Below are 144,179 nucleotides of genomic sequence, written 5' to 3'. Positions count from 1 at the left end.
CAAATCCAAGCTACAGCCTATGTGGTGTGACGTACACCACAGCTCACAGCAATGCCAGATCCTTAACCCACTGAGTGAGGTCAGGGATCAAACCCGCAACCTCATGGTTCCTAGTCAGATTCATTTCCACTGCGCCACACGGGAACTCCCCCCTACAAATTCATATGTTGAAACTTAAGGTCCAATGAGATGGTATTAGGAGGTGGGGCCTCTTGGAAGGGATTAGGTCTTAAGGGTGGAGCCCTCGTGAATGGAATTAGTGCCCTTATGAAAGAGGCCCCACACAGCTCCCTTGCCCTGTCCACCATGTGAGGACACAACAAGAAGACTGCCACCTACCAACCAGGAAGTCAGTCCTTACCAAATCCGCACTTTGATCTTGGACTTCAAAGCCTCCAAAACTGTGATAATCAAATGTTTGTTGTTGAAACCACTGTCTATGGCATTTTCTTTATAGTAGCCCAAATGGATTAAAACACATGTCTTTTTTCTCACTCTCAGGCAGGTGCAACTTTCTACATAGAAAGCAGATGCATCCTTTCCACAGATGGGAAGGCAGCTGCTCAGAACAATGGCCAGTGAGCTGTGGATGGTCTTGTTCACTGGGCCAGCAAGCATGCAGCCCCACAGTAGCCCTGACACCTCTGTCCTTTTCTGCCAGCTCCCTCTTCCTCCCTCTTTCCTGCTCTCTCCTGCAGAGAAGTTTCTACCAGGTTACATCCTATCATGGTTACATCACCTCTGCCCCAGTTACTGAGCCCCAGCATCTGTCTGGATACCTCTGGGAAGACTTGAAGGAGCTCACAGGCTCTGGGGCAATACCCAGCTTATGTCCTGACGGTGGCTCGCATCTGATCCCTGGCCCAGGAACTCCATATGCTGAGGGGCAGCCAAAAATGAGAGAAGAAAATAATAATAATAATAATAATCTCTTCTGGACCTAAAAGTCTTTGAATCTGTTTTCTTTTTAAAAAAAAATTGAGTTGTAATTAACATACATTATTATATTAATTTCAGGTATACAACATAGTGATTCAGTATTTTTTAATATTATGAAATGATGATCAAAATTCTCCTCTGATATTTCCTCAGCTTCCTCCTCTGATAGAAGATAGGCCTGCCCTCCTTTCCTATCAGTGTCCTTGAAGACTTTTAGCTGGCAAAGATTTGTGTCCAGTATTCTAGGTCTGACCCTTGATTTCTATGTAACAACAGATGAAGCCGACCCCGTGCCTAACCTAAACCCCTCAGCTCCCTTGTGGCCTGGGGATCACTTATCATCTCATGCATCTGCACCTGCCCGTAGGCCCCTGCTCTGACAGGCCTGTCTCCCTGCCCACCTTGATTTATTTCTCATCTGTTCTCTTGTCTCACATACACACCAGGTTTCCGGTCTCTCTTTCTACCCATTGTTTAGCTGCCAGTTGGCCTAACCACTCCGTTTTCCACCTTTATTCCCACAAACAGCCTTGTTTATAGAGAACACACAGGGTTTGGCATTTTGTCTACAGACAAACAGTCCAGGGCCGCAGGTGTAGTGGAGGGAGCTCCAGGCTGAGACCAGAGGCCCAAGTTTGCAGCAAGCTGTGTGCTGCTGGCCTGCTGTGACTGCCCAGTCCCTGTGCCTTGGTTTCTCCTGAGGATGATGAAGGCATAGCACTCAATGGGAGTAACAGGCTCTGATCGAGCACCTGTTTCCATTCACTCCAAAATAGCTGGTACAGCTCCTTCTGTGGCTCCTTGGACTGTGGGATGAGGCCAGGGCTCCCATTAAGATAGTACATCCCCCAAGCATTGAAATAAAAGCTATTCCATATGCCCCCCTCCCACACCGAAATGAGGGTTTTCAGAGTTCTTGGGGGCTTCTGCAAATGCCAAGGCTGCAGGGGCTCTGAGGAAGCACAGGTTCCTGTGTTGAAAACAGAGTGCTGGTTCTCTGTTTGGACTCTAAATCTGAGGAGGATTCGCAAGCTGCTGTGTAAACGGCACAAGATACTGCTGTGTCATGGAAACCGGCGCAGGCAAGATTTCTAGGCAGAGGCAGTGTTTATCCTTGTTACACGAGCAGAAGGTCAACGAACACGGAAGGCCCTGAAGAGCCCAGGCAGCAAGGTGAGCAGGTTGCAAGCACGTTTCCAACCCATTTGGCCGGAAAGAGGAGAGCTGGGTTCCCTCTGTGCCCCAGGTCTTTCTCTGGGCCTCTAAGAGCACCATCTCGCTTTACCTCCTAACTCTTGCAGGCATTATTGTGGCTGTTGTGTTTAGCAGAGGGGAGAGGGTAAATCACTTCCTCAGACACACACATAGAAAGAGAAGTCAAGGATTTGAACCTGACTCCAGCCTGAGCTTCTCCAGGTATACCTTCCTTCCTGTGCCCTTGTGGAGGCAAGGACGGCAGCATGGTGGTCTTGAAGGGTTAACAGTTTCCACCAAGGGAGTTCCCGTCGTAGTGCAGCAGAAACGAATCTGACTAGGAACCGTGAGGTTGCAGGTTCCATCCCTGGTCTCCCTCAGTGGGTTAAGGATCCAGCGTTGCCCTGAGCTATGGTATAGTTCACAGATTCGGCTTGGATCTGCTGTGGCTCTGGCAAAGGCTGGCTACTGCAGCTCCGATTAGACCCCTAGCCTGGGAACCTACATATACCATGGGTGCAGCCCTAAAAGGACAAAAGACCAAAAAAAAAAAAAAAAAAAATTTCCTTCAAGCGATGGTGTTTCTGTGAGGAAGGAGCCATGCAGGTTTGTCAGGGAGGGAAAGGTGTCCATAGCAAGAGAAGCCTCCAAGACAAAGAAGGGGGATCCTTTTTCTATAAGTTGAGGGTGGAGAGAGTGAAAGGATGGGAGACAAAGGAACCAAGATCTTTCTCCATTTAGGCAGTGGGTCTTATTGTATAGCACAGGGAAGTGTGTGATTGGGCCACAGTGTTACTTCAATTTCTTTTCTTTTTCTTTTTCTTTTTTTTTTTTTTTTTTTTTCTCTTTGCCTTTTCTAGAGCCGCTCCCGCGGCATATGGAAGTTCCCAGGCTAGGGGTCGAATCGGAACTGTAGCCACCGGCCTACACCAGAGCCACAGCAACGCGGGATCCGAGCCGCGTCTGCAACCTACACCACAGCTTACCGCAACGCCGGATCGTTAACCACTGAGCAAGGCCAGGGATCGAACCCGCAACCTCATGGTTCTTAGTCAGATTTGTTAACCACTGCACCACGACGGGAACTCCGAAGAAACATTGTAAATCAACTATACTTTAATCAACACACACAAACACACACACACACACACGCACGCACGCACGCATGCATGCAAAGAATACTTTGCAAGTAGCCTCACACTTGGACCTTTCTACCGCCTCAGACCAGCCTCTTCTCTAACAGGTGTAGACAGCGAGGGGTCTCAATGGCTTCCCTGCTGAGTCATGGCCAAGTTTGCCTGGAAAACCTCAGCTATTACTGATTCAGTGTTCATTCATTTCTCCCTCTTACCACCCACCTCTGCTACCCCAGATGAAGTGTTGAGAGAGGGAGATCAAGGATGTGGAAACAGAGCATGGGCATAACCCTGGACCAACTTCAGTATTCAAAAAAAAAAAAAAAAAAAACTTGGGAAAATGTCGTGCTTTTGTGTTATATTTCTCTGTCGTCAGAGTGAGTCTTCGTCATCTTTAGAGCCCCAAGATGGCACTTTTCATCACTAAGTCTCCTGCACCCAATGCTGCAACCTGGCGGATGTTGCTAGCTCCACTTCAGAGATGAAGAAACTGAGTCAGGGAGAGAGAGCGCCAGAACTATCTGAGCTCAGCAGAGACCAGCAGGCAGAAAAAGCCTGGAATTCAGTCTTCCAGCACTGGGCTAAGGTGTCTTCTTTTGTCTAGAGCAATAAAAATCAGGATTTTAAAGTCTATTCCCTTACTTACCCCACAGGGCTCAAGAACTCTTTCTTCTTGCTTTTTTATGACTCTGGTTTGCCTATAGAACTAAGTGGTACTATAAATCCCAAATAGCTTCTTACCTGCTGTTCTTCCCTAGTGAGACTTGAAGTGATTACTAGATATGGTTTCAGGCTCTGCAAAATGATAGGAAACTTAAGAGTGTTTGCCTTCTGCTCAGATTTACCAGGGAGAGAGGGTAACTTAAATGGCATTTCATTATCTCAAAGGAGGTGGCAGTAAATACATTCTGTTACCAGGAACAGACACTTAACTAATTTCTACTTCTGGAGATCTTTCTATAGGAATTAGAGTAAAACTCCCAAGTTCAAACACTTGGCCTTTCCTGATTAGACAGTTGGTACTACATCGTCGCCCTCCAAGACCAGTTGAAATGGGAAATCTTCCTTCCTTTGAACAATGAGTGGACGTAGAAGAGAAAAACGTTCAGTACTGTATCTGCCCCAATTCCTTTGTGATTCCACTCAGGTTGGACCAGGAAGGATTGCCTTCTTCCTTTCCAGATGGGAAGAAATTGGTCGACAGTCTGAAAGTTGTCTTTTAAAGAGGACAACACCTGCTCCAGGGCCCAAGTTATTGAGAAGTACGTATTAAGCCAGAATCTTATTACAGCTGTCAGAATTACAATGATTGACAGCTGGGAAATCTCATTATGCATTTCTGCAGGATTGCAGCAAAGCTTTGATTAGTATTTAGACATTCACATTCGCGGGAGCAGCATTTTTTCTTTGCTCTTAAAGAATATTTAAGAACGCTCAGGCCCAGCCTTGAAACTCTACAATGCGCTGAGGAAGAAGCTGGTGCCATACAAAACTAAGATGTGTCTTATTTCTCCTTCATTTGATCTTGGCTAGATCAACTCTGTTCTTCCTTTTCTTGACAAAGAAGGAGTTAAAGAGAAGTTATTCAGCCTACAATTTGTTTCTAAGACATGACACAGATTTGCTCTTGACCCCTGAAAAATATTTCCAAATTTTAATATGTAATAGGAGTGAATGGCAAAACAGGATGTTTTAAGATAAAAAAATCAAAGTGTCATCTTTATTTGCAACAAAGAAGAGTTACATGTATACACGTTGTTAAATAAAACCCCACAGCTAACAAGAAAATTAGCGTGTGGCCAGTATTTTTTTTTTAGGGCCGCACCCCAAGTATGTGGAAGTTCTCAGGCTAGGACTCAAATCAGAGCTGCAGCTGCCAACCTAAGCCACAGCCACAGCAACGCTGGATCCTTAACCCACAAGCGAGGCCAGGGATCAAACCCACATTCTCATAGATACTAGTCGGGTTCCTTACCACTGAGCCACGCTGGGAATTCACCAGTAAGGATATTTTCACAGAATCGTGACTTGATGTTTAAAGTCATAAGTTGACTAATGGTAAAAGATGAGTTTTTTTTTTTTTTTTTTTTTTTAACTACTTCTTGTGGCACAGTATTTGGTTCTATTATATCGCAAAGGCCATGAGTTCCATCCATTGAAATAGTTTTTGAAAATAGCGGTTGTGTTGGGTTTTTTTGCGTTTTGTTTTTTTTTTTGCTATTTCTTTGGGCCGCTCCCGTGGCATATGGAGGTTTCAAGGCTAGGGGTCGAATCAGAGCTGTAGCCACTGGCCTACGCCAGAGCCACAGCAATGTGGGATCCGAGCCGCGTCTGCAACCTACACCACAGCTCACAGCAACGCCAGATCGTTAACCCACTGAGCAAGGGCAGGGACCGAACCCGCAACCTCATGGTTCCTAGTCAGATTCGTTAACCACTGCGCCACGACGGGAACTCCTGTGTTGGTTTTTAAACTTATTGCTTTTCTCCTCCACACCCACTACTCTATACTCTACTTTGTGATTCTGGGGCTTGGGTTGCTGCAAATCCCATGTTCCTTTATTTCTACTCTTCTAAAATAGCCTTTAACTGATATAGAGAGTTTCATTTTAATAATACCTATTTCGAATAAAGAGGGTTTTGAAATCCATTATATGGAGCACTTCATTCCCATCAAAATTCTTACAGATGGGGTATTTTATGGAAATGAAATGTTTAAGGGAGTTCCCGTCGTGGCTCAGTGGTTAACGAATCCGACTAGGAACCATGAGGTTGCAGGTTTGATCCCTGGCCTTGCTCAGTGAGTTAAGGATCCGGCATTGCCATGAGCTGTGGTGTAGGTCACAGATTCGGCTTGGATCTGGCGTTACTGTAGCTGTGGTGTAGGCCGTCGGCTACAGTTCTGATTAGACCTCTAGCGTAGGAACCTCCATATGCCGTGGGTGTGGCCCTAAAAAGACAAAAAATAAATAGATAAAATGAAATTTGGAGGGGGTATGTTCTACATATGTTTCCTTGGGCATAGTATTTGGCCTCCCTAGTCTCAGTTTCCTCATCAGTAAAATAGGGATAATAAGTTATGTACTCCCCCACATTGTTGTAAGGATAAATGCAACATTTCATGTCCAAACACTCTATCTCAAGGACAACTTCTGGTCACAGGAACCACTTTAAATCTCTTAATAATCCCCTCGCTAACATGGTATCTGGCATGGAATCGGTGTTCAAGAAATGTTTGTTGATGACTGACTGAATGAATGAATGATTTATTGATACGTCCTGGCAGCACCTTCATGCAATGCAAGAATGTATACAGCTCTTAAAAGAGCCCATGTCAGGGAGAAATGACCCAAACATTGGAAGGATCGGGATCTTTTGCTACAATTCATTTAAATGTGGTCTCTCTCCTGAGAAGCTTTAAGAAATTTCCAGGAATTATATCATTAATCATGAATCCTTCTGATAAGAAAGTGGGCAAGAAAAAAAGCAGACCAGTTACAGCAGCTGTATGACAGCCAAAGAAACTGAGGCACAACCTGCCTCCTGGTACTCAGAGATTGCCTCTTTCCAGAAACCAGGGACAAAGAATGGCAAGAATATGTCTGTTGCCTATAAGTAACCCAATTGCAATCCTGCTGGCAGGTCATATTATTATTTCTTCTTCCCTATTCTGGAAAGGAGAAAATAAATGGATGTTCTCCAGTAATTCCTGGTATGCATAGCCTTGCTGTGAAATTTGCTCAGTAAATACAGTTGCAGGTTCTGGCTTTTCTAAAAAGCATCCTCAATGTTTAGACAAAATCAGGCATTGAGATCATTTGACCAATAGCCACTGAATTCTCTTATTAGCTTTCATTCATCAGAACCTTTGTGCTGCTGCTTTTTTTTTTTTTTCCTTTTTGGGCTACACCTGCACCATATGGACATTCCCAGGATAGGGGCTGCATTGTAGCTACAGCTGCTGGCCTACACCACAGCTCAGGGCAACACTGGATCCTTAACCCACAGAGCGAGGCCAGGGATCAAACCTGCATCCTCGTGGATACTAGTCGGTTTCATTACCACTGAGACATGATGGGAACTCCCAGAAGCTCTGTACTTCTAACAAAAGAAAGATTCTGCAGCTTAAAACACCCAGGGTAAGGTGAAAAGATATGCTTGTGGCTGATTTTCCCACCACGCCCTGTGCAGTTTCACTATCTGGCACAAATCCATTACAGGCCAGATGAATTTTCCAAATTCTATCAGTGAAAATATCCAAAAATCCAAAGATGCTTGTTAGATTGCTTAAAGCACTGGAGATTACATCTAAATGTTAGACAAAGCTATAAACAAAATTCAAGTTTATTTATATGTGGCATTATTCTGCAGTACCACCAAGCCCCTCATATCACCAAGAAAGGACAGTCCAGTGCCACTGCCACCAGAGGCTATTCAGAACATGAAATGTCATACAAGCTGATTCATTGTTGGAAATAGCACTAAATGATGTGTGATAAAGGAATTGCATTAAAAAAATTTCTGACCAGCCAGGGTACAATCAAGGATACTAAAAATAATAGTTCAGGGTTGTGTCCTATAATCACTAGATATTTCACCAACGTTCAATGGTTGTTAATAATGTACTAAACCTGTCACTGACACTCCCTTTGTGAGGCACCTTACAATGAAGTGTCTACATGTCTGTCACTCCACTTGGCCTTGAGGTTCTTGAGGACCTAACATAATAGACATAAGAATGAAAGGAAAATTTAAGTAATGGCTACAACGGTCGTGGTAAAGAAGACCCTGGAACTCCCCATGGGAACATTACTTCTGAGGATGCAAAGGCTGTCTAACACATGGGAAGAGAGGGCTCCTGGAGATGGGAGGGGCCAGGGAAGCAACAGTGGGGACACATTATAAGATCAAAGGTGACCAGCACTTTTGGAAAAGGAGTTCAGTGGTCTGCTCAGGATGGGACAATAAGTGACAGAAAAATATATGTATGTTAAACTAATATTTGTCACTTATACCACCATTGTGTTCATTTGTTCAGGCTGGGTGGCTTAAACATTTATTTATCACAGGTCCGTAACCTGGAAAACCCAAGATTAAAATACCAGCACATTGGGAGTTCCCATCGCAGCACAGTGGAAACGAATCCGACTAGGAACCTTGAGTTTGCGGGTTCAATCCCTGACCTCGCTCAGTGGGTTAAGGATCCGGCATTGCCCTGAGCTGTGGTGTAGGTCACATAGGCGGCTTGGATCCTGCATTGCTGTGGCTGTGGTATAGGCCAGGAGCTGTAGCTCTGCTTAGATCCCTAGCGGATGCAGCCCTAAAAAGCAAAAAAAAAAAAAAAAAAAAATTAAAAATTAAAATAAAAAGCCAGTACATTGGGTGTTAGGTGAGGGCCAGCTTCCTGGTTCATAGACAGCCACTTCTCACAGTGTCCTCACATGATAAACTGAGAGAGCCAACTGGGATCTCTTTTATAAGGGCACTAATCCCAAACATTAAGATGTCACCCTCATGACCTCATGACCTCCCAAAGCCCCACCCTAAAACCATCATATTAGGGGTTAGGATTTCAATATATAAATTTTGGGGAGACACATTCACTCCATAACAACCATCTTTTCAGGGCTTACCCATTGATAACCAATGCCCCTGGGCCTTCTAGACCTCAATGCTTTTTTCACCTCCTTGTAGAGCAGTGAGTGAATTCCCTGGAAGTGGTGGCGGGGGGTGGGGGGGTGTTGTTGCCACGGAATCCCAGATCAACCACTTGCTCACTGTGAGAACATGGAGCACTTTCTTCATCTGCTTGATAGTCATTTCCTCACCTGGAAATTAGGATAATAACAACTACCTGGGGATTCTGTAAAGCTTAAGTGTCGAAAGAAGTCATCATCATAGTTTGTGGCATTCAGGCGCTCTATTAAAAACAAAAATACTTTTGGGAGTTCTCATTGTGGTGCAGTGGAAACAATCCAACTAGTATCCATGAGGACTCGAGTTCAATCTCTGGCCTCGCTCAGCAGGTCGGGGATCTGGCATAGCCATGAGCTGTGGTGTAGGTCACAGAGGTGGCTCAGATGCCACATTGCTGTGGCTGTGGTGTAGGCCGGCAGTTATAGTTCTGATTCGACCCCTAGCCTGGGAACTTCCATGTGCCGTGGTACCACCCTAAAAAGCAAAAGCAAAAAAAAAAAACTATTGGCTATATGCTATATTCTAGCAACTTCCTACAGCTACAGGGCTGACAGCTGTCAGATACTGTAACACACTTGGGATGAGTGGGAAGAAGGGTGGCCCAGAAGTGCTAAAAATTCAGGATCATTGCAGTAGAGCATATATCATCTAAATACCCATGCAGAATCACAGTTACTGCTCTGCAAGTATTAGTTTTTTCCTTTCTCAATTATAATAAATGATTATTGTCAACTCTGACTTTTTAGGGTCACAGAATGGTGATTCATCAGAGCAAAAGACTTATGGGCACACAACAGCCCATTTCTCCTCTGCAAAAATTCAGATCAAAATCTGGCCAGTCTCATCCAGGATAGACAAATAAAAGGACCATGCCTTAAGACACCTCTCTAATCTATATGCTCATCACTTATTTAAATAATCATAATGGTCTGTTAGGAGCGCTGGGAAAGTACAGCCAGGATCTGATAAGATGGTGGGAAAAACCTTCTGTTGGAAGCAGGAAGAATAGTGTGGTGCAGTGGAAAATGCATGAACACCAGGGACAGATTCCCCTCACCCAGTTCTACTGGTTGTGTGACTATACGCAAGTCCCTTAATTTTGCCTCAGTTTCTATCTCTGTAAAATGGGGCCATTAATATATACATTGTAAGGTTATAGGGAGAATTAAATAGAAGGAAGCTCATCCAGCTCCTGGAATATAAACATTTGTTATTTTTCCCTCTTGTATTCCTATTATAATGGTATATCAGGTTTTCACTATACCATCAACAATTACTCCATTCATTACAATATAGGCTGACAATATTCCTACTGACAGATAGTATAGACCATTACACAGTAAGTAATTTGTCCAAAAGAATTAATGAGATCTAACAATGGTCTCAACTGTACTTCTGTGAGATAACCTTCTGAAGGACAAAAGTAAATGCCTTGTTTATCTTTAGATCCCCTGGAGTGTCAAACACAGTGCTGGTCATGTAGCAGGGTTCAGTAAGTATTTATGGAAACTGGTCAGTTTGGCTCAAAATACTGAGCGGTTCCATTTTATTAGTTCTACCTGGCATCCCCCAAATAACTCAATATTTATAAGACACACCTTCTTCAGTGGTGTCCACCTTGAGTTTTTCAGTTCTTGGTTTTCCAAAGGGATCTATGGAGGCAAGAAATATGGGGGCCATGATGTCATTTGTTCATTCCTTTCAAGTGTTCTTTCGCTGACCACCACATTGGGCAGAGAAGTAAGAATGCCCAGATGGCTTACAGTGTCATGGGATCCCAGAAAAAGAACTGCCATGTTCTTTTTCTTTTTTATGATAATATGATTTTTTTAATCGAAGTATAGTTGATTTACAATGTTGTTTTAGTTTCAGATGTATAGCAAAGTGATTCAGAATACACACACACATATATATATATATTCTTTCCCCAGTAGGTTATTATAAAATATTGAGTATAGTTCCCTGTGCTCTACAGTAAGTCCTGCCATTTTCTACCTGGAGAACTGAATGCATGCACCATCATCTCATCAAACCTAGATTACTATCCTGCTCTTATCCAAACTTATTGAATTAAAACCAAATGGCTGGTTCTATTATTTCACGGGTAATTGCAGTTTCTGCTTCTAGTTATACTCAGTCTGGTAGAACCATTTTTTAAGCATTGGTTAAAAAGATAGTGACTATAGATCTTTGAACTCTTCCCTCCAACCCAGCTCGCAAAGGAGTGTTTCCTTATTCCCACTAATTTCCCTGGGCTTCTAAAATCCCCTGCACAAAAGAGAGACTCATTCTCTGAGGGTAAGACATTTCCCATCTATCATCCTCTTGGTCAGTGTCAATGCAGTGTCGGCTATGATTGTCCATAACCAAGCAACGGAGATCTTCCTTCAGGTCTTTGAAGGTACCAAACACTTTGTGGTCTACCAGACTTTGAACTTCTTTCCTCTCTACCTGGAAAACTATGACCTGTGCATCCTAACTCCTATCATCACCCCCTCTTTCCTTTGCTAAATGACTCCTACTTCTCTTACTTGTCCCCATGCTCCAAAAACTTCTCCCTTCTTTTCTATGTGTTTTCATAGGACCTGTTTCTTTCCACATCATAGTCAATTAATATGCAATGAAACAAGTGCTATTTATGACTGTGCATGCCCAATACATTACAAGCCTCATGTGACCAGGGACACGTCTATCATATTAATCATTGTTTCTTCAGTACCTGCCACAATGCTACTTACAGTCTCTAGCACTCACTCCCATTCGCCTTCCATTCTGAAAGCCAAACTGTATTTTTTTTTTTTTAATAGCCACCTCTGCAGCATATAGAAGTTCCCAGGCCAGGGACTGAATCTAGGTCATACCTACCACCTACACTGCGGTTGCAGCAATGCTAGATCCTTTAATCCACTTCACTGGGCCAGGAGTCAAACCCACACCTCTGCAGCAACACCAGCCATTGCAGCTAGATTCTTAACTCACTGTGCCACAGCAGGAACTCCCAAATGGCAAATATTAAATAAAAACTTATTTTTTTTGTATGAATCACTGATGTAAATAAATGTATACCAACCTCCAATAAGTACAAATTAGGTTGCTTTGGTTATAAGTAATAAAAACTATGATTATGGCAATGTATTGATTGGCAGGATGGCTAGTAGATCTAGAGAATCAAGTCTAGAAGTTTGGTTCTAGAAGGGGGTGGGTCAGAGAGTTTCAATAGCTATTTATAGTCTTATCAGAGTGCTACCTTGGTTAACTATGTCTTTTTCCCATTCTGCTCAAAATTTAAATTCCAAGGTAGCTTGGGCCACTATCCCATCCTTGGCTAGGGGAAGACTGGATATCTTGAGTCACAGTCTCACCAAATTATACTAAATGGAGGAGAAATAATTTCCCACAAGGCAATTGAAGTACTACTACTAAAATAGATACCGAGTGCTAGAGTCAAAAGTATTTTCATTTCAATAAAATATGCAGTGTTACCACATCCAGTCAATTAAGTTATAAGCAGAAGCAAATAAATTTAACACTTCTTTTAGCCTGAATAATCTTATGATGGATAATTTTCTCAAAACAAAAATCTATTTTAATGCACTTTAAATTTAGCCTTGAGGAAGAGAAATTCAATAGGATGGAAGCAAAAAAACAACTCTATTCTTCCTTCTCACTCTCCGAGCTATTTCTGCCTTCACCCTCTTGGATGAACTTTTGGCTACATCCCATATTTTTTTCAGGCATCCTTTGATAAGAAAAAAGTTCTCCAGTAACTTTTAGAACCAAGAACTGCCTCTATTCAGTAACTAAAATTTCCCCTTCAGTTTAACAAATAAAACTTTGAGAACTTCATTGAAATTTCCCACCTCTGTAGACGAGCTTTGCTTCTGGCTGGGAGCCTGCAGAGGGAGGGGGTGGCAGGGTTGACTACTTAACTGGTTTCTCTGACTTTCCCCTCCTCTCCCCTAGCTGGGCAGCCTCAATTTCTGAATCCTTCAGGATTGTAGCTTGAAGGTGGGACTTGGGGGACAGCTACTGGGGAGAAAAATAAGCACTGGAAAGAGCTTATGTGGCTGCTACTGTCATCATCTGCTAATGTGTTCTGTGAATATGGGCAATTCCCTGCTGACCCTCTCATGGGGTACCTACTAGAAACATCCATTTACAGCTCTCTCTTGCTTGCTCACTTTCTCTCTCTCTCTCTTTTTTTTTTTTTTTTTTTTTTTTTTTTTTTTTTTTTTTTTTTTTTTTGGTCTTTTGTATTTTTAGTGCTGCACTGGCAGCATATGGAGGCTAGGGGTCTTTTTTAATAGCCACCTCTGCAGCATATAGCCCAACCTTCTCCCAGTGAAGGGAAGATGCACTAGCACATCAACAGCCACAACCAAGGAAATTCTCTTGATGTCTTCAACCTCAATCTTTTTATATTAAGGTCAAGATAGACTCATAGAAACCTCATTTGTAAGTCTTACGTAAGTGATCTGGCACCCCAATTTGGAACATATTTTGAACTCATTTGCTCTGAGTCTTTGAAAGAGTCTCTTTTTAAAATATTAATGTATAAATACCTATTACATTTTCTGAAAGTGGATCATGCACCAGGCACTGCGAATCACTGGGAAACCAAATGTGAATTAAGTTTCCTACCCTCTGAAAAGTCATAAGATACACTTTAAGTTAGAAAGAAGTATGTGAAAAAAACATTATAGTAACCAACAATTCTTAGTAAGTATAATCTTGAAAAACAATTGGTCCTTTTTGGGAACTCTCCCATGCTATTGGTGGGAATGTGAATTGGTACAACCTCTATGGAAAACAGTATGGAGTTACCTCAGAAAATTAAATATAGAACCATATGATCCAGCAGTCCCACTCCTGGCCATATATCTGGACAAAACTTTCATTCAAAAGGATATAAACACCCCTATTCTTTTTGCAACACTATTCACAATAGCCAAGACATGGAAACAACCTAAATGTCCATCTACAGATGAATGGATTAAGAAGATGTGGTACATGTACACAATGGAATAATACTTAGCAACAAAAAAGAATGAAATAACGCCATTTGCAGCAACATGGATGAAACTAGAGATTCTCATACTAAGTGAAGTAAGTCAGAAAGAGAAAGACAGATACCATATAGTATCACTCATGTGTGGAACCTAATATGTGGCACAAATGAACTTATCTAAAGAAAAGAAATAAACTCATGGACATGGAGAACAGACTTGTGGTTGCCAAGGGGGAGGAAGAGGGAGTAGGATGGACTGGGAGTTTGGGGTTAGTGGATGCAAACTATTGCTTTTGGAGCAGATAAGCAATGAGTTCCTCCTGTATAGCACAGGGAACTATATCCAATCATTTGTGATGAAATGTGATGGAAGATAATATGAGAAAAAGAATGTGTGTATATATATATATGTTTAACTGCGTCATTTTGCTGTACAGCAGAAATTGACAGAACATGTAAAATAACTATAATGAAAATTTTTTAAATAATAAAAAATTATAAATACAAAAAAAAGAAAAACGGTTGGTCCTTTTTGATCTTTAGTTTTCTTACCTTTAAAAATAAGAGGCTGGATAAGCAATGAGATCCTGCTGTGTAGCACTGGGAACTATATCTAGTCACTTATGATGAAGCATGATGAGAAAAAAGAATCTATACATTATGTGTAACTGGGACACCATGCTGTACAGTAGAAAATTGACAGAATACTGTAAACCAGCTATAATGAAAAAAAAATAAAAAACATTATATAAAAAAATAAATTAAATTAAATTAAATTAAATTAAAATAAGAGGGTTGGGCTGATGACCAGGCAGAGGTACATTATAGACTAAATATAAGCCACTCTGAAATGGCATCATGCCAGGAAGGAGCTGGAGGTGCACTTTTCGATGTAGAAGCCAATAAGAATGTCATAAGAAGACAGCTGGAGTAGAGACTTCACCTTTTCAGTCAAGAGAGCTGCAGATGGAAAGTTCCCACTGTGGCTGAGCAGTAATAAGCCCAGGTAGTATCCATGAGGATGTGGGTTCAATCCCTGGTCTCGCTCAGTGGGTTAAGGACCTGGCATTGCCATGAGCTGCGGTGTAGCTCACAGATGCGGCTTGGATCCCGTGTCTCTGGCTGTGGTGTAGGCCAGCAGCTGTAGCTCTGATTTGACCCCTAGCCTGGGAACTTCCATGTGCCGCAGGGGTGGCCCTAAAAAGAAAAAAAAAAGAGGAGTTCACGTTGTGGCGCAGCGGAAATGAATCCGACTAGGAGCCATGAGGTATCGGGTTTGCTCCCTGGCCTTGCTCAGTGGGTTAAGGATCCAGCATTTCTGTGAGCTGTGGTGTAGGTCACAGACGCAGCTTGGATCTGGCATTGCTGTGGCTCTGACATAGGCAGCAGCAGCAACTTCCATGTGCCGCAGGGGTGGCCCTAAAAAGAAAAAAAAAAGAGGAGTTCATGTTGTGGCGCAGCGGAAATGAATCCGACTAGCATCCATGAGGACACCGGTTCGATCCCTAGCTTTGCTCAGTGGGTTAAGGATCCAGCATTGCCATGAGCTGTGGTGTAGGTCACAGACAAGGCTTGGATCCTGCATTGCTGTGGCTGTGGTGTAGGCTGACGGCTGTAGCTCTGATTTGACCCCTAGCCTGGGAAATTCCATATGCCTCAGGTGCTGCCCTAAAAAAAAAAGCAAAAAATACAAATAAAGAACAAAAATAAGAGGCTGGTTTCTCAAAAGGTTAGACATAGAATCAACCTATGGTCTAGCAATTCTAATATAATAATAATACAAAAATATAATAATTCTATATACCTAAGAGAATTGAAAGCAAGGACTCAAACAGATACCTGTGAACCATTATTCATAGCAGGATTATTTTTTTTGGTCACACCCACAGCATGCAGAAGTTCCCAGGCCAGAGATTGAACCCTGCCACAGCTGTAACCAGAGCCACAGCTGTGACAACGCCAGATCCTTAACCCACTGAGCCACAAGGGAACTCCATAGCAGCATTATTTACAAGAGTCAAAAAGTGGATCTTTCAACTCTTGTAAGTAATGTGCCCATCAACAGATGAGTAGACAAATAAAATGTGGTGTATACATAAAATGCAATATTATTTAGCCATAAAAAGGAATGAAGTTTTGAAACATGCTATAGCATGGATGAACCTTGAAAACATACTAAGTGAAATAAGCCAGGCATGTAGTTATATTCATATGAGGTACCTAGAAGAGTCAAGTTTACAGAGACAGAAGATAGAATGGTGGTTACTGGGGACTGAGTAGACAGGGAATGGAGAGTTATTGCTTAAAGGATACAAGAGTTTCTGTATGGAATGACAAAAAATTCTAGAACTAGATATTGATGATGGTTGCAAAACGTTGTATACATACTTAATGCCACAAACTTTACACTTAAAATGGCTGAAGTGGTCAATTTTGTTATGTTCTTTTACCATAATAAAAAAAAAATGAGTTGGGCATGAGAAAACCCTACAGTTCTATTAGTGTCTAACTCTCTAAATTCTTTAAGTATGGAAATTGCTACTATGATGAAATTATTTGGGGGTGATTAGCAGTAAATATTAATTTTCAAATTCTAATAGAAAAAGAAATTGTATCCACCCACCAAGTTCACCGCAGCCTTAAAGAGTGGGAAATGGAGTCAGATGACTGAGGAAAATGATTCTTATTTTCAGAAACCACAGCTGTCAGGGAGTTCTTTAATTTATTCATTTATTGACTGTGAAAACCATGGCTAAATGTCTGAGGTGCAACTTCTCATCCAGAAAGTCCAATTATATGGTGTGAAGTAAAGTGAAGCAGTGCTTTCTGTTGGGAGGATGACAGCGGGGGAACCAAGTTTTAAATGGATTTTGGGAAGTCAGCAAATCTCAGGGAGTGAGATTTAGAGACTGAAAAGGTAAGAATGCCACCAAACTGCCACCTTGGATCTGGGGGATTGAAGTGGCTGTTTTATTCTGATGGAAATTTCAGGCGACAGTAGAAATGAGAGCCCAGGAATTCAGCTCACCACAGAATCTGAGGTTTTACCACCAAGATAACGTAAGCCACTAGCTCCTGGGAAGATTTCATTGACACTGAATATTTCACAAGTCTCATTTCAAAACCTAAGTGTGTTCAGGCCATGGTACTGGGAAATGTCACACCTCCCCTCCTCCAGGCAAAGCAAGTGTAGATGAGGCAGTTATTGGAAGTAAAAGGGGCCAGAGAGGGAAAGAAGAGTGGAAAATACAGACTTCTGACAACACCCTATACAGAACAAATCCTGCCCAAAGGGAAAAGCATGTGCAGTGTTTCTAGTAAACACACCGTATCAGAAATCTCTGCTTCTCCAATGAGGTCCTTCTGTATAGCACAGGGAACTGTAGCCAATCACTTGTGATAGAATATGATAGAAGATAATATGAGAAAAAAATATATATATACACATTATATATGCGTAACTGGGTCACTATGCTGTACAGCAGAAATTAACAGAACATTGTAAATCAACTGTAATAATAAAAAATAAAACTAAATAAAATTTTAAAAAAGAAAGACATCTCTGCTTTGTGCCAAATTCTTATGCCCTAAATCACCTCTGCTCAATTGCTTTTACCCCAGCTCTCTATTGAAAGATTAAATTCTGAGAAGAGGTTTTCTTCTAAATGAGTCACGTTAATTGGCCTGGTCTGAAAGTAAGGGGGCCGCCTGCATTGACCAACAGCCTTATCTGTGGAGAGCAGCCTCCCAGGACAGCAGGCAGAATTGTCTGTTTGCAGTGTCAGCTAGGTTTGGCCAGGGACAGGCTCTGGGTTAACAGCATTAGTCACCTTGGAAGTTCCACACAACTTTTTTTTTTTTTTTTTTTGTATTTCCACTTCCTTATTCACAGACTGCTCTCTGCGATTTGGCCCCAGGTTCTCCCCTTTGGGGGCTGCTCACATCCTTAAGGCTCCTTTCCCTGCCCCTTGGGAATCTGCCCTTCCCAGAGGCTGCGGTGGGAGGTCTATGCCTGGTCTCTATGCTGATTAAAAAGTAGTTCCCAGTTCTAGGCTGACCAAAGGAAACCCCCCTTTCAATTTTCTCCACTTGTTTTAGCCCTTAACAAGATTTATGAACAGAAGTTTTGTGGATTTTGGAATAAGGAGACAATTGGATTTAAATTCCCATCCCATCATTTACAACTTATTTCGATCAAGATATTTAACCTCAATGTTTGTTTTCTGTAAAACAGAGTAATCAGGAGTTCCCTGATGGTGCAGCAGGTTAAGGATCCTGCACTGTCGCTGTTGTGGCTCAGGTCGCTGCTGTGGTGCAGTTTCGATCCCTGGCCTGAGAACTTCTGCGTGCCATGGGCATGGCCAAAAAGAAAAAAAAAGTTAAAATAAAATAGGGTAATCAGGCATATCTCAAAGGACCACGGAAAGAATTTGATAAAATGATATGTGTCAAAAGCCAGCAACAACTTTATACGTAAATGGCAGGTCAGACTCCTTATCAGTCAAATAATTGCCTGGTTTGGCAATTATTTGAAAGATTATTTGGGGGGGCCACACCTCCCAATGCATATGGAGTTTCCCAGTTTAGGGGTCTAATTGGAGCTAGACCACAGCCACAGCAACGCTGCATCCTTAACCCGCTGAGTGAGGCCAGGGATCAAACCCTCAACTTCATGGATCCTAGTCGGATTCATTTTGACTGTGCCATGATGGGAACTCCTGAAAAATTTTTTTTAATTTTTGTTGATTGTTGTCTGGTGTTCTGTTCTATTTCTTTTTAACTGTTCCATTAAATGCCTTATATGTACACCAAAAGAAAAAATTCTATGTGTAAGGTATAAAAAATAACAACATCATAAATAACCCACAAACCAGTTTAAGAAAAAGATAGCTGCCATTATGAGGAAACAATTTAAATCCCCACCCATCTCATCCCCATCCCCCAGATAAAGGATTATCTTTACTTTGGAAACCATTCTCTTACTTTTGGGTTTAGAGGGGTTTTTTGGTTTTCGGTTTTTGTTTTATCTTAGGGCCGCACTGGCACATATGGAGGTTCCCAGGCCAGGGGTCGAATGGGAGCTACAGCCTATGCCAGTACCACAGCAACTCGGGATCTGAGCTGCATCTTCGACCCACACCACAGCTCACAGCAATGCCAGATCCTTAACCCACTGAGCAAGGCCAGGGATCAAATCCACGTCCTCAAGTATGTTAGTCGGGCTTGTTAACCACTGAGCCACGAACTCCTGGTTTAGAGTTTTAACTTCATATTTCTCTTCCTATGCTATAACCAATATTAGAATTTTATAATTTTATATAATTGCAACTATACAGCAGGTATTCTTCTGAGATTTGCTTTTTTCATTTATTATGTGTTATCGATATTATTGTGTATAACTATAGTACAGGTCTTCTCACTGCTTTGTGGCATTCTATTACATGAATAGACCACATTTATTTAACCACTCTGCTGTCAATGAAAATGCAGGTTGCTTGTAGTTTTTTGCTATTATGGGGCTTCTATACAAATATTACATGAGTTCCTGTTACACACATGCAGAAGTTTCTCTGGAGAGAAAACCCCCAGGAGTAAAATAACTAGGTTATTGGATGTGTGTATTTTAAAATTTGCCAAATAATAGCAGTTACTCTTTAGTGTAGTTATAAGAATTTACATACCCACAAACAGTATGTGAGTGTTCAAGTTGTTCCATGCCCTCATCAAAATTTGATCTTTAATCTTGTTGAGAAATCCTTACTTATAATAAGATCATAAAAATATTCTCCTACTTTGCCTTCTAAAAGTTTTAGGGCTTTGGCTTTCACATGTAAATTTTAAGCCACCTGGAATGGAGTGTCATGTAGTGTGAGATAAGGGTTCAGTTTCATTATTTTCATTTTTCATTTTCAATGGGTGAATCACCAACACATTTAAAATAGTCAATCCTTTACCCACTAAACAGTAGAGCCTAAAGTTTCTGTATATATCTAGATTTGTCTCTGGGCATTTGCTTCAGTTCCGTTGGTCAATTTGTCTTGCAAAAGTATGCCAAGCATTGTGATAATTCTGGTTATGCTTCTGGTAAAGCAAGGCACCCAGCTGGGTCTTCAGGACTGTGTTGGCTATTCCTGGTATATTGCTCTTTGACGTAAACTTTTAAATCAGCTGATCAAGTTCAAACACAACAAACCATTGGTGCTTTATGTGGAATTCCACTGTCTACATATAAATTTGGGAAGAACTGACTTCTTTGTCAATTTCTGACCCCACCCCCAATCCATTAACACAGTATATTCATCATTTACTGGAATCTTTGTAAAAGTGTTTTAATAAAGTTTAATCATTTTATCCATTAAGATCTTGCTCTTTCTTCAAGAGTTATCTTCCAGGGTACTTTATGTATTTTCAGTATTATCATAATATTGGTATTAAATTTTATTAAGTTACATTTTCTAAATGTTTATGGCTGATGTATACAAACAGATTAATTTTTGTACACATTTTGTATTAGGCAATGTTTCCTATTAACTATATAATTATTATTAGAGATTGAGGGGGTTCTATGTACATAATCATATCATCTGCATAAAAAGAAAATATGTCTTCTCCTAATCTCACTGGTCTACTAGGACCCTCACCATCATCTTCCTTCTGCTCTTAAAGGGGGTACAGTCAAAATTCATTATTCATGGCTTCCTTGTTTGCAAATTCACCTACTTGCTAAAACATACCTGGAAGGCCAAAATCAATACAGTGCTTTTGCAGTCATTTGCAGACATGCGCAGGTGCAGAGAGGAGAAAAATTGAGTCACCCTTCTTGGAGGTTCCCAGCTGAAGGCCAACAGGTCAACCTCTGCCTTCTTATTGCAGCTCTCATACTGGAAAATCACGTGTCCTTTCTTATGTCTGTTTAGGGTCATGTTTTTCACATTTTTGTGCTGTTTTTGTGCTCTTTGTTAGTGACTCCACTGCTTGAAACAGCCCCCAAAGCATAGTGCTGACGTGCTGTTTAATGTCCCTTAGGTGCCAGAACTCTGGCATGTGCCATGGGGAGAAAATACGTGTGTTATAAGCTTCTTTCAGACCTGTTTTCTATTTCTATTTCTGGATAAATTACATTTTTCTAGGACCACCTCTATTTTGTTTAAATTTTCAAATAGAGTAGAATTAAGTTTTTTACAGTATTTCTTACATTTTTAATCTTTGAAGCACCAATGGTTATATCCCCTTTCATATTTCAAGTACTGTGCTTGTGCCTCTTCTCTTTTTTATCCTCTATCAATGGGATAAAAGCCATGTGGGTCATCTAGGGAAGGACCCAGGCACATAGGAGGTACCAGAGAGAGAGGTCCTGCTGTCTTGGTGAACATGCTGCCCCTAACCTTAGCATCTCAGAGGACCCAGAAACCCCTATCCCTGTAGCCAGAATTCAGATTCTCAGAAGGTCACAGATGCTAAGAGCTTTGTTATCGGACTCCTCCCACCATGTAGACAGCAGGTCCCTATGTCCTCTGCGGATGGCTCGCCCAACACTTTTCTCACACTCACAATTACAAGACTGGTGACTAGCAGGTGTAGAGAGTCATATTGTGACAATTACCCTCACTCACCCTGCCCTATACCACATTTACTGAAGATGGAGGAACAGGCTGTGACCTGAGGAAGCTGGGAAGCCTCTAGTGGCTTCAGAAGGCTGTGAAGCAGACACTCTGCTAGAGGAGTCTCTAGAAGGAACCCTGCCGCCCATGGCCTGACTTTAGCCCATTTTGGACTCTGAGTTCCAGAACTGTAAGGTAATAAGTGTGTGCTGGTTTTGCAGATTTTTTTTTGCCACGCTCACAGCATGGGGAAGTTCCCTGTCCAAGAGTCGAACCGCACCACAGCAATGACAATGCTGGATCCTTAAGCTGCTGAGCCACCAGGGACCTCCCAAGATTGTACTGTTTTAAAGACTCTAAGTCTGTGGTAATGTCTCACAGCAGCCATAGAAAACTAGCACACGGTCTAATTGATTGCCTTCTATTTTGCCTACCTTTTTTGTGTTTTTTTTTCTCTACCTACTGGTCTTCCTTATGATTATGTTTTAATGATTCCATTTTTCTCTCTAACGTTTTGGAAGTTCTATACTATGTTTATATTCTTTTGGGGCCTAAATTTATCTAAAGTCTAGATTATCCATTATCCTCACACTCTTAATGAATAACTTGAGGAACTTGAAACAACCATATATGTATTACCTCCTGCCAGCATGTGCTACTGTTGAGTAGTATTTTAGTTCTGTATTTCTAATTCCCCAAATTAAACATGATTTTTCCTTTATTCAATTAACAATTGTTTCATCTATCTAATACTAACCATTTGCTTGTTATCCCTTATTACACCTCCTATCTTTTTTTTTTTTCTTTTCAGGGCGCACCCTTCATATATGGAAGTTCCCAGGCTAGGGGCTGGATGGGAGCTGTAGCTGTCAGCCTGCACCACAGCCACAGCAACGTGGGATCTGCTGAACCACATCTGTGACCTACACCACAGCTCACTGGCAACGCCAGATCCTTAATCCACTGAGTGAAGCCAGGGATTGAACCTGCATCCTCATGGATACTACTTGGGTTTGTTAACCGCTGAGCCACGATGGGAACACCCTATCTTTCCTATAAGGTCACTTTCCTTCTAGCCAAAGTAAATATTTGAGAACTTTCTTTAGTCAAGGATTGTTGTGGCAAACTCAGCTTTTTTTTTTTTTTTTTTTGTCTTGAAATTTTTTTTGGTCTTTGTTCCATTTTTTTCTATTCACAACTTTATTAAGGTATAATTTAAGTTGCTCGGTAAATTGCACATATTTAAAATATACAATTCAATGAGTCAAACAGAGATGTAAAAACCTGTGAAACAACCAATTACAAACAAGATGCAGAACATTTTGGAGTTCTTGTTGTGGCTCATTGGTAACAAAAAACCTGACTAGTATCCATGAGGATGTGGGTTCAATCCCTGGCCCTGCTCAATGGGTTAAGGATCAGGTGTTGCCATGAGCTGTGGTGTAGGTCACAGACGAGGCTCAGATCCTGTGTTGCTGTGGCTGCGGTGTAGGCTGGCAGCTGTAGCTCCAATTTGACCCCTGGCCTGGGAACTTTCACATGCCACATGTGCAGCCTTAAAAAGACAAAAAAGACCAAAAAAAAAAGTCTTGAAGCATACCATCCCATTCATCTTTTGGGTCTGGGACAACACCTAGGAGTGCTTTATGGATGGTGAGTGCTCACTATATACATATTTTTTCCTGAGTACTCCTCCTTCTTGCTAGCTCATTGATGCATTTGAAAATAATTTTTAAAATAGTTTCAGAGGCAGAGTCAATATGGTATCAAGTCTAGCATGCTGCCAGAAATGGAAAATTTCCTTTAATTTTTGCAAGTTTCTAATGAAGTGGAATTAAGCTGACAATGTTCAACTGTATCTCTGTTAAAATAATTCATGGGGCTTTGCGTTAGTGACTTCAGGTTGCTATGTAACAGAATACTATAGACTTGGTGGCATAAACCGCAGAGACTTATTTCTCAGGGTTTGGGAGGCTGGGAAGTCCAAGATCAAGGCAATGGCAGATCCTGTGTCTGGTGAGGGCCTGCTTCCTGGTTGGCAGATGGCTACTTCTAGCTGTATCCATACATGACAGAAAGAGAGAAAGATCACCCCTCCAAGCATCTTCCAATAAGAACACTAATTCCATCCAGGAGAGCTCCACCCTCATGACCTAATCATCTCCTGAAAGCTCTGCCTTCTAATACCATCACACTGGGGATTAAGACTTCAAAGGATAAAGTTGGGGGGACATAAAAATTCAGTCCATAGCAAGCTTACTGCTTTCTAGTGACCTTTATATGGCTTGATCTCAAGCAGCTGCATATGTAGCTCTAAATCAAGAAGATGCAAAAGGTGAAAGAGAGTTCAGTTATGCTTTCTTGTCATCTTGAGTAAACTTTTAGTAAGATGTCACTCCTGGTCCTCATTCCAAATCCACCCTCACACAGAGGGACTATTAAAGTAGTTTCAGACATCCTGTCCTGGATGGAATGACTTTGAAGCCCATTGCTTTGTTTGAGATGAATCTATCTAGGAAAATATAAAAGATATGTGCTTAAACATCTTTTTCCCCCCTGCTTCCCACCCCCAACAGTCTAAAAATCTCTAGACAGCTTTGCAAGAAAACTGGCTAAGTTATGCTCATAAGGCCCCTTTAGATTATGGAAACATGGAGATTTAAGAGTTGGAGCTCATTGCTCCAACATCTCATTCAATAACTAAGGAAATTGAGATCCCAACACCTCAGCTGGGACTACATCTATAGCTTGTACCCTGCCTTTCTTGTAGAAAGCAACTGAGTTTAATTCAAGTGGCATGAACCCCAGTCCTGTTTTCTTTCCTTAAAGCCCCACTTGGAGGAAAGCACCATTCAAACAACCCAAGACTTGTTCTCTGAAACCATCACAGGGGCTTTGTAGTACAAACATTGCCCAGAGTAATTTTTTACCATAACCTAAGAAGACACACAGAAATATTGTTAATTTATGATTTAGAGTGAATTTCAGTTTCTATTTTAGCTCACATCTATGATTTGGCCATCATAATTTTTATGTGCTGTCTGTGCACTTTATAGCCCATTGATAGCTTGTTATATAATGTGCACCATGCATTTATAACCAATTTATAGGCATTACTATTTTAATTAATTAAAGAGTTAATAGTGTTGCATATTTTATTTTATGGCATGTATTTTGCGTATCCATTATTTACTTGATATTTCATTCTGGATCCAGAAATGGAACCCCCAATTATAATATGGTTCCCATGGGAAAATATAACTTGCTTTATGACAGTCACTTTATGACAATAATTTCTAGAAATAAATTACAGTCTACATATAATTTGTAGCATCAAGTTTATGAGTAATGGGATAAGAACATGTGGCCCATGCACTATAATTAGAGGGGCAGTGTCAATAGCAGCAGGATCCTGACACTTTTCTGTGGGAATAACCAAGCTCTTGTGATTAAATTGGTGGAGAAGAGGAGATTGGTTGGAAATAAAGCATTTTTTTAAAAAAGAATACATGTTATTAACCAGCATTAGATAAAATTGTCTCATACCACTAATAAAGAATGCTGGGGAGTTCCCGTCATGGTGCAGTGGTTAACGAATCCGACTAGGAACCATGAGGTTGTGGCTTCAATCCCTGGCCTTGCTCAGTGGGTTAAGGATCCAGCATTGCCATGAGCTGTGGTGTAGGTTGCAGACACGGCTCGGATCCCACATTGCTGTGGCTGTGGTGTAGGCTGGCGGCTACAGCTCTGATTCGACCCCTAGCCTGGGAACCTCCATATGCCGCAGAAGCGGCCCTAGAAAAGGCAAAAAGACAAAAAAAAAAAAAAAAAAGAATGCTGAATTTGTTATTCTACAGCAAGCTGTCTGCCTCCTAAGGAATATGATTATTGGTAATATTTTTATGGAAGAACTGCTAAGAATAAGCATGGCATCTGGAGGATACAATGATTTGCTTCAATGGAGAGAAAGGTGAGCCCTGGGATGAAAGACTGGCTAAAAAAGTTAATAATGAGCCTGATTAGGAGAACACTGAAAGGGAACCCTGAGAGTTCGTACATGATGTGGAAACCAGGCCAGGATTGGGAATTCTTGAGAAGGTCGGTATTGTGGTCCATTTGAGCTGTTAATAGCAAATTCCCATAGACTGGGTGGCTTAAACAACAGAAAGTTCTTTCTCACAGTGGGAGGGAGAATGTGGAGGCTAAGATCAAGACACCAGCAGATTTGGGGTCTGGTGAGAGCCTGCTGTCTAGTTCACAGGCCATTGTTGTCTCGCCATGTCCTCACATGGCAGAAAGGGTATGGGAGCTCTCTGGAGTCTCTTTTCTAAGGGCACCAATTCCATTTGAGAGGGCTCCACCCTCATGATCTAATCACTTCCCAAAGGCCCCCACCTCCCTAATACCCTAATACATGGGTGGTTATGTTTCAACAGATGAATTTTGGGGAAACACAAACATTCAGTCTATAGCAGAGGAGGGCAGGGTGGAGTTTTTCTGTGGAAGATTAGATAGGTATTTCTTTGTAAACTGGAATTTCAGATGAGGAGAGAAAAATAATTTTTCTTCTTTTTACAGCCATACCTGCAGAATATGGAAGTTCCCAGGCTAGGGATAGAATCAGAACTGCAGCTGCCAGCCTATGCCCCAGCCCTAGCAATGCCTAGCCACATCTCAACCTATGCTGCAGCTTGTGGCAACACTGGATCCTTAACCCACTAATCAAGGCCAGGAATCAAACCCGCATCCTCATGGAGACAACATTGGGTCCTTAACCCACTGAGGCACAATGTGAACTCTGAGAAAAATCATTTAAAACAGGATCAGTAGCAGAAGAGAGGATAAGTGGGGAGAAAAAAGGGAAGGTAGCTAGCAAATACCTAGGTGGTTCAAGAAGCAAGGCTAGAGTGCAGGAAAGCTGTGGGCTGATGTTTGGATATGGAGACACCGAATGAAAAAAGAAGTGACCTTCTTATATACACAAAATAATTGAAAGCAAGGACTCAAAGAGATATTTGCACATCCATGTTCATAGCAACACTATTCACAATAGCCAAAAGCTGGAAGCAGCTCAAGTTTCCATTGAGGGATGGCTAGATAATACAATGTGGTATATGTACACAATGGAATATTATTCAGCATTAAAAAAGGAAGGGAATTCTGACATACACTACAACATGGATGAACATTGAGGACATTAGCTAAGTGAAGGATAAATATTGTATGACTCCCTTTATATGAGGTACCTAGAGGAGTCTAACTCACAGAGACACAAAGTCAAATGGTGGTTGCCAGGGGCTGAGGGAAGGGGGGAAAAAAGAAGCGACTGCAGTCCAAGGTTCTGAAACCCATCATCTCCAGTCTTCTCGGAGGTTCCACTCCATTCACTATCCAACCCCCTCTCCACACACACACACATACCACACCTCTCTAGCCATATTCTTCAGTTTTCACCCCTCCCCAACCACTATCTTCAGACTTGCCTCCTCTCCACTCAAACAACAATAATCCCTTCTAAAATTCAGTGCATGCTTGTTAATTCTTACCTGGCTGAACCAATGGACGATAGTTTATCCCATCAACCTCCTCCTCTACCGCTAAATTGTTTCTGTCTCTCTTCTGTCACACTGGACATCCATCTGTCTGCTACCTTTCGGTCTCACTCCCCTCTCTGCTTCAAGCTCCTTTGTGGTTGTTTTTCCTGTGGGCATAAAATCTGGGCCCCCATCCCCAGTTTCAACCTGGATTCTCTTTTATTATCATTCTGCACATTTTCTTTTCTTTTTTCTTTTTTTGACCGTGCCCTTGGCATGCGGAAGTTCCCAAGCCAGGGATAGAAACTTCGCCCAAGCCACTGCAGTGACAACACCAGATCCTAAACCAGCTGTGCCACAAGAGAACTCCTGCACACTTGCTGAATGATTACATCCACTCTAGCCTTTACAATCTTATGCTAATGATGCCTAAGTCCACATCTACAGTGGACTGGATCTCACTCCAAAACTTTACACTGTAGTTACTGGCTTTCTGGACCTCTCCCCTTGGCTCTCTCACAAACATTTCAAAGTCAATGTATTTAAATTTGAACTTATTTCAGCCTCCCCAATCACACACATACCAGTTCCTCCTCCAATATGCCACTGGTTGCAATAGCAGAATTACATTAAATATTCCAACCGGAAAGTTCACAGCATCTTTCACTTCTCCCTCTCGCTCATGCCCTTTTCTCATCAGTTATTACTATGTCCATTTTACCTATCCAGGGAAATTAGAATATCCCCAGGTAGGCCAGTGCCTCTGAGAAGAAATTTTATTTTATTTTATTTTATTTTTTTAAAGTTTATTTATTTATTTATTTATTTTTGTCTTTTTGCTATTTCTTTGGGCCGCTCCCGCGGCATATGGAGTTTCCCAGGCTAGGGGTCAAATCGGAGCTGTAGCCACTGGCCTACGCCAGAACCACAGCAACGCCGGATCCGAGCCGCGTCTGCAGCATACACCACAGCTCACCGCAACGCAGGATCGGTAACCCACTGAGCAAGGGCAGGGACCGAACCCGCAACCTCATGGTTCCTAGTCGGATTCCTGTTAACCACTGCGCCACGACGGGAACTCCTGAGAAGAAATTTTATAATTTTTCTAACGCTCTGCCCATTTGGGAGGTCATTGATAGCATGTGAAAAAGAAATATTTTAATGGTAGTCTGATCTGTGTACTTGGAAAAATGATTTGAATATTTGTTTATTTGAATATTCAAATATTCAAATGAATTGACAATCATTGGTAATATATGTTCTGGGAGTGAGTATGCTCTTTAATGTCCACTTGTAAATTTTATTTGCTCTAAAAGCGTGCATCTGAATTGTATTTGTTGTAAACGTGTGTATTTAACATTGGCAAATGTGATAAGTTACTCCTAGAAGCACCAGGAACAACATCTGTTGTTAGATGATAAGACATCAGTTTTAATGCCCCCAAAGCCCTAATAAGTAGCAAGGAGTCATCAGCTGGAGTTTGCCAGGAAGGGCTGGTTAGGGTGTTTTTGTCTCTCCCTCCAAAGCCTGTTGGAAGCTGATCCAGATTTTCAGAGCCCCTTTGAGGCTCAAACGTTTGGCTCACTCCCTTCCTGTGGGAAGTTGAGTCATCCCGCCTAAGACCCTCCTTCCCTGCTGCTTGGAAGGAAGAAGTCACGGAGGGGGTGAGAGCAATAAAATTCATAAAAGTTACACAACACTGATAACTCCTGAATGATCTGTGCTATAACTGAAACCTCTAAAGGTGTGTGATAGAGTGAACTATGTCTCCCGAAAGACGTGTTCCCAGAAGCCATCCCTGTGGACATGACCTGATTTGGACATAGTCTTCAAAGATGTCAAGTTAACATGAGGCTACTGGATTAGGTCCTAATCCGCAGACTGGTACCCTAATAAACCAAGAGAAATTTCACAGAGAGACACAAGAAAGAACCAACCGAATGTGAATACAGAGGCAGAGACTGGAACGGTGTGTCTATAAGGAACGTCAGGAATTCCCATAAACCATCAGAAGCCAGAAGGGAAACGGAACAGATTCTTCCCTAAAGCTCAGAGGGAGTCTTGAGTTCAGACTTCTAGCCTCCAGGACATTTCCATTGTCTTAAACCCCTGGTTTGTAGTACCTTGTGACAACAGGATTTGGAAGTGAAAACACTGGGGAGTTCCTGGATGGGACAGAAACAGGAGACAAAAAAAAGACCACCAGGGGCTCCAGCACAAATTTAAACTGCAGGCAAAGCAATGCACAGTGTCTTGAGTAGATCCCGGGCCCACACACTCCTCTGAACTAGACCTTCATGCCCCCTTGGCTGGATTCCAGAATGGTCTCCTAACTGGTATCCCTGCTCTATTCTTACCCTCAGTTCATCTGGGAAACCCTAACAGACCTAATAGTCGTCTTTACTGGAAGGGTGCGCTTGACACTGTGTGAAGCAGTCCGCAGCGTGTAAAAGTGCAGGCAGAATCCTAAGGAGGATCATAAGCCTCCATTAACTTAATCTTCACAGTGGTCCTCTGGGTCCTCTGGGACGTACGATGCTGTAAACCTGTCTGAGGGCCTGGGGAGACTCCAGCCCAGAGAACTCACAGTCACACAGCTAGAAACTGGACTCAGGTCTCTCTCACTCTTTGCTCTGTACTCTATATTATGTTGCCTGGGGAGGACCCCACAGTTCAGGGTTCCAAAGAGCAAGCAGAGCCCCTAAAACAGACAAAGGATCCATTCAGTACAGTCCTTTGAAAGTGAAGAAGGGACCATCTTTATTTCTCAATGGAGACACTGAAATCTGAGATTTGCCTCAGGTCCCCATGTGAGTCAGAACTTGGACCGGGAACTCTTTCTCTTCCCCCACAGCCCACAGCCCACAGGCCTCCCGCCTGCCCCTCCCGTCACCCCACCCCCAACTCCATCCCTGCCCCTCCTCCACCCCACCCACATCCTCGCCCCTCCCTTACCCCACCCCTGGACTGTGAATAGAGCCAGAAGGATCCCTGGACCCCAGCCAGCTGCTGACCAGCCAGATCTCCTGGAGTGACTGATCCAAGGCTAATGCTTGCTGGCTTGATAGCCGGCGTGTTATCAGTAACTTTCCCAAGAGCGCAGTGAGGGTTAATGTTTATAAAGTGCTCTGAAAGCCTCTGATAAAAGACGTTAAAAGGCATTAATAGAACACATTCTGCAGGCCCACGTTTCACTCAGCTTGATTGATACGTGTCCCTCTTGCGCAGTAGGTAGACTCTGCTTCCGATGAATTGAGATCATTAATTATGATCCTGCCTACAGTTTATTGTGAAGGATGCTCAGTTATTAATGTAATTAGGACTCTGAGCCAACTCCCAGACTATCTCACTGTACATGTGTAAGGGGGAGGGGGACTGTCTCCTTGAACCATCCTGCTCACAGTTGCTAAATTCAAGCCCATTATCTTGTACCAACAGGCAGCTGAAGTTCTAATAAAATAAGGAGATTGCTGATTTCAGTGCTGCTTTCTTAGACGATTGGCATGTAAGCACAATAGTGATAAATGCATCCCTTAATAGTGCTTCCCTATTTCCAGACATGAGCTCAATTCTGGACCTGTAATACCTCTATACATCATTTCCTCTCAACATCTCATAGACAGTTTAAAGCAAAATCAAGTGTCTTTGTCCATTTGCAATCAAGGGGCTACTTTCATTAGCCAGAGAAGCTGTAGTACTTTAAGGCAATTCTTCACAAATCTCGTCACACATTAGTAGTCTTTAGGGAACTTTAAAAAATCCAGATGCCCAGGTCCTGGCCTCAGAAATTCTAATTCATTTGGTCTGGGAACCAGGCATCAATAATCTGTGTGTGTGTGTGTGTGTTGGGTTTTTCTTTCTTTCTTTCTATCAATAGACTTTATTTTTTAAATTTTTTGTTTGTTTTGTTTTTTGTTTTGTTTTGTTTTGGTAGTGCATGCAAAGGAATCATGGTCAGGAATCAAACCTACACCACAGCAGCCACCCCAGCCACAGCAGTGACAATGCCAGATCCTTAACCCACTGAGCCACCAGGGAACTCCTAAATCAGAGTCCAGAGTCCCCATATATTCATCTGCATATACCATACAGAATATTCAGAATATTTTTCAGAGTGATTCAGATGCACAGGCAGGGCTAAGGATTCAGCTGTACTGCTATCACAGGTAGAATTCAACAGCCTTTAAAAAAATAATTTCTGGGAGTTCCCGTCGTGGCGCAGTGGTTAACGAATCCGACTAGGAACCATGAGGTTGCGGGTTTGGTCCCTGCCCTTGCTCAGTGGGTTAACGATCCGGCGTTGCCGTGAGCTGTGGTGTAGGTTGCAGACGCGGCTCGGATCCCGCGTTGCTGTGGCTCTGGAGTAGGCCAGTGGCTACAGCTCCGATTCAACCCCTAGCCTGGGAACCTCCATATGCTGCGGCAGTGGCCCAAGAAATGGCAAAAAAGACAAAATAATAATAATAATAATAATTTCTGGTTAAACCACAGCCCAAACTTTTCCAGGTTTTCTCAATACTTTTCCTTAATGTAACAGCACAAGCTTGAGAAAGTGATTGGCATCCATTCAAATGAATATGACTCTGCTCACCAGGGTGGTTAATGCCTCCAGATTGCATAACAAATGCCTTATCAGTTACTACAGGTCTAGGAGGACTCTTTTCCACATTACATTAAAAGAAATACAAATAGAGATAACACAATAGAGGTAAAACTGCGGCAATCTGGAACTCTGAAAATGATTGATGTTTTGTAGAACTGAAGGAAGATTAACATATTACTTCTAAAAAGGAGTTATTTAAATACTTTTAACATTAGTAATCTTTCAGGAAAGATAATTAAGTAGAATGAAGGCTACTCCATTTGACTGAGAATAGAAAACAAGAAAAAAAAATGTTTTACACTATCCAAAAGGCAGCTATACACTTAACCAAGCCTTTTGGATCCGTAATCACTCATTCGTTCACTCATTAAACATGGAGTTCCTGTCGTGGGGTAGCAGAAACAAACCTGACTAGGAACCATGAGGTTGCAGGTTCGATGCCTGGCCTCGCCCAGTGGGTTACAGATCCAGCGCTGCCATGAGCTGTGGTGTAGGTCGCAGACACAGCTAGGATCTGACGTTGCGGTGGCTGTGGCGTAGGCTGGCAGCTCTAACTCCACTTCAACCCCTAGCCTAGGAACCTCTGTATGCCACAGGTACAGACCTAAAAAACAAACAAACAAACAAAAACAAATATTTTTTGAGCATTTACTGTGTTCCAGATTCTAGATGCTGTGGATAAATAACAAACCAAACAGGCAATAGAGCTGCTAGAAACCCTGGTGGCATATTAGAATATCTACTTTTCCATTTGCAAAAAATACTTCTGGAATTGCCTAATTAACAACAGATGGATATTTTTGGAAATGTAAAATATTATGTAAATTCTAAACATTATTAATATTGATATCACTATGGCCTTTCATCACACTGATATCAAGATATAAAGGAAACTCTAAAATTCACTATGAAATTGCTTAATTGTTGAATTTTGACTTTAGAGAATGTTACTATGCTTTGATATTGGTATGTTGTAACAACTGGATTTCTGAAGGATAAATCATAAATCATATAAAGAAAAGAAATCAATTCGAGTTCCTTTCATAAGATTAACAGTCACGCATACTTGAATCTAAGCTGATAGACCTGTTTTAAAATCTTATTAGGAGGAAATAATGTCTTTATTTATTGAGAAATACTAGTATCTACCAGTTAGTTTATGCTGTATAACAAACTTCCCTGAAATGAAGTAGCTTAAAACTATAACTGTTTTATTTAGCTCACAATCTGTGAGTAAGCTGGAAGTTTTCTTCTAGATGGGCTCATATGATAATTGTTGGATAATCTCATGTGCTGAGGTCAAGAGGAAGAGGGCCTCACTCACAACCAGTCTAGTGGTTGGCAGACTGGTTCATCTAGGGACCCACAGCTGGGATGGCTCGTCTCCTCTCCATGTGGCCTCTCAGCCTCCAGTAGGCTAACCTGGACATCTTCAAATGGTTCCACAAAAACAGAGAGAATAAGTCCCAATGTTCAACTACTTTTCAAATCTTTGATTGTATTCCATTGACCAAAGCAACCTGTATGGCCAAGCCCAGAGTCAGTGAAAGAAGGGACTACTCAAGGGCAGAAAGAGAAATTATTATGGCCATTTGTGCAAACAATCGGCCCTAATATCCCATTACTTGGGTATAGCTTTTTAGATAAGAATATCCCAGAAATTGCTATTTCATAAGAGAAGTTCTCCCTTTGGTCCCAGGCCCCAAATACACTCAGCTCTAAATGTTCCCAGTAAATATGGTCCAGGGAAGATGGCACCTTGCTGCATCATTAACCTTCATGCAGTTCTGGGACCTGGAGGTACACACTTCCTTCATCCTCTAGACTGTACTGAGCTCCACCTCTGGGGGCTATGCTTTCCTATCTTAAAATGGCTTCATCAATTTTATATACACTTTGGGAGTTCCCTTGTGGAACAGTGGATTAAGGATCCAGCTGTGTCACTGAAGCAGCTTGGTCACTCCTGTGGTACAGATGGAATCCCTGGCCCAAGAATTTCTGTATGCCATGGGCACAGCCAAAAATAAATTTAACATACACATCTCTGTGGGGACCAAATCCCTGCATCTTTAAGAGAAGAGAAAGATGTTTGTTATACTCTTGTGAATCTCTCTCTCTCTCGACTCAAACCCAAACGATCTTCCTCCTCCTTAAGCCAAAAGCATGAGTAAATCATTGTTAGAAACTCTATCCTTGAGCAGAAGCGGGCTCATCTTTTTATGAGAACAGACTTCCCCCAAGCACTGCTTCTACCACTTACTACTTATCACCTATAAAATCTTGGATGGGTTAGTCCATGGAAGCCTGAGTTTCTCCATCTGTATTAGGGTTCTCCACAGAAATGCAACCAATCTGTAGAGACATGGAAATGTGAATATGGATATAGATACAGATTTTTTTTTCCTTTTTTTTTTTTTTTTTTTTTTTTCTTTTTGGCCATGCCTGAGGCATATAGAAGTTTCTGGGTCAGGGACTGAGCCCCAGCCACAGTAGCAACTCAAGCCACTGCAGTAACAATGCTGGATCCTTAACAAACTGCTCCACTGAAGAACTCTGATCTACAGATATTTTAGAGACAGGTTTTATGGAATTGGCTCACACTACTGTGGGAGCGAGCAAGTCTAAAATCCATAGGACAGGCTGGCAGGTAGAATTCTGATGAGCTGACGTTGCAGGCTTGAGTCAGAGCTCCACAGGGCAGCAGGCTGGAAACTCAAGCAAGGTTTCTGTACTCCTGAGGATAATTTCTTCATTGGGAATGACCTCAGTTTTTGCTCTTTAGGCTTTCAACTGATTGGATGAGACTGAGCCAAATTATGGAGAATAATCCACTTTATTCAGAGTCTACCAATTTAAATGTTAATCACATCTAAAAAGCACCTTCCAAGCAAAATCCAGACTAGTGTTTGACTGAACCAACTGGGCACCATGGTTTAGTCAAGCTGACACATAAAATTAACCATCACCCATTCCCATCAAAAGGAAGAAAAATAGTATATCCATTATAGAATTGTGATTCAATGAAGCATACAGAGCAGGGAGACTGACTCCTAACATTAATCTCAGTCTTCATTATTCTTTCCCTTACTCTCAGTCGTCATTATTCTTGCCCATATCTTACTGGTACAGTAAAGGCTCGTCATTCATGTAAATTAGGACTCTCTAGTTTGAGGAAGGGGTGAGCAGAAGGTTTGATGGATTTATGATGGGCAGGTTGTTTTATTTCTTACAGAACAGGGCCTTTGGGTATACTTTAAATTGATGTTTGTTTTCAAAAGAAAAGGAATTTTAAAAGAGCTCTCTGAACCTCTAAGACTGAACGATTGCTTTAGAGACCCATCACCTAGCAACAGGAAGATAATAACCTTCTCTCCTCCAACAGGTAAACCTCTGGCTTATCTAATTGAAATTTCAGGCTTCCTGCCACACTCCTAAAAAACTATCACTTTAAAGGGATCAAATGGTACAAGCCAAACAAAGTCAGATTTGAATGTGCTACTTTTCAAATGGCAGGCTAATGAGATTTTCATTGGGAGAAGAGATTTGAAGCTTTACAGCTCATAATTTAAGTAGCTTTGTTCCATTGGCATTCACTGAATTTCACAAAGAGTCTTCAGTAAAATTTCTTTTTTGACTCCTGTCTGGGGATCAAAGATAAGTGTTAGAAGCAGAAACAAAGTATAAATTGTAACAAAATAAAGAATAATCTAGACTTTTCACCAGGTTGAGTTTTTATTTTTCACTCCCTATTCCCCCATACTCCCCTCCCATATTCATTACAAATGCTGTCCATTCTACATCTAACATGACTGCTCCTTTCATTTTTTTTCCATTCCACTGACGCTGCCATTGTCAGGGCTCTTAATCCGTCTCCCTAACCAGACTGTCCCCAATCTCATCTGATCTTCACATAATCAGCTGATTTATTTTGCTTAAGACACAGCCTTCCCTCCTTCTACTCCGCTCTAAAGTTTACATAGCTACTGTTGCTACAAGTTCAAACTCCTTTGCCTGGCATTTAAGACCTTCTGTGATCTGACCCCAAATTTTCTTTCCAAGTTTATTTCTATTTTTTCTATCCGGCAATTCTAGCCAAACACAAATTTCTTGTCCTCCCCAAATATGTTACGCCCTATGCTCAGGCTAGGGATCGAACCCATGCCACAGCAGTGACCTGAGCAACTGCAGTGACAACACCGGATCCTTAACCCACTGAGCCATATGGGTACTCCATGGATTTTTTTCAAAAGTAAATGCTACAACACTACACAGTTTGCAGCTGGTTGAATCCATGGATGTGGAGGAAACTTGGATATGGAAGGCCAACTATAAGATATATGCAGAGTAAGCCCCGATGTTATTCAAAGGGGAACTGTAATTCATCCAGGCCCAGGTCAAGTGCCGCTTCCTCCAGAAGCCTTCCTTGATTTTCCTTCTCCTAAACAATAGACTCACCTTTCAGTTACAACTCTGTTGTGATATTACTATATTTAGAGAAGTCGACAAGCAGGATGGTTAAGAGCACAACTTTGGAGGCAGAAAATTGGCTTTGAGCCCCAGCTCTACTGCTTTCTAGCTGTGTTACCTTGGACAAATAGCTTACTTTCTCTGAGTCACTGCTTATGTATGTCTTTTTGAAAAATTAGGTAGCCAGGGATCATGAAGGTTGAATAAGTTCAATCATGGAAAATACTTAGCACAAAGCCTGGCATGTGGCTGACAGCAGTAATATTGACTGTTATTTTTTTAAAATTGTATTTAACTTTGATTTTAGTCCATGTATTCTTCATCTCCTTCCTTCATGGTAAAATCTTTGGAAGTACAATCTGTATCATAATCCCACCCAGTCCCACTTCCCACAGTGCTAGTACTTAAAAAATTTTTCTAATCAAAATCATGTGCACTGTGGCCTTTCTTAGGCACCCTGCCCCCACCCCAGTCACACTGTCTCTCTTCAGTGGGCCTTATTTTCCACATGACACTAATTACCATCTGAGTTAGAGTATATACTTATTGCTTTTATAATTTGTCTATTTTATGGTCTGTCTTCCCCATAAAAATACACCTTCAGGAGGACAGAGCCCCTTCTGTGTGTTTTGATTATTGTTGAATCCCAGCACCTGGAATTCTTCCCCAGGACTGAGAGAAGACTTTCTGCCCTTTGAGCAACAATAGATAATGACCAGAAGATGAGACATGATCCGTGACCACAGGATATGGCAAGTGGTTTGACTTTCCCAAGAATGAAGTCCATGTCCTTGGCTGCCTTAGCATGCTACTCTAACCAGCTGAGTTCATGCGTCATCCTTGCTCTTAAAGACATTCTCAAACCTATTCATAATTGATGCCAATCCAACCCATACTTGGTGTTGTTGGAAAAATCAAACGTTTTAAGGTGTAGTCTCTGTACTTGAAGGTCTTACACTCTCGTTGGGGTCAAAGTGACTGTGTCTTCTGGAGCAGAGATAAAGAGAGAATTGTGCAAAATAATGGTGTTTTCCATTTCAGAAAGTGTGAAACTTTCTGGCATGTCAGTATTACATTATAGAAGATAATACATGATAAGAGCAGAGAGTAATGTGGACACAGTATGTGCTACAGGAATGAAGAGCTACCAAGGGAAGGAACCTGGGGACGGCAAAGTTTTATTGAGGAGGTGAGAGACAGGAAAGATAAGATTTGCCTCTGAGATAGGAACACAAGTGTCCATGGGCCAAGGAGAGAAAGTGAGTTGAGTGACACTAGCACAGGAGAGAAATGTTTGTTGCTCAACTGCTGTGTAGGAGCGTGGGGCCCACGTTCCAGGACCTGCAGGTTATTCAAGAAGAATTAGAAAGCCAGGTACTTGTAAAAAATAACTAGCTTTTAAAATATTGACAGTTGGAAGTTCTCATTGTGGCATCGAAGAAACAAATCCATGAGGACGTGGGTTCGATCCCTGGCCTTGCTCATGGGGCCAGGAACCCAGCGTTGCTGTGGCTGTGGTGTAGGCCAGCGGCTGTAGCTCCAATCAACCCATAGCCTGTGAACTTCCATATGCCGTGAGTATGGCCCTTAAAAAGAAAAAAAAAAAATGTGTGTGTGTGTGTGTGTATATATATATATATATATATATATAAAACAAAACAAAATTAAATTACATTAAATCAAAATGAAAAAAAAAAACCATTGACAACTAAGATAAACAGGGTTGCAGGTCAGATAAAACAGTTTCTGTCTCAACTGGATGGACTCGGCCCCTCTGACCACTCAGTCAGCGAGGTGGGCAGCCTGAGGAAAGTTCTTCTCCTCTCACTGGAGCTCTGCGTTCCACACGACTCTGGGCAGAATATATTTAACCCTGGTCAAACTGGTACTAGATGTAGTGCATTTACTTTGCATAATTCCTTAATTTTGAAGAGGAAATTTAAGATAGGTTCCCTCCCCTCCCCACTACATAATTTTGCTCTGTCAACAGTAATTGTCCTGAGCTTCCACCCTGCTGGTAAGAGCCGTTGGCTGTGATTAATTAAACTCTATTTGCTGAGAGCAAATGGCAGAGCCCTCAATCACGCTTAGCGCCTCTTCGGCTGCCTCAGGAGGAAGCTCTTGCCCAGGATGAGAAAACTGTTATGGCATTCCCCCCCATTTACTTTTTATTTTATTTTTTTATTGAGGTACAATATACAGAATATTTGCCATGTTAACCACTTTAAGGTGTACTGCTCAGTGGCATTAAGTACATCCATGGTGTTGTACAACCATCATCACTATCCATTTCCGGAACATCTCCCTCATTCCAAATAGAAACCAGGTACCCATTAAACAGTAACTCCCCATCTCTCTCTCCCCCCACTCCCAGGTAATCTCTGTTCAACTTCCTGTCTCTCTGAATCTGCCTCTTCTAGATACGTCGTGTGAGGGAAATCAGGCAATATACATCCTTCTGTGTCTGGCCTATAACACTAAGTATAATAGTTTCCAAAAATATTCCACCTACTTTTCATTTTATTCCTTCCCCCATGCTTCCTTCACCCCTTTCCCTATTTCAGTGGCAACTATATACAAAAAGGATAATGCTTTAACATGAAAACGACTAAGAAAAAACACGCAAACTTTAATTCTCTTTTAAAAAAAGGATCCTGATTTATTCCAATCTATGGCTTTCCGACTGTCTGGATCTGAACCCTGGCACCACCATTAACTACTTCTATGGCTCCGGGAATATTATTTTGTTCCTTAGGAGCCTCATCTGAACAACCAAGACAATAATAATTCATTTATATGCTAATATCCAGTGTTACATTAAACATGAATATACATGAAAGAAAAAAAAAAAGGAGTTCCCGTCGTGGTGCAGTTGTTAACGAATCCGACTAGGAACCATGAGGTTGTGGGTTCGGTCCCTGCCCTTGCTCAGTGGGTTGACATCCGGCGTTGCCGTGAGCTGTGGTGTAGGTTGCAGACACAGCTTGGATCCCACATTGCTGTGGCTGCGGTGTAGGCCAGCGGCTACAGCTCCGATTTGACCCCTAGCTTGGGAACCTCCATATGCCATGATAGTGGCCCGAGAAATAGCAAAAAGACCAAAAGAAAAAAGAAAAAAATATATATATATATATACGTGAACACAGTAGCACCCATTTATTCAGAAAATTTTTAGTAATTTCATTTTCTTAAAACATAACTAGGACTGCTTATGTGTGTATATAAATATATATCATATATATTATTCTAAATAATTAAAAATACTCTAATTTCTCCAAGTAAGTCTTTGTTGGTAAATGTTGAGTATTTACTGATCAGGGACTGAGAAGTGACCCAGGGTTACTAGCGGTGGGAGGAAGAGCTGCCCCAGGGCTGTGGCACTTCTCTCTGTGAGTGGCACAGATGTTCCATCCTCTGCCTTCACACTGGAAGCTGGAGCAGAGGACACATCACACAACAGGATCCCAGCAATAACTATTAGGAAGAAAGCTGAAAGAAACATTTGGAAAGAATGAAGGAAAGGAGGGGAAAATTAATAGAGGGAGGAAAGGGAAAAAAGGAGGAAGCCAATCCATTGAATGGAGCCTTTCAATGTATGGGCAGAAATCCTGACATATTTTTTATTAGCCCCTGAGAGCACTGACTGTCTCAATAGTCAAGCACAGTACAAAGAGTCCAGGTGGGAGAAAAGACAGAAATAAGATGGAGTTCCCATCGTGGCTCAGTGGTTAACGAATCCAACTAGGAACCATGAGGTTGTGGGTTCGGTCCCTGGCCTTGCTCAGTGGGTTAAGGATCTGGCGTTGCTGTGAGCTGTGGTGTAGGTTGCAGACACTGCTCGGATCCCGAGTTGCTGTGGCTCTGGCGTAGGCCGGTGACTACAGCTCGGATTCGACCGCTAGTTTGGGAACCTCCATATGCCACGGGAAGTGGCCCTCGAAAAGGCAAAAAGACAAAAAAAAAAAAAAAAAAAAAAGGATAGAAATAAGAACCCTCTCTCCAGATGCCTCATACATGCTGGTCACCATCCAGTAGGAGAGAAAGGGGTGTAAGCCCATGAGTTCCACGCGTGTTGTGAGCACAAGAAGAGAAGTACCTAAGATCCTGCTACCACAGAGGAAGGGCTGATGAACACGCCCTCAAATAGTCAGGAAGCCTTCCTGGTATCTGTGACACTACACTGGAAAACCGAGTGGGATTTTCCCAGTAAGACCAGAATGGCAGGGAGATAGAGTATATGGACATTTGCATTCGGGGAACATTTAAAATCCTTAAACACCATAGGCAAGATATGGAAATAACCTAAATGTCCGCCAACAGATGAATGGATTAAGAAGATGTAGTACAGGGTTCCACATCTCCTAAGTTCCTATCGTGGCTCAGTGGTTAATGAACCCAACGAGGGTCCATGAGGATGTGGATTTGATCCCTGGCCTCATTCAGTAGGTTAAGGATCCAGCACTGCTGCGAGCTGTGATTGTAGATGCATCGGTAGCTCTGATTTGACACCTAGTATGGGAACTTCCATATGCTACAGGTGTGGCCCTAAAAAGCAAGAAAAAAAAAAGAAGAAGAAGATGTAGTACATATGCAGATACGCACAATGGAATACTACTCAGCCATAAAAAACCATGAAATAATGTCATTCGAAGTAATATGGATGCAGTTAGAGATTATCGTATTAAGTGGAGTAAGCCAGAAAGAGAAAGATTATGATATATGACATGTTATCACTTATATGTAGAATCTAAAATATGGCACAAATAAACCTATCTACTACAAAACAGAAACAGACTCACCAACATAGCAAACAGACTTGTGGCTGCCAAGGAGAAGGAGGGAAGGAGTGGGATAGACCGGAAGTTTGGGGTTAGTAGATACAAACCAGTACATTTAGAATGGATAAACAACAAGGTCCTACGGTATAGCACAGGGAACTATATCCAGTCTCCTGGGATAGACCATGATGGAAAAGAATATAAAAAGCAATATATATGTATATATGACTGAGTCATTTTCCCGTAGAGCAGAAATTGGCACAACACTGGAAATCAACTATACTTTAATAGAATAAATAAAATATAATCCTATAATACCACTGGAGCTTAAAAATAGACTGAAGAGGTAGGGAAGAGGAGGAACAAGGAGCCATGTGTGGGTTGCTCCAGTACCAGGATCCTGGTCTTAATGATGAGATGGAGCTAGTGAAGGGCTTAATCAGGAGAGGGGTGTGCTCAGTGAATACTTTAGGGAAAGTATGAGTTCTACACGTGTGGTGAGCACAAGAAGAACAGGGAAAAGGATATGAAGCTCGTGGTAGAGACAGAGCAGAAGGCATGGACATTAGCTCTGGCTAATGTTGATTGGACTCTTGTTTAAGTTTTTTTGGCCATGCCCATGCCATGTGGAAGTTCCCACAGCCATAGCAACACAGGATCTGAGCCTCGTCTGTGACCTAAACCATAGCTCACTGCAAGGCCAGACCTTAACCCAGTGAACGAGGCTAGGGATCAAACCCACAGCAGCAAACCAAACAGATACAGTGACAATGCCAGATCCTTAACCCACTGAGCCACCAGGGTACTCCCTAGAATCTCCTTAAAAGTATCTAAACAGGGGTGCTGGTGACAAGGATGAAGAATAAAAATAGGAGTTCCCATCGTGGCGCAGTGGTTAATGAATCCAACTAGGAACCATGAGGTTGTGGGTTGGATCCCTGGCCTTGCTCAGTGCATAAAGGATCCAGCGTTGCCATGAGCTGTTGTGTGGGTCCCGAGTTGCTGTGGCTCTGGCGTAGGCCTTCGGCTATAGCTCCAATTAGACCCCTAGCCTGAGAACCTCCACATGCCGTGGGAGCAGCCCCAGAAAAGGCAAAAAGACAAAAAAAATAAAATAAAAATAAATAAATAAATAAGGTGCTTCTTTTATTATTCCTTCTGGTTTTTATAGCCATTAATTCAACAGATGTTTAATGAGCATTCACTAGTAACCAATGTGTCTCATTAACACGTGATCTCTTTTTAAGCTTTTTGAATCCTTTTCTCAAATTTCATTATCTTGACTGAGCCCAGGGTAACTATGGGAAGTAGTAAGAGTAAGTTTTATCATACCCATTTGACAGATGAAAAAATTGAGGTTCCAAGAAGTGAACACATTTTTTCTCAAGTTTACACAGGTACCAAGCTGCAAAGTCTCAGCTTTTTGCTGATGTTGTTGTTGCTGGTCTGTGCCACAGCCACAGCCATAGCAACACAGGATCTGAGCCTCGTCTGTGACCTAAACCATAGCTCACCGCAAGGCCAGACCTTAACCCACTGAACGAGGCAAGGGATCAAACCCACATCCTCATGGACACTTTGTCAGGTTCTTAACCTGCCGAACCACAATGGGAACCCCCAAAGTCTCAGCTTTGAGCCAAATTTTCTTACACTGGCCCAAGGGTACCCTCCAACCCCACCCCGTGATGTTATAGTTCAAAGTAATTTCCCTATTTATGGATCCCCAGGAAGTGAAAGTCTGCTTGGCAATGGGTTTTCCATTGGGGAATGGAAATTTTCAAAGGAAGATGAAAGTTTTAGCTGTCTATAGAATTCTCAATCATTGATCAAGGCACAAATGGCCCGGCAAATGGAATGCAGAGCTGTTTTCTGGTTTGTTTTCTAAATAAGCAGTGACTCCACTTATCCACACACAGCTCTGGTACAGTAAGTAATGAGGATTTATAGGGTGCCTGACAGAATGGCTTCACCTCTTTCCTGCTGTAGGGGTAAAAATCTGTACAATCTGTGCATTCGTTGAAAAGGCTGATCCGGCCATGAAGATCTGTCGTGATCGCTAAGGAAAACCAAAAAGCATTTGGTGACCCATTTAGGCTTAATTTGCTTTCAGACTCCTCTGCCGTCTGCAGAGCTTGGAAGTGAGCTTTTGTTCAGCACATTTATACACACTAATTATGTTCGGTGTCTCCATTCACCTGCATCCCAAAGATGAGGGCCTTCAACAAGGTAAAGCCACATCTTCCACCTCTTGCTCACTTCATTTATTTGTTGCTCCCAGACCCACTTGTCAAAAGAAATTTTCCATTCAGAGTCAAATCTGGCTGATTCCACCAATGTATTTATATGAGTGGGTCTGTGTTTTATTGCTGTAAAAAGGGATTAGTCCTGCTGTAATAATATTTTCCATTTAGAGAGCACTTTGGCCTAAGATTCAAAGCCACATTGTTCTGATGCTGCTTTTCTAAAAGCAGCCACTTTATCCCATCAAACTTTGTGAAAATGACAAATGGCCTCCAGGCACACCCCCTACCATCAGCTGGCAGGGGAAACAGCCTTAAAGAAGGTTATGTTGACAATTTATTTCCTGAACCTTCATGGGAGAGACTGCCAGCACCTCGAGTTTAGACCCAAATCAGGGTCAACTGAATTAGTGGGAAAAGCCTGGCTGAAGAAAAAATAGTAAAAGACTGGAATACACCTTGGAAATCATCAAGAAGAGGAGTTCCCATTGTGGCACAGCGGAAATGAATATGACTAGTATCCATGAAGACAAGGATTCAATCCCTGGCCTCGCTCAGTGGGTTAAGAATCTGGCATTGCCATGAGCTGTGGTGTAGGTCAAAGACACGGCTAGGATCCCTAGTTGCTGTGGCTGTGGTGTAGGCCGGCAGCTGTAGCTCTGATTAGACCCATAATCTGGGAAATTCCATATGCTGCGAGTGTGGCCCTAAAAAGCAAAAAAAAAAAAAAAAAAAGCAAGAAGAAGAGGTCACCAAGAAGAGTGATTTCCAAGTTTATTTCTTCCAGCAAAACTCTTTTTATTTGACAAAATATATGCCTAATGATTGGCATGACCGGTCTTACCTTGGTCCCCTCCTGGTGGCCTCCCGGGCTCCCAGGGGACATTGTTTGAAAACCTGCACTGCAGGTCAACTTCCTTTTTTTTTTTCAGATAAGAAAACGGATGTCCAGGGAGATGACGTGACCTGTCCAAAGGCTGACAGCAAGTGATGGGAACTGCGTGCAGTCTTAACGGTCTCCTAGCCGAGAAGGGATTGAAAAGAAGGAACACAGACCTCAATCTGGTTCCTCTGACTGTTTTGATGTCAGTGCCTTTCTCCTGAGTGGGAACCTTTGGAAGACCTTCAATTTGGGCTCCTCCCTGGTTTGCTCCTTCCTGACCCTCTCCCTTACTGGGGCCTATCATCTTTCTTTTTTTCCCCCTTGAACACAGGTTGAAACTCTACAGCCCCTTCAAGGGCGCCCAGATTCATCCACCCCAAGGCCTTTCCATTTGCAACTCATAAAATAAATAGACCTGGGGGGAGGGGAGCTTTATAGAATGGCTTGGGGCACCCCTCAGCTCTGTGTCCCCACTCTTGCCCTGCATGGGGCTTTCTCTGACTCCTTCACCCTCACCTAGGAGCTTCTCCACTTGCTGTGTATGTCAAATAAAAAGGCAAGCGGCGTGAACCTAACATGTCAGGATCCAAGAAAACTGCAAGACTAAGCTGCTTAACCAAGCATTTCTGGAAGGGGAGAGTCCTTTTGACGAATGCTTTTAGACTGTTTGCTCACTACCCATCCATCACCAGCTCTGTTTGCCAATCCCAAGCAGATCATTTATATGTGCTCAGAATCCCTGGGTAATGGGCCTGCTGTAAAAATAAATGGAATAAATAAGTTAGTGCTTGAGCTTCTCAAATAAATCCAGTTGAATCAGATGCACCTAAAGTCACTCAGTCTTGAAGAGCAAAGTGGAGACTGTAATGAAATGAGAGACAGGCTTTTTGTTTCAGAAACAGCAAAGAAGACGGGGGGAAAAACCTCACTCAACACGCATGAAAAATTTCAAGAAATAAAGGGAATCATATTTGCACAGTGAATTAGTCACTATTATTTTTGAGGCTTTGTCTCCCAACTACGTTTTTCCATAGTCTCAATTCACCTTATATGTTTAGATCCCTCCACTGAGATTTGAATGCAGATCTTTTTAAGTGACAGCGTCAGTTACTTGACAATTATTGTATATGCTCAAAGATAAGGTTGTTATACCTCAAAGTTACTCCTCAGAGAGGAAGTGGCCCAAATTTTCATGTCCTTATTGTTTTTCCTAATATATTTTAGGTTTTTTAAAAAAATTTCTTTGGCCATGCCCACAGCATGTGGAAGTTCTAAGATCAGGACTTGAACCTGCGCCACAGAAGTGACCTGCGCCGCTGCAGTGAGATACTGGATTCTTTTTTTTTTTTTTGGTCTTTTTGCCATTTCTTGGGCCACTCCTGCAGCATATGGAGATTCCCAGGCTAGGGGTCGAATCGGAGCTGCAGCCACCGGGGGAGCCACAGCAATGCGGGATCCAAGCCGAGTCTGCGACCTACACCACAACCCACGGCAATGCCGGATCGTCAACCCACTGAGCAAGGCCAGGGATCAAACCTGCAACCTCATGGTTCCTAGTCGGATTCGTTAACCACTGCGCCACGATGGGAACTCCGAGATACTGGATTCTTAATCCCACTGGGCCACATGGGAACTCTACTCTGAGTAGCAAGTTTCTACTTGGCTTAGACTCATGAGCTAGAAACACACACACACACACACACACACACACACACACACACTCGTGTAACTATCCTTGTTTGAGACCCTATAAGTCCATTTTTGTCATTAACTGCTTTAATCCTCACAACAACCCTATAAATCATGTACTCTTATTTTCATCCCCATTATCATATGAGGAAACTGCTAGTTTTAGTTTCTTATAGAGGTCACCTGATAGAACTGTTCTTTGAAGAGGCAAAAAGAGAGCAATCACCTAAAATTTTAAATGTATTGTACAATTAAGGTAAATTACATTTAAAGTACATTTGACATCTATGCTTATAAAAGTCTATATATTTAAGATGGGCAAAATTGCATTTTTCTTTTTTAGATTTTCCAGCTAGGAAAATAGAGTATGATCTTGTAGTTTGGATTATTTCCTACCTTGGCATATGCAGTTTCAATTGAGCTTGTACTACATATGGAAAACTGCCTTGGCAATCATGGGGGAAACGAGTGATGTGTAGCTGGATCTTACCTTCAGTCCAGTGACTCTCAAGACTGATACACACACACCTTCCATTCCTCCTCTCCGAGCTGGGACTAGGGAGATGAGAGGGAGGCCTATCAGAGAGTGGGTATCTCCTTAAATATCCCACAGTAGATCCCTCATTTGCCTCACCCTAATCTAGACCCTGTCCTTCCCTGCCCCCCTTAAACACACATGACATACCACAATTGAATACAAAATAACTGTGGTCATGTATTCAAGTGAATAGACTATGAGGAATGCATAGGTAGTTAAAGTAAGAAGGATGGTGTAGATTTGACATAGGTGAATTCTGATTTACAAGCAAAATTGCCAAGCTAGTCAGCCTTGAGCAGGAGGAATATTTTGAGGAAGAGGAAATGCCTTTATTGCAGGAAGACAGCGGAACAAGAACAACTCATTAAAATGGTTTTGATGGGCAGGAAGGAGAAAGCAAAGTATTCCCCATAGCAATAGCAAGAATCTAAGTGCAGAAAGTGATGAGGTCTGCAAAGAAGAGAGCCCCAACCACCCCAGGTATTCCAAAAGTGTCCGAGCACTGGAGCCTAATGGGACAGAGTTATCCCAGCAGATAGGATGAAGCATCCACTCATTCATTCATTGAATCCTTACGGAATATCTGTCATTCCACTAGGCACTGGATGCAATGGTGAATGCAAAGCATGGAGAGATCCCAGCCTCTGAGGGATAGATCCCAGGCAGGCTCAACAGGACTTCCTCTGCCATTGATACCAGGATGTGAATCGTCATCCCTTTGTCCAGCATATCTCGTCCGTGAGTCACTTAGGAGCCACCTTGGTTATTGATCGACTGTCCTAGTATCTCGGTGCTGGGGTTCAAGTAACCTGTATTTTATTTAATAATAGCCCCAAAGGGCAAGAGCAGTGATGCTGGCAATTCAGATATTCCAAAGAGAAGCTGTAAAGTGCTTCCACTGAGTGAAAAGGTGAAAGTTCTCGTCTTCATAAGGAAAGGAAAAAAATCCTATGCTGAGGTTGCCAAGATCTATGGGAAGAATGAATCTCATGTCCGTGAAACTGTGAAGGAAAAAGAAATTCACGCCAGCTTTGCAAAGGCACTTCACACTGCAAAAGTTATGGCCATAGTGTTTAGGTGCTTAGTTAAGATGGAAAAGGCAGTGCTTTTGTACAATAAGATATTTTGAGAGATGCATATTCACATAACTTTTGTTACGGTATATTGTAATTATTCTATTTTATTATTAGTTGTTAATCTCTTTATGTGCCTAATTTATAAATTAAACTTTATCATAGGTATCTATTTATAGGAAAATACATAGTGTATGTTGGGTTCTGTACTATGGGTAGTTTCAGGCATCTACTGAGGGTCTTGGAACTTATGCCTCACTGATAGGCATGGACTACTATGTTATAATTATTGATTTCATTCTGTGAAATTTATATTTCTATTAAAATAATGTTCTATGAAATGGAAAAGTGATTTACATTTAATTTATGTATTTTGTATATATTTGTAAGTTCCTTTGTTTGCCTAAGTCTCTACACAGTAGTTCTTTTTTTTTTTTTTTCTGATTTTCACTCACCTTTAACAGATTTTTTTTTTTTTAATTTTATTTTATTTTCCCACTGTACAGCAAGGGGGTCAGGTTATCCTTACATGTATACATTACAATTACAGTTTTTCCCCCACCATTTCTTCTGTTGCAACATGAGTATCTAGACATAGTTCTCAATGCTATTCAGCGGGATCTCCTTGTAAATCTATTCTAGGTTGTGACTGATAAGCCCAAGCTCCCGATCCCTCGCACTCCCTCCCCCTCCCATCAGGCAACCACAAGTCTCTTCTCCAAGTCCATGATTTTCTTTTCTGAGGAGATGTTCATTTGTGCTGGATATTAGATTCCAGTTATAAGTGATATCATATGGTATTTGTCTTTATCTTTCTGGCTCATTTCACTTAGTATGAGATTCTCTAGTTCCATCCATGTTGCTGCAAATGGCATGATGTCATCCTTTTTTATGGCTGAGTAGTATTCCATCGTGTATATATACCACATCTTCCGAATCCAATCCTCTGTCGATGGACATTTGGATTGTTTCCATGTCCTGGCTATTGTGAATAGGGCTGCAATGAACATGCGGGTGCATGTGTCTCTTTTAAGTAGAGCTTTGTCCGGATAGATGCCCAAGAGTGGGATTGCAGGGTCATATGGAAGGTCTATGTATAGATTTCTAAGGTATCTCCAAACTGTTCTCCATAGTGGCTGTACCAGTTTACATTCCCACCAGCAGTGCGGGAGGGTTCCCTTTTCTCCACAGCCCCTCCAGCACTTGTTATTTGTGGATTTATGAATGATGGCCATTCTGACTGGTGTGAGGTGGTATCTCATGGTAGTTTTGATTTGCATTTCTCTTATAATCAGCGATGTTGAGCATTTTTTCATGTGTTTGTTGGCCATCTGCATATCTTCTTTGGAGAAATGTCTATTCAGGTCTTTTGCCCATTTTTCCATTGATTGATTGGTTTTTTTGCTGTTGGGTTGTATAAGTTGCTTATATATTCTAGAGATTAAGCCCTTGTCAGTTGCATCATTTGAAACTATTTTCTCCCATTCTGTAAGTTGTCTTTTTGTTTTCTTTTGGGTTTCCTTTGCTGTGCAAAAGCTTTTCAGTTTGATGAGGTCCCATGGGTTTATTTTTGCTCTAATTTCTATTGCTTTGGGAGACTGACCTGAGAAAATATTCATGATGTTGATGTCAGAGAGTGTTTTGCCTATGTTTTCTTCTAGGAGTTTGATGGTGTCCTGTCGTATATTTAAGTCTTTCAGCCATTTTGAGTTTATTTTTGTGCATGGTGAGAGGGTGTGTTCTAGTTTCATTGCTTTGCATGCAGCTGTCCAGGTTTCCCAGCAATGCTTGCTGAATAGACTTTCCTTTTCCCATTTTATGTTCTTGCCTCCCTTGTCAAAGATTAATTGACCATAGGTGTCAGGGTTAATTTCCGGATTCTCTATTCTGTTCCATTGGTCTGTCTGTCTGTTTTGATACCAGTACCACACTGTTTTGATGACTACACAGTAGTTCTTAAAGTATGGCCCTTTTGACCAAGCCCCCAGGGGGCGAGGGGGCACAGGACTTCCTTGTGTGTTGCACCTCCCCAAACCTTTTGCTTTTTTTTTTTTTTTTGGCTTTTTAGGGCCACGCTTTCTCAGCATATGGAACTTCCCAGGCCAGGGGTCGAATCAGAGCTGCAGCTGCCAGCCTACACACCACAGCCACGGCAATGCCAGATCCGAGCTGAGCCTTCAACCTACACCATGGCTCACAGAAATGTCGGATCCTTAACCCACTGAGCAAGGCCAGGGATTGAACCCACACCCTCATGGATATTAGTCAGGTTCTTAACACACTGAGCCACAATGGGAACTCACCCAAAACTTTTTCTTAAATGCATGAATGAGATCAACTCATTAATAACTGTTTACATATGTTTTGCTAAGTCTGGTGTTTTTAAACTAAAATGAGTGCTTTTGAGGATTTAAAGAGTTTATGCATGGCTCCAATTCGGTATTTTACTAATTCAGCATTTTATCAACATTGCAAGGCTCCTACTGCACATGTGCATATGCAAATAGTTGCATTCCTACAGTTTGGGGGAAGGATACGTATTCATTATCAGTACTGCCTTGAACGATCATGTATTTTAATTGCTGCTCTTCTTGCTTCTTAATAGCAAATTATTGTTGCTTTTGCTCATCATTATCAATTTAGTTTGTTGTGGGTTGTTTTTAACCCCACAGTATGTAGTAATGAATATTTATGAATTTTTAAGCTATAATTTTCCAAAATCTCTCCAGTATGTACGCCCTGTGTTCAAGTATGAATCATCTATAGTCTTTTTACTAAAGCAAATGTATATACACTCCCCCCACAATTTGCTGGTGTGAGAACATTTCACTGGTAATGTGTGTAGTACACGGGATTTTAGTATGCAAATTACTTATAATATGCCATCATGGTAAAGCTAATACAAGTATTAGGTTATTTTATATTTGCATGACACTGTTTTGAAATTTAAAAAATGAATATATGAGCTAGGGGTTTAATCTTATTACACAATAATAAGCACTTAATGCATTTTGGAGGGCCAGTTTTTGATTATGCGGGGTAAGTCAAAATCATGAATCATTTTCAAGGTCAATAGTCCTTAAATTGTCTTCTACCAGATGTTAATAGGTGTTCTGCAAATAATGAATTATTTACTCAGATAAGTGGAGAGAAAGCAGTATGCATTATGTCCCCCTTTTAGAGATTTGCAAGGTCCTTTAGCATATTGGGCTTTGGTTGGTTAATGTTATGTGTCAACTAGGATAGGTCACAATATCCAGATATTTGACCAAAAATTGGTCTGGATATTGCTGTGAAGGTATTTTTTAATATGAAATTAACATTTAAATCAGTAGCCTTTGAGTAAAGCAGTTTGTGTTCCATTATGTTGGTGAGCCCATTCAGTCAAGTGAAGATTTTAAGAGAAAAAGACTGACCACAACCCCCACCCCTCCACCCCCAACACCCAGGAAGCGAGAACTCAGCCCAGGAAGAGAGAACTCAGCGATTCAGAGGGCTTTGGACTCAACCTGCACCATCAACTTTTCTAAATTTCCAGCCTGCTCTGAAGATTAGGGACTTGCCACAGCCTCTACAATATATACACACACTCTACTGTGTATAGATATATAGATAGATCCCATGTAGGCATATACATACCTATATGTATATGCATATATGTACACATATATACACAATTGACCCTTGTACTGCAAGGTTTTCGACTTACACACAGATTTTTTTCAATAAATACGTAGTATAATACTGTATGATCTGGAGTTGGTTAAGCCCACAGATGGGAAACTGCAGATACCAAGACCCTACTATAAAGTTATAGGTAGATTTTCAACTCTGCAGAGGGTCAGTGCCCCTAACCCCTGCATTGTTCAAGGTAGCTGAACGTCTTTCCATACACACACACACACACATATACATACATGTATGTAGATAGGTAGATATAGAATGCACACACGCATCCTATTGGTCCTGCTTTTCTAGAGAACTAATACACGTGTTAAAGCCTCTGAAAAGGTCAACAATTTTTTTTTTTTTTTGTCTATTTAGAGCTGCACCCGCGGCATATGGAGGGTCCCAGGCTAGGGGTGGGGTCAAATCGGAGCTACGGCTGCTAGCCTACACCACAGTCACTGCAAAGCAGGATCCGAGCCACGTCTGCAACCTACACCACAGCTCATGGCAACACGGGATCCTTAACCCACTGAGGGAGGGCAGGGACCGAACCCGCAACCTCATGGTTCCTAGTCAGATTCGTTTCTGCTGTGCCATGACGGGGAACTCCCAAAGCCTCTGAAATGTGCAACAATTTTTTAAAAAGCCTGCTTAACCCAGTATTTTTCCAGTTTATTCAACCATAAGACATTTTTATAAAACACCTACAAATCTCTCAACATATAGCTTGGGAAATGCTTTTCTCAATGCTTACCTCAGATAGGAAGTCAGCAATATTGGACTCTGAATCTGTCTGATTCCAAAATGAATAGTGTAAGTACTAGGATACAAGATTCTACATCCACATAGGGCAAAGGCGGAAGAAAATCATCACATGTTATGTGAATAGAAGGTGGTGAAATGTCCATTGTGGAGCCTGTTCCACACATAGTGATGCCTGATGAAAATGACTACCAGCGCAAAAGACCCCCTGCCTGTGCTTTTGTCAAATGCTCCTTTGTGGACATTCTCGGGGTGGGGGAGTCCTACAGAAATATCAATCACAGTAACATGGCACAAGGCAATGCACCAATGGCAGGGGACCTAACACGAGAAGCCAATTCTGTCTCCATAAAAACCCTCCTACCTTCTTTGTGACTTATTGTCCCTTCCGGAAAATATTTCCACAAATCTGTCCCTTCCTGAAAATATTTCCACAAATCGTTCTCACTGCCCTCCTTCAGCTCTTATTGTAGAGACACTTCCTCTAGAAAACCTCTTCTGATTACATCCCCCACCCTGAACCCACCAGGTCAGTCCACCCACTCCCCTGTTACCAGCACTCAAACAGCATGTACCTCTGCATTGGACGTAAGTATTACTTTACTAATACCTGTCTTCACTTCAAGGCTATGAGGTTCATGAGGACAAGGGCCATTTCCATCTTGTTTGTCTCTGTAGCCCTAGTGAATGGCAATCAACCAGTGGGAACTCTTGAGTGAAGGAATGAGGGACTGAGGGAGCGTCTTTCTAATTTCTCTCATGATTCTATCTAAATTAGCCTATCTCTGCAGCCAAAACTGAGTACTTTACTATAATCTTTCTCTAAAGACCTTCACTCCCTCAATCTTAAAAAAAAAAGCTATACCAAGAGTCTATGAAATGTTCACACACACAGGCATGCATGCACACATACACAACTATACATCCACTTACCCTTGTGACGAATAATTATAATAATAAAACCAATCATTTATCAAATATAATAGTGTGAAGAGAGATGGGGAATGTGGGGAGAAGTAGGTTTGGGGAAGGGGAGAGAGACTGAATCTAATTTCAGCTCTATCATTTTCTGGGTCATGTTAAATTGTGCAAAAGTTTTCAAACCTATAAAAAGAAAAGCAGAGGCTCAGCCTAATTCCAGGATCAGCTCCTTCACCTGGCTGCAATTTACCCAAGCCTAATGATATATTGTGGACACTGGACATGGGTTTCACTTCCAAGAATTATCGCTGGAAACAAAAGCATTAAGAAAAGCAATGCCTTGGCAGACAGAGAGGTTTTCAGGACATGTGGCTGATACTTGGGGTACGTATGTAAAGAGTAAGGGTCAGAGTGGCACTCACTGTGTGCACCCTCCATCATCCCCCTTGGACCTTCAATACCCACACACAGTCCCCCTTTGCAGGGAGGAGCAGGATGGCAAAGATTTTGGAGTTGACTTGGCTCACTCTCTCCTTCCAGCCTTACATCTGCAGGAGGACAATCTATACCATCCAAACAAAGTGTCATCTGAAGAGGTAGATAATAAAGGTAAGGGCACCAGAAACCATAAAAAACCCAAACTGCAAAAGCATACTTGGGCTTACTTATTACAAATGTTTTTGGCTTCTCAGAGGAGCCACCTGAAGGTCATCTCCCCTTAAAATCCTTGGTTCAGAAACTCCCTGTTGCTTTACGACCAAGACTATTAAAATTCTTAGAGTCACTGATGATGAAAATTCCAGCCAATTTTTTTCTTTGTAGAGTGGCAGTAAAAAAAAAAAAAAAAAAAAAAATTAAAAAAACCACAACACGTGAGTCTATTTGAAATCCTTTTATGAATTTTAATCATAGCAAATGTGTTTTAACAGTAGTCATAAAATCAACATTACCACATATACAAAGGACAAGACACCAGATTGGCATACAAAAATACCATATATTAAAATTGGGTTCATTGGAAAAACTCAGAACTTGCTAAGACACCATCTACAACAGAGAGAGCAAGCAAGAATGCTTTTAAGACATTCATATTTATAAACAGCAGCTTGATATCCCCCTTACAAAGTCAATATTTGGCAACATTTGGACAATATTTTCTACACACCCCAGCAGCTCATTTATCTGTAGAGCTATTTGGCCCTTTAAAAGAAAAGCTCTTAAAATAAATAATCCACATAATTATAAATGAAACATGTCAAGGACTTGAGTTAGCCTCTGAGCAGCATTAATCTAGCCATCTGACTGGACTACTAGTTATCAAGAGGGCCAAGAACTCACCAGTGGTGCCGTCAGAAAGGCAGGAACCCTGGACAGCACTTGCATGGCTTATGTTGGGAGTTTTAACCACCCCAAGCTGAAACCAGCCTCCCCACCTGCAACTGCTAAGTTAGGCCAACAGGAACAAGTGGTGGAATAAAAAACATAGTAAATGACCATAACCAGTATAGAAACAGAATTATGAGTCTTCTAAACAGTAATAACCTACTCAAGTCAGGACACAACCACAGACATTGTGTTCCAGGGTTAAGAGGACATCACTAGAGTTTGTCTGGGATGACTCAGCAACCAACCCTAGAGTAGGTTCTGAAATGGTCTAGTGTGCTGGCAACGCAATGGGGCCTTCTTGGACCCTCTCGTCAGCTGATCACATTCCCTGTATTGAATTTGGTTGGCCATACTGGAGTGACAGATTGTGCTTGGCTGTTATCCTCACTTATCCTGTTTCTTCCTTCAGCTGATTTCTGCCATAATTGACCTTCAGCTCCTATATATTTTGTTTCAGAGCTATAATCTCCTTATGGATTTCCCTCTTTTTATGCAAGTGTTTTCTTACTCTCTGGGTATTTCTGCCTATCTGCTGCTATAGACCCAACGCCACATCTCCACCTCCACCATACAGGATCTACCTAAGAGTTGGGCTGTTGCTCAGCCAGGAAAATCCAACCAGGAATATTCTGAAGCACAGTGTAAAACACCAGCTACCATGTCCTCTCGCTTTTTAAATAGAGATGACATAGATATCTCAACTTGTTCCCCTTTAAGGAGCATCTGCCTTATCTACCTCCTCTTACAGCCCATGCTCCTTCACCACCATCATATCCAACCATCTACTTCGGAATTCTCAAAAAGCAAATGTTTCCCTTTGTAAAAATCTTGTTAGAACAACCCAATAACACCCCAGGGAGACCACAAAAGACTTCCACATGGGCTACTAGCCCTCCATCCCAAGGTGATGTAATTTTAGAGCAGTGTTCTAGAACAGGGATGATTATAAGAGGACACCCCCCTCTCCACCCAGAAAAACAAAAAAAATATGTGTGGTTGCAGGCTTAAAGAGACCCTTCGGTACTTTGCTGCAAATACTACTGATTGTCTCTAAAAAGATCGTAATATGAATAGTATCAAAAACCTTAGACTAGAATAATAAAGTTCAGCTAACGAGATGAGTGTTTTCAAGCACCACTACATCATAAGTGAGATATATAGTGGGATACCCCAGGCAGTGAATCCTGAAAAAAAAAGAAATCGTTGGCCCAACTGTGCAAGGAAACTTGTGCAGAAAAATCGGAGCCATATTGCAAGAGTTCAATAATGGTGCTCTGCCCATGACCACTTGAGCAGAGCCAAAAAAATGTCATTTGGAAGACAGAAATTAAATTCCCCACCTACTAATGTTCTTCAGTGATCAATGGCTTTCCAAATCCACTTCTTCATATATCTGAAAAGTCCCCAAAGCTTAGTTATATAACTCTCCCCAAACTAGTTGACTTGACAAAATTGATGTGGCCTATAGCATTTGTTAAGAAATTAATATCTAAATTCAACACTGTATAACCCACGCTGGAAAATATGAATTAACATTTTACTTGATTTTTTAACTTCAATTAGCTAAATTATGTGTGTCTACATATATATAACTATATGTATAGATAGAGATACATATCTATATACAGTGATTCAATTTTGTCAGCAAAATCAGCAGCTTGAATTTCCACTTATTTTTTAGACGTGTTTCATGTTTTGACAAAATTCAGCACTGATCATCATCACTTTTTGAAAAAGACTATCACTTTCAAAGCGGTTACTGAATTATTTTGACTGTCTCCTTCTTTGGAGTTTTAGTTTTGCTAAGAATTACTTCATGGGTAACGTTTTACTAAGAAAGATGGAAATGGTAAGGAACAGCTCCTTCTTCTAAGTCAAAGATGACAGATTAACTGATAACACTTTTTGTGTGGAAACAAAATGCTGACTAGTAGGCAGCAGCATTTTTCAAGGGAAGATAAAAATTCAAACTATTTGCATAACTTTCCTCTCATACCAATAAGCTTTGGGCCTCTAATTTATTCATAAGTCTAAAGAAAAACTACCATTGGGCCAAAAAAATTCATCATTTTTAAGGACAAGCTAAAGAGTCCTGCCCATTGATGAGTTATATTAAAAAAAGAAAAAAAAAAATCTAAGTTGAAGCAAATACATTTGGATTCCATTATTTTCAGACAATGAAAAGCACCCTAACCAATTTAGTTGCTGTATAGGTTTTCAAAAAAAGTGATGGGAACTCTTCAAATCAAAATCTAGACTGGAATAAATACTATACTATCAAGGAGAGTCTGATCTTTCTGTGAAAATATAACTCAAATTGAGTTTTCTGCCTTCCTTTACTCACTTAAAAAGCAATTTTAGTAACTTCAGTAACCTTCGAGTCTTTAAATTCCATGGGCAATGTTTTTTTAATGTAAAAAAAAAAGTGTCTTTGTAAAAGACTTCAGATCTCCAATTCTTTCTGCGATAACTAAAATAAAAAAATCAAACAAGACTAAAATAATGTCAAATCTCACTCTAAAAATAGTACCTATGTTTTAGTCTGCCATCTGAAAAATGATGCCCACATATTCCCACCCCAAACACAATGACAAGCTGGCCGACTTCAAGGGCAACAAAAACACTCCCTATGAACACTGCAAAACAAGCTTGCTCTTATATTTCACACATTACTAATGCAGTGATGAAGTTTGGGTAAGATGCTAGAAGTGAAGAGAAATTTCATTAGGCCTTTTTTTTTTTTTTTTCCCTATTAACGGTTACTTTTTGGTCACAAGACCCTAAACACAATTTCACAGTACAGGTCATGCAAGTCAAACATTTTACAGCTACTGTCTAACTACTGTTTCAGGACAATAGATTCACATGCAGCTAATGATCCCAGAAGAAGGGCTTTATCAAGCACTCTTTAAGCTTCACTGATCATTCCTCGGCCTGCAGTATGTAAGTAATAACCCCAAAGGGCAATTAATGCATTTTTACGGTCATACTTGAGATCATATATATACATATATATTTTTAAAAGATCATATATTTTTGTAAGCCCAGAAAGGAAAAAAAAAAGTTTTTTTAAGCCAACTGCATGTTACTAAACCACAAACTGTCTTTTCACCTCACTCCATTTACTCCACTATCACTTGGATGCAAGTTTCCATTGCACAAGCCTCCAGAAATGCACTGTCCAATATGGTAGCCACTAGCCACAAGTGAGTGACGTTTATTTAAATAACTTTAAATTAAATAAAAGACAAAATCCAGTTCATACTCAGACTAACCCCATTTCAACTGCCCAATAGCCAATGTGGCTACTGTACTGGACAGCACAGATTACAGAACACTTCCATCATCACGGGAAGTTCTATTGAGCAGCGCCAATCTAAAAGATCCCAAGGGCTGCACCAAGACACGGTTTCACCTTCAAGGGACCCACTTTAAAGTCATGTGCAAAATTACACTTAATTATATTCCTAAGGAAAATACCTTAAAGCTTTCTGATCATAAACTATGACTGGAGCTGAGAACCCATTTGCCTTTTCAGCACAACTTAAGCCCCATGTCATTATACAAAAATTTTCCAAAGACACTGCTTTTTGATAGCATACTGGGCTCTTCTTAGCATATTCTGCATTCTGTCACCTAAGTCAAGATCACTAAAAAAGACGAAAATTCATGCTTCTTATAGTTTACTATTTACACAACACTCATGGTCCTTTACATCTAAAGGGGGGGGGGGAATCAATGTTTTGCAATTTAAAAAACTCAATTCACATGGTTTTCTTTAACTGCCTATACTCATCCCTAAATCAACCCTTCTTTCACTTCCCAGAGAGGTAGATGCTAACTAAAATGAATATATAAATCTACAAAAACAAAAGATTTACACAATAGTTGAGCTAGTAAAGGGTATTCATCCACCCTGAAAAAGATCATAGCCTTGACAGAGATGTCAACAGGCCTAGAAAGGAGCAAAAGGAAACCACAGTGCAGAGTTCTGGTCCCCTTTTTGCTGAAGAATGACAAACTGCCTCGCACCTCTGTGGGTCTCAGTGGACTCATCTTCAAAATGAAGCCACCGGAGGTTGCTTGCATGTCTAACTCTCTGTGCTTTCAGTTGGGATTTTTTTTTTTTTTTTCCATTGATGTGCAACTGTGAATTCTGGCTGATTATATCACAGGACTGTGTCACATGGGGTAGTTGAGTTGTTAGTGTTGTGGGTAAATGCCAAAGAGACCACAGCAATGGAATGCCAAATAACATTAAACATCAAGTCAATAAAAATTCTATCTGTCAGGCTGAGACACACACACACACGCACACGCACACACACAAAGGCAGGAATGCACACCTTGACATGCAGATACACAAATAAATAACTGCAGGAAGAATCCACTTAAATAATGGTTCTTATATCAGTTAAAACTCACACAAAGAATCTGATTTTGATTGTTACTGTACCTTATATTGTATCATCAAGAATCTATCAGAGCCGATTAATTTTACACTGCTTAATTGCAGCTCTAGCATGGGATTGTTTTTAAGTAAAAGTTACATGTCCATTTATACTCTACGGCTTTGCACTAAGAAATACAGGACGCTGTATCATCATGTATGTTAGTGTCTATATATAACCTACAAACCACAGGTAGAATTATATCACACGCTACACTCCAGGGCTGGTGATTTCACACCAGACATAAACATATGTAGATATCATTCACAAAATTAATTTAAATATGGCATGACTTAATATTGCAAGGGTAAAGTCCATATGAAATGCAGCATTCTTAATATAACATTTCTGTAGGTTTTTTTTTTTTTCCCCCCAAGAGGACTAGAAATTAGGTCAGACATGCATCACAGCAGCCTGGGAGAGTTTGAGAAATTGAAACTAACCCAACAGTATATTAGGTTACGTAATAGAGGATAGTATTCAGCTAATATGATACCTAAATTATTAATACCAAATAAATCCTAGATTATTTGTTGTATAATGCCCAATAGCTTACACAATAAAATGGCATTTTAACCTAATATCTAGTTTGAGCTTTCAGATACATTTTCTAAAGGTCTAATGACAAATCTGAAAGATGTGAAAATCCCAAGGTGATATTTTTATATTGAATCTTCATGTCAATGAACAGAGTTAGCTTGGGATTCTATTTATTATGCTGTCATTTTATCTCATATTAATGCCATCACCATAATCTGCATATTTTGTGCTACTTGAAGGTAATAGTTAGAATGTAAGTAAATTAAAATATCTCAGTCTTACAGGGGTATTTCTAGCCTTACTTTTCGAAACAAGTTACTGCTTATTTTTCTCTCCCCTATTTTCAGGGATTCAATGGAACATAGATATATTTAAGAGTGGGGGCTTGGCACATACCACTGGCTTCATGAATTCCATAAAAGAAAACAAAAGAGAATTGTAAAGCTCACAGCTATTTCTGAACACACACACATTCAGGCATAGAAAGTTATCATTTAAAACCAGCAGCTCTTTCTGCATCAGCATCTGTAGGCCATTAAACATTTAAGAATATGTGAGAATTTATGATGAACTGCGCCACTTAAATTGGGAATGTGAGTTGCTAGTTCACCTTGCCATTTTTCTCAATAAAAACATATTCAGAAATACAAGAGATAGTTTCACTTTTTACCAACAAGAGAAAACTAGAATTTGACACAGTTTAACTCTCACGAAACAATCTCTCAAAAAAATAATCATGGACTGCTTTTAAAAAGTCCATGTTTGTCATCATTTACCAACACTCATGGCTATTACAATACATCAAAACTGGGAGAAAAGACAGAATCTTCTGTTACTCTTCATTTGTGCCTTAGAGAATACAGGACTTGAATACACAGAAGAAGAACAAGTTTGGAAGTGACATGCCTGTGACACATCACTGGGTGTGTCCCATGAGCGGCCATTGTTTTGAGGCCCTGCATTCATTTATGCCCACAAAGTCTTACACCCGGGATCCTTCTGACAAGATTCAAAACCTGAGGTAAATCAAATTACACACACAAATACACAATATTTACATTTAAAATTCTTATTTTGTGAGATGGCTTGAGAAAAATTGGCATGTAGGTTTCCTGTGGGATTAGGCATGTCTCATTATTACTCAGTTTATTGCTCCCCTGTTGGGCTTTCAGTTTAATAAACACACAGCGAGCTCTAATTACAGGAGAAGAAAAATGAAGGTACATGACAAAACACCACACATTGGAAACACTTGTTCAAATATTTTTTTCAAAAAAACAACTGTCCACTTAACTTACTGGAATTTGGGTGCCATTCAAAAAGTATAAAAAGCCTTAGCAACCAAACGAAGACCGGGTTTCATTTTGTGAAAAAGGAAAAGAAACCAGCACTGCATGTCGTGGCTGAAGTTTTACAAGGATTCTCAGGTTTAATTCTACTTGTCTACATAGCATCTTTGTTTTAATCTACCACATTTAGAGAAGATCACATTGTATGCATTTCCACAGTTTAACGTCTAAGAATATGTCTATCTCGTAACATGATTGGGAAAAATCATAAATTACAGTCCTTTTAATACATGATTATGAGGATGCATGCAATCGTCTTCAAAGCTGTTGCCACCAGTAATCAGAGTGATCTGCTTAGTTATCTTGCTGAGATAGCACGTTCTGCCCTTCCTATCTGTCTTGGGTTAATCAAGTGGCAGCCCAGAGGTCAACACTCGGGCCCCCCATCTTCTCACCGCGATCCATCACCAACACCAGCTCAACCCCTAGTTGGCACCCACAAGAGACTTTTCGGCAGCCCCCTTCAGCCACAGGATATCACGGTGAAGCGCTTAGAAATGCAGGACATGTTGTGGAGCACGATGCCGAGAAGGAAGACCAGGACGCAGGCCACCAGGATCACAGTGCACACCCCGGACCAGGTGGAGCTTTTCACGGCGCCCCGCCTGTCTTGCTCCTCCTCTGCGGCCTCGGCCGGAACCCCGCCCTGCAGAGGCTGCTGCTCCGCGGGGATGGTCACCACGGTGACGGACTTCTGCTGGCTTCCGGGCAGCAGGCGGCAGCCCATGTCTCCGGGCAGCAGAGCTCGCTCCTTGGAGATGGGCAGGGGCAGCATGTAGCACCCATTGCTGGGGAGTTTGATGAAGACCGGGGTGTGCTCGGAGGCGTGCGGGATGGCAATGACCGCCAGGACCTCGGGGTCGTCGGGGAGCTGGGACACAGAGAAGCCCGGGGGCAGCTTCGTTATACCCCGGCACCAGGGGCACCTCACGTCCTTCTGGCTTGTCCTCATCTGCTGAAGGCATACCGAGCAGCAGGTGTGTTTGCAATCCAGCAACTTGGGCCTTCGCCGGGGGCTGTAATAATTGAAACAGATCTGACATTCCAGCAAAGAATCTTGGGAGAGTGTCTCCATGGTGGACAGGGAGCCAGAAGGCCAAGGCCGAGGGGAGGAGCTTGTTCTCAGAGTCCACCCCTCTGCCACCTTCCTTCTTCGAGTCTTTCCAAGGCTGCAGGGGGAGTGGGGAGCTCACGGGCATCTAGCATACTCAGGGGTGTTCATTTCTGAAGGAGACAAAAAATACAAACTTAATTACTTCAAACAAGTTGAGATGATTGATACCACTGCTCAAAAGTCTTGGCACCAAGTAAAAGGATAAAAAGTTGCCCACTGATGACACTGGAGGATTCCCAGTAATGTCCAGTGAGTGAGTTGTCTCCATGAACACTTGGCTTATTTCTAAAGAAATGAATATCTCTGTGGGGTATACACCACCCCCCCCCCCCCATTTTGGAAAGAGTGAGTCTGCTGCTTTGGTTTTGCTGTTCTCCAGACTGTTCTTCTAAATACACTGTAGAACTTTTCTCATTTCCAGTAAGTATGTAGCATTTCCTAAAAGCAAATGTCTTTCCTCAGAACCTCCTCTTTTCCTGACTCTACATACCCTCCTGTAAGTGTTCACTGCCAGATGTAGGCAACTTTACAAAACTAGGTAATTCATGTTACTGGCTTGCTTATTTGATATGGGTTAGGACAGCTCCTCTCTCACGTGTAATCAAAATGATGTCACCTAAGAAGCACACACAGGTATCTATTATCTTTTCCACCAAATCACTTAAGCCAAGGTAATTCCTGTCAGTTGGTTTTAAAAGAACCAAAACATAACAACCTCCAAATAACAACAATGACCCTGCATGCAGTGTGTGTGTGTGGGGGGGGGGGGTGTCCCACAAAGACACAGGATCACTGGTACTCTTCAGTCACTTCTTATACTTTCAGTACCATTTGGGCTTGCACAAAATAACAGGACCAAAAGTAAATACTACACATTCACTGATCATAATCCAATATTATTTTGTGAGGAAGACTGGCAGACAAACTTCAACATAACAAAAAAGAATGTTAGACTCCTAGAATTGACAGGAGGCAGAATAACTTAGCTCAACTTAACTGGAGTTTAAGGAACCCCCAAGTGTTTTAATAAAGGCTGCCCAACTGTTTCCTATTGAAAGTATCCATGATGACTCTGGAAAGAATATTCAACCACTACTATAGAAATAATGGTTAGTTCTAGAACCCACCTACACCCAGAAGCAGAAGCTAATAACACAGAAAACCTCTTTCACATTTTTCTAACTTCCTTTGTGAAATTCAGAATATACTCTTTCCCAATGATTATGATTTATTAAAATCAAAATTAAGAATGCAGGAAAACTATATCCAGTCTCTTGGGATAGACCATGATGGAAGATAATATAAGAATGGCAATATATATATATATTTGCTTTACAGCATAAAATGGTACAGCATTGTAAATCAGCTATAATTTTAAACTATAATTTTAAAAGTAAGATAAAAATAAAACTAATCACTGATAAAAAGCAATGATGCCAACTAAAAAAGCAATATATTTTAAAATGTTTTAGTTGTAATAAGAGCATTTAAATTGTTGAAAGTAAAATATAGGAATACAGCATTCAGAAAGCTCTTATTATAATCAACTACTCATGGATCCACTAATTCAAGAAATAGTTATGGAAAAATAGTTAGGAAATTCGCTAAGGGAAGAACTTAAATGTTTTCACACACAACATCACCACAATGTATACTTTAAATGTCTTACAATTTAATTTGTCAATTATGCCTCAATAAAATGAAAAAAGAAATAAAAATTAAAAAAAAAGAAATATCAGAATCCCTATTGTGGCTCAGCAGGTTAAGAACCTGACGTAGTCTCTGAGGATGGGGGTTCAATCCCTGGTCTCTCAGTGGGTTAAGGATCCATAGGTTGGAGTAGGTCACAGATGTGGCTCAGACCTCACGTTGCTGTGGCTGTGGTGTAGGCCAGCAGCTACAGCTCTTATTTGCCCTCTTGCCTGGGAACCTCCATATGCCACAGGTACGGCCCTAAAAAAAGCAAAACGAACAAATGAAAAAGAATGTGTTTTCTCTTCCATTCATTTATTCATTCAGATTCTAATCAAATATCTACCACGTGTCAAGCATTACGGTATTTATTTTTATCCCTTGTGACAAAGACCTTGTCACCACCCATAAGAAACTCCAGCCTGGAGGTAACTTAAACAGTTACGAAAGTGATTAGTTGTAGTATAAATACAGTGATGTATGCCTTGCTGGAGCCAGAGGAATCAAGGACGGCTCAGAGAAGAATCTGGATTATTGAGAGGATTTAGACATGTAAAACCAGGGACAGGTTATTTTCAGGCTCAGAAATCAGCATGAGCAAAGGAAAAGAGGGTGAGCAATTACAGAATTACTTTGATACTCCAGCTGTGACACCGGCTAGATTTTTTTTTTTTTCTAATACAAGAGTAACTTAACAATGCCATCTCTAAGGGTTTTTACAGTTTCAGCTCTTAAGTTTAGGGCTTTGGTACAGATGCCTGGTAAAATAAACATCCGCACAGAACCTGCAAGCACCCTCCCACAGGCTCAGCCAGGGAGAGCGGGTCCCACAGGGAGAGAAGAGGTGATAGAACCCAGGCACAGGCCACAGACCACAGACTGCAGACCATGGACAGCCTCGTGCCAAGGATGTAGGACTTTGTAGTGAGCAGTGGGAAAACATCGGAAAGGTTAATGGCATGAGAATGATTCATCAGATAGCTATACTCAGGATTGGGAAGCCCTGCTGGGAAACCATTAAAATATTCAATGAGAGATAATGAGTCGCTGGAGTCAATAGTGGCTGTGAGAATGAAGAGATGAAAAGTGTTGAGAGGTCTTACAGAAGTCAAGTGGGATCCAGCCACGTGTGACAATGAGGTTGTAAGGGGGAAGAAGTCAAAGCTCAAATCTTGAGAGGAGGGTGGTATTATTATTAAGGGAAGCTGGGATGTGGAAGAGAAAGCTGAGGAGTTCTGTTTTGGCCGTATCTCACCTGAGGTGCTGGGAAGACATAAGAAATCAGAAGGATGTTAAAAGGAAGCTGAAAATACAGGACTGATATTGCAGAGCAGAGTCAGGACCAGACCAGAAGGATCAAGGTGACATCCCTAGAGAAATGAAATCAACCAGGGACAGACGAGGCAGAATGGACAGAGACCCTTACAGAGCACTTGGACGTAGGCCTGGCTGAAAGGAAGACTGGGGCAGACACATCCCAGCACACGCAGCCGACAGCTGAGTCCCAGGCAGTGCAGGGCCGTGGGGACTAAACCCCGGGACGAGACCTGAGGAGTGGCAACCAGGGGGACACTAGTATTTCTGAACGTGGCCTCAGCAGAGAACCCAGGGTACGGTGGGGACTGGAGGATGCTGGAGATTGAGGCTTAGAGTCGCCTGTGAGGTGGAGTGATGTCAAGCTTAGGGGGAGGAGCATCAAGGAACAGTTTACTTACGGAATAGAGGAATCTGAGCAACCCGAGCTACTGCAGTGACAATACTTAACCTGATGAGCCACAAAACTCCAGAATTTATTTTTTTCTTTTTTCCCCCTTTTCTCTTTGTTGTTTTATTTTTTCTTTTTAATACTGATTTTTATTTTTTCCATTATAGCTGGTTTACAGTGTTCTGTCAATTTTCTACTATACAGCAAGGTGACCCAGTCACACATACATATATACAGAACATGGAGTTTATTGGTGAATCTTGACCTGGGTTCTTATCTATCCTCACTATTAAAGCCCATTGACAGAGGTCGGGTCACAATATTGTAAATCAGAAAGATGTGAATATTAGGGGGAAGGGACATTGATCACTATGAATAATGGTGCTAGAAATGACAAAATTGGTGAGGGGTATACAGTAGTCAAGACATGAGAGCAAACTACATATCCATCAATAGATGAATGGATAAAGAAGATGTGGAGTACATATGTGTGTACACTCACACTCACACACACAATGGAATACTATTCAGCCATAAAAATGAAATAATGCTATTTGCAGCAACATGGATGGACCTGGACTAGAGATTTTCATACAAAGTGAAGTAGGTCAGACAGAAAGAGAAATATGATATCACTTATATGTGCAATTTTTTAAAAATGATACAAATGGGAGTTCCTGTCGTGGCACAGTGGTTAACGAATCTGACTAGGAACCATGAAGTTGCAGGTTCGATCCCTGCCTTTGCTCAGTGGGTTAACGATCCGGCGTTGCTGTGAGCTGTGGTGTAGGTCGCAGATGTGTCTTGGATCCCACGTTGCTGTGGCTCTGGCGTAGGCCGGTGGCTACAGCTCTGATTAAACCCCTAGCCTGGGAACCTCCATATGCCGTGGGGCGGCCCAAAAAATGGCAAGACAAAAAAAAAAAAAAATGATACAAATGAACTTCTTTACAAAACAGAATCACACTCACAGAATACAAACTTATGGTTATCTATGGGAAAAGGCAGTGAGGAGGAATAAATTAGGAATTTGAGGTCAGCAGATACAAACTAATATATATAAAATAACAAGGGTCCACTGTATAGCACAGGGAACTAGACTGAATACCTTGTAATAAACGATAGAAAAAAATCTGAAAAAGAATATGCACATATAATTAAATCACTTTGTTATGCCCCTGAAATGAACACAACATTGTAAATCCACTACAATTTTTTTTTAACTGGGGAGAGGTACAAATTCATTTTATGAATTTTGAGAACAGTGCTCTAAACAATGGCACTCAGGACAGTTACCATCTATGTAAATGGAGCTGGAAACAAAATGTTTTGTGACACCAAAATAGAAACAGTGACCACCCACTCCTTTCTTAACCTTCATTCCTTCCATGTTATTTACCTTCCCTCCACATCAAAATGTGGGAAGCAGGTTAGCGGAGTGGGAGGAATATGGGCTTTGGCCTCAAAAAAAAAAAAAACTTGGGTGAAATTCTTATTTTGTCACCACCAGCAGTGCCACTGGGACAATTCACACAGCTTCAGAGCTGGCTTCCTCACCGGCTAATGAGGGATGATAGAGTTGGTGGCTGAAGGTCAAGTGCATTCAGGCACTGCCAGGTAGTGAAGGGTTGGCACAGGAGCCCGAGCTAATCTCTCTTTCTTTCCCTGGACTCCACACAGCACTGGTGTGCACTGCCCAAAGGTGCTTCCTGGCTCTCAGAGGATGGTGTGTGGAAGAGCTTGGGAGCATGAAGGCGCATGCTCCCCTTGGCACTGTCCCAAGACCTGCCACACCATCATTTTTCAACAAAACCAACATGCAACTCTATTCGTGAATTTATGTTCCAAGTAATGTTCACTTAATGGGTGTTGAGCTCCCTTAAAATTAGATTATACGACTCCATTTCCAACTCTATCCAAGTAAGTGTAAGCCTTACAACACAGGCGCAACACAAAAGCAGAAGGGGAAAACAGTTCCCACTTTCCACCCTCAGCCACTCAAGTCATTTTGACAGCAGCCTCTCTGATTTACACACTGACTTGTTCTATATTAAGCCAGTCCGCCCTGAATTCCAGTTTATTTCCTGGAACATAATTAGTAAGGATGATGATGAGTTAGGTAAAGAGAAGAAAATTTATGAGTCTCTGGACCAAAGCTAATGATGAATCATTCTTTCTCCCTTTCATCATAAACTCAAAAGATGTGAGTCAATCCCAGAAGAAACAAGGTTCACATAAGCTAGAAAAAAAACTCAGAGGAGTTCATGGGCAAATGCAGGATACACAAGCACACACAGGCAACTGCTTTAGGAAGCTATGTTTGCTTTTCTTACAGGAGCAAGACATAATGCTCAGAGAAAAAAACTCATTAAATTTAAAAGGAAAGAGTATTTTGGTAGAATCCATAGGAACAGGTATAAAACTGAAATATACTGGAACAATTTTTAAATGTCACTATGGTTTATTGTGAAAGAACCTAAAGATTAAAACACACACGCACACACACAAAGAGGAATAGCATTCTCTAACTACGGCTTACAAGATAAAGTTCTGTTCATATATATCTTCATAAAACAGGAGTTTCGTATAAAGAACGTCAATTGTACAATATACAAACAAAAGGCTTTAAAATCATCACTAAACTCGATACTAAGGCAAGCCCTGGTTTTAAAATAGATTAAAAAAAAAAGGGGGAGTTCCCGTCGTGGCGTAGTGGTTAACGAATCTGACTAGGAACCATGAGGTTGCGGGTTCGGTCTCTGCCCTTGCTCAGTGGGTTAACGATCCGGCCCGTTGCCGTGAGCTGTGGTGTAGTTTACAGACGCAGCTCGGATCCCGAGTTGCTGTGGCTCTGGCGTAGGCCAGCAGCTACAGCTCCAATTCGACCCCTAGCCTGGGAATCTCCATGTGCCGCGGGAGCGGCCCAAAGAGATAGCAAAAAAACAAAAATAAAAAAAAAAAAAATTTAAAAAAAACCCCTGAGATTTGTATAGATGGAGAGAGGTGTGATTTGGGGCAAAAATGCCAAAACCCAGAGGGGTATGCTATTATAGTTGTTTGGGGGCAGTAGATAGCAAAGTAGTTGCTTTACAACATTAACAAACATATTTTCACAAAATAAATTTTTTTCTTGTTAAACCATATAATTTTAGGCACCTTTATTAAAGGTGTGGGTGTGATTAAAGTGCTCTCATGAATTTGGTGGGTGGTAAAAAAGTAAAGCTCTCCAACACTGAGTTTTTATAGTGCCCGTTCCTTTTAGAAGCCCAGGCATATGAGGATAAAAAAGCTGATGAAATGTGTGCCGTCATCCCTCAGTAACTGCAGAAGATTGGTTCCAGGATCCCCTCTCGGATACCAAAATCCAAGGATGCTTGAGCCTCTTATTTGAAATGGCCAAGGACAGCCAGCCCTCTGTATCCTGGGAAGTGAAAGCTGCAAATATGGAGGGCAGACTGTAATCCAGGTGGTTTTACTCTGTTTATATTCTTAAGACTCATTGTAAATTCTGATTTAGATTTGCAACCGGGTGACATCAAACTAGGAAGCCTCCCCCCCAGAACTGTGATATGAACTGATAAGGATTTCATCTGGCTGACCTTGAATGGTCCCATTTGATGGTCTACATGAGGACCTTAAATTCAATGGTTGTGTTGAGAAAAATCTAAGTCAGAGATTAAACCGATCACTACACTGCTTTTCTTATACTCATGAAACAGCAAGTCTTTCTGATGCAGGTCATTTACTTAATTCTTCAAGAAAAACATAAATATTTGAAATGAGACTAAAGGGAATAATTACAATTCTATTTAATTTGGTATTTCAGCTGGCAAGACCACTTAGTTATATTGGATCTTGGCAGACACTCCGATTAATGGCAAAAATGGGAATGGCTTGGTGGTGACAGATGTGTCTGGCTGACTTTTGGTCCTCTGGTAGCAGAGGGCAATCTTTCAGGACACAATTTGCCTGATATGTGTAAAGTCCAATTGGTGTGATGACTTTTCATGGAGAAGGCAGTGGATTCCAGGGCTCCTGTCATACCTTGAATAAGAACACTTGTGTTTTCTTTCTTTCTCTCTTTTTCTTTTTTTCCTTTATCTTTTTAGGGCTGCACCCACAGCATATGGAGGTTCCCAGGCTACGGGTCCAATCGGAGCTGTGGCTGCTGGCCTAGACCACAGCCACAGCAACGTGGGATCAGAGCTGCGTCTGTGACCTACACCACAGCTCACGGCAACGCCAGATCCTTAACCCACAAAGTGAGGCCAGAGATCGAGCCTGCAACCTCATGGCTACTAGTCGGGTTCGTTAGCCACCAAGCCACGACAGGGACTCCTCGAATGAGAATTCTATTGGCCCAAGCTCTCGCAGTCACCCTGTTTTCCCCCCACAATCATTGTGGTTTGCTGTATTTGACTATACAAAGAATCTGGAGTGTGAGAATGGTTAACTTAAAGTTTGGTGACCAAGGGTGAATGCAGTAAGGGGTGGTGATGGTGCTGAAGGCAGACTGGCCCTGGCAGCAGAGGTAGGTAGGCAGAGTGGAACAGAAAGGTCAGTAGGTAAATGGGCAGAAAGCAGCAGAACGGCCAGAATGCCACGGTCTACCCTGGGACTTGCCAGCACTGGCCAATGGGACAACTGTGAACCCGATGGACCTGGCCACAGCATAGGTGCTATACCTCTGCACACACCAATTCTTTCACTGCAAAAATGCAACCAACCAAGCAGCTAAAACTGAACCACAGTCTCCACAGATGTATTTACACAGGAGCATTTCATTTAAATCAAGGGTGGGGGAAAATGAGTGAATATGGCCCATCCGTGGCTTAGTGATGAATATTCAAAATCAAAGTATATTGGAATCAAGACATTTTTAGGAATTAAAGCCAAATTTCAGTATTGCCATGACTGATAATAACCACTGGTTTTGGTTGGTTTGTTCATTTTAATATCTATCAGACAATCATTACTATTAGGAGTAAGAAGATAAAAGATTCTAGCTCCAATTCTGCCCTTAAGTTGATGAGTCACCTTAAGCAAATCACCCACCCCACCACATGCTGAACTGTCCTAACCTACAAGGACACTGGACTAGGTGAGCCCCTATAGTCTCTTCTAGTAAAAATGGTTCCATGACTATTAGTTACTTAAACCGCTAACCACCCTAACAGAAACAAGCCACAATTTTGATTTGCAGCAACAACCAAAGGAATACCTAGTTTATGTCTTAATCAATAAACTTTCCAGTTCAAACAAGCTATCCCTGTTATCTAAACTTGCTACTAGGTGAAGGTGGTGCCAACTGTCCCTTGAGCAAAAGCCTGTACAGCTGTCTGGCTCATACAGAGGTCAAGATCAACACTGGCATCGGCTAACACACAGCTTCACCTTCACTTTGCTCTGATCACCCAATGACAGTAAAGAAAAAAGTTGCAGACAGTCATAAAGGTAGAGAAGAGATATAAAGGACTGTCACGGGATCCCAAGTCTCCCTGGAGAGAGGGGATGATAAAAGATGCCATCAGACAGACAGGGACAGCAAAGGGGAAAAGATCAATTACCCTAACTCCTAGAATTCTGAGTAGAGCTGAAGGAACTGAGAAACCAGGGACATAAGTAAAGCCAAGGAAATGGAAAACAAAATAAAATCCTACATCTTCCCAATGGCTGGACATCTACTGAGACAAAATATGTAGCAAAAGTAAACTAATATGTTCTGGGAATCCATCATGTGGATTATATAAGGCATTGGGGTCACCATGGCAATAAGAGTCCCTGCAACTTGATCTATGGAAAGAGAAGCACAGGCCAGGGGAAGGTTAGGCAAAGCATTGAAAGGGAGAGTCTTCTTCAAGTGATCATATGAATTCAACTGATCATGCACCAGGCTTAGAAAGACCCACTGAGCAAAGAACTATCATTGCCTGTTAGAGCCAGAAAAGATATTAGAACCCAGGAGCCTAAGCTGGGCCACTGTTCCTTCTACTCCAGAGACACTGAACAGCAAGGTGAGTCACAGAAGGACATCAACATTTCCCTTATTTGATTAAGCACCACTTCTGACCCATCACCCCAGACAGCAAGGCAGCTCGAAGCTCACAAGTCTCAAGAGATGCAGAAGTTTAAGGTGGCATTGCAAGGCAGAATCTAAAGACAGCCTGATGCCAGGGAAGTATGTTAAGTCACTGTAGGGGTGAGGGTTTGAGGGCCAGGAGTTGTGCCTTAAGGACCAAGAGGCTGTCCGAGGAGCCAAGCGCCCTGGAGAGCAGAGGCCTCTCTCTGCTAAGGGCCCCCATAACCCCTGCTCTTATGTGCAGGGAACAGAGACCCTCAAGGCCCTAAACAAAGTCCCTATGTAAATATTTGCATTTTCATCATATGAACTACACACATGCATCCCCCACTCCTATTTCTTACCCAACCACAAATTCCAGCACAAACTGAAACCTTAAGGCAATTTGTTTTTTAAGGTTTTCCCAGTATATTTTATCTACATCAGGAACACACAACCTTTCTCTGTAAGAGTGCAGATGGTACGTCTTTTAGGCTTTTCAGCTTTTCAGGTCATGCAGGCTCTTTCGCAAATACTCAACTCTGCCACCAAAGTGTGAAAGCAGTCAGACTATACGTCAAAGAGCAGCAGCGGCTGTGTTCCAATAAAACTGCCTTTACAGAAACAGGCCACAGTTGGGATCTGGCCAATAGGACATCACTTACTGCCCTCAGATCTCCTTCATTTCTCACCAGCTCTGCCCTTGATCCCCTAAATTTGCTATATTACTCCAGAGACAACTATCCTCAGATTAGCTTATTGCTCTAAACGAGTTATCTTTTTTTTTTTTTTTTTTTTTTGGCCACACCCATGGCATGCAGAAGTTCCTGGGCCTGGATCAAACACTGGGAGGAAAGAGGTGAGCAAAGGACACTAACAATGGCCAACATTTGCCTGTCCCACCACCAAGTACTAAGACCATTAGAGAGAACATAAAAGCAGTGTTCCAAACTTTTTCTTCACACTTAAAGGATTCACCACTTCAACAAAAGAAGCAATGATTCTAGCATTCATTAAGACAGCTCCAAATGAAAGGAACCTGATGGAACTGACAAAGACACTGTGATAATGCCTCCTGGCAATCTGAACTTTGGATACAATTCTTGTGTTCATCTTCATAGTCATGCAGCAGCTCAACAAATTTCAATTTGGCCAGATTGATCTCAGCCCTATATAGAAGCATCTTCTGATGGTTCACCTTTACCAAGAAGGGACATTGGGTACATTTCCCAAACACAGAGAGCATTCCTTCAAAGTGCCACAGAATAGTATGATTTACGATGAGAGCTCCATTACTTTGAACACTTTAAGGCTGGAAGGAAATACAGGATAGGAAAGCCTTGACTCAAATTAAAAACAAACAAGCAACAACAAAAACAAAAAACCCAATTGTTAAGACTCGCCTGTTTTCACACACTAAAAAAATTTATATATTCCTTAAGAGTTCCTCAAGTTACCTGGAGAACATTCTATATTAAAGAGCTGAAAAGAGAACAGCACGTTAAAACCCTGGTGAGTTCTATGGAGCTCTCTTTAAATAAGTTTATTCAAAAGCCATCAATGAGCTTATTTTCTCTGAGCAGAAAGTGTTTTTTGCTTCCATCTCCCTACCTACCCTTAATATCGATGATTCATCACACGAGTTAAGCCTCAAACTGAAGTTGCAAAGAATTCCTAAAGGCATCGGTACTAAAATTAAGCGCCATGGGGAGTCAACTGTCAGTCTGCTCATCACTTCTGCTTTTTCTTACTTCCAGCGGCAGTAACTCAATGAGGGTTGATTTTCCATTTAGGCAAGGTGAGCAGAAAAGAAAAAAAGTATAAACCCCCCAAACTAGATATTGAACAGTGCTGCAACCAAAGCCATCAATCATTAATGCAGCTTTCCTAACCAAACAATAAATCCAAAAGATTTTTCTTTTTGCATTCTTATATTTATTGTGAAGTCAACTTTGAGGTAAAATGTATCAATAATAAAATGCACATCTTTTAAGTGTACAGTTCAATGAGTTTTGACAGATGTATGTGGCTGTGTAACCACTGTGCCAATCAAGCTTTTTCCACCACTCAAATGTCCCTGTGCCTCATCCAACCCATCCTTCCTTCCTCCACCCCACTCCCCTGCAGCCACTGCTCTGCTTTCAATTTGAATTTGTTTTTGCATTTAAAATCCTACCTATGGGTTTTGATTTAGGGGAAAGTAGCAATGTTCTGAGGGCACTTTCAGAAGCCCCAGGACCATGATTTTTGGAAATAAGGTGTTTATTCGATTCACAGAGAAAAGCCTAGAGTAACAAATACCTACCACAAATGCATTCATTGAAATACGTATTGAGTATGAGGCACTGTTCTAAGTCAGGGAGATCGAAAGAGAAAAAGATGAGGCCCATCTCTGCAAAGACAACCACGCCCATAAGGTCCCAATGCAGGGGGCGGGGGTGGGGGGGGGGGTGTCGGATAGGAATGGAAAAAAAAGCCAGGAAAGATTTTTCAGGAAAAGCCGGCATTTTAACTTATGGATGAGGACACAGCACATGCGAAAACACAGAATTTTTGATGTAGCAGAAATAGGGATAGGGACCTGGAGCCTCCAGCAAGTGATCCAATGTCTCTGTAAAAGGTGACCATAACCGCACCTACCTCACAGGTTGTTCAGACTGAAATATGTGTGCACACCTAAAGCACTCAGAATGGTGCCTGCCACTCGGCTGGCTCTTCCAGGTACAATCCATAGCCCACGAGGCAAGAAAGAGAAGTTCAGGCCGCCACACAGGCCAGTGGGATTGAAGCAGTATTAACTAACCAACCAGCTAGGCATAGTCCCTCCCTTCACGCTCTGAGCTCTACAGAGAAGCAGATGACGAAACAAGTGGGGGTTAAAACATGACCTTGGCCACACTGTTCTAAAGTGAGACCAGAGGAAACATCTGGGCCCCAAAGCCAAACGGCACTGCCTCCTCCTTCCCCTTCTGGTCCTAATGATCAGAGCAGCTGTCCCCACAGGCTGGGAAAGGCCAGGTCACTAGGTGGCAGCAGGAACAGGGCATAACACAGGCCCCCAAGGAGGGGGGAGGGCGGGGGGGGATGGACACACAAGCCAAAGCAGGGCCTGTCCCTCCTCCATCCAATCCACAGCACTGAGAAAGGCCGAGGGCCCCATGGAAGACGTGAGATTCCAAGGAACAGAACAGTTGCCCCTCCCTTCCTATTACTCGGAGCCTGGATTCCACCCACTAGGTGACAGGGCTTGTGAAAACTTCGAAGAGAGGCATCCCAATCATAACTGCAGTATCACCATTATATTTAACCATTTTAAAGTGTATAATTCGGTGGAATTAAGTACATTCATAATGTTGTGTAAACCTCATCGCTATCTATTTCCAAAACTTTTTCAGCATCCCAGACAGAAACTCGGTAGCCATTAGGCAGGAACTCCCCACACTTCCGTCCCCCCAGCCCCTGGTAGCCTCTATTCTGTGCTTTGTCTCAATGAACTACCTATTCTAGGTACCTTGTGGAAGTAGAATCATACTGCACTTGCCCTTTGGAGTCTGGCCTGTTTCACTACAGGTGTTTTCAATGTCAGTTCATGGTAAAGCATGTATCAGAATGTATCCTTTTTATGGCTGAGTAATATTCCATTGTGCATTACTTTTAAAAGCTCCCCTGGAGCAGAGGGAATGAATTGGCAAGGGAAGGGAGGGCAAGGCTGGAATGAAGGCCGTGGGGGTGGAGTAAAAGGGAAGAGCAAACAAAGTGGACGTGGAGATTGGATGGAAGAAGAGAGCAAGGGAGGAATTGGAGAAAGATTCCCCCGTTTCTGTGTGGAGGTTACGTTTTTGAGGAATGCTGCTCCAATGAAATGCAGCCAGTGGTCTGGAGGTTACAGAGGAGGCCAATATGTTCTACATCTTGAAATTTTCTAACTACTGAAGTCTTAACTTCCACACGAAACTTAGACAACTATTGGGAAATATACTTTTATTTACATGAAGTTCTATCTCACCAAGTCCATTATTAGACCACAAAGAAATAGGTATTGTCATTAATAGGCCCTCTAGACAAATGGAGGTTGGGGGAAAAAGACGATGAATCACAAACTTTTAAGTTTATAGAGATTAAACCTGAACAGTGTTCTCATTCTTCTCACCTCTGAAAAGCTACAGTAAAATACTTGTAAAGGGTTATGTGGGGCCAGGCTAGAGCTGATTATTAGGTCATCACATTGTCAAATAAGGGCTTTCTCTAGGCCCACAGCCATTTCTTGCCTTGTAAATTCCTTCCTCACTCAACACCAAGCTGTGATGAGAGCATCAAGGCAGATTCACCAACTCTCCCTTTGTTACCTATTCATTGGAGCTCCTTCCTCCTCTGTAAACAGACACATGGTTACAGACTCATGAAGCGTGCTGAACACAGTAGAGGGTATACGGTGGGCCCTCCTTTACTACATGAAACCTGCATTAAAATGCACACATTACTCTCCCTAACTCTCTTTTTATCCAATTAAAAGAGTAATTAAAATAGACTTTCCAAGGAGTCCCAAATTGAAATGTGAGGCTGTCCAAATCTTTACATCCAAGACCGTGCACAAAGCATTTAAGCTGGCTGCAAGGGGAAAAAAATGAAGAGTTTAGGACATAACGCTCACTCTCCACTCTCCCCAAGCACCCTCCGAGCTAAAAACCCTGTAAAAATACAATTTCTGGGGCAGATAAAAAGCAATGATTCATTTTATTTAAAAATTTTACATGTAAATGACTTCTATTTAAAAAAAAAACTTTCTTGTTAAATATTAAAGCTTAAAGGTCTGGTCATCAGATAAGAAACAACTTACTTTCAAAATAGTTTTTTTTTTCAATTATGTAACCTTTTTAGGATATAAATACATATTCTAAATATAACATGTATGTGTGGGGATATATACGTGTCATGATCTATTAGTATATTTTTTATATATAGGCCACATAAGATCCAATTCATTTTTTTGAAACTAATAGAGACAGACAATTCTTAAGTCCTAAACTGGTTTTGTTATGGAATTATTGCAATTTTTCTCCATCACATCAAATACATTCAGTTTGGGGGGAAGCAGAATATTTACGTCATAGTTTTCAACAATTGATAGTCACTTAACGTCTGAACTAATCAGTAATGACCTTTTAAGAATAATTTCTACCAATGCCTTTTGTAATATCTTTTTAATTTTTTTTTTTTGGTTGGTATAAAGTCATTCTAAAGTATTTTGAATCTGAATAAGCAGGGAAGTTGGTATTACTCACAATATGTGGATATTCAGTTTTTTATTTAAAATATATATGTGTATGTACTTAAACTACTTAAAACATAAAAATATCTATCTTTATAGTACAAAATATTTTCCAAAGCTAGCTGTTCAGTTAAATAATTGATAAATCTTATTTGGTGAACACCACTACCGCAATTCAGAAAGACAAATATATTTCCCAAATAACCATGTACTACCCTGTTACCTTAGGTCTATTTAATCTACCAATAACTTACTGAGTTTCGGCTTTCATTTCAATTGTGAAAAAAATTCTCAATAACTTATCTTTCTTAGAAATATCATACAATGTATCTAAAAAATGGGAAGGTTATATTTTTTAAATTATCCAAACTCTTGTCTTTGAATTTAAAACAGTCTGATTTAACAAGTATTCATTTTGTAAATAGAAAACAAATTAGTCTTTCAGACCATTAAATAAAACATGGGATTTTGGAAGCCACCCTTATCTGAAGCCCACTATGTTAGGTCCTGCCTGATATCAAGAGTTTTCAATCACCAAATGGTAATTTGCTATGCCTAACACTGCTGAGCTTCTGTCAGTATGTTCTTATTGTATGAGTACCTATAATAACATGGTTTATCTATATCTGCTTAATTCAAGATATTTTTTCAAAGCGGGAGAAATGGTAAAGCGTATTTCAAATCTCTGTGCCAGTTACAGGATGGTAGCAAGCCTCCTTCTCTTCCTGGTTCTGTTTCTACTAAACTCAATGACTTTTATCAACAGAAAAAAGAGCTGTTTCCTTGTCTTAGGCATATTATGGCACTTTCCATAGAGACATAATAATAAAAGAGTAAAACAACAAATGCAGATTTAAATGAAAATAGATGTCTCACCAGCCATTAGCTGATGTAAGTCACGAGAATCAGATTACATTGGTTTATTGAGACAGCCAGTCTATTTCAGAAAATAATTCTCTAATGCTCTCCAGATACTGAGTAACTTAAAGTAAAACAAAGTCGAATTTAATGTATGTTAAAAGGAGGGAAGAGGTAGCAAAGTCTTCAAGAAATTCAAATCCAAGGTGATTCACTCACAGTGACCTTCTGCTACAGCTGCAAATTCAATCCCAGCTTCTATCAGAACTCCTGTCCTTCAAACGATCTAATTGTCACAATTCCTCCACTTTCCAGTCCAGCGGAATATCAATGAGACCACAGAACCAGACCCACACACAAGACCATTTCCTGAGGAAGTCCTCTACAGCTAACATCACTGAACATGAGTGCCGTCTGGTAGTCCTTTTGTTTTTCTTTAGCTGATGGGAAACATTCCGAGGGCTCTCAAGCCCAAAGGGCTGTGCATTTTTAAAATGCCATCTATCCCTGAAGCTGGATTATAATAAGCAGATAAAGAGACAGGAACATAGTGAAAACAATCTGAAGCGATTTTTCTTTCGTCCATCAATCCAGAGTGGGGCAACACAGCATCCAGGTGACCCTTCCCAATTATGGCTACTTTCCTAATTGGACCGCCATTTGCATTTTAAGAAATCAGTTTTATCCACAAGATAAAATATAGATACACTGGGAACACCAACTCCTTTCTTTGTGAGTGCGGTGCTAAAAACGCTAATGCAAAACTGCTCTCTTCCACAAATCAGCAAGTCATCATTCGTGTGATCAACCATCCAATGATTTATTTAACACCCGCTCTGCACCAGGCACTGGAGCAAATGATGTGGTCTGTGGTTACTTAGCCAGTCTTCTTTTTGTCATGACCTGGCTTGAAGCCCACACTCCAGCCACTCTGAGGCACTTGCAAAAGCAACACACCCCTCTCACGGCTAAGCCTTTGCACACATATCATTCTCTTAGTTTGGGATGCTGTTCCTCTCTTTTTTAGCAGGGAAAAATTTAGCCCCAATGTCCATCACCAACTCCAAGAAGGCTTCCTTCACCCCTCCAGCTGGGTTAATTGCCACGCCTATGTTCTCTGAGGACCCCTTTCTATAAGGATCAAAATATGTTAACTTGTGTCTCCCTCAATGGAAAGTGAGTTCCATAGGGCAAGAACCTACACAGAGATCATATTTGGCCATCGGAGGGATTCAGTGGCCTCCTCTATCCCTGCATCTCCCCCAATCAGAACGAACACCCTAAGGACAGGATCTAGTCTGTCCTGTATTCATCCTTTCCTTGGTAGCTAGGCAATGACTGGTCTTCAGTAAGTGCTCAATAAATGCTTGTAGAATTAGTGAAAACCAAGTGAAATCAGGCCATTTTTGAAAAATTAAAGCTATACGGTCACCAGTATTTGTAGGCAATTCAGAAATCATGAGCATTAGATGCATTAACAGTGTGCTTTTGTTTACCTCTTCCCAGGACAATAAGTTCGTTAAAGGAAAGGGTTACTAGCTTAGTAACTAAACTTAGATGTTAAACCAGTATTTCGACAAGATAAGTTGAATCTAGGCCACATAATGTCCTCTGAAGACTGAATAAATTAGTGCCTGGGGGTGTGGTTCCCATGTAAATATCAGCAAAGAGCTCTCTGGGTGATTGTGATGTGTCAACTGAAGGTAATTCCTCATTCTAACTAAAAGGGGCTCTCACAATCTACTGCCAAACAGGCACTCTCAAACACTGCTCTTGAGAGAACAAAACAGTAGGAGGGGAGTGCATCTTTATTTAATAAAGCTCTATAGGACTTTTTACCTTTGACCCAGTAACTCTACTTCTAAGTATTCACTCTGAAAACACAAATAACATGTTCACAAGGCAATTTTTTCATGTCACCATTATTTACAGTAGCAAGGTGCTAGAGAAAATAAAATCGCCCCAATTTCCATTCAGAGAAACTAAGTGATGTCCATCTACCTGATGGACATGTGGTCACACAAAAGAATGAGAAAGACAGCCAAGAACTGCATTGGAATGACAGCCAGGTTATATTGTTAGGTGAAAAGAAAGCAAGGTGAAAGATTAAGAAAGGGAGTTAAGAATACATATTTGCTGGAGTTCCCTGGTGGCTTAGAAGGTTAAGGATCTAGCATTGTCACTAGTATGGCTCTGGTTACACTATGGCATGGGTTTGAACCCTAGTCTGGGAACTTCTGCATGCCACAGGTGCAGCCAATAAAGAAACAACTAGAAGAATATATACTTGCTTATTTCTACAGAATAAACACAAAAGAATCAACCAATTAATGTAAAGAAAGGGTCATCAGGAAATGGATGAGTTGGTGAGGGAGAGGAAGGACATGGGAGTACAGCCTTTTTCTGTATATCTTTTACACAGTTGTGACTTTTGAGTCATGTGAGTCATTTACATACCCCCCAAAACAATTAAATCAAAAAGATGAAAAAAAATCAAACACTAAAATTAAATATAAACAGAAACAAGTGAACTGAACTCAGATGGATAACACAAGAACATTCACATAAATATTAAGCATAAACACTCTATACACTCTTAATAGGATACATTGATAGTAACAGTAATCATAATAACTGCCAAGCAACTCTGGTATCGGTGGTTGGTATCGGTGCCAGCGTGTGGTAATAATTCTGAAATTATTTTGTATATACTACATGCTAGAACAAATAAGTAATGATATTGATATTGTTAGGAAACAAGGTTTCCTCACTGTAGGAAAAGGGAGATTAAAAAAAATACTGAAATGAAGGAAGGTGAGAAGGAATTAATTGTGCTCAATTTAAATTGGAACCGGAATGCAATCATGATTTGAAACAAAAGATGTGTACTTCTAAGTTTTGGCCACTGAAAAAGTCTAGGAACAATGGCAGTCTAGTTATAATGAGCATGCTTGATTCCTAGATCTTGGTTTCACAACACTGTTTGTCACTAAAAAGAGCCTGAAATCCTTGGGATATGGCTGATTCCAGGTCTGGGGCAGAGAAAATACAAAATGAGCCTGGGTCATCCTGTAGGGCCATCAGGTAAGAATGATGGGGACGTGTCAAAGGCTCCTGACCACACTTGGCAACATCTGAACATGAGAAGGATGGTTCATGTCTCCCCAAAACTGAAGCTCTAACCCCCAATACGATGGTGTTTGGAAGTGGGACCTTTGGGAGGTAATTAGGTTTAGAGAGGTCATAAGGGTGGAGCACTCATGGTGGGATCAGTCCCTTAGATGAAGAGGAAGAGGCCAGAGCCCTCTCTCTACCAAGGGAGAACACAGTGAGAAAATAGATATGAAAGCAGGAAGAGAGCTCTCACCAGGCACTGAACCTGCCCAAACCTTGACCTTGAATTTCCCTGCCTCCAAAACTGAGAAATAATTTGTTGTTTATGCTGGGCAGCCCAAGGTGACTAAGACAGAGCTAATATTTTATGAGACTGAATTTTTTAAAAAAAGATCTACGAAGGGGAGAGAAAGAAAGAAAAGAATTGGGGAGGAGGGTGTTCTTTTTTAATCAACTGATGCTGTTTATAGGTAAAAATGGATTCAATTTTAAAAACCACTGTTTTGCCATCTCCAGGGTAGTGAATGATTGGGTGAAAGTTGTTGAGAGACAGGATGTTTACTTACCTCAATTTATCAGCTTGCAGATTGTTTATTAAACAGTAAAGAGGAAAGTCATCCTTACAATCAGAGGATCTGGCAGATATCATCACTTTAACCAAAATTTAGCACCGCTTCCCCCCATACTGGAGTAGGCTGATGTCACCTCCTGCGGTGAGGTGGTGGAATTATCGCTAATGAGGTACTGTGCCAAAATGTTCATCTTGAATTGCTTCCTGAGGGAACAAGACATGTAGGGCTGGTATGGGCTCCTCAAAACTGTCAATGCCATGGAAAGGCAAAAAAGAGCAAGGAAGCTGTTTTGGGTTATAAAATGAATCTTCAGAGACATGGTAAGTAAACACAGTGCATAAACCACAATGTGACCCAGGATTCGGGGGGGGGGGAACTCCATGGTGATAAAGGGACTGTATATTAGAAGACATTACTGAATTAATGGTGAATTTCTTGATGTTGTGACTTTGCAGAAGAATGCCCTTATTCTCAGGAGATGCATGCTAGAGGTATTCTGGGGTGAAGAGTCATGATGCTGCAAATGTGAAACGTGAAAATTCATCTCCATTTCACCTGTTTAGTTATTCCTTCTATTTCCAAGATTATAGTAGAGAAAGTCTCACAGCTAAAGCAAGCCTCTCACATTTCTAGAAAAGCTGCCAGTTGCCCTTTAAAAACTTGTATGAGGATCTACAAAAATAAAATTCCTTGACTGTGATGGGTCAAACTGGGTCCCCCCTAAAATTCAAATGTTGAAGTCCTTATCCTGGGTATCTGAAAGTGTGCCTGCATTTGGAGACAAGTCTACAAAGAGGTGATCAGGATAAAATGAGGGTGGCCTTAATCCATAATGACTATGTCTTCATAAGAAGGGGAAATTTGGGCACAGACAGATGTTCTGAAGACCACATGAAGATACAGGGGCAAGATGGCCATGTACAAGCCAAGGACAGAATCCTCCAAAGAAACCAACCCTGTGGACACCATGATCTCAGACGTCTAACCTCCAGCATTGTAAGAAAATAAATTTGTGTTGTTCAAGTCATCCAGTCTGTGCTTCTTTATTATGGCATCCTGGGGTGCTCCTCTTGATTAATTTTCTATTTTGCCAGGCACAGTTCCTGACTGTGCCTAAATACGCTCTTTCCTCCAGACTCCTCAGGAGTGGGCACCCAAGGTCCTTCGAACAGACCCTATTAATCACACAGGCCCCATTCCCCACCCCCACCCCTTCCCTCTAGGCTATGGGACACACTCAACTCCTGGTTCCTCACCCCTGTGCCTTTCTTTGAAGAAACACACACTGTCCCTCCTGACTTGAAGGCGTCTCTCCATAACCCTTATGGAGTTGGAGGCACCCGCTCCCCAATTCCTCAACCCTTCATGAGCCCTTATCCAGCTCCTTCCCATCATGCCTCATAACTACTTGTTCACTCACGATTCTCTCCCCCCAAGGCTCTGGTTCCTCTAGAGCAGGAAATACAAGTTCTTTATCTTCGTAAACCACAGCATTTAAGCACACGCTAGGCATTCATATCTTTAGTGAATTAAGTTAACCTGAAATACAAACAATCCTACACAGTCAATTTCAGACTCTTTTGGCTTTTCACTTACTTGGCATGTTCAAGGGACCAGAGCAGCAATCACAAAAAGGACTCTAAAGAATCAGCCCTATAAGCAAAGGCAGAGGAGTAATACTTAAATCCTCATAGTTCAGCATTAACAGAAATGAATCTCAGAGAGCTGAGATTAAATGAAATGTACCTCCGTGTGAGCTTAAACCAACCTCTTTTTCTAGAATAAACTGCTGTGAGCCTTCTGAAGTCCTTAGCAAACCTCCTTTCTAACCCAACTTGGCCTGGAAGCATCTATGGACAGACACAGAGCATCCCAGACAGCGCTAACATTCATGGTGAGGAAGAGATGAAGAGCCACCATTTACTAAGATTGAACTGGAGGGTCCAGCAAAAGACAGCACATCGACTGATGCATGCCTATTACTCAATAGCCCCACTTGAGGTCCCTGTTTTCACCTCCACATTCAGATCTACCAAAATCTTTTTTTTTTTGACCATGCTCACAGGATGTAAGAGTTCCCAGGTTGGGGACTGAACTCGTGCCAGAGCAGTAACCAGAGCCATAACAGTGACAATGCCAGATCGTTAACATGCTGAGCCACCAGGGAACTCCGGATCTGTCAAAGTCTTAACCCAACCTTTTCTCATGACTCAAGGCCCTGCCGCCTACTTGCTCCCTCCTGGGGAACCTTTGCCCTTTTATAGCCTTTTATAGATTGATGATCCTTAATCCTATAACTGGCTCCTTTATCTTAAAACTGACAATCTCCCATTTGTTCCTTCATCCTTCTTGTCCTGCATTTCTGCTAAAGAGAACACAAGCTGCCAATCCATCCTCAACCTCCTCACTTATCTGCAATCCAAGCTGACCTTTGCCATCATTTTACATAACTTCAATAAACATAACCATTACCCATAGGATCCCACCCCACCTTATTGTAAAAAAAGAAATAAACAAATAACTTTTCCCCTTCCCAAACCACTTGACAGTAAGTCGCAGGCCTGAGGTGCCATTACTCCTGTACACTGGAAGTATTTCCTACTTAATTGCAGTATAACCATTAAAATCAGGAAATCAACACTACCACAGGTCCCATTCAAATTTCACCAAATGTCCTAATAACACAAAGGGATCAAGTCCAGAGTCACATGTTGTATCTACTTGTCATGTTTCTTCATTCTTTTTCAATCTGGAACAGTTCCTCAGTCTCCTGACTTGTATAACCTTGACACAGTTTGAAGATTACCAGAAGTTATTTTGTAGAATATGTCTCAATTTCAGTTTGTCTAATGTTTACTCATAAATAGATTCAGATTATACATCTTTTTAGTGAGAAGAGAGGCAGTATTGCAGAAGACATGCTGTAATTTCCTCCTTTCTCTTCTAGCAAGTGCCTGTATTATAATATCTTGATCACTTGTGTCTCCCAGGTTTTTCCACTATAAAGCGATAGTTTAATTCCGCCCTCTTTTGTATTTAACAAGTATTTTGTAGAAAGATACCCTGAGGCTATCTAAATCTTGTTCCTTATCAAATTTTCACCCACTAATTTTAGCATGCTTTAACATTTCTTGCCTGAATTAACCATTACTTGATGATTGCTGAATGATGATTTTTAATTTTACCTTCTAATTCGACATCTATGAGTTGACTTTCTATTGAAGGTAGACTGTCTTCTTTTCCTTCTTTATTTCATCCATATTAGTATGGGCTCACTGCTTTTATATTACTCAGTGAGTTATGATCCATTAATGCTATATTTCTTTTGATTCTGAAAATGACCTAGGTTTAGCTATTGGGAGCTTCTTCAAGCCAACCCCTATGTCATTTTGACATGCCCCCCCATCTTTCTCTGAGTACTTCCTAACTTTGTGGCACAAAAAGATATTTTTGGTTCACCTTACATTCCCCCCTCCCCAGGCCCACAACCAGCCATTCCTCCAAGAAGCCCATTCTTTTTAACAGCATGAATGGCATTTAGAAACCAAGATCTGGCTTAGGTGTGCTCATGGCCACTGGGTATCTCAACTCCGGGGCCCTGTCAGTAGATACAGCTTGGAAATGTATGTAACCTCTGAACTTCCCTGGAATGTCCAAAGTTTTGCTCCCATAAAGTAGACAAGCCTTGACATCATTAAAATCTCCTGGGACCTTGCACCTTGAACTGGTCTGTCTTCTCTTCATAATTCACAACCCCAAGTAAACCCTCCAAAGTGAAGTCCTTTCTCTCACAGTTCCTCCTTCTCCTCTTCCAAAGCCTCACACTCTGGGCTGGAGGCTCCTAGTTTCATCTTATGAGTCATCCCTTGGTCTCTTTCCTAACCATATACTGTTTGCTTCTTACTTCTTGACCTCATAAGTGAACTCTCAGAGTCCCTGGGTCCCAGACAGCCTGAGAACCAGATTTTCCCTGAACACAACTCCATTCTAGCTCCCAGAACCCAGGACCTCAGGGTGTTTTCCCAGAGAAGAACACCTCCATTGAAAATCAGCACCGGAGTTCCCATTGTGGCGCAGTAGTTAACGAATCCGACTAGGAACCATGAGATTGCGGGTTCGATCCCTGCCCTTGCTCAGTGGGTTAAGGATCCGACATTGCCGTGAGCTGTGGTGTAGGTTGCAGACGCCACTTGGATCCCACGTTGCTGTGGCTCTGGCATAGGTCGGTGGCTATGGCTCCGATTAGACCCCCAGCCTGGGAATCTCCATATGCCATGAAAGCAGCCCTAGAAAAGGCAAAAAAAGGACAAAAAATAAAAAAATAAAATAAAAAAGAAAATCAGCACCAAAAAGTATTTAAATTCTTTTTTTTTTTTTTTTGCTCCTTAGGGCTGCACCCATGGCATTATGGAGGTTCCCAGGCTAGGGGGCGAATCAGAGCTACAGCTGCTGGCCTACACCACAGCTCACAGCAACACCAGATCTTTAACCTACTGAGTGAGGCCAGGGATCAAACCAGCATCCTCATAGATCCTACTTGGGTTTGTTAACCGCTGAGCCACAAAGGAACTCCTTAAGTTCTTAATAGTGTAGGCCATCTTAGCCTACATTAACCGCTAATGATTTTTTTTTTTTTTTAAGTTTTAGATTGTGCAGTAAGGTGATATGTACCTTTGAGGTTTGTGGGGGTGATATTTTGGTCCCAAGGTCGGTGTTCCTCAGATAGTCCTGCATCTCTGAGCTTCCTTTCTTTCTCTGACACCACAGTTTTCCAGGAGCATCTTTGTTATTCTACCCTCTACTGATCTGCACAGCTTCCATCCCCCGAAGCATGTGTCCAACTAGGTAACTTTGACATAACATATACATCTTCTGGTCCTCGTACTTACTGTATGAGCCCGATATGGGATGAGGAAGACCCACACAGTACATGGAACAGCCATTCACAGGAAAGGCAGACAGAAGTCAGCCTCAGCCCATTTTCAATTCCATCTTCTGCCTTTTAGAAATTCCTCTGGGGTTCTGTACATGATGGATGTTTAATAACATTGTCAGGCTAACTAGCAGTGATTTCTAGTGGGTACCCATGAAAAAAAAATCACTCCAAAGGCCTATAATTTTAGACCTTAGAGCTTTCATTTTTCCAAGGTAGGAGAGGCCTATAATAAATATTTCCAGAATCACAATGAGATATGACAATAGCTATTAAGGCTCAAGGAACCAATATCTATGAAATAGTCCCTTATCCATTAATAATAGTTACAAAATGTCATATCCCACAGCTGGGCTGGGCTGCAAATCTTATATTCTTTATGTAAGAATAAATAAATGAGCACGAGCTGGGTCTGACTTTTCTTGGTGGAGAGTAAAGAGATTGTTGTAACCATCATTTCAAACATGCGTCCATGAATTCTGACTCAAGTCCTCCCCTTTCTGGCCTAATGACTCTTACACTCTGGAGGGTTACAAACCATTCTGAGAAGGTGATGAAGTGTAGAGAGGGTAGAGATGCAGAAAAATATACATATGCACACAGAACTGTGCATATATTAACATCATGGAGTTTGACCACCAAAGCCCCAGATGAAGAATGCCCTAGGCCAGTGCTTCTAGGACTTTAATGTGCCAATGAATCACCAATAAATTGCCAATGAATCTCCAATGCTGCTTTGAGTGGTAAAGTTCTAGAATAGAAGTCAACACTTTTTCTGTATAGGAAGAGATGGTAAATACTTTAGGCATTTGTGGGTCATCCAGTATCTGCTACAACCACTCAACTCTGCCATTTTAGCAGGAAGCAGCCATATACAATATGCAAACAGGAGTTCCTGTTGTGGCTCAGCAAAAACCAATCTGACTAGCATCCATGAGGATGCATGTTCAATCCCCGGCCTCACTCAATGGGTTAAGGGTCCGGTATTGCTGTGAGCTGTGGTGTAGGTCACAGACATGGTTGGGATCTGGCGTTGCTGTGGCATAGACCAGAGGCTACAGCTCTGATTCGGCCCCTAGCTTGGGAACCTCCATATGCTGCGAGTGCAGCCCTAAAGACAACAACAATAACAACAGCAAAAACCAATATGCAAACAGATGGACGAACTTTATTTACAGAAACAGAAGGCGGGCTGGATGTGGCCCAAGCGCTACCCTGGAAGGTATCAGTTCAAAGCCCATAAGGACTCTAATAGCAAATCACAAAACTCAACTCAGTTCTGATTTTTTTGTAAGGGTTTACACTTATTTTTACCACCAGTTTTGTCATAGTCACCCTTATTTACTTAACCAGCAATTCTCATTACAATATTTTTTCCTACCGAACAATTTGTTATGAACAAGCCATTGTTCCATTTTCCAGCCGACACAATGAGGGTCAGAATAATTCCACATTATAAACATTTCCTGAAAGACCCCTCGTGGCCTAGTTTTCTGACTCTCAGCAAAGTTCTGTTAATTGACAGCTGACCACACACACAATGTAAAAGCAGAACACAATCTTTCGTGTGCCAAGCCAACCGTCTCTCTTCTGGAGGCCGCTGTCATTTTTTAACAAGCCTGGCAGCTGTCAGGCTCAGGCCAAGAGTCACAAGGGCGTTGTTTCCCCAAGACTTGTTTTTGCAAAAATTAGGACCTGCAGGAGGCTCTTCTCTGTCCAATCCCTTCCTTTATGGCAAAAAGTCAAATGCTTGACTGCTGAGTGCCTTCCTAGGTGAGCTTCACCGAGTCACTTAGTTTCCTGACTGATTCTGGCAACAGCCATCAACCACAACAACCCGACTCCACAGAATGGAAGTGGTTTAGATGGGTTTTCCTCCCAAGTGTCCTGAGTCTTAAAGCTCAGACCTGGCCAGGCTCCAGCCAACCTGCTCTGTGGGAAGGATGTCAGAGTCGTCCATGTGAGCTCGTACCAGGGGAATGTGGATAACCATTTCTGAGTAATTGGGAAAACTGTTTTCTTTTCAACTCATGCACACCCTCACAGAAAAACCAGCTCTAGTTAGAAATGACTTAGGTCCACAGTGCGTCGCTAGCCATTTTCCCTGGTTTCTCAAGTCAAGCCTCATCAAATCAGATAACTGTTTTCAGGATCACCACTACTGCTTAAAAATCTATACGGTCTTCTAGCAATCTAGTCTAAAAAGCAGAGTGGGAAACTCTACAGAGCACAAATGATGTTATCATTTTGTGGGAAAGCCAAAGTCAAATTCATGAGCAAGTTTCTTTCATAAAATCACAACTAATCAAAAGAGTTATGAGTAATAGAACAGTGGAACTCCTAAAAACAATACCCTACTGCCATTCCTTCTCATGGCACACAACATTCACCTGATCTGGTGTAATAAGCCACGCTAGCGCTGGTGGGTTCTGTGTACTTGTTCGTGTGTGAGAAGCATGTTCAATTCTGTGGTATATTCACAACAGCATGTTTTACCTGGGAGGTTTACTTTTTCTAAACCACTAGCACAAATGGTCCAACAAATTATTTGCCTCGTGTCTACCTAGTAACTCTGGGGATTATGAGGGAATAAGATTAATGATGGCATGGGTCTGTGGGTTGTAAAAACTCGTACCTCCAGTAAGGGTAGTAAGATGCAGTGAAACTTGATTTCTCAAGGGAATGGGCAAAATGCATTTCATCGTAGTTTTTAAAGGCTCTGATGACCTTTAGATATTCACAACGGCCTTGCAAAAAGGCATTTATTCACCTACTCACCTTGGCGATGCACAATTTATGTAGGGCAAGTAATGAAGTGCCTGTTTCATTCATTTTATTCCCTCTGTTCCTCCCAGGGGCCATAAGTGGATCTGAGGGTGAAAAAATGTTGGTGACACTATAGAATTTTTATGCTGGTAGAGGGGCTGGGTTAAGATGATTTTCTTACTCATTTACAGGGGTGAGAGTTTTGGCGGTGCTATAAAAGAAGGGAAATGCTAGGAATGATAGATAAAACTCAGAAAAACAATGAAGATGGCTCAGAGTGCCAGACCTCTCATCAAGCCCACATGCCAGCCCCTGCCAGCTGGGCATACAGTGCCTGCCATTCAGGCCACCACTCAAACCCTCAGGTCACCTGGGAACTTCTGGGCTAGAAGGCATCAACCTTTCATTGAATTAGGTACTGGAATTTGAAGGTTTCTTCCCTTACAACATATTCTTGGGAGTTCTTCTATCATTTTGTCTGCATAGGTAGATACATTCATTTGTACCTGCGGACACTGCCCAGTTTAGCTGACGACACTGTAAAGCACATATACTCCCCACTCTTCCAGAAACTGGCTTCCCATAGCACAGGCAGCTCTGCTGACTGTCCTCCCGATGAAGGCCATCTCCTAATAACCACGTGCATGTGGTGAACCTTGACCATAAGCCCACCCCAAAGTTTAGCCAAGGCACACTTTATAATCCTCAATCCAACCATGTTGGCATTTGTTCTTGGCTTTTTCCTAACCTTAAAAAATAAATAAATAAATAAATAAAATCCCCAAAGACTATCTTGGAAAGTGGCTACAATATGATGCAATAAAAAAAGTCAAAGGTAGGAGTTCCCACTGTGACACAGTAGATTAAGCATCTGGTGCTGTCACTGCAGCAGCTCCAGTCACTGCTGAGGCACAGGTTCCATCCCTGGCCCGGAGCAGTGGATTAAGGATCCTGCATTGCCAGAGCAGCCAAAAGAGTGGACCACTCTTCTTTACCACAGATAATAGGTAATCTCATCTATTCCAATCTCATCTAACCCAACCTTGAGCCAACCTCAGGCTGTGGTTCCTGCTACAAAGCTTTCTTTTCAACCTCCTTGACTGGACAACTCCTCACCTTTGAGGTTGAAGTAGGGTGAAAGGGAGTCCAAAAATGCCAAGGCACACTCACGAGGCACTACTTCTTCCTTCACCCCCCCATACTTCTCTCATGTAATTCCTTACTTAACCTTTGCTAGAGTGGAAGCCCCTGATAGAGCACCCACCAATAGAGAGCACACAACAGGCATGCACCACGCATCCCAATAAACTTGTAAAAACATTTGTGAAAGAAGCATCAGGTATAGAAATACTACTACTGCTCATCTCTTCCTCATCAGCAGGAGGTCAGACAAAGCAATGCACAGATATTCAGAGACACTAAAAGGCCTGAAGAAAGAACTCTGCTTGGACAGAGCTGAGGCCCCTGGACCCTGGAAATTCACTAATGGGAAGTGGAAACTCAACTCTTGTGACGAACCAACTTCAGGCTTTCTGCAAGTCATTCCCCCGCACTGACCTCAGTTTCCTCATCTGTGAAGCAGGAACAGTCCATACCTACCTCTAAATGATGTTTTGAGAATCAAATGGGTTAGGAAGGTATCCAGCTTAGAAGCCAGCATATAATAGCTGTTCAAGAAACATATATGCTTTTTTCCCCAGACTCAGAGTCTAACTTCACTTTTGGGGTGCCTGTGACATTGCCAACAAGAAAAAACAGAACTTTCAGAAATAAATTTCTTTAAAAAAAAAATGGAGAGAAAAAAAAGCACAAGGAAAAAATACCAGGATAACATTTAAAAACAAAAACATACCTAAGACGGCAGCAAAGCTTTAACACACAAGCAAATGGGGGCTTTGCTAAACGTGCTCTTTCCATTTGCATGAGATCTGCTTCTGTGGCTGGCGTGAAACCCTCATTGCATAACGCCATAACATGCAGCTCTGCTCCAAAAAGCTTTGGTGTCATTACAGTCAGGCGGCTAAAACAGTGCCAAACGTCTCTTGGCTCTGAATAAATTCCCACAAGTGTCCTGAATCTGTTAACTACGCAAAGATGGTTTTGCATCAATGGAAAATATAGGCATTGCATATTCTGCCTTGAGGCTTCCTCTCAAAATCACTCTGGCCATGGTGTAAACATTTCTTTTTCTTAAAACATACCTCAGAGAAAGTCAGCCACCAAGGGCGAATAATTTGAAACTAAAAACTACATAGACAACAGTCACACATACGAGATCACCACTGGGGTTTCTCACAGACTTGTCAAAGTTCGTTTGTCCAGAATGGAATCCTTGGTCTCCTCGCAACCCACCGCCAAACCTGCTCTTCCCCCAATTCCTCCCCATCTCGGCTATTGGCAACTCCATCCTTCTAGCAAATCATGCCCAAACCCTCGCCATCCTCCAATCTCCTTTCTCTTCACACTTCATGTCCCATCTACCACATCAGCTTTGCCTTGTAAAAAATGTCCTAAATCTGACCACTTCTCTTTACTCCACTGCTCCGACCTTGGTCCAAGCCCCCGCCCCTCTCCCCCGTGGCACTGGCAGTAAGTATCCTGGTCTGGCTCTCTGTCTCCTTCTTCGCCCCTTCAGTCCAACCTCAGAGGACTGTCCAGAGTGAAGGCATGACAACAAAAGTCAGGCAGGCCACAATAACCACCTTCCACGAGCCCTGCAATAGCCACTCAGGTCACAAGTAAAACCAAAGTTCTTGCAATGGCCCATCTGACCCATTGTACACTCCCACCCCGCCTTGCTCTCTGTGCTCCAGGCTTGCTACTCCCTCTGCCTGGAATCTTCTCTCAAATATGGATGTGTCCTTCCTCCTTGCCTCCTTCAAGTCTGTGCTCAAACTTCACCTCCTTAAGACAGCTTCCCCTGTTTGCCTTTCTACAAAGTGCAACACCTGTCAGCATCCCCTCTCCTTGTCTTTCGTTATGTTTTCTCAGGCATATATCATTTTCTGATGCTTTATGTAAGTTACCTATTCCATTGCCAGTGGCCCAACCCAACCTCAAGCCAGAGGGCAAGGGAGCCAGGGTGCTGCAGCTCTAGAAGGTCTGGGAAGATGAAGAATGAACTGGAGGGATGAATGGAGAATGTCCAGCATATCCTTGCTAGGCAATGGAGATCCTGGAGTCCAGTCCAGGGAAGAGCATAAGAGGGGAGCCTGGTGGGGGCCAAGAGCTTTCTTTACTTCCTCTCATGGTCAGCTGTTGATCCACTAGGACTTAGGTGCAAAGTCTCTGAAGAGAAGTCCTGCCCTGGAGGGTTAACAGCTCCTAACCTAAGTACTAAGTCCTTTATCCAAAGCAGATGGTTTCTAGGACCCAACACACAAAAACTGAGATGCAACCATTATGTGGCAGGGCTAGAGAATTTCCCTTTTAGAAAATCTCCATTCCTGTTACCTTGAAGTTGACCCTGAAATAATTCCCTTGGACCCATGATTACAGTTCGAGAGCTCTATTCCAAATTTATTTCAAATGCATGATAAATGACCCATCACTGAGCAATTACAGCAAATAGCCACCAAGTTCTAGGTACCATTAGCACCCACTCCTCCCAACAGCCACGCAAAAGAAGGCTTCCCTGCTGAGTTGAAGAAGTTATCCAATGCAGTTTTCCAAAATGGAGGGGGAAAGGAAGTTTTAGGATCGAACCCAAATCGAAAATTCTTAAACCTCTGATTTCAGATGACCCAAAACAAAACGGATCTCACCACCATCCATGCAACCGAGTTGCAGTAGGTTATGTGACTGTGTAGACTGAGGCTTCACCGAATGAGGTAGAGGAGGACCCGGTTTCTGGATTCAGTTCTATCAATGGTTTAGTTTGTGACCTTAGGCAAGTCTCAGTTTCTCAGCAGCTCAGTGTCCCTAATTCCAAGATAAATATGATGCTTCCTCCTCATCCAGACCTTTCAGGGACAAATTGGGGTGAATTAGCTAAAGTATCCTTTCTGTCTCCCTTAGAGGCTCTTCTCTCCCAACCTCCTAACTATGGATCTTGCCCAAGGTAGTGATAGAGTAGTGGGGAAAGCACGTCTGAGTCAGACCCATCTGGATCAAATGGGAGACCTTCCACTGATGAACCATTCGAACTTGAACGGTGTGCCCACCCCTGCTGTGCCTCAGTGCCCCTCCTCTATAGAAAGGGAAAGCTTAGAAAGCACGAGACCTCATACAACTGCCGGGTGATAAAATGAGAATGTGCATGCTAAAGCCCTCAGGATATTGTCTGGCATAGAATAACCACTCAAAAGCAGAATGCAATCATCACAATCATTACCATCATTATCATCCTCATTATCATTTTTCATAGGCAGTTCTAAGTGGGATTGGTGAAGGCACAGAATTTCTTTGAGCATTCTCTAGAATCTTTCCATGTCCTTAAAATAATTCTCTTTTTCAGTGTGGAAAAGTGAAATTGAAAATCACACAAATGGCTATTATGATCCCTCCCAGATTTGATTAACCACTCTAATCGCTAATGAAACCCAAGTTGCTGAAAAGCAGGACCAAGCTACATAGACTTGATTAGAGCGCAGGAAATTTGCACCAAGGGAAATCCTGGGAAAAGAGATTTTGATTTGGACTATTTTCTATGAAAAAGGTATAAATTCATGACAGTAAAGTGGTTTGTGAATGGTACCCAAAAAATAACTTTAAGTTATTTTTATGAAATAAAATTGTTCATGAAATAAACAATTTCATGAACCATAAAATACCCAAAATGCTTCTTTGATTTTGAGGATCTGAGGAAAGCTTCCTAAGCTCCTCCCTGGCATCCACACTCTCAGTAGCTAACCTCTGCAGTCTCCTGGTACTCAGGGCAGGGACTATGGACCCCTGACAGTTCACACAGCACCAAAGAGAAAGTCCAATCACCATGTTTGCTTTGACACGTAATTGATTATATGGCCAATCAGATCAGAGACTCATGCCCGCTGCCAGGGGATCAATCAGTGCAACAGCAACATGCCATCAACCTTCCTCTGCCCTAGTCCCTAAGGTCATCGGATGCCCTCAATTATAAAAATCATCTTGAGGAGTTCCCACTGTGGTACAGTGGGTTAAGAACCTGACTGCAGTGGCTCACACTGATAAAGAAGCATGAGTTCCATCCCCAGGCTGGTGCAGTGGATTAAAGGATCTGGTGTTGCCATAGCAGTGGGAACTTCCATATGTTGCAGGTGCGGCAACTAAAAAAAATTCTTCTTAGTAAATAAAAATATAAAACATCTTAGGTTTTTACACCAGTTGGTACAAATAAACCATTTGAAGTTTTACATTTCTATTCTATCGGAAACAAATATGTTTTATTCACCCAGTCCTTCCCCATTACCATTTTGTTTCTATCTATACATCTATATCTATACCTATATCTATATCTTTATCTAGTGTTTTTTAGGGCCACATCTGTGGCATATGGATGTTCCCAGTCTAGGGGTCCAATAGGAGCTGTACCCGCTGGCCTACACCATAGGCACAGCAACGCCATATCCAAGCCGAGTCTACAGACTACACCACAGCTCACGGCAATGCAAGATCCTTAATTCACTGATTGAGGCTACGATCAAACCTCATGGATTGAGGCTACGATCAAACCTCATGGATACTAGTCGGGTTCATTACCACTAAGCCATGATGGGAACTCCCTGTATCAATATCTTAAATCAAAATTTCAAACCATTACAGCAAGAGTATCTACTTTGAATAAACAGTGTATAGGTGTAGTTCCTAAAAGTAGGTGTCCAATAAATATTCATTGAAGAGACAGGAGGAAGGAAAGGAGGAGAAAACACTGACCCAAACTCCTGAGCTGCCCCAGATTCCAGGGTGAGGATGCAGAGAGGCCACAGTGATCCAGAATTGGTGCCAGGATTTCTACGTGCCTTCTCCAATCCTTACGACAGCTCCCTCAGAAGGTATCTTATTCCCCCATTTTGCAGGTGGCAAAACTGAGGTACAGAGAGGTTAAATAGTTTCCTGAGTACCCCCCCCCAAGTCAGTAAGTTTCAGAGCCAAGAATGAGATGATGTAATACAGAGTTACACTCCAGTACTGCCCTACTGTCTGGACACCCAAATTCACCTGGGGCTAACTGAAGTAATCAAGCATTAGTGTTTCCATTTACATGAAATAATTAAACCCAACTGCTTAAACGATAGCAAGAAAGCACATGACTTCCAGAGGTCCTAGAGCCAGTGCCTCTACTTGGTCACTAGAACCCTAGAAAATAAGGACCCCATCCCTTCTCATCATGAACAGAATGAGCTTATGCTGCAGGCTTTCTATCACCTTTATAACTTCAACCCAACCTGCCCACTCAGACCACAACAGCAGCATTGCACAGCACCTTGTGATTTATAAAACAATTTTATCTCTAACACCCTCCCTGTGACATACATAAGGCAGATAACGTCACCTGCCGTCAAGGCCAGGGCGCCCTCAGTGACAGGTGACCCAGAGACGCCCTCGGCAGCACACGACAGCTCAAAACAACCAGGAACACAGGGAAGCAGCAACGGGCAACTTCCAGCACTTGCACAGCTTCTGAGAACAGTGTTTCCAAAGGAAGAAATTTCAATAGGAAACTGGCTGGAGACATAAGGACACGTAAAAACATGATCAGTCCTCAAGAGGTGCAACCATGTGAGGAGAAAGCCTCAATGACTTCATCTTCTCCCCTTAACTACTGCTTACCTTTGGGCAATAGGAAGAGAAACATACCTGTGAAACTGTGTTTGCCATCAGTCCACAACAATCTGTTTGCTGAGCATCTCAGGAGTGTTGGCTAACTAATACTTTTATATTTCCTGCCGGAAACATACCACAGCTCATAAACTGATAACATTAGTAATATTGAAAGATGTGACATTGAGCCTTCAGCAGAGCATTTCCCCCCCAAACTCAAAAGAACGAATAGGAGCTCTCTTGTGGCACAGTGGGTTAAGGATCTGGTGTTGTCACTGCTGTGAATCGAGTCGCTGCTGTGGTGTAAGTTCAATCCCTGACTGAGGAACGTCCACATGTTGTGGGTGTGGCCAAAAACAAAACAAAACAAAACACATCTAGATACAGCAGGCTTCCAAGAGAACTGATTTAAAAACTTACTCAGCAGACAAGCACAGTACTGCTGCAGCAGGCCTCAGCCTGGGCTGCAGGCTGCAATCACCCAAGTAACCTTAAAAAAATACCCAGGCTCAGGATCTACCTGCAGAGGTTCTGATTTCACTGTCCTGGGGTGTGGCCTGGACATTGGAACTTTTCAAAGCTCTCCCAGTGATTCTAAGGAGAGACTCACAGGTACAGAAAGTAAGGCACACATTGGCTGCTCACCTAAAAAGTGACTCACAGTTGCTAATGACCATAAACAATTTCACAACTGAGAACTGCTTGATAACATGGATTTAAATTTTCAGACATGATCTGGTCACTGCAAAGTTGCAAAGTCCGGATTCTCATTCTCCTGGTCTTCCTGACATACCTTGACCACCTTAACCTGGAAATCCAGATGAATGCAAAAATTCATTTTAAAAGTACTAACATCTCGGTAGCACTTTTTTTCCTTTTTTTGTTTCTGTTTTGTTTTTTGGCTGCACAAGCATGTGGAAATTCCCAGGCCAAGGACTGAACCCTCGCCACAGCAGCAACCCAAGCTGCTGCAGTGGCATCGCTGGATTCTTAATCCGATGCACCACAAGAGAACACCTATGTAGCACTTTAAGATTTAAAAATACATAAACATGAAGTCACAGTTAACCACTACAAGAACCATGAGATATGTAAATGTATTAGTTTCCTATTCCCTCTGTGTGTGACAAATTATCCTAAGTTTAGTGGCTTAAAACGTGAATTATTTTTGTAGTTCTTGAGGCCAGATGTTCAAAATTAGAATCCCTTGGCTAAGGTAGGATGTGGGCATGGCTGGTTCCTTCCGGAGGCTCTGAGGGAAGGATCTGTTTCCTTGATTTCCTCAGCTTCTAAGGACTACCTGCATTCCTCAGCTCAGGGCCCCTTCCTCTTATCCTCTGCTGCGTCCAACTTGCAGGAAAGGACCCTTGTGATTACATTAGACTCATGTAGATACTCAAGCAAGATAAGCTTTCCATTTCCAGATCCTTAATCACCTGTGCAGAGTCCCTTTTGTCATGTAAAGTAACATTCAAGGGATCCAGGGATTAAGACATCTTTAGGGACCAATATTCAGCCTGTCACAGAGTGAGGCGAACATCACTACCATTCCCATTCCCTCTGGCACCATCATCACTTTTCAGTTGAAACTGAGGCTCAGGAGTTCCTGTCCTGGCTCAGCGGAAACAAATATGACTAGCATCCATGAGGATGCAGGTCCGATCCCTGGCCTTGTTCAGTGGGTTGAGGATCTGGTGTTGCCATGAGCTGTGGTGCAGGTCACAGACGTGGCTCAGATCTGGCATTGCTGTGGCTGTAGCATAGGCTAGCGGCTACATACCCGATTTGACCCCTAGCCTGGGAAACTCCATATGCCTTGGGTGCGGCCCTAAAAAGAAAAAGAAAGAAAAAAAAGAAAGAAAGAAAGAAACTGAGGTTTAGAGTTGCTTGACTTAACCAGGTTCCAAGTCTGGGACGGGGCTGAATTTAAACTTGATTCCATAACTCTAAGCCCCGTTCCTTTAAGCCACTCCTGTTGCCTCCCCAGATAAGGCAATGTTTGCAATATTATGTTCCTTTCCAGGTTCTCAGCATACTGTTCACAAGAAGTGTTTCAACTCTGCATTCAGTCATTATCTCTGCTCCTCAGCCAACAGAGGCCAAGTGGAAACATCCAGTTTTAGGCACCCCCACTGGTAAACCTCCCTCAAGCCAACCCCTTCCCTGTGATCCAGAACCAGCAAGCCAATGAGGCAGCAATTCATTATACAGACTCTGATGTCACAACTATCTGAGAGATTAGCCACAAAAGAACATATATAAGGGGGGGAAAAGGCAGCTCTCAGTTTTAAGAGAGAAAAACAATCTCAACTGGCCCAGACCTACACATACTAGTAACTGTCTCCGGAAGAATTTACAATAGCGATGGCCACATCCTCCATGTTCAACACAATCTATTAAGAACATGTAGGAAACCATCCTCTTGGTGATTTTCCACGGTTCCCTTCTTGCACTCCAGAGAGGGCTGAGGAGGAGGTATTTAGAGCCTCAGCTAGTGGTCCCCTGGTGTGTGGTGTGACTGCAGCTGGGGTAATCAGAAAGCAGTGGTTTCCTACGGAAGGATATTCTGATCCGATGGTCACACTTCCCTGGATGCCCTGGGATTTCCCACCCCCTCCTCTCATCATCCTCTTGCACATGATGGAGAAAAGAACCTGATGCTGAATCATAGGCACTTTAACAATGGGGGAAGGTAAACAAGCCAAGCAAATCTCACTGCCAAGCTTAGACCTTGCCTGTGTCTGTGTTCAACCTGATGTGAAAAAGATGGTGAAGGGAAAAAAAAAAAAAAAAATCAATGCTGCATAAGAATACACCTGGTATAATATCAGCAAGTTTCATGATTTTTCTGGACTGAGATAACTCACTGTGCCTGTGCCCCAAACTATAAAATAACAGCAAATAGGGCTTGGAAAGGTCGGGTGGAGGAATGCAAACAACCAGAATATTCTATTTTAAATAAGCTAATGGGGTAGGGAGAAGTGGCATGCTAGAGCACATTTCATGGCTTGTGTTCATGTCAAGTCCATGCTCTGAAACTATAATCTTGTACAATTATAACCCATATTTGGAATTTTAAGGGACAGCAATACTCCCTGACATCTAAGAGTCAGTTTGGGTCACTATTTCAGAAAAGTGAATCAATGCATGTCATAAAGCTTTTCAACATGGGTACCATCATAAGGGAAATTTGGTTTACAGGGAGTTAACCCTAAACATGCTGATAAAACAGGGTGTTCTAGTCCATGTGATGCATTATTTAGGATATTATAGCCTCAAAAATAACCTGTACAGGAGTTCCCTGGTGGCCTAGCCATTAAGGATCTGATGTTGTTACTACTGTGGCATGATTTCAATTTCCGGCCTGGGAACTTCCACATACCACAAGCTGGGCAAAAAAAGAAAAGAAAAAAAAATACATCTATATTATATATTACCTTGGTAAATTATTTTATTTTTCTTTTTATGGCCGCACCTGTGGCATGTGGAAGTTCCCAGCCTAGGGGTCCAATCAGAGCTGCAGCTGCCAGCCTATGCCACAGCCACAGCCACAGCCACACGGAATCTGAGCTACATCTGTGATCTACACCACACCTTGCAGCAACACCGGATCTTTAACCCACTGAGCAAGGCTGGGGATCAAATCTGAATCCTCATGGAGACCAGCTGGGTTCCTAACCTGCTGAGCCACAACAGAAACTCCATCCTGGGTAAATTAAAAGAGGGTACATCCACCAAGGATTCCTTACTACATACTTTATATGACCATGCAATGTTTCCAAGAGCCCTGGGTCCTTGTCCTGGCTGTGCCATTAATTCACTGTATAACATAGACTAGTTATTTCTCTGGGTCTCGGGGTCCTTCCTCTGCAAGTGGAGGGCTGGATAAGACGACCTTCAAAGGCTCCTCCAATCCCAATTCTAAAAGCTTCCAAAGATTCATTAACAAAATTTACTGGCTGACGTCTAACTGAAATCAGATTGCAATTGAGTTGGTGAGTAAAAAGAAGGCAAGAAAGCTGATGTAGGAAATGCTTAACAACAAAAAGCTGGAGAACACAGGTAAGCTTGAAATGCTCATCAGGTCCCTCTCCTGGGAAAGCTACGAAGCCCAGGGGTTCCAAGTTTACTGCAAAGCCCCTAGAGGGCCCTTTCCTTATCTGCAGGGGGGGACCATGCATTGGGGGTCCTGCACTCAGAGCCGCCCAAGTGCCCAAGTCCTGGCAAGAAGGTGTGGATGGGTGAGGAGATGGTTACACTTGGGATGAAGATCCCATGCAAAACATCATTGCTATAGCCTTCTGTTCACTGAGTATAGCTTTCAAGGTCACTCTGATCCAGGGAAGGCTATTCATTGGTGCTGGAAACTGAGTGTTTGGGGATCTGCTACATTTTCTTCCTCCTATCCTTCCAAGGGGTAGGAAAGGGGGAGGGGCAACCTTTGTCCTCTTGAGGGCCTGCAAAATTGGCAAAAGAAAATGAAAAGTAGATTCAAAGAGCTCTTGAGCTCTCTCGAGATTTAGCTCCCTGAATAGCTAGCTCCAAAGAACAAATATGCTTATGTGGGAGAGCTCTGGGGGAAAAAAAAATGACAGGAAAATTGAGGACTTGCTATAAAACTCATCTTCAAAAAGCCATAATTATCACAATAGTGTCACCTAAGCATTATTTACAAACATCCTTCTGCGCAGCTCCCCCTCTTTGAAGAGCCCTCCTAGAGATACGGTGCTATTACTCAGGATAGCTTTTTAAATGAATTAAGTAGTAAAACAAGGAAAAACTAGCACTTTTCAGTCAAAACTCTGGAGTGAATATAATTAAAATAGATGCAGGGAAACGGGCATAAAAGAGAGAATCTGATTCTTTATGCTGATAATTCCTACTTATCAATGTATAATTAAGTCAGTTTTCAAATGCTGTTGTGTACATTACTCATTAGATAACCCTCAATAGTGTAAGAGGAGAAAAGTGTAGAAATTCTATTTTGTCGATGAGAAACTGAGACTTAAAGATATTAAACGGTATGCCCAAAGTCGAATCACAGTAGAAACCCATATCACCCAATTCCTTATTTCAAAGCCTCCCCCAGGACACCACACACTGTGTCCAGGTGGTTTTATTTACATGGTGAAACTGAAAAAATTTTTATATCAAATGCTGTCATATATTTTGCCTGAGCCCTGTTTCTGAACTTAGGGCCTCCGAATACTCTGGTTTGAGTCTTGGCAAAATGAAGAAAATTCCCAGGAGCCATAAAAATGGAGTTATGTCTACAAGCAGCTACAGGTAAGAAAATGTCCCTTATAGTCTGTCATTAGTACTGTAGTTCACCTCCTAACCACTGTCACTTCTTCTAAAGGACCAGGCCTTATGGTTCATGGCCATGTTCTGATCACACAGGGGCACAAAAGTAGCAAATAACCCCACACTCTGCTCCCAGGTTCTTGGCCGGCAATCAAAAATCTGACTGTGGGTCTTTGTTCATTCTATTTTTGGACGATACCATATCACAAAACACCTCTCAGCCTCAGCCCTGTTAATCAATCAGTAAATTTGTCATGGAAGTGCATAAACATCTACATTCACTAGTTGTTGGCCAAAATAATGCCTTTGCCCTGTGATTGCAAATGATTAGGTAACTCAAACAACAACAGCGGCAGCAAAAACAACTCTAGTCTGTGCTGAGGTGGTAGGTATAACTTTAACTTTATTTCTGGGATCTTCACTGTTACTAAGTCTATTGAAATAAATGAAGCAGTGCAGGGAGTTCTCTTTGTGGATCAGTGGGTTATGACCCTGACTAGTATCCCCGAAGATGTGGGTTCAATCCCTGACCCTCACTCAGTGGGTTAAGCATCTGGCATGGCCATAAGCTGTGGTGTAGGTCGCAGACACTGCTCAGATTCTGCGTTGCTGTGGCTGTGGTGTGTAGAACAGCAGCTGCAGCTCCAATTAGACCCCTAGACTGCGAAGTTGCCTATGCTGTGGATGTGGCCCTAAGAAAGAAAGAAAGAAAGAAAGAAAGAAAGAAAGAAAGAAAGAAAGAAAGAAAGAAAGAAAGAAAGAAAGAAAGAAAAGTGAAGGAGCAGCAGAGTACAGCTGGTAGGGCAAATGCTCTGCCCCAGACATGGTTTGTCCCAACCTGGGATGGGGCCCCTTTTTCTCACAAAGGGAATCCCCCACACCCATCTACCCACCCCAGTTTCTAGGACCAGCCCTAACTTTATTAGAGATAATCGGGTGGTTTCGATGCAACCCTGTGGGACCCAAGTTCCCCAACGGCCATCTCAGCCATGATTTTCTGCCCAAGGTCCCTCACCTACATTTAGGTCCTTTCTGGAGTCTTTACCCTGAGGGCCTGAAGCTCACTGGACTCCTGGCTGCCCTTTCATCCACCTGGACCTGCTATGCCTACAAGCCCCTACCCCAGGATTACTGCCACCCCTGGAAATAGTCCCCCCATCTGTCTCCCTCAACCTCCTATTGGAATGCATCACCCTGCTGGGGGTACCTCCAGCCCTGGCACCCTTTTCATCTGTAAGTGGACTTCCACCCAGGGCCCCTCCTGGCAAGTCCACAGCACTCCTTCGGGGCCTGGCAGAGCCCAGAACAAAACCAGCAGCTCCTCAACTGACCCTCTGCATTCCAGACCTTGTTCTTACTTACATGCCTCTGTCTGAGCCTAAAATCTATTCATTCGTGAAGGCAGGGCTCGTTGAGTGGCTGTCCTCGTTATTACCCCTCACTATTTACTTGCGATCTGCCAGTGGCCTATAATATAGCCACCTATTAACTACCTTGCAGACATCATGATGCAGCAAATTTCACTATTTTTACACAGAGATGAAAAACCTGGGATCCCATTTTAATAAGAAATGTGCTTAAATTCAGTTGGCAAGACTGGGGTAAAACCTGGATTAAATGCAGGCTGAGCTGGCTTCCTTCTTACTGTGTGAATCCTATTTGAGGAAACTCTGTTTCTCATTCACCAGGTTATGCCAATTACAGAGTGCAGGATGGCAGAGGAAGCACCCTCTAACCGACATGGGCTGATCTGATGTCCCTAAGCCTTAACCCCATATTACTGAGAAGAGCTGGGGCTCCCTGACGTCCCAGTCACCTGCACACACTATTCAGAAGTCACCTCGAACTCACTCCACATCCAGAATGGAACAGAGGAAGCATTTGCTCAAATTCCCACTGCAGTACTTCTGTTAAAACCAATTGTTTCAAATAAAACTGGAAGGACTTTTGTACTTCCCACCGGTACCATCTCAGCTTCTTGGTTTCAGGCTTAGTTGACTTAAGTGAAATCCACAATAGAGCATGAGAGGGCTGTTGTGGTGTTAATTCAAACTCTAAGTTGCTTCTGAAGTGCTGTGTAACTCTCATAGACCATGTTTCCTGGGGCTCCATGACAGAATCATTAGACATAATGTCACAGCTACCAGTTATAGAAAGAGGTGGGGAGCTGCATCCTTGTCCAGGTGGACACATGCTCCTCCCTGAAAATGGGCTTGAAGCTATGATGTAAATGAACATCAAACTATCTTTGGCAGGAAAGGGTTATTTATGGGTTGAATTATGTCTCCAAAAATGGTGTCTTCAAGTTCTAACCCTGGGTGTCTCAGAATGTGGTCTTATTAGGAAAACAGAGTTGTTGCACATGTCATCCATTAAGATGAGGTCATACTGAATTGGGAGGACCCTTACTTCAACACAACTGGTATGTTTAAGAAGAGGAGAGGAGACACATGAGAGAAGAACACATGACAACAGAGGCAGAGATTAATGATGCATCTATGAGCCCTAGGTTGCTGGCAACACCAGAAGCTGGAATAAGCAAGGAAGAATCCTCTCCTACAGGTTTCAGATCAAGCGTGGCCCTGTGGACACCTTCAGTGAGGACTTGCAGCCTTCAAAAACGTGAAAGAATAAGATTCTGTTGTTTTAAGCTGCCCAGTTTGTGTTTGTTTTGTTACAACAGTCCTAGGAAATTAGCAAAAGGGGGAAATGAAGGACTGAGGAATCACAAATCTAAATCAGGTGCTGCTTCCTGATTTAGAAGCAGCACCAAAAAGGAAGAGAAAATATAAATGGTCCCACCTTAGGATAGTTTGATTTTGGATTTTTACTTTACAGTGGTCTAAAAGCAATATGCATTCAGTAGAAACTGTACTTCAAATTTTGAATTTTAATCTTTTCCTGGGATAGCAATTTGCAGTACAATCCTCTCATGATGCTGGGCAGGTACAGTGAGCACAGTTCCCAGTCAGCCACAAGATGACCATGGTAAACAATGATACACTTATAACCATTCTGTTCTTCACTTTCAGTACAATGTTCATAAATTATATGATAGTCAATATTTTATTATAAAATAGGCTTTGTGTTAGATGGTTTTGCCCAACTGTAGGCTAATGGAAGAATTCTGAACAAATTTAAGATGGGTGAGGTTAAGCTATGATGTTCAGTAGGTTAGGTGTATTCAATGCATTTTTGGCTTGCAATATTTTCAGCTTATGATGGGTTGATCAGGACATAACTTCATTGTAAGCCCAAGAAAGATTTGTGCATATTTGTGATCAGGAATATCTTTCACAGCATGGCCACCTATCTAGTTGAGCTGAAGGAAGAAAGACAACTGGAAGGACTCTTCCTTCCCCTAAGAAACAAGACTCTCTAATTCAGGAATTGAGTGGGGCAGGAACAGTAGAAACTGAAGCTTCTTTCTTTCTATTTACATACAAAATCCTGCCTCTTCCATCCTGACCCTCTAGTCCATCTTTGCTTACAGAAAGGGACTAATAGGAGTTTTCACAGCCATGATCTCATTTAATCCTCATGATCATTTGTGTGTCAGGAAAGGAGGGCAAGTATAATCACCCCCTTTTTACACAGGAATTAAGTGAAGTCCACACATGGTCACAGATGAGATGATCACCCTGAAAAGATGACAAAGCAAAAGGTTTTCAAAAATGGTGGAGTGGGAGTGGGGTGGGGGTGGAGGGTAAAAAAAAAAAAAAATCCATAAATCTTTTCTAAAAAAAAAGAAAAAATGAAATCAACAAAATTTCTACTAGGAGCCTTCCACATCCATAACAAATCAAATTTGTTGTCCTTGAAAAGTAGCCCATTTACCTTTTTTAGTCGTTCAGGTAACATTGCTGTGGACACAATCCACTGGCTCTCTGATCAGCTTTTTAAAGTTCCTATTGTGGCTCAGTGGTAACAAACCCAACTTGTATCCATGAAGATGCGAGTTCAATCCCTGGCCTTACTCTGTGAGTTAAGGAGCCGGCATTGCTTTGAGCTTTGGTATATGTTGAAGATGCAGCTCAGATCCCATGTTGCTGTGGCTGTGGCACAGCCCTAGCCTGGGATTCGATCCCTAGCCTGGGAACTTCCATATACCACAGGTGTGGCCCTGAAACGCAAAAAAAAAAAAAAAAAAAAAAGAAAGAAAGAAAGAAAGAAAAGAAAAAGTGCCTTTGAGGGAAAATCCCAAACGCATTTTCCAGGCTTGAAAGGTAAGGGCTCTGGCCTTGGTGTTCTGTCGCATTCGGTGCTTCCAAATCTTCAGGCTCTCCTATGTAACCACAGGACCTGTCCATAACCATCACCCTGCACAAGATGGACTTCAGAGAGTATTTGAGAGGCCAGAGCACTGCAGACTCACGTCCAACAACCTCTGATGACTGAATGGACCCTGTTCCAAAGCAACATTTTATAAGGGGAAAGACGGCAGGGACAGAGAGGGGTGGCAGGTGTCCCAGTGAAGGACAGAATGCAAAGGATTATGCTGCAAAGCACTGGGGCTGACAATGGGGGTGGAGAGCTCTGACTCCAATCAGTTGCCTTTTCCATATATTATAATCCCCCCCACCCCCTGGAAAAAAACCCAGTTGCTGGTCCCTGAGAAAACTTGACTTTCATGCCCCTAAACCTGCAGCCAAGATGCCAGGCACATAGACCTCAGGACCTACCACTCACCACTCTGGAAATTACCTCTGTGAGATGCCATTCCACATTTTGTCAGCTTGAAAATATTAAACACCACTGAAGGAAATTTAAGGTTTCTTTTTCAGATTTAAATGTCTACTTATTTCAAAATGAATTAGTAGTTGTCTGGGTTTCATAATGTTTAATTCATTAATGATAACTACAGCTTGAGAATTTGAAAGGGAAATAGCTTCCAGGATAAAATTAAATGCAAAACTCGAAGCAGTGATTCACGGCTGTTCCTATCTAAATTACTAATCCATGTGACAAACCAGGTTGGCAGCACAAAAAAGCAATACTCTTTTCGCCCACTGCCTTTATAGACTTTGCTGAATTGTTTTGCAAACTGTCTAAACCCAAGTCCTAGATAATCCCCTGCTAGCAGCCTCCATCTCGTTGTGGAATTTAGTACTTAGCGTCTCCACTGCCTCAGAGAGGTTTGGAATGGACAAACACTTTTGTGCTTCAGAAAAGAGTTTTCTCAATATTAGAGTTTAGACATACAGTCCAACAGATTTCCAAGTCAGCTCATTTTAAATTGAGGGCAAATATCCCAGTGATATCTGTCCACATTTCCCCAAAAGAAACCTGCACAAAACTCTAAAAACGGCAATTTTCTATTAGTTTGCAAGGAGATTCAATTACACATCTCCCTGTTAGAACAACTGGGGACTAGAATAAACCATGTGGTCCAAAAGATGAGATAATATAATGTTTCCGAGGTTTCATCAAGGGCAGGTTAGGCTGCCTCCTAAAATTTCTCTCAAGTCTGTACCTACAACCGCTGCCTGAGGTCACAACCTAGGCGAGGCTGGAGAAACAGGGAGGTGCCTGATCATGTGAGCCCACCTTCAAAGGAGCTCAGAGGACCAAGGTCCCACTGAGGTGTGTCCAGACCACCTTCCAAGTCACCACAAAAGCTCTGAAACCAGGCCCCCCATCTCCAACCTCTTCCTCACTCCCGCCACCCTGTATACTGGTCCTAAAGAGCAAGTCGGATCCCCACCAGCCCTCAAGAACGCTGCTCCAGGCCAGGGCTTAAATATGATGACACCTTAACTCTTGGGACAACTCAGTAAAGGCACCCTTATGGTCCCCACAGTGCAGAGCAAGAGACAGGGGCAAAGACATTCAAAACTCTCGTCGTAAACTCTCGTCGCGGCGCAGCGGGTTACAAACCCACTAGCATTCAGGAGAACGTAGATTGGATCCCTGGCCTCCCTCAGTGGGTTAAGGATACTTTGTTGCTGTGGCTGTGGTGGAGGCTGGCAGCTGCAGTTCCAGTTCAACCCCTAGCCTGAGAACTTCCATATGCAGCTGGTACAGCCTAAAAACAAAATCACTTGCCCAAGTTTCAGAGCAAGAACCTTCCCCGGGGTTCACACCCACACTTTCTGCCCAATGCCTCACGATTTGAACTATCTGATTATGTCACCTGTAGCTTCAAATATTCCACTTTATGACCAAAGGGAGTGGGGTCCACACACGCCCCCAAGGTCTCCAGGTCCTTTGGTTATTTGGTTACATTCCCAGCCTCTTCCAAACCACATCCTCTTCTCCATTGTGCCCCCCACACTGGCTTTTCCAAACTATGCAAGTGCTGTTCCCTTTGCCTCTCCTCTTGGGAGGGCTTCTGTGAGCCCCTTGGGTGTCTCTTTCCCCCTTAATGCTCCTGCAGTGCCACATTCAGCCCCTGTCAACCATTCACTACTTTCTATTGAGATTGGGGGCGTATGTGTCTCCCCTGGAGTCTGTGACCTCCAAGGCTCTGCCTCTTCCAGGACCTGCCCCTGTGTCCCCACAGCAGGGCCCTAACCCTTTGAAATGAATGACTGTGTGATGATAAATGCGTTCAAAACAAAAAACAAACCAAACAACAGACTTAGGGGCTTGTCTCAAACCAACTCAGGACCCTTAAGAGTTGGGGTGAGGAGTTCCTTTGAGGCTCAGTGGGCTAAGGATGTGACATCACTGCTGTAGCATGGGTTCAAGCTCTGGCCTGGGAACTTCCATGTGCCACAGGAGAAGAAGGGAGGGGAAGGGGAGAAGTGGGGACGAGGAAGAGGAGAAGAAGAGAGGGAATGAGAAGATGGAAAGGGTGTGCTTTTTTTTTTTTTTTTTTTTTTTTTTGGCAGCACCTACGACATGCTCACCTTCCTTGGCCAGGGATCAAACCCTCGCCACAGCAGTGACCAGAGCCACAGCAGTGACCAGAGACACAGCAGTGACACCACTGGGTCCCTAACCTACTGTGCCACAAAGGGAACTCTAAGGATGTGCACTTTTTAGAAACTCTGTCAGGGCAATTTTTTCCACCAAGCATTCAAACATTTCAACCACATGATGGGGATACCAGCTCACTCGCTAACGGGTTTATGAAGCCAGCCTCTCTGGGATTTTGAATCAGCAGGAGATAATCTTTGGAAGGGGAACTCAAGAGTCACCCACATGTTACAAAAGCAAAGAGATGACAAACTGAATCCACAACTCAGGCAGGTTTCTACTGTTGCTTCCTGGTGGCAGGAGGGAGAGCAAAGACATATTTGGAAAAAGGGGGTTTTTTGCTGCTGTTGTTTTTAATGTTAAGGAGGGAATGCACCTACTCCCTACCTTTGGGGTGAACTGATGTAAGCCAGGCTCCTCACAGCACCAGTCTTAACCATTTAGCCGTCTATTCCTGATCATGAACTCGGCATCAAATAATCCCAGGTACCACTGACAATGAATATAGCACGAAAAGCAAAGATAACAACTGTAACTCATGGTAATCCTTTAAAATGTAAAATAATGTCCCTAAATCCCTTAGAATGGTTACAACTGTCCAGCATATACGATTTCTCCGAGGAACCCCACAGTACTGTAAAAACACACAGAATGCACCTAAAAATACAAATCTACAGTTATGTAAATTTAACCTTCAACTAATATGCTAGCTAAAAAAAGCAATATATCAAAGCAATTTTGCTCACCTTCTGAGAACTTTAAGAGCTCCTGGGGGGCAATTTGGATGTCCCAGTGCCTCTTTCACAAAATCTTGCAAGGAGATTCATGGCAATGTGTGAAGCTGGTTTCTTTCTCTGCATTTTCCTTGCAACCAGCACAGGCCTTTAGAACAAGCTGCTGACCCTAGAGACTGGCCTTCAAATGTTGCCAGCAGCGTACAGTACCAATTTATGCTATGTTCGTGGGCGTTTCTCCCAGGGAAAACTACTTTTAAAACATCTTTCAATATTTTTATTTTCCTCCCAGTTTATTCAATGTCTCAAGAGCAGCCATCCCTGCTCAGTGTCAGCTCAGGTACCCCAGGACAGGGGTAAATCCAGGGGTTCTGGATTTACCCCTGCAGGGCTCTTTAGCTGGCCCTACAGGGCTCTCATTCACTTTAGCTGGCCCTGCAAGGCTCTCATTCACTGGGCATCCAGAAAGGCCACCTCAGGTCACAAGGATAAGTCAGGCTCTAGAAGCAACTTCAGGAGTTCCCATCGTGGTGCAGCAGAAACAAATCCGACTAGAAATCATGAGGTTGCCGTTCGATCCCAGGCCTCTTTTAGTGGGTTAAGGATCCGGCATTGCTGTGGCTGTGGTGTAGGCCAGCAGCTGTAGCTCCGATTCGACCACTAGCCTGGGAACTTCCACATGCCGCAGGTGCAGCCCTAAAAAGCAAAAAAAAAAAAAAAAAAAAAAAAAAAAATTGTCCACTAAGTGAATGCGAGGCATACAACAGTGTTTCTTCCTTATAGTTACATGGAGGAAAGGTGCAGAGCACAACACTGTGCAGGAACGTCAGGGTCAAGCATTACAAACATAGCTTCATAAAAAGCTCAAGGACATGAAGGATTCCTCACAAATGACTTAAAAGCAGACTGGTAAAGAATTGCCTATTCTTAAGTTCCCTTCTGGCGCAGCAGGTTAAGGATCTAGTGTTGTCACTACAGCAGTTCAGGTTGCTTGCTGGGGCACGGGTTCAATCCCTAGCCCGGGAACGTCCACATGCCGTGGCTGTGCCCCCCTAAAATTGTCTATTCTTGAGTTTCTTATGGCTCCCACTTTAATTATTAAAACTAAAAAGCATTCATTGTTCGTAAGAAAAATGACCTTTCATAAGCATTTGGGGTCCTTAGAAAAGACTTCTAGGACTTTCTAACATCTTAATAATCTTGTTTGTTCCAGAAATATCCTAAGTTCTCCATTTCTTTGTAAGTAGGACTAGCTAAAGTAAGTATTCAATTACCACAAAAGTCTAATTACTGAAGTCCATAGAAATGGGAAATTTCTATCCTCAAATTTCAACTGCTAACAAGAACAAGGACCTACAGATGAAAGGAGAAAGTTTGCAAGCAGACTTGGACAGGACATCATGACAGTTAACCATGTAATGAGGAGTTACCATAAGCGTTTGCATTTTCTGACATAGACTTAACACACTGAGTTTTTTCATTCTGAACTCAATCCATAAGGGAAAAGATGAGCAGGTCCACCAGTTCACATTAGGCATCACCACATATCCTGTCCCATCACATCCTTCCATTTCTCCCAAACCTCCCCCTCTCTTGGAAAGAAATAACCGAAAATACAGAAATATTATTTTACTGGACCCATATCTAACACTAATCTCCTGCTTTTAGGATTATGAATCAGCTGGAGTGGGGGTGGGCTGTAAAAAGCACAGCAGGAAGCCTTCAGTGGCCAAATTTCACCACAGCCATGACGTGGGCTGTGCACTCCCAACAAGTCTGACTGATCACAGTGTCCAAGGATGGGATTTATTATTGCAAATATGCACAAGCACAGCATTTTTTAAAAGCCTTCATGTCATGCATGTTCTTTTATCCCACAGAGCTTGTTCCTAAGAAGTGCTTTCATTTGCTCCGGTTTCTTCTACCCGAGGAAGAAAAGGTGGAGACCACTCCTTCCTGTCAGGTCCCTCCCCAAACCGGGCTGTCCCTTCACCCCTGGCTCTTTGCAGCTGGCTTGCTCCCCCTGAGAAAAGACTTCATGTCCTTGCCTTGCTGGCTCCAAAGTCCCGCCCTGCGTTTGTGTCTTGGCCAAGCAGACCCGAACCCTACTCCAGCGTCAGTCTTCTTTCTCCCTCCTCTTGAGAGGATGCAGAAAAGAAGAATTCTTTTAAGGTCAACCAGCAAAGAAAAAGGACAACGTCCTATCTTCCTACCACAGTGTTTGAAGACCTCACGTCTTCTGATCCAAAGAAAAGAAAGTGGAGCCAAAGTAAGGGACTGGCTCCATCTGAGGCAAAACGGTCCTGTTGAAATGGAGGAACTACCCCCCGAGCACCCCCCATCTCTCCATGTCTGAGCCTGCTGCTTTGTTTGGATGCTTACCCTACTTCTCCCATCAGCCCGGAAGACCCCCAGCCCCCCATCCTCAAGTCTGAGCAGGGTCTACCTGCCTAGATGATGTTACAGCGTGTGGTCATCCTTTTCACCTTCCCTCCATCAGCGCCCCCTCATCAGCATCTGCTTCCCAATGGGGCTGGTAGAAACCCGATTCACAGGCCCTTATGGAGGTGAAAGTGTTATCCTACCCAACAGTGCTCACATTTTAACAAAGGACTGATGGACACAAAACCTAAAGAGAATGAGAAAAAGAGCTAATGTACACTGAATTGTCTATGTACCAGCTTCAGCTCTCAGACACATCATTTAATTTCTCTGGGCCAGCCTCCTGTTCCTACCTCAGACTATTGTCCTAAGAATTAGTGAGCTAACATATACATGATACCCGGTACCTTGCAAAGGCTCCACTCACATCAGCTATCAGTATTGACCCACGCTGTGACCCTTCAAATAGGTACTCCTGGCCTCATCTTAAATGAGGACACCGAGTGGTTTGCTCAGGATAACAAAGCTGATAGCAGAGGAGGGATACAGACCTCAGGGATGCAGACCTCAGTCCACCAAGTGACCACTGTTCATGCCGTCTTCTCCACACCACGAGGAATGAATCTCTAATGGTAAAGGACACCACAGGCCCACAGGGTGAGAGTGCATTGATGGGGTCCTGCGGCATGCCCATGGCACACTCTCTGAAGGAAAGGCTGGTCAGCTAGGGTGGATATTGAGTGTTCCTGAAGCAGGACGAGGGTTGAACAGTATGGCATATTCTTTCAGGGCTAATTCAAAGCCCACCTCTAAACTGCAGAGACTTCAGTCTATCAGTTCACCTCATTTAGTTTCAGGTTTTCCCGACAATAATACAGGAACAATTTACTCGGAAGATGGTAAGCTCCTGATACAGGGAAGTGTTCACGGCAAAGGGTAAAACTTCGAGAGGAAGGCTCCAGAAAAGGATCCTTCGGTCAGGAGGGCAGCAAACCCGATGACGTCAGTTACTCCCAACACTCAGAACTGAGAATTCATAGAACACACTACAGATTAACAACGTGCGTTTTTAACACTTAATACTAGAGACAAAAAATATGGCTTATGACCTTGAGACTGTCTAGTTAAAAACTCTTGAATTAACTCTGGGCAGTCTGATTTTTAATCTCCAAAATAGTCCTTGGAGTTCCCGTCGTGGCGCAGTGGTTAACGAATCCGACTAGGAACCATGAGGTTGTGGGTTCGGTCCCTGCCCTTGCTCAATGGGTTAAGGATCCTGCGTTGCCGTGAGCTGTGGTGTAGGTTGCAGACGCGGCTCGGATCCCTAGTTGCTGTGGCTCTGGTGTAGGCCGGGGGCTACAGCTCCAATTCGACCCCTAGCCTGGGAACCTCCATATGCCGCGGGAGCGGCCCAAAGAAATAGCAAAAAGACAAAAAAAAAAAAAAAAAACAAATCTCCAAAATAGTCCTGAAAACTCACCCATTTCCATCATTAATTACCAATCCATAATTAGGCCTCCTTCCTCTCTGAAGTGTCCTACATTTGAAAAGCACTGGCTATTCCACTACAGCGGACTTCCCTCAAAATAACCTCACTCTTCTCAATTTCCACAATTATGTCATGGATATAACTACCTCCATCATAATTTTAGCCACTACTCGTTGCACTATAATCTCCAGATTAATTTCTAGTGTAGAAACAAAAGAGCCACAGTAAGATAATTAATTACAGCTCCATTGTGACCACAGCACAGAATGACTGAAACTAAAACTCTAAAATGTTTACTACTTCATTCTTAGTCTCTTGTTCACTGAAGATGTTTAAACATTGTCAGTGTCTGTTGTTTCGGATAGCAGTTACTTTTTATCGGTACTTTTCAATACCGCAAAGTTTTGAAAGACTACTGTATTATAATGAACTGATGTACCGATGCTACTTGCTACTAATCAGATTCTGAGTTTCCATCCTGGTTCTGCCACTTGATAGCATAATCTTGGGCAAGCTGCTAAACCTCTCTGTATCTCAATCAGTTATCCAAAAAATGAGGATAAAACCCTACCCCTATTATGTGTAGGTATAGTTGATTCGTTTTGCTGTACACCTGAAACTAATACCACATTTTAAGTCAAGTATGCTCCAATAAAATCTACTTAAAACAATTTTTTAAAAAACCCACTCCTAAATTATTTTGAGAATGACACTGGGTAACTTACTTAGAGTTCAAAGTACAAATCTAACTCAAAGATATTTAAATTTTTACTCAAAATTCTGTAATCTCCTTACTTCTAAAGTGGCAGGCCTTGCCTCTTACAGGGGCAGGCCAATGCTACCATTTACTTCTTTTTCTGCCAACATACAAAACTCTCTTTACTCAAAAGTGGACTTGCTTTCTGAGAAAATGGAGCAGGCCAGAGCAGAGGCCAGCAGATTCTAACTAATCAGTACTAATTAATTACCAAGAGTTTTTCGAGGCTGCTGAAGCTGAGATTATATCTGTAAACAAACCTCAAGAAAGGAAAATTAAAGCTGCTCTACTCCCCAAAGTATTTTCCTAATCTATTTTAATAAGCATGGTTTCATTCTGTTTATTCACAACCATTTTTCATACCACACTAAATGAATTTTGTCGGATTAAGTTAATTTTAGAAATACAAAAACTAATTTCAGGCTTCTACTACTCTGTTACCCATGTGGTTCCTAACATCTTATCTTTAAACCAAAGGCAATCTGCCCCAATATCATCTTCTTGTGGCCACGGTTTAACAACACATGTAGAGAATAATCAATTAAGGTATTTAATTGATACATCTTTCGATTAGTAGACAAATATAAACCAATGTGGTAACATATTACACCTTTTTTTTAAGGGCCACATACATATGTGGCATATGGAGGTTCCCAGGCTAGGGGTCAATCAGAGCTGCAGCTGCTAGTCTACACCACAGCCACAGCAACGTGGGATCCAAGCTCACGGCAACGCTGGATCCTTAACCCACTGAGTGAGGCCAGGGATTGAACCTTTGTCCTCACAGATACTAGTCAGGTTCACTACTGCTAAGCCAAGATGGGAATACCTAACATATTATACTTTTGATTGCAGATTCAAGATTTAGCTACTAAGATGAAGTACTCCCAAAGAGAAAAGGAAACTCTTTAATAATACAGCCCTTAATCAACCAGTACCATGAAGATACCATAACCAAGAGTGTGGGAAATACAAAAAAAGTGTTAGATCTCTGCAGTCCTTAAGGAGATTAAGGACTAGTCAGAGGGAGTTCCCTTTATGGCACAGCAGAAACGAATCTGACTAGTATCAATGTGGATGCAGGTTTGATCCCTGGCCTCTCTCAGTGGGTTAAGGATCCAGCGTTACCATGAGCTGTGGTATAGGTCGGCAGCTGCAGTTCCAATTCGACCCCTAGCCTGGGAAGGTAAAGCCCTAAAAAGAAAAAAAAAAAAAGAACTGGTTAGAGACATAAGATAACAGTTCACACAAACATTTACTAGCGAAAAATAATCATAAGCTGGAATACAAAGGTGAATAAGGTGGGTCCAGCCCTTAAAGAGCCAGCATCCACCATCGGTGCCCACATCCACTACTGGTCAGTGGCTGGCCGTCCCCAGGGCCCACACCAAAGTCTGCAAAAGGTAGAATGCAGCAAAGGCCATTTTTAGCTTTGATGATCAGGGGTTCAGTGATGGGATCCGAGCAGGATATTAAAAAAGAAGTTACGGATTTAAACAGAAAGGCAGAGAAAGAAAGAGAAAGCTGGCCATCCCTGAGCATGTCTTCAGGCTAGTGAGTAAACCAGTTCAGTTGAAGAGAGGGTCTTCTAGCCAGGTTCCCAATACGCCAGGCAGGGTCCCATAGGGAGCACTCCTCATGCACGGTCTGTACAACATTTTAAGTCTAGGAGAAATCATAACCAACCTGAGAGTAATGAATACAAATCAAGCGACATGAGGTCACATGCCACTTTCGGTTTTCTTTTTTTTTTTTTTTTTTTTTTTTTTTGGTCTTTTTGCCTTTTTCTAGGGCCGCATTTGAGGCATAAGGAGGTTCCCAGGCTAGGGGTCTAATTGGAGCTGTAGCCACCGGCCTACACCACAGCTCACAGCAATGCCAGATCTTTAACCCACTGAGCGAGGCCAGGGATCGAACCCTCAACCTCATGGTTCCTAATCGGATTCGTTAGCCACTGAGCCACGATGGGAACTCCCACTTTTGGTTTTCAATACATGCGAGTGCCCTCTGCTCCAGAAAACAATTTTTTCCTTTGTTCCTACCATTCTTCTGACCTACTTCCTTTCACAGCCAGCCCTTGATAGGTTCTCTCTCCCACCAGGCAACATGGTTCAACTTCAGACTCATAATGACCATCCGGATGTGGATTCCTTTCAAAGGTATAGTTCTGACCTCACTCCTTAAGACATTTACTAAGTGAACTCTTGATTTCTCTCAAGCCTAGTCCTTTTTCTGTAATTTTATATTTATTACCACTATTCAGCCAGTACCCCAGACATGAAAACATGTTAACCTCTCATTCAGGGAGTCTCCATAATTCTACTAATTTTGTGTCTGAAGTGTCTCTTGCGTTCATTCAGCCTTTCATTCCTGTTGCCCTCCCCTGGAGTTCACATCTTCACAGCATCTTCTCTGGACCCCAACTGGCCTCCCATCTTTGTCCTTTCCTGCCCCAATCCATACTGACCTCTGCTAGATTAAGCTTCTGAAAGCACAGCTTCACACCCACACCGTTGCCAGCCCCCACACCATCAATGGCTTCCTGCCAAATAAATCCCAAGTTCCCCCTCCCACCAACCATTCTAGTCCTTTTCCTGTAAGTCCTGCTCACATATTCCATGTGTCAGTCAGAAAGCATTTTTTATTGTCCAAAAGATAAGATTCACCTTCCCCTAACGCTTTGCTGCTGCTGGAATGCCACTCCACCTGCCCATGTGTCCAGATTACTACCTACCCTTCAAGGCCATCGTCAAATGCTACTTCTTCCATGAAGCCATTCTAAACCCTCTAGCAGGAAGTCGTCTTCCTCCCCCTTCCAAAGTCAGAGGCCATTTCATCCAATACCACTTTAGCATTTGAGTTCCTTATATACATGTGTTCTTATTCCTGCAGAGGTGGCCTCCTAAAGGAGCCTGGCTATATGAAAATAATCAAACCAGTGTGCTCAAATTAGCACTTTCTTACAAGGAAGCACTGTACTGAGAGTTATGGAAGACACAGGACCATCAGCTGACAGCTTAGTTGGGAAATTATGCTCAACCCATGCAAAAATAAAGCAATAATATCAATAACTCTTTTTAATACTCATCACATACAGATGTTAGTTGAAGTCATAAAAATACAGGACATCTCAGAGAAAGTGATTCTTCTTAAAAGAATGAAAAAATCTGAGGCAGCCTACCGCAGTGGCTTAGAGCATATACCCTGGAGCCATTTGTGGCTGGGTTCTAACCTCATCTCTTGCATTGACTCATTTTGTGACTTTGTACAAGTCCTTTAGGCTCTCTGTGCTTCCATTTCTTATAAATGGACAAATTAAAATGGGGATTTTTTTTTTAATAGTCAATAACATTGGGTTTGAGGGTGGGTGCTGTGAATTTTTCTTATTTTATTTTATTTTATTTTACTTTTTTAGGGCCACACCTTTGGCATATGGGAGTTCCCAGGTTAGGGGTTGAATCAGAGCTGCAGGTACTGGCCTACACCGCAGCCACAGCAACGAGGGATCCGAGCCATTATCTACAAACTACACTGCACCATGTGGCAGCGCCAGATCCTTAACCCACTCAGTGAAGCCAGGATAGGACCTGCATCCTCATGCATACTGTGTCGGGTTCTTAACCTGCTGAGCCACAATGGAAACTCCTAAAATAGAGATATTAATAATACCTTCCCCTTAAGACTGTTGTGATAATTACGCACAATCTGTATAAAGGCATGCAAAACACTTAGAGCCTGGCACACAATTAGCGCTATCTGTATTAGCTACTCTTCTTATTATTGTGAAAATGTATTCTATGGGGAAAAGAAAAAACAGAAGAATCAGATATTTGGTAGTGAAGATGCCTAGCAGGATTTTTACTAGAAAGAGAGACTTCACCATCTTAAAACCATCAAGCCAGATTCACTCTACCTGCTGACAGGGAGTCTTCGTTTGAGTGATAGGTGAGGTGAAATTCACCGGGGGTGGCTCTTTGTACAATGGATTGAATGCAGGGCAAGCGGAGACCACTGACTCAAACACAAAGCTTTCAGCCATGGAAAGGTTCACCCACAATCAGCCATTGTCTCCCACAAACAACCCCGCTGTTGTCTCCCAGATGGGTGCCAAACGAAACTGTTTGACCTACGCATTTTGAACAGAGACTCTGCGTAGACACAACCCCAAATACAATTAATTGCTGCAAAGAAAATCTAGAACTAGGTGCTGAGTTTGGTTTGATAAGCAAGCTTGTGGGTGCAGCTTTTTAAAGGACACTAATCCACAGCATTCAGCTGGACTAAACATATAGGAGTCCGTTTCAAAGCCCATCACATCATACAATGATGCACTTATTAATGGTGTGGGGAACGGCTGCGATTGAATGATATCAACATCTGTCACTTTCCCCAAAAAATATTAAAAGGCATTAAATGTAAATTGCCACAGATACCTCAACTTGAACTTGCACTGCAGACACACATTCCTACAGTGAAATGAGAACTGCTAGGATATCTGATGTTTTATTACTTTTTACTAAAAATATTTATAGCTCGGAGCTGCTTGTTATTCACAGGTCAGAATTCTGAGAATGGTGGAATAGTAAGTTCACATTTATCATCTTAATTTCTGATAAATTTTAGAAGTTTAAAGAACTATATCAATAAGACCAATGCTTACAAAAACAAAAAAAACAAACAAACAAACAAACAAAAAAACTCTTGACTTTTCCAGGTAGAATATCTTGTTTTTACTCACTACCTGAAATACTGGCATGTCAGCTTTAGCAGCGTCCCATCATCCCAAGAGTCAGGGAAGGCTAGGGAAGGTGGACTGGCCGCCTAATGTTGTGTGCTTTAATTTCTTCACACTGCATCCCAGTGCAGCTTGGTAAGGGGGCTCTGCTCCACACAGTCGTTCAGGACCCTGGCTCCTTCCATCCTGTGACTCCATCATACCCCAGGGCCTCACAGTTCTCCCAGGCACCCCCTGCAGCTGGCCAGCAGACCAGAGAGAGTAAATGTGGAAAAGGACCCACACTCCACTGCCTCTCATTTCCACACACATCTCGTTGATGAGAAACAGTCACATGACCCCACTTAGATGCAGAAAGTCATCTAGAAGGGTGGTTGTCAAGTGGGGTCAATTTTGACTCTCAAGGGACATTTGGCAATGTCTGGAGACATCTTTGATTGTCACAACTGGGCGGCTGGCTTCTACTGGGTAGAGTTCAGGGATGCTCCTGAACGTCCCCCAATCACAGGACAGTCTCCCCGCAACAAGGAATTAACCATTCCCAAATGTCAGTAACACTGAGATGCTGGTAAGCATCTAGCCAGTCACCACAACCACACACCTGTCAAAGCCCAGATCCACCGCCATTTTCCACTAACACACACTGTATCATTCCCAATAAAGCCATGTATCAATGGTCTAGGCATTCGTTCCTCCAGTCATTCATCCAAGCTCCTAAACAAGACAAGGTCCTACAGTCAAAGAATTCACAGTGGAGCAGGGGAGACAAGCATATGTAGAATTATCAGACATGGGGATAAGTGGAATCTGAGAAAACGAACAGAAGGAAAATTAACTCGCCTGAGAGAGCTGGAAGAGGATCCATGGGGCGGAGGAGTAGGAAGGAAGGACATACTCATAGCTTTCCATTAAAAGGCTGTGGGGGTTTTTTCGGCAGTAGGTGAGAAGAAAAGTCAGTTCCAGTAAAAAGGAATTGCACAAACAAAGGAATGGCCATATGAAAGGATACGATTTATTCCCTTTTTGTTTGGGGGGAAATGGGAACTAGGGAAGGAAGGGTAGTAAAAAAAAAAAAAAAAAAAAAAAGGCTTTTTTGTTCAAACATTTTTTTAGCAGCATGTTCAGGAAAGCCTTAAGCTCCCAGCCACACACACTGGCTTTCAGTCAAGTGGCCCTTGGAGAAACAACCCACAACACCAGGCTGCATAGAAACTTGTTAGCACAGGGCAAAGCTCAGGTAATAGCCAGAAATCTCACTGCAAATTTCCCAACAGGACCTGTCATAGAGTCGTTCCAACCATGCTGCCTCAAAATCAACATGAAACTGATTAAGGCAGATAGATAGTTGACCAAATTCCATCCACCTTTGTTCCCGGAGACAGGACAGTGCAGAAGTCACATCTCTTCCTAAATGATGTTACACTGAATCTACTGGGTTAAAAAGAGTTTTCGATTCTTCCAATATTTAATCCCAGTTGTGACTGTGGCTCCCAGGGTGTGGTTAAGAGCACAGACTGTCCAGGTTCACATCCTGCCTCTGGTATAAATTCACTGTGTGGCCTTGAAGAAGTTACCCAACTTTCCAGAATCTATAGCCCTCCCAGATAACATGCTTAAAGCTCTTAGCACTGCAACCAAAGCATATAATAAACACTATTTCTATCTCTGTGCTATAGTCATCTCCCCCAGCCTCCCAAATCACTTTTCAGTTGCCATGAAATACATTGTAGAATTCAACCTAGTTTGGGAAAGAAAATATCTGATGAACTTTTATGTTATTTTGTAGAACAGAATTAATAACAACTTCAATCTCCTTGGTTAAGATGCTATTAATCGCAAGCCAGTGTCACCATGTAAACAACAGTGGTTCCTAGTTTTGAAGCTCCAGTTAAATTTTTTAAAAGACTACTCAGACACAATTGTTTATTGCCCACCATTCTCTTTACTCACTCTTCCTCCCTCAAATTGTTGTCTCTCCCTAATTTCTCTTATTTTCACTGCGATCAGCTTGGGGAAAACAAAGTGTATTCAGTTAAGTACTATAGATTACATCAAACGACACCAGTCACCTAGCACTAAAAAGCCTCATAAAAGGAAGAAATTTGTTTCTCTACAAGTCAGAATCTCAAAGGAGAAGTTAAAATGAGGGAAGCGGACTACCGAACCTAGAGGAGAGTCAGCCTGTTCAGAACTGCTTCCTGCTTCCCCCTGCGGTGAGGGGAGCATTCCAGATTGCAAACAAACAACCCACTTCTACCATCTAAGGCTAAGTCAAGCCCCACCCACCTTTTACCAAAAGTGGAAACAATTTAATGGCATTGCCCTTTGCAATAAGTCAAGAACAAGGAATAAAATAAAAGCCGAGGCAACCAGAAAACTAGGCTGAATTACAATTAGACTTCAAAATTGATTATCACTGCCCTCCTATTTTACAAGGAATTCTAAATCGTCTGGATAGCGTCTTCTTCAATTTCCACTGCAGACTGGACTTGACCCCAAGAGAATGTTATTTTAAGGAGCACATTAAAAAGAGAGTTTGGCATTTGCATGGGCAGATTTCACAAATAAGGTGTGATAAGTCTAGGGTGAAAGCTGACGGGTGTTCTTTTTAACTTCTTAGTAAGGACATTTTTCTGTATACATCAATGAATTTTTCTTATACATCAATATAGGGAAGTACAACTCCCATGAGACGCAATTCTCAAATATCTTATTTACTATTTTATTGTAAACTCAAGGCTTACAATTTCTGGTAGCTGTGATTCCGCTGTTGGGGGAAAAAAGAAGGTAAACTATGGATTCTGCAAAGAAGCATTTTGTTAGCATTTTGTAGGTAAAAATAAAGGCAATTTAGTAAATGAATTCTGTTCACCTAAAAGATTCTCCTCCCATAGACAAGCTGTGTACTTTCTTCTTAGATGAAGTAAGAGACCCTGAAGAAACTTGGTTTTATGGGGAACATAGATGAGTATGATTTCGCGTTGTACATAATGATGACATGGGAACCTGATGGGGAGAGTGATGTAAATGTCTGGCAATTGCCCTCAGGTGCTCTGTGCATGAGCTTTACAGAACTGGCAACCAGAGAACTAATTACTATTTCTGGCAATTCACTACAGGTCTTAACATCTCCGGATAAACAGTTAACACTTCTCAAGAAACAGAACACAAAGGATTATCCTTGGAAGCCTCTGTTGAAGCCTAGAAAAATCTGCAGCTTATCTAAGCGCCTTATCAGTTGCAATCAATCCTCCATGTTAGTAATGAAGATTCTGAAAGAGTGAATGCCAGCCAGTGGGAGCCTGGCTCTGGATATCTCCACTCAGTAGGACAGAGCCAGGTCTGGTCCTCTTCCCAGCCTCCACTGGGAATTAACAGACTCATCAGGAAATCCCTCCCATTTCCTTGGGAGGAAAATACTGGGCACTGTGTCTACAAGCACCCCTATCACAGCCCATACTACTATTTACGAGATGGGCACGTTCCAGAAGCTTCCTAGCTGCAAACAAAAGACAAGGTTAACTCTGCTGTTAGTGCCGAGTGGTTCCACCAAGAAGCAAAAAAACACAATCGAGAAGAGTGTAAGCTCATACATAATACACTCCAGACATAAGCACAAGGAACCCAAAGCAGATCTGGGTTTCTGCATTTTCGAATTTCAAAGGGCCCAGACTGAAATCTAGCCTCAAATGGAACCCAGCCCTCAAAGTTCTTTTTAAAGATTAAACTGATTCCAGCATTCCTTCAGCAAGTATTTATTGAGTATCTACTAAGTACCAAGCTCTGCGAACAGCCCTACCAGGCACAGAAAATACCACTGCCTATGGGGAACTTTTTAGATTCCATTTACTTGACAGTTTAGGTTGTGTAGTCTAGTTTTTGTGCCTTTATTAAAGAGCCCTCTTCTTTAAAATAATACTATGACTAATAAAGATCCCCTTCCAAAAAGCAGATTGAGAAATAAAGAGACTGGAGTTCCCATTATGGCTCAGCAGTAACGAAGCCAACTAGTATCCATGAGGATGCAGGTTCAATCCCTGGCCTCACTCAGTGGGTTAAGGATCTGACATTGCTGTGAGCTGTGGTGTAGGTCGCAGACACAGCTCAAACCTGGCATTGCTGTGGCTGTGGTGCAGGCAGACAGCTACAGCTCCCATTCGACCCCTAACCTGGAAACCTCGATATGTCGAGGGTATAACCCTAGAAAGACAAAAAAAAAAAAAAAAAAAAAAGAAATAAAGAAACAAAGAGACTGACAAAGCCATGCTGCCTTCACCAGTCTCACTCTGCCTGGTTCTCTCCTGCCCCTTCCCTTATGATGGCTGTGTCTCTAAACCGTGTGAAAATGTCCACAAAGCCCACTTCCAGATGCAAACAACAATCACAGAACAAGGACAGGACCCCTAAGTAGGGTAACCAACTAGCCCCAGTTTCCTGGGACTGTACTGGTTTTTAAAAAGGAAAGTCCCTCCCCCATGTCTCCTCTTAGTTCTGAACAAGCAGAATCAGTGAGTCACCCTACCCCACAAGAACCCAGACCTGAGGAAAGGGAGTTACATTACAGGAGGCCCCTCACTTGCTGGAGAGGAGTAAGGCCAGGAGAAAGGGGGCCGGGCCCTTTAAGGAAGGCCTGGGTTGCCTGTGGGCAGCCTCAGAACCTCACAGCTTCCTCTGGATAAGGTCTAGCATTTTAAATGCCACACCTCGTAAGCAAAGCTTTACAAACACTATCCAATCACAAGACTCCAGTGATATGACATGCAAAAGACATCCTCACATAAATGCCAAAGGCTCTAGTTATTTGGATGTGGGTATTTCCTCGGCTAGTTTAAAAGCTTCTTCAGTATAGACCATAACTATTCATGCCAAGATTTCCAGAACACAGCACCAAGTGGATGGTGAATACTGAATATAACGGACGTTAATAACAGTTGTTACTATGCAACACACTACACACTTTATATAAATGATCTCACTGACTCTCACAATAACTCATTGAGCTTGACTGACCTCCATTTCCCAGATGAAGAAACTGAGGCTCACTCAGACCTTATTTACTCAAGGTCATTATGGCAGAGCTCACATTTGAACCCAACCTATCTTGCTTCAAAGTTCCATGTTTTTAAGAGCTCCCAGGTGGCTCAGCAGGTTAAGTATATGGTGTTGTCATTGCTGTAGCTCACGTCACTGCTGTGGCTTGGGTTTGATCACCGGCCCAGGAACTTCACATGCCAGGGGCAGGGCCAAAACACTAAAACCAAAACGAAACAAAAAAGTTCCATGTTTTTAACTATGCAATTGAATTAGGATCCAGTTAAGTGGGCTTATATAGTAAGGGATCAAGAACTGAGAGAGGAGAGTATCAGATATCCTTCTTTTATTCTCTCCACTTTTAGCTTTGCCATTGCAAATGGAAAAAAAAAAAAAAAAAACACAAAAAAAACTTTTTTTAAAGCAGAAAACTGAATTAATTATGAGTGAAACTCATACATTAAATTAAGGCAAGGCAAGAGATCTTGGTTAGAATTTGGCAGAATTTTGCATGGCAAGCAGTAGGCACTCAATGTTTGAATAAACTTAACAAATACAATTGTATACCAATAGGCAGTTTAAGTTATTGATGTTCAGTGTTTTAAAGGCTACTTAACCCACCATCATGGGTGAATAGATAAGTTTCTGAAGTGTGTTAGTGGGATGGGACAGAGGTAGAGGCCCAAGTACTTACCCCAGTTAAGGACACCTCTCTACCTGCAAAGCTGAATTTGCTGTTGTTACTCACTTAATGTGACAGTAATCATTTGTCTCATGCAACAAAGGGGCAAATTCTCTAAACAAAGTACAGAGATCTATCCATGGGCTCTCCAACCACTTTTAATCTCATTTAACAGGCAAGGAAGCAATCTGCAAACCTACCTCAGGGCAATACAACTGCAAAAGAATATCACACCAGATACTTTGTTTTTGAGACATTTATCTCAACGCCATTCATTATCTGTCAAACTGAGAACATTATTTTAATGTTAATGTATTCCTGGCCATTTTCTCCAAGCAGCTGAACACATTTCCTTTTTCATAATAATGCTATCCATAATGATCAAGCATTCTGAGTGTTGAAGAAGACTCTCCATCATGTGAATGAGTAGTCTAAAATCAAAGGAGGTGAGGTAAACCAGATGTCTCTCCCAACAAGCACTTATGGCCACAAGTTAATTAGGAAGGGAGGTGTGGTAGCCAGTTGTGGGCAACTGTCACCCACTCATGTCAACCCCAAACAGCAGGGTCTGCTCCTTGAGACTATAGGCTGGCCTGGTGGAATGTAGACCTCTAATGCTGTTTATTGTATGCCACCAAAAAGAGCGGTTTTTTGGTTTGCTTTGTTGTTGTTTTGGAAGAAGCTGGCCAATTCAAGTTGAAAAACAGGCCGCCAATGACAATTTTGTTAGAATGATGATGAGAATGTTCACCTCCCAACCATTGGTATGCACATTGCAGCCTGGCAACTGTAATCTGTTTCAACATTTACCCATTATTAAATACAAGTAGGGAGAGCTCTTAAAAATAAGTTTCTCTCTTGACTTCCTTTAATTCTACAGGCCAAAAGTATCTATAATTCCTTTATCACTGTAGATCAAAATCATTTCTCTGTTATCAATGACTGAGAATTCATCGAGCCCTTACATAGTGGAGAATACAAAATAGGGTCAAATTTCATCTAGTCTTCATCTTTAAGGAACTTGTAAAAGACCTGAGATCCTACCGGTTTCAATCTCTACATCCACCAGCCCACAAGTCCCCTTAGAAGGAACTGGCACCCTCACCCTCCCCTTCAGCTGAGCAATGACTTGTGATATGTGGCTTGATAACAAAAGACATCCTGGGATATCTTTTCAACACACCACCTTTTGCATGAACTAGCCTGAATGGGTTTCTCTTCTTTGCAATTAAATAGAAAGAAAAAGACACTTTCATCTTAGGTAATAATACATGACAATCTAGGATAAGTGCCCTTTGTAGAATGAATGAATGAATGAATGAATAGATGTGAGTAAAATGAGAGACAGGTAATTTTGCCAGAGAACTTTCTTTGGAGGAGCCATGGATTCCTATGAGCTAAAGAGATGGATAGAGTTCAATTTTTTAGGAGAGTTAAGAGCTGAGTCACACCTTTAACAATGAAGTATCATGAGGGAGAGGTCATGTAGGCCACAGAATGTTCCAGAATTAAGAAAAGAGGCTGTGCCAAGCATTTTAGGGGACTGGAGGGCTAACCATCCCAGTTCATGTGGTGTTTTAAAGTCAGGTAGAGCAAAAGTCAGAGGTGAGGGTGGGAAAGTCAGGAGTGAGAGAAACAAGGTTCTCAGCAAGGATGTGGCAGTGGGGATGGAAATCAAGGAAGACATGGGAACGGTCACTAAGCATGGTCAGTTACTCTGTTAATAAGCAGAATATCAACATTAATAATAACGTTCCCTATTTCCACAGTATCTATCAAAGCTTTTACCAAAACCTTACTGGTTCTTGTAGAGCCTCAGTGAGGAGTGCATTTAGTGTGATAATCTGCATTTATATGTCGAAAGTGAGGCAGAAAAGTGACATTTTTTTGGTAAGTAGGAATAAGGCGGGGATGCAGAGAGTGGAGGAAAGAACTCAAGCACAGGACACGTCCTGTGCTTCCACTTCATCCCAGCTTTGGCCCCGTAAGCAGCACATCTGCACTGGATCAATCCCTTCCTTGCATGATGTGTGTTCTGCCAGGTAGCCCACCGGATGTCGGAATAACCTTTGCCATGCAGGATGTCAGCAATGGGTTTTAACCATGCAGGAATTAATAAATTGAGTGCTAAATCAGACATCCTTTCATACTCACCCCTTCCCTGCCAGGTCACAGGTGGGCCCCCCACAACTCCATCAAGACTGTGCTTCAGTCCTCAGCAGACACACTGGGTCTCCACCAGGAAATCCCAGGCCTCAGGAACTACCCAAGGGAAAGGCAAGTTGCACAAACGCTACTTAAGGCCTCTCTCCTTGTATCTCACAAGGATAATAAGGCAACTGGAAAGAGAAAATCCTTAAACATAAAACACGTACTTTTTTTAACCTGGAACACACGGTGTAACTCCCAAAGCTCTGAGGGGAGGATCAGGAAAAGCAACACCTTCCTCTTTTCAGATCCTAAGACATCTCGACTGGCAGGACTAGGAACCACACTTCCTCCACCGGCATCTTCTACTTGGATGGCCGACTGCATCATGAAAGTAAAGCGGAAGAGACTTGGAGGCCAAACAAAATGTAGACAGGTATTTTGGAGCTTCCCAGATATATTTCAAGACCAGTCCTTCAAGGCTCAATTTTCATTTTTCTTTTTTTTTCTTTTGGGGCTGCACCCTTGGCATATGGAAGTTCCCAGGCTAGAGTTGAATTGGAACTGCAGCTGCCAGCCTATGCCACAGCTACAGCAACGCCAGATCCCAGCCGCGTCTATGACCTATACATGGCAGCTCCTGGCAACACAGGATCCTTAACCCACTGATTGAGGCCAAGGATTAAACCTGCATCCTCATGGATCCTAGTCAAATTCTTAACCCTCCAAGCCACAATTTTCCCCCTGGCTCAGCACCTCACCTTCAGCCTGACCCCAGGCACCCTGAGTGGGCTCCTAGAAGTCTTGGGTGGGTTGGGTCTAGATCTCCCCACCAGTTTCTCAGGAGCTCATGCCCACTTCAGAACTCCTGTGGGTGCAACACGTTGTCTCTCATGGGAAGCTGGATTAGAGGGCAGCCTCTGCAATCTTAGGCCAACACTGAGGTCCTCTGGTCACTGTGACTCAGGAGCTCTTAGGTCACTTTATCACATCACCTCTCTTTGGAGAGCTATCTTTGTAAAAATGACTTCCATAGGGTGATGACGGAGCTAGAAGCAACACTGTTTTGTTCAATTTCATGCTTATGCTTAAAAGGTACTTGTCAAATCCTCAGCATTCTAATCCACACATACATTTATCACAACAAAGATATTTGCATGACCAGCACTTTCCACAGCAAAATCTCTCTCAACAAGCTGCCAGCTGCTTTAACCCACAGCCCCTTGAAATGCCTATTCCACAGCACCCAACTAATTTTTAGGGAGAGTGAGGCAGAGAAGGCTTTACAATTTACCACCCTCGTAGTCAACATGGTTGCTGGTGAATTTGAATGTCCCAGAACTCTCAGGTGTTTTATTACCTTGTGACCAAAAAACACCTCTCATCCAAATTGCTTTTTCTAGGGAGTTCCTGTCATGGCTCAGTGGTAACAAACCTGACTAGTATTCATGAGGTTGCAGGTTTAATCCCTGGCCTTGCTCAGTGGGTCAGGGATCTGGCATTGCCGTGAGCTATGGTGTAGGTCGCAGATGTGGCTCGGATCCAAGCATTGCTATGGCTGTGGTGTAGGCCGGCAGCTGAAGCTCTGATTTGACCCCTAGCCTAGGAACTTTCATATGCCACATCTGTGCCCTAAAAAGCAAAACAAACAAACAAACAAACTGCTTTTTCTAAATATCAAAGCAATAAGAGGGTGACCCAAGACTATCCCGAATGTGTCCCCCACCCCCTCCCCCCCCCACCCGCTGGCCTCTAGGTCTTATCTGCTGCACCGCAGTCTTGGCTAAAGGAGGCCACATCCTGGGTGATAGGCCCACTGTTGCTCTTTTTCTACCCTGAGCTGTTCCAAACTCAGGATGTCTTAGACAAGAGGCAGATGGCGAGAGAGAGGAAGTCTGCAAGCAGCACCTCTCTATTATATAACACTAAGCACAGAACCTCCTAGAATCAGCCTTGGAAATATCGCCTGGCCTATTGCTTCAAAATAAACAAATACTCAAAACAGGCAAAAGAGGGAAAAAAAATCATCATTTTTTATTTGAGGACCGGAATACATTCATTCATATTAGGAAGTCTAATACCAACACAGGTAGTTAAGAACAGGTTGGGGTAGAAACAGATTCTTTGAGAAATGTATCCTTTGTTCATTCCACCTGTACCTATATAATACTCAACACACTAAGCTAGACCCCAGAGAAACACACTTTGTAAACTCATCTGGGTCACATGACTTGTGGAAGGTCATTAGTGTGACTCACCTATGCCAGTTTTCCCTTTTTCGGGACAAAAAATATCGGACTGTGGTTAAATGGGGTCATAGGACTTGTCTAGCTGAAGCAACGTAAGTCATTTCCAGGTCAGATCGTGTCACTGCTGGAGCAAGGTCTTCTAGAGTTTCCTTCTCCCGTGCTGCAGTGATCTTACAAGCACACATCAAGATCATGTCCCCACCAATTTGGGTCCTTCCATGACTAACATGAGAGGGGCTCACCTGCTGCCTGTGTTGGACACCCAACATGGGAAAGAAAGAAACCCTATCTAGCCGCTGAGATCCAGAGCTTATTTGTTACTGCAGAATAACCTAACCTATTCTGCTGATACACCACTGCTTACAAAAGAGAGAAACTTGCAGACTTCCCCCTCTCATCTGTCTTCTAAATCAGATAATACAGAAAAGCAGAATTTACTTCAAAATTCAAGGGCTGCAGGGCCTGAATAATACCTCAGAATCCAGAGGGTGCCAACAGATGACAGGTCCAAACAACTCTGAGAGAATAAGGAATGAAAAGAGAATGACCGCTCACCAACAGTGAAATCTAACCGTTCATGGAATTCAGCTGAGGAGTCTAAGAAAAGATCATCTTCTGACAACAGGTCCAGCCATTTGTGAAGTAGTGAGAACCCCAATGAAAGAGGCATTCAAGTAGAGGTTGAATCATCATAAGCTCCCTCCTCTGAAATCCAATACTTCCTCTTTGTTCCTCTCTCTCTAGCTTCTACTGAACTTAATTTAGAATTGGATCTTCATTTCTCCTTCCCCTGGAAGCTCCCTGAAGGTGGTTCACTTATACGTCCCCCACATCCAGCCCCAGCCCACCCCTTGGCAGCTCTCACAGAGCCCATTATCTACCAGGTGTTTGATAAACACCTGCTGAATGAATTAAATGAACTAAATGAATGCTATAGAAAGGACTCAGCTCTGGAAGCCAAAGTCAGTCTCATAACCTCTAGAGTTCCTCCAACTTAAAATTAAAATTCACAACTGCTGACATCTGGGAGTAGAGAGCCTCTACCTACAGAAAAAAAAAATTAAACATCAATACAATACTTGATTATGATTTATTACTAGACACAATTAAAAACCACCGTGAAAGCTAACCCTGCACTATAGCTATCTTTGTTCTTGGACATGCATTTACATGTGCAGGCAGCTGTTTCCCCATGTGGAATTTTGTGTGTGAGGTATTTATTTTTTGCCATTAAAAAAAAAACCCTCACCCTTTGTTTCTATTGCATTATTACACTCCCTATTATCCTACCATGTGGCTTCTTCTCTTGTGGGAACATAGCACACACCCTGCATTACTGCTGACATAAAAATTACTTACTTGTCAAAATACCTCTACTCTAGCCCCACCACAAATCTGATCTTTCCAAGACACTGGTCTTTGTTTCAGCCAGGACTGACTGATAACTCATCGACTTTTCCTAGTGATACCTGAATGCTCTGCAAGCATCAAACATCAGCATCACTGAGGTTTTCTAAAGTCACCTTTCCAAACAAAACTACCTAGAGGGCAATGACACATCTTTCAAGTTTTCCAATTTTGTTTTTTAAGAGATGGGGGGAATGGTGAAGGGAGGATCTGCCACAGATACCATGCTGTTGCTGCAGTGCAATAGACAGCCCAGTAGCCTCTGGTCTTCGGACATCCCTTCTTCCTACAAAAGAAACCTTGAGTCCCTTTCCATACATATTCTTATTCCCTGTCTCTCATGCAGGACACCAGGACTCTGCCCTCTAGGAGACAACACCAACACCAAGATGTCCTGATCTGTCTGAAGGTTATGTTTCCATTGAGGTTTATCAAGATAACCCCAGATCTGGTTAGACTGACATCAAAACAAAACTATCCTTGGAAAGAAAAGAAACAGGCCAGAGTTTTTGGAAAAGAATCAACAACCTAAAGATAAAATGCAGACTGAGAGCCTAATGGCTCATGACTATATAAATGGAAACTTAACTAAAATTCCATTTTCTGTTCTCTTTCTGCTCCCCCAAAGCCCCACCCCCCACCCCCACTCCATCTCCCAGTAGCTTACTACTGGCAGGTCCCTCTTGATGTTGCAAACACCATTACAATGAAGAGATGGGGAGAGAGACATGATTTCATAAGGTTACTACATTTGACCAAGGTCCTGACTGAGCACTGGTCAAATTTATAATCAGCCTTACAAGGATTCCTTTTCAAGAAACGATATCCCATTTACAGAATGAAGCCAAAATGTATTACTACAGATAAGAAAGCAGACACACAACCGAACCCCACATTCAGATACAACTGCCTATGCATTTATTATATCAATGTTCCCATCAAAGGGAACCAGGAGGAATTTATAGGACACCAAAGGCAGCCTGCCCTCAATGGCTTCTTCCAAAGGAAGATTTAAAGTCATTTGCAATTTCTTTCTCTGAACCAGGAGTTTCAGCAGCCCCCATTCCTCCTCCTCTGTGATAAGAATGGATTGTGTGATGCAGAAAACACCCAAACAACCCCCGTGCAAACACCGGTGGCTCAGATGACCCAGAGACACCCAGGAGACTACCCAGATCATTGGGGGTTACCTGAATCTGTCACTGAATCCCTTTCACCCCCTTCTGCGTGATGACATCAAGTGGAAATGGTACGCGTTTAGGAGGAGAGAGGCTGACAAGCAGGAAGCACAATTGAGCCTGAGCTTTGTTCAGCCTGCAGTGAAATACACGCAGTAAGGGTTAGATACGTGCAGCAGAGAAATCCAAGCATCCTCTCTGGGCAGAACAGCGGCTGTGGAGTAAGTGCCCTGGGGGAGGTGGGAAGGCGGCGGAGGTGTGGCTGGCCCGCGGGCCGCGGAGGGGGCGTAACGCTTCCTAATTGTCTCCATAGGATAAATAACCATCACTCCCCCCGCCTCTTCTGCAGTCTCCCCAGCCTCCAAGTTATCCTCCGGAGGTAGAGCCCCTACTAGCAATGACAATCCCTCAGAAAAAAAGGAATACGAGAAGGCATAGAATAACATCTCGAGGCATACGCAAAATATACTAGGTAAACCAGGTTATGTGGGAATGCGCCCAGTCACCCGCCCATACAGACACACCAGCGGGGCGTTCGCCAGCAGCCTCATTTCCTTCGCCCCGGTCCGCCACCTCTTCAAGTCACCGTCACTCTGCTCTGCCAATTTCTCTACTCTCTCCAAAACCGTGTGGCGCGCCCCCCACACATCCCCCACCCTAGGCGGGATTGGGGACCGCCACCTCCCAAGGAGCGTCCCACGAGTCCAGTGCTTTGTCCTGCCGCTGCCCTTTCAGGAGCAGGCGCCCCAAGCGCGTGGGTCTGCACAAAAGACCCCCAACATCTCTTCCGCCACCGCCCCCTCTCCTTCCCAGAGAGGCCCATGGACCACAGAGGCAACTTCTAGGAGTGGGTAAGGAGCTCGACTACGGTCTTTAGAGGGGCTCATCCCGGAGGATACGCGGGTTTGGAGCTCAGCTGGGACGCGCGCGCGCACGAACGTGCACCCCAGGGGCGCGTGCGGCGCGGGCCCGAGACCAGCTCCCCAGGACTATAGCCCCAGGGGGCATCCGAGGACTCGGCCCAGCCCGCTACAGCGCCGCTCCCAGCCCCAGCCGCCAGCCCAACTCCGCCCGCGCTCGGGAGAAAAGCAACTCCAGGGACCACCTCCCCCGAGCCTTAGGGCTGCCCCGCCGCGCTCCGCGCTGCCCTTCCCGGGACCCCTGCGGCCCTGCCACTCTCCTCCAGGTTCAAAAGACACCCCCCCCCCCCAAACACTAGGCGGCACCTCCCCTTTCCCGCTTCCCTGGCTCCGGGTGCGGCCGCCATGGGGGCGCAGACATCCCTTCGCGCCCTTCCAGCAACCCGCGACCCCGGAGGGACAGAGAGGAGAAACAAACCGAAACTCACCAACCTCCCTCTGCAGCGGTCTCGGGTGCTTGCTACAGAGGCAGCGACAGCGGTAGCATCGCCGGGTGGTCCCAGCGCGCCGGCCACCGGCTCTGCTAGACTCGCGCAGCGGGCTGCCGGGCGGGCGCGAGGAGCGCGGCGGCAGCGCCTGCAGCCCCAGCTCCCTGCTCGGCCCCTCGGGAGGCGGCCCACCTGCCCGGGCGCCCTCCGCGCTCCCGGTCGGACACCGCCGCCAGGCGCTTGGCTCCAGGAGGGAGCTTTTTGTGTCACCGCCCAGACTCGGGCACCGAAATGGGTGGGGGCGGGAGGCCGGGCTCCGCCGCCCGCGGCACCGCCTCTCCCCGGCGGCTCCACCTCCTCCTCCTCCCTCTCCTCCCAAGCCCGCCCCCTCCCAGCGCTTGTCCGGGACATCTATCTGTCTGTCTTGAATAGCAGATCACCTCCAGACTGAGGAGCTGCATACCTTCCTCATGCGCTCCCTGGCCTTGCCCCCAAGTGCCTAACCTCTGCCGGGACCTCGACGTTGTCTTTTCCAAGGCGCGCGAGTGGGACCTGAGCTGGAATCAGGTGTGACAGGAGGCCGAGCTCAGCAGGCAGGAGGGCGGGGCTGAGGCGAGAACCGTGGCTGGCGGGGACCGTCAGCAGCTCAGGACTTGGGGACCGATCGAGGGGGCTGTTGAGATCCTTTCCAGAAGACGCCCTGGATCCGCGTCACGTCTGGTACTTTCTGGCTGCCCCTAAGAGTTCACGTGGTCCGGGCAGGGCGGGGTCCTGCTTTGGCGGAGGAGAGGAAGGGACTGAAGCCTGAATGACACCCCACCGCCTGGCTCTCTAGGATGGGGTGCAGGGAGCAGGAGTGCAGGGAGTGTTGCCCTGAGGGTTATATGGCAGTGCGAACCATAGGGGACCTCAGGACCGACCCTCTTCTCCACCTTGAAACCTAATTCCTACCTTAGGGACATACTTAGAATGCGTAGTTCCTCCAAGAAAATCTAGACGTGCCTCTTGTGTCAACTGCAAAATAGAGTGGAGGAGGAAGGTCGCTGGTATAGGATATGGTTTCCATGCACTCCGTTGCCTTCCTACAGAATTTCTATTCAGAGTGAAAACTCGAAAGTCTATTCGAGTAGGGCTATGGTAAAGTTAAGCCTGCCAGCTCTCCTGGGTCCAGAACCAGGGTTCAAGCAGCAAAGCATGCAGCCTCTGCAGGCTGCTGGAATAGAGCTGTCTTTCTGTCCTACAGTCTTGCCCACAGGGAAGGAAATCCCATTCTAACCTCTCTGGATAGCTCATTGAAGCGCTTCTGCCAGATAATGAAACCGAAACAGAAACCCTATGAACCACAGGGCCGCCGGCGGCGGGCGGCAGGGGGCAGGGAATTGGGGGGAATGTGACCTACCACGATTCACAATGTACTCAACTGACCTCCTTGACTTGGCCCTCAAATAAAACCTATTAATAGTGTTTCCAAATGTGCTGTCACTCAGCACACACACAAATCGGCAACCAAGAAACAAAAAGCTTGATGAGTGTCACTCCTCTCTAGGATCCCAATTAAACACTTTAGTGTTGGCCTCTGAAGGTGTATCTGTCCTCTATCGGGCCCCTGGCAGGAGTGAAAGCTCTATGTCTGTTTTAAAAGCAGATTTAGAAGTTCCCTCCGTGGCCTAGTGGTTAAGGAATCCGACTAGTAACCCTGAGGTTGCGGGTTCCATCCCTGGACCCGCTCAGCGGAATCCGGTGTTGCCATGAGCTGTGGTGTAGGTCACAGGTGCGGCTTGGATCCTGCATTGCTACAGCTCTGATTAGACCTCTAGCCTGGGAACTTCCATATGTGGAGGGACCCACCCTAGAAAAAAAGGCAAAAAGACAAATAAATAAAAGCAGATTTATATTCTTGAGGTAGAAGACTTCAAGAGTCTTTCTCTTCAACCACAGCTTTAGGGCACACACACACAAAAAAAATTACTGTTGTTTTAAGGAGAAGCCAATGAGAATATTGATGTTGACCAGGGGTCTGGAATAGGATGATGAGTTACAACGCACCAAGATATGACTAGAAAGGTTTAGCCTAGAAATATTCTCATTATACAAGAGTGACTTTAAAGACTACTTTTGAGAAGCTACTTTCAGAAATCAATAATTGTGTCAAAATGTTTAAAATCTCTCTTTTCACCTGCTTTTTAAACAACTCTTTGGGAGAATTCAAGCATTCATCATGGTGTGGGGTAAACTCTTCCACCCTTAGTCATTCATTCCCACTGGCTGGTATTTTAATTCACATGGCATCATGGGTGTTCTGTCTTCTGTCCAGTCTTGTAAAGCTGTCACACAGAGAAGGTTAATTAACTCAGACAGACTGGAATAGGCAGGTCTTAAGATTAGTTGGGGGGCAGCACAGGGCAGGCAGCAACAGTTTGAATCAGGGAAGATACAGGCAACAACTCGTCTGAACAGATTCTTCAGTGAGACAATTCCAGGAGCAAGGCAGCAGCTGGGAGCAGGCGGTGTTCAGAGCTGCAAGCAGGCGGGCAGCATGTCGAAGGTTCAGGAAGGCATCGGCACTGCCGATGAGACACTGAGCCCAGGTGTGGGAGTGAGTGAGATGAGATCCAGGCAGCGTCCCAGGTCTTGAAGAACCGGGGTTATCAGGATGGGGCCCCAGCACTGGGGAGGAAGATAGAGATCAGATCTTTAAGAGTTCATCCAACAAATATTCCTTGAATATGGACTATGTACCGGGAACCCAGCCCTCGAGTTAGGACAGAGAAGAAAACAGACACAAACGCCTACCTTCACAGAACTTATATTCTAATGGAGGAAGCCAAGAATACACAAGATAATAAATAAGTAGAAAAATAAGTGTCGCAGAGTGAAAAAGGGAAGGGAAGGGGGTTTGTATTGGATGGAGGCTGAAATTTTAGTTTGGTGGCCACTGAGAAGGAGGCTTTTGAGGGGAGAGCTGAACAGGAAAAGGCTTCCTGCTGTCGGAGAGGATATGAGGGGGAGGGACCATAATACCCACCTCCCCTCTCCCCTCTCCCCTCCCCCCAAAATTCCTCTGGGTAAAGATGAGATACTGGGACTGGGTCACAAGGTCAGTGAGATTGATGCTCAGTCACCTGAGGTTGACTTAAAGCTGCTTAAATCTGGGCAGGGATGTGTTCTTATTCATATTTGTACCCATGGCACCCAATAAATGTTTATTGAGCTGAACCCTTAAATCTCTGACAACACGGAGTGGGGCCGAGATAAGCTTGACCCTGTGATTCCAGGGACAACCCTACTATCAGGATGACACTTCCATAAAAGAATGTGATGATCTCTTTCACTGCTTTTCATGACTGCCCTCCCGATGTTCAAGGGCAGGGATTATCTTTCAACTTATGCTCAGAGCACTTAACACACTAAGAGGGAGGGAAAGAAGGAGGAAATCCAGGAGAGAGGCAGAGAAGGAGGAGAATTGTACAACATTTAAGACCCCTAAAAATCTTAATCCAGTCCAATCAAGAGGGTGTTTTCTGTTTAACAGATTTAGGTTTTACATGTTAAAATTGCATCTTGAGTAGTTCCTGCTGTGGCTCATTGGGTTAAGAATCCAACTAGTCTCCATGAGGATGCAGGTTCAATCCCTGGCCTCCCTTCGTTGCCTCTCAAGCTGCATCAAAAGTTGCAGACTTGGCTCGGATCCCGAGTTGCTGTGGCTGTGGCGTAGGCCGGCAGCTACAGCTCCAAATACACCCCTAGCCTGGGAACTTCCATATGCCACAGGGGCAACCCTTAAAACAAGTGGATTTTAATGGCATATAAATGATACCTAAATACAGTTATTTCAAAACATTAAAGTAGAAGCCACGTTTAGACAACTTTCATGGACTGTCAATGATAAGCCAAAGAGACATTTAACCAGACATATTATCATCCTTTCCAATATGTATTTAAAGTAAGTTGATTTGATTTGTATGAAAGAATAGGGGGAAAAATATATATATATATACATATATGTCTTTGCCCCCAGTTCCTGGCACAGAGCTCCTAAAACTCTTACAGTTTTCTATGCGATAAGAACATTAGGGAGTTCCCATTGTGACTCAGTGGTAACAAACCTCACTAGTATCCATGAGGATGTGGGTTTGATCCCTGGCCTTGCTCAGCGGGTTGAGGATCCAGCGTTGCTGTGAGCTGTGGTGTAGGTCGCAAATGGAGCTTGGATCTTACATGGCTGTGGCTGTGCTGTAGGCCGGCGGCTGTAGCTCCAATTTGACCCCTAGCCTGGGAACTTCCATATGCTACACATATGACCCTAAAAAAATAATTAAGAGCATCTTTTGTTCTAATATTTGGTCTTGGACACTGTTTCCCGACACCAATCTCCTAAACCCCTTTGTATTTCCTGGGTCATAGAAGTGTCTTTCGTTCTAATGAGGTTACCCTGGGTGGGCTCCTCAATGAGGGCTGGTCACCAAAAAGACCAAGCCATGATTAGAAGCTTGGAATTTTCAACCCCACTGCTTATTCCCCAAAGGGTGAGAGAGGGACTGGAAATGCAGTAACTGATGGATCATGCCTATGTGATGAATATTCTATAAAAATCCCAAAAGTACAGATTCAGAGTTCCCGGGTTGGTGAGCATGTTGTGGGGGTGGAGAGTGGTGGGCCTGGAGAGAGTGTGGAAAACTTCCTTCCCTCATAACCTGCCCTCTGCATCTCTTCCATCTAAATGTTTGGCTGTAGCCTTTATCAAATCCTTTTATAATAAACAGTAAGTAGACAGTGTTCCTGAGTTCTGTGAGCTGCTCTAGCAAATTAATCAAACCAAAGAGAAAATCTCTGATTTACAGCTAAATGGTCAGAAGCACAGGGAAAAATCTGGACCTGTGAATGGCATCTGAAGTTGGGAGGGGGTGCAGTCTTGTAGGAATGAATCCTTAACCTATGAGACCCTACTGTATCTCCAGGTAGACAGTGTCAGAACCGAGTTAAATTATAGGACGCCCAGCTGGTGTCACAGAGAATTACTTGTCTTGGGGAAAAAACCATTTGGTGACCAGAAGTGAAGTGTGAAAGTAAAAGAGAAACACCCAGAAGGAAGAAAGAGCAAGTTTTTCTTTCTCAATATTCAAATCTATTTTCCCTTATGTGATTTTTGTCCCCTCCCTTTTTTTTTTTTTTGTTTTTTTTGGTCTTTTTAGGGCCACACCCGAAGCATACAGAGGTTCCTAGACCACAGGTGGAAACAGCCATAGCTGCAGCCTACACCACAGCCACAGCAACACCAGATCCGAGTCACATCTGCGACCTACACCACAGCTCACAGCAATGCTGGATCCTTCACCCACTGAGCAAGACCAGGGATCAAACCTGCATCCTCATGAATAAGACCATTCATGAATCTACGATGCATTTCCGCTGAGCCAGGATGGAAAGTCCATTTTTTTGCCACTTTAAAGATATTGTCTTTTTAAAGTATAAAAAAAAAAGGGTCTTCGTATACATGTAGTCTAAGGTAGTTCACTGTTAATAATTTATTTTTTTGGCTTTTTGTCTTTTTGCCTTTTCTAGGGCTGTTCCCTCGGCATATGGAGGTTCCCAGGCTAGGAGTAGAATGGGAGCTGTAGCCACCGACCTACGCCAGAGCCACAGCAACACGGGATCCGAGCCGCGTCTGAGACTTACACCACAGCTCATGGCAGCGCCGGATCCTTAAACCCACTGAGCAAGGCCAGGGATCAAACCTCATGGTTCCTAGTTGGATTCATTAACCACTGCACCACGATGGGAACTCCTACTGTTAATAATTGCTAAGGATAGTACACATTTCAAGACTGGTTTTCATTTTATTTTTGTTTTATTTACTGTTTTTTAATTAGTCTCAACAGACTAATTATGCCAACAAGGTGTTCTCCAAGTGAGAGCTACAGTATTTGACACAGTGTTTAATCTCTTACCTATTTAGAACCAGGCACTATCTAAGGACAGTGAAGCCTCTTCCAGAACAAAATAACTGAAGTAGTCTGGAAACTGCAAAGGATTTCACAGGAACCACATCCAGATTGCTTTTCTAAAAGTGGCAATGGGTTGAACAAAGCCATCTTTTTTTTAACCTCAACTTTCATGTGTACAACCCACATTCCAAAATTGCTGGCTAGAATTATATGACCATAAGCAGGGGTGACAGTTAACCGCTGCAGGCACAGACATCCATCAATCTGTTTGGATAATGACCATAAACAGTATGACCATTTTGGTGTGTCCTGGCTGGATTTCAACATACATGATGAGGCCTTGCCTCTGGACACCCTCCTCAACAGCAGGTCTCTCGTCACCATTCTACAGTTTGGGCCTAAGATCCTCACTCCCACTAGTAAGTTGCTAGGGTCTTTGCTCTAAGTATGGTAGAGAGAAATCATTATAAACTTAACTCTATTCCTTATAGGATCTCTGTCAGTGGCTTGGAGAGGCCACAGTGGATCAGCTAGGGAAGGAATGGAATGGGTAGCTCCTCTCTTAACCTCCTGTCCATCACCTCCATCATCTGTCCTATGGTCTTTTCCTTCACATGTAACTTCACCTTCTATTCCTCTATGCCATTCCTGCTGCCCTATCTTTTTTTTTTTTTTTTTTTTTTTTTTTTTTTTTTTTTTTTTTTTTTTTTTTTGTCTTTTTGCCATTTCTTGGGCTGCTCCTGCGGCATATGGAGGTTCCCAGGCTAGGGTCGAATGGAGCTGTAGCTGCCAGCCTATGCCACAGCCACAGCAACACAGGATCCAAGCCGCGTCTGCGACCTACACCACAGCTCACGGCAACGCCGGATCGTTAACCCACTGAGCAAAGGCAGGGACCAAACCCGCAACCTCATGGTTCCTAGTCGGATTCGTTAACCACTGCTCCACGATGGGAACTCCATGCCCTATCTTTTCTTTCCATCAGCTGCCAGGTTCCTGGAATCCATTTGGCTCCTCCCCTCATTTGGCCACTAAACCTGCTGCTCCAGTTGCCAGTTAGTGCAAATGTGCAGCTTTGAGATAAATGGGAAAAAAGAACGGGAAGTTCCACCACCATTTTTCAAGACCCAAATCTGGATCCAATGCCTTGCCCTATGAGTTCAAGCTCACTCCAGACCCTCCGGGATCCATTCCTCTATACTCCATCCCTAGCCTGCATCTTACCTAAGTGGACCTGGCACCCCTATACCTGCTCCAGGTCCAAACCTGGCTTCATGCACCCCCTTCTCCCCACTGTCTCTGTTCTCAGCCACCTCCAGACCTAATCATTCAAACTCAAGGGAACCAAACATCTGTTTATGTGCTCTGGAGCCAGAGTATCAAGTCAGAGCACCCTCTACTGGTCAGGAGGAGAGACGGCACCCTTGACTTCACCCAGAGGTTAGACCCTTTAGAGGTCAGTGAAGGACAAATATTGAAAAAGATGTTCTCCACATACTTTCTACCTCTTCCTGTCTTAATGTCTTTCCTCTGATGTTACATCCCTCTCTTGCCAGTGGGTGGAGTGAGCTGGGAGGGTGGATGGAGTAAAGCACCCTCTACCAGATCCTAAGTCTCCTTCACTCCCTTCCTACTCCCTCCTCAGTGTCCACAGCAGTTTGACATGTTCACGTATTTGACTCTTTTAAAGAACACAGATTATTCGGAGTTCCCGTCGTGGCTCAGTGGTTAATGAATCTGACTAGGAACCATGAGGTTGCAGGTTCGGTCCCTGGCCTTGCTCAGTGGGTTAAAGGATCCCGCGTTGCTGTGGCTATGGTGTAGGCCGGCAGCTATAGCTCTGATTCGACCCCCTAGCCTGGAAAACTCCATATGCGTGGGAGCGGCCCTAGGAAAGGCAAAAAAAACAAAAAAAATAAATAAAAAATAAATAAAAAGAAAGAACACAGAAGGAACTACAGGATATCATTCAAGGCTGAAATCAGTAAACAACAATAATTCCTTTTTTGTTTGTGAACGATTATTGAGCCTGTATGTAGATGGTATCACTGACCACTTCCTGCAGTATTTCCTTAGCAGCAGTGTAAAGCATTCTCCCATACAGATGAGGGCACTGATGCCTAGACAGTTTAAGCACCTTGACCAACCGGACATGTCCAATAAATGGTGAACATGAACTTGAGCCTGGTGGGCTGAACCCAAAGCACCTCCCCTGAGTCTCTGCACCAAGAATCCTCCCAGGAACTGCAGGATACAGTTCCTTTGACTGGCTTTTCCACTTGATTTGGCTTAAAGGCTTCTCAGTCTCTTTAAAGCCTCTCCTATTGTAGCTCAGGATCAGCAAGTGGCTTCTAAGCTTGATATTGTGGTTCATGGTCCTCAGGGCCCTAAGTCTCCCCCAAGATTTCAAGTGGATCTGCTCTTTCTTATCCTTGCCCTGTTTCTTTGTGCAGCTACAAGACCTACATTTATAATTGTCAATCCCCAAAGACTCAGTGTTTTCAAAGCTTCCAAGGATGTTTACATCACTCCCTTTTACCCTGACCCTTTGTCCCTTCAATACTCACTCAAACTTCTCCAACGGGGCTCATTTTTTACCTTCAGTGCGTGAAAGCAAGCAGGACCCTTTGAGGCTCTCCAGGGTAAAAATCCTTTCCTGTTTGTCGGAAATTGGCATTATACAGCCTCCCAGACCTTGGGGAGTTCCAAAGGGAAGATTCAAACAGTTGCAAATCAGGTAAGGGAAGGTATGCAGAAACAAAGGAGAAGCAATCAAGGAACAATAGAGCAGCCTTGGGGAAGGGTCCCAGTTCCATCTCAAGGAATATACATATCTAATATCTTTGAGTTCTTTAGCAGGAACTGAGGCCCCACCCAGGTAAAGGATGGTCACTTCAGGCTGAGCACAAGATTCCTGGGGACTTGCCCTGTTACCTCACCACCAACCAACCAAAAGAAAGTCACACCCCCTGCATCACTTGCCCCAAATTTTGCCTGTAAAAAAACTTCTCTCCCTAAAACCATCAGGGAGTTTGTTTTTTGTTTTTTGTTTTTTTAGCGCAAGCTACCTATTCTTCTTGCATGGCTCTGCAGTAAACCTTTCCCTGCTCCAAACTCCAACATTTCCATTTATTTGTTTGGCCTCACTGTGGATCCAGCCCATGAACTTGCATTCAGCAATGTGGGTTGTTCTTTTATTTATGAGCACTTGCTGTATTCTGCTTTACATCACTGCTAGCTTTTCACATACTTACAACATCAGTAGGACCCTAAAGACTGGAGCTGTTGTTTATTCACCTTATTCACCTCAGTACACACACACCCCTATAGCATTATGCAGAATAGAGTGTCTTTGCCCTGCACACAGTCAGTGCTTAATAAATGTTCGTGTGGAAATAACCAAACAGGAGTTTCTTTTGTCCCTTCTAGAGTCATGTTCCCTACATGCCCTGTAGGATTTTTCTCTACATTGTTTCTTCACAACCAAGTTACTCCAGCTCAGCCAGAGTGGGATTTATGGTTATTTCAAATTCCATTTAAAACAAAGAGTTTGGGAGTTCCCGTCATGGCTCAGTGGTTAACAAACCCAACTAGCCTCTATGAGGACTCAGATTCAATCCCTGGCCCTGTTCAGTGGGTTAAGGATCCGGTGTTGCTGTGAGCTGTGGTGTAGGTCGCAGACGTGGCTCAGATCCTGCATTGCTGTGACTCTGGTGTAGGCTGGCGGCTTCAGCTCCAATTCAACCCCTAGCCTGGGCTCCATATGCAGCAGGTTCGGCCCTAAAAAAAAAAAAAATAGACAAAAAAGGAGTTCCCGTCATGGCACAGTGGTTAACGAACTCGACTAGGAACCATGAGGTTGCGGGTTCGGTCCCTGCCCTTGCTCAGTGGGTTAAGGATCTGGCGTTGCCGTGAGCTGTGGTGTAGGTTGTAGACGCGGCTCGGATCCCGCGTTGCTGTGGCTCTGGCGTAGGCCAGTGGCTACAGCTCCGATTAGACCCCTAACCTGGGAACCTCCATATGCCGCGGGAGCAGCCCAAAGAAATAGCAAAAAGACAAAAAAAAAAGACAAAAAAGACCAAAAAAACCCTAAGAGCTTGGAGAGTTCCTGTTGTGGCTCAGTGGGTTAAGAACCAACACAATGTCCTCACTCAGTGGGTTAAAGATCCAGTGTTGCCAGGAGCTGTGGTGTAGGTCACAGATGTGGCTAGGATCTGGCTTTGCTGTGATTGTGGTGTAGGCTGGCAGTTGCAGCTCTGATTTGACCCCTAGCCTGGGAACTTCCATAAGCTACGGGTGCAACCTTAAAAAGACGAAATAAAATAAATAAAATAAAATAAAATAAAGTAAATAAAATAAAATTTGGAAGGGGGCTGGAGGTGAGTGGGGTAAAGACATTCCTGACCTGAGAATCCTCACTCTGGGCTTTACGGGAATGTAGATTTCCCAATAACTATTCCTACCCTACGGTATGAGTTGAACTGTGTCCCCACAAAATTCAAAGATCTCAGAATGTGACTAAATTTGGAATAGGGTCTTGGCAGAGGTGATCAAATTAAAATGAGTGAAAATTATACTTTCTTATTAAAGTGGCCCCTAATCCAGTATGATGATGGCCCTTATAAGATGGGGAAATTTAGGCACAGAAGAAGATTATGTGAAGATACAGGGAGACACCTTGGTCTCAGACTTCCAGCCTCCAGAACTGTGAGACAATACCTTTCTGTTGTTTAAGCTGCCTAGTTTGTGGCACTTTGTCTTGGCAGACTTAACAAACCAATACACCCTAGGACTCCCATTCACACAGAACTGGATTCCACTCCCATTTATTTCCTGAGCACCTACCTGCATTAGGTAAGCTAAAGAAGATAGCCCAGCAATTGTGCTGACATGACTGGGCCAAGAAAAGCAGTAACGACAGCCACCATTTATGAAGCCCTTAGTGTGTGTATCAGAAGTGAGATATTGACCAGTATGATTGTATGTATAACCACTATACTAGGTGCTTTGCAAACATTATCTTACTTAATCCCCCCAGCTACCCTCAGTTCACAGTGGTGGAAACTGAGGCTCAGAGCTATTTAGTTAAGTTGCCCAGGATCGTGTTTTTCATGAGACTCATGGATTGACTATGACCTGTTGGTCTGTTTTGCTCTTTGCCCACAGGACACATCCCTCTTCTTCTGCTCCAGAGTCCACCCCACGGAAAGTGATTTTGACAATCCTGCCTCGTCATGTGGTCCCTCATGGCAGTGATGTTTCTCTTGCCAGTGATTTAGGGATAAGAATGCGATGCAGTTCTGGACAATGAGACACAGAGGGAGTCGGCTGGAAGGCTTCCGGAAAATGGTTCTTTACTATGAAAAAGATGCAGAAAGAAGCAGCAGTTCATTTTCTTTTTTTTCTTTTTTTTATTTTTAATTTTTTAATTCTTATTTCCCCAATACAATTTTTTTTTCTACTGTACAGCATGGTGACCCAGTCACACATACATGTATACATCATTTTTTCTCTTTATCATGCTCCATCATAAGTGACTAGACATAGTTCTCAGTGCTACACAGCAGGATCTCATTGCCTATCCATTCCAAAAGAAATAGTTTGCATCTATTAACCCCAAGCTCCCAATCCATCCCATCCCTCCCCCACCCCCTTGGCAACCACAAGTCTATTCTCCAAGTCCATGATTTTCTTTTCTGTGGAAAGGTTCATTTGTGCCATATATTAGATTCCAGGTATAAGTGATATCATATGGTATTTGTCTTTCTCTTGACTTACTTCATTCAATTTGAGAGTCTCTGGTTCCATCCATGTTGCTGCAAATAGCATTATTTTGTTCTTTTTTATGGCTGAATAGTATTCCATTGTTTATATATACCACATCTTCCGAATCCAATCATCTTTCGATGGACATTTGGGTTGTTTCCATGTCTTGGCTATTGTGAATAGTGCTGCAATGAACATGCAGGTGCATGTGTCTTTTTTAAGGAAATTTTTATCTGGATATATGCCCAAGAGTAGGGTTGCTGGGTCATATGGTAGTTCTATGCATAGATTTCTAAGGCACCCCCATTCTGTTTTCCATAGTGGTTGTACCAGCTTACATTCCCACCAACAGTGCAGTCCTTTTCTCCACACCCCCTCCAGCATTTGTTATTTGTGGACTTATGAATGATGGCTATTCTGACTGGTGTGAGGTGGTACTTCATGGTAGTTTTGATTTGATATTGAGCATTTTTTCATGTGCTTGTTGGCCATCAGCAGCAGTTCATTTTCTGCCTCCGATGTTACTGCTCTGCACATGATGGCAGGATGAGGGTAGCCATCCTGGAACAATGAGGGTTGTTTTCTGAGGAGAATAAGATAAAGGTGGGAGGAGGGTAAAGACCAGGTAGTGACTCCATCAGCCTGCAAAATGCTCTCCCTCCATACATCTCATTTTCTGAGGTGATAAATCCCCTTACTGTTCAAGCTATTTTGTGTTTTCTGCTACTTACAGCCAAGATCCTCCCAATATGCTGCTTCTACACATATGCTTTGATTTTCCACAGCTTTTATGTTATATTATTGGAAACTAATAACCTTACAT

At 42.7% G+C, this 144,179-nt stretch overlaps 1 protein-coding gene and 1 long non-coding RNA gene across 10 annotated transcripts; one reads left to right on the top strand and one right to left on the bottom strand.

Moving 5' to 3' along the window:
- Window positions 1–53,613: 53,613 nt before the first annotated feature.
- Window positions 53,614–132,364, bottom strand: RNF152 (ring finger protein 152). Of its 9 annotated transcripts, XM_084958143.1 has the most exons (4): window positions 131,646–131,933; window positions 130,310–130,433; window positions 125,691–125,844; window positions 53,614–61,682 (listed from the first exon to the last, which is right to left on the bottom strand). In XM_084958143.1, exon 4 carries the CDS (start codon window positions 61,531–61,533, stop codon window positions 60,922–60,924), a length of 612 nt encoding a protein of 203 aa, XP_084814269.1. In that variant the 5' UTR covers window positions 61,534–61,682; window positions 125,691–125,844; window positions 130,310–130,433; window positions 131,646–131,933; the 3' UTR covers window positions 53,614–60,921.
- LOC146406844 (uncharacterized) lies at window positions 85,464–89,270 on the top strand. Its single transcript, XR_014816023.1, has 2 exons — window positions 85,464–86,780; window positions 86,821–89,270. It is a non-coding gene; the product is annotated as an uncharacterized LOC146406844 (long non-coding RNA).
- Window positions 132,365–144,179: the final 11,815 nt, after the last annotated feature.

The sequence above is a fragment of the Sus scrofa genome, chromosome 1 (assembly GCF_054392235.1).
Source record: "Sus scrofa isolate SSC_HxYL_T2T_F1_AM1 chromosome 1, Sscrofa_HxYL_maternal_Yorkshire_Landrace_v2.0, whole genome shotgun sequence".
NCBI classification, from domain to species: Eukaryota; Metazoa; Chordata; class Mammalia; order Artiodactyla; family Suidae; genus Sus; species Sus scrofa.
Note: the sequence above shows the minus strand (reverse complement) of the source record. Positions and strands in the feature narration are given on the sequence as shown.

Excerpts from the sequence above, each read along its gene's own strand:
- RNF152 (XM_084957923.1), bottom strand. The coding sequence starts at position 61,533 with ATGGAGACACTCTCCCAAGATTCTTTGCTGGAATGTCAGATCTGTTTC.